Source organism: Phodopus roborovskii, unplaced genomic scaffold (genome assembly GCF_943737965.1).
Source record: "Phodopus roborovskii unplaced genomic scaffold, PHOROB, whole genome shotgun sequence".
NCBI lineage: Eukaryota > Metazoa > Chordata > Mammalia > Rodentia > Cricetidae > Phodopus > Phodopus roborovskii.
This window is the reverse complement of record NW_026126416.1, coordinates 14,899,282-15,043,460: the sequence shown is the minus strand read 5'-3', so window position 1 is coordinate 15,043,460 and position 144,179 is coordinate 14,899,282. Positions and strand designations below refer to the sequence as shown.

General features: G+C 38.6%; 1 protein-coding gene across 1 annotated transcript; it reads left to right on the top strand.

Moving 5' to 3' along the window:
- The first annotated feature begins 35,280 nt into the window (after positions 1-35,280).
- Positions 35,281-136,869, top strand: Sptlc3 (serine palmitoyltransferase long chain base subunit 3). The gene is made up of 12 exons (XM_051183149.1): positions 35,281-35,435; positions 53,743-53,928; positions 64,436-64,590; positions 65,201-65,349; positions 75,498-75,622; positions 79,855-79,948; positions 88,043-88,148; positions 97,229-97,448; positions 104,718-104,844; positions 127,633-127,768; positions 132,814-132,943; positions 136,738-136,869. The coding sequence occupies exons 1-12, from the start codon at positions 35,319-35,321 to the stop codon at positions 136,867-136,869; spliced, it is 1,677 nt and encodes a 558-aa protein (XP_051039106.1). The 5' UTR covers positions 35,281-35,318.
- The last annotated feature ends 7,310 nt before the right edge of the window (positions 136,870-144,179 follow it).

Genomic DNA, 144,179 nt, shown 5'->3' with positions numbered 1-144,179 from the left:
TATTGTAAAAACACATTCCTGGTGTTCATTTTCATATAAATAAAGATGTTGATGATGAGGGATTTGAACCCCTTCATTCACTGGCTGCTTTGAGCAAAAGGGTTATCAATCTAACAGCCATCAAGACTACCTTTATGCCAGCACCAGTCATCTTGAACCACCACCACCACCACCACAGACACTTTTCAACAACCATGCACAAGGCTACAGCTGATTTCCCTGATTCTGGAAGATATAGCTCAAGCCAAGATAATTTGTACCAGACTTTTACTAGTCACAAGCCTCAATGAACCATGTCCATCTTGCTTAGAAGGATTACACTTCTGGTAGAGGGACTAAAAAGACTCATAGCAAGGTCATGATAGGTGGAAACTCACGCCTGGATGGCTGATTTGTGCTAATAAGCAAATCTGTGATTGGCCCAAACAGTGGTTGTGATTGGTCAAAAATAGACTGATGTGATAGGTCTAATCAAATACCTGTTACTGCTCCCAATACTTCAAACTATGAGCAGGCTTCGGCTTCCTCAGTAAAGCCAGCTGGGAGATGCTTTTCTATACTTTCTCTGCTGGGCTGGTGTTCAATCAGATCCAATAAAGTGTTTTCTCCATGAGCTAACTTGCCTGCTTTCAAGTATGCAGATTGATCAGTGACAGAAGCAGCGGAGCAGCAGAGGACAGTGGCAGCAATGAAGAGGATAGTAGACCATGGTGAGCACAGGCCAGCAGCAGAGCACTTTCCACCTGGTCTCAGGAAGACTCCTGGCACTAGCTGCTTAACACTGGGGCCCCTAAATGGCCCAACAACTGTTTCTTAGCTCAGGCTTGGAAGTCTCAAATATATGTGTGTCTCAGCTTTAGAGTCAGTTTCACAGGTAGTGTCCTGTTTCTGACACCAAGTGCAGGGCTTCCTTCCCAACAGCTCCGTTTGTAACTGGCACATGGTCCCTGAGCCCGGGGCAGGCTTCCCAGAGCAAAGCCATGGCAGGAGCTACTTGACTACTGCAAAAGCCTTGAGGCCGAGACCCTGACAACAGTGAGAGAAACCCTGTGCCTCTGGGATCCAGTGCCCAGGTCTGAATTTCCTTTCGTCTAGACAAATGGAGGTACCTTGAGCCAAACATTCTGGAAAGCAGTTCCTCACAACTAAATGATTTAAGAGCAGCCAAGGCAAAAAGGAGTAAGGGAAGCAGACACGGAGACAAGATAGCAGAGAGTTGGTTAAAAACTAAAAACAATCACAAAAGAAACCCTGCAGCTCTGGATCTCCACAGGAGCTTCAGAGAAATGTCAAGTCTTTAGGGTGAGGGTCTCAGACCTAGGCTGAATGTTGTAGTCCTGGCAGCTGCCTAGGAACAATGCCCTTGTACCTGAAGCCTGCATGGGTGCTGTCATCTAAAAGGGTACCAATTGCTGTTGCCACTGGCAACTGTCAAATGCTGAGGGAAATAAAAGCTATTAGAGCAAAGTGTCATTTAAAGAGCTTCTTGTCCACACCATGATTTCTGTCTGAGTAGAGCAAAATAACCCAGATGACTGGAAACTAATTAAGGTATGTTCCTGAATTCCTCTGGTTTCTCAAAAAATACTTTTCTACTTTCAGGGGAGAAGTTGCCTCTAATGATGAAAAGGGGATATATTGTGTTTAATAATATTTTTTTTTAATGTTACCCAGGCTAGTCTTGAACTCATGACCTTCCTGCTCTTGTCTCCCAAGGATCATAAAACTTATGCCATTTTATTAGTCAAAATTAAGTAAGAAGCCCTTTTTATAATTACACATTATCTTTCTTATATATTTAATATGCAATTAAATAATCTCCCCAAGACATGAAATATAACCTAAGTTTACTTATTTGTACGTTGTGTTCTTAGGCCCAAACTCTGCCAGTCTTCATCCAAGTTAAGAATTTTTTGATAAAATGTCTATTTTATGTCAGGCCACAAGATGTCAGCCTAAACTTAGTAATTGCAAAGATTTTTCTGGCCACTGAAACAGGTTTTGTTTTATTTCGTTTTGTGTAGTTTTGTTCCATTCCTTTGTGTTTGTTTTATTTTACTTTACTTGTTTATTGAACCACCATTGCCTCCACACTTTGCCCTCCTGCCTTTTCCACTCTTCTTTGCTTCGATTTGTCTCTGGGCAGATGAGCAAGCTCTGCATTTTAGAGCTGTGTGTCTGGGAATGAACTTCTGACTTTCCTTTCACAGGCATCCCTATCTTCACGAGCAGTTCTCTTAGAGACCTCTGTTGGTTGTCATTGCAGATGAGAAAGCATGGTTGTGACGGCCGCTTGCTCCACCAATATCATATCCATACTCCTATAAATACCCCGTGTCTCTCAGTGCTCCTTTTATAACCTGTGAAGGGGTGAGAGCATAGAGACGGTATGTGTTTCCTCTCAGCAAGGTCGGGCCAGCCACATGGAATTCACAGAACTGTTTAGCAGATGGGAATTTAACTTTGGCCAAACTGTTTAATATCTTTTAAGAATTACATTGTCAGCTAGCAAAGAAAATGTAACTTGTGAGCTATGTGTTATGAAGGAGAGAAGACTACATTGATTCTAATTATGTGACCCTTGCTTTATAAAGGAGAAAACACTAAACTGAGATAGACTCAGGAAGCTTTCTACTACAATAACTTTCTGGTGATTAGTAAGTAAACATAAACAGAGGCATATGTGACTCCAGAGCCCTGTGCTTGGCCTGTCCCAGTTCCCAATATTAAATCATCCCTGTGCAAATTTATATGAACAAAAACAACTAGCAGACTTACTTCACATAGGAAACTACTGCAGGCTGTCATGTCATTCTTCCTCTACCATTTGGAGATTCCATGTATTTGCAGACTGGTGGGTAGAACTGAAGAACCAGAATTAGAAATCTAGACAACTAAGAAAGAGATACAGTGAACATACATGACAAAATTGAGCTGTTCTTCTAAGTATAGAGCCGAACCAGTAGTAAAAGTCCAAGATTAATGATCGTGTCTACCATTTTCTCTTTTGGGCTGACAGTGATATTTTTCAGTGTCAAATTAAAAGCACAGTGGAAACTTTCATGAAAAGAAATGAACCAAAGGAGGACAGAATATTAGGGCTTAAAGGCATAGTAGAAGAAATTTGAGAGAGCATTAGAGTACTGAGAAAATAAAACAAAAAACATTTGAATCATGAGGATGAAAGAATTAAATGCTAAATGAATAGAAAACAATTATAATAAAATCCCAAAAAAAAAATTCCAAATGTAAAAGAGAAAAGTGCCCTAAGTATGAGATATTTAGAGTACCAAGCATGCAAGGTAAGAAAATAAATTCAGAAAAACCTTAATAGAGGGAGCCATTATACCTTTAAAGAGATATTTGGTACTAGGGAAATGTCAGAGATACACAAGGATAACCCCAACTAACAATCTAAGCAATAGTGGAGAGGCTACCTTAAATGCCCTCTCCTATAATGAGATTGATAACTATCTTATATGCCATCCTAGAGCCTTCATCTAGTAGCTTATGAAAGCAGAAGCAGGCACCCACAGCTAAACACTGAGCCAAACACTACAGAATCAACGAAATAATAATAATTATTATACACTTAAATAATTTCTCTAAATATAAATGGTCCTAATTCAAAAATCCAAGGACACTGGCTCTCAGATTGGATTAAGACACAAAAATCTGTATATTTGCTATCTCCAATAAACACATCTCACCATCAATAAAAGATTCTACATAATGGTGGAAGATGGATACTATTAGTTCAAGAAATAGAAGTGGAAAAAAAGCAGATGTTGTTTAAAACTCTGACAAAATACACTTCAAGCCAAAACTAGTTAGGAGAAATGAAATTGTTTTCTACATGCTGATTAAGAACACAACAAATTAAAAGTCATTAGAATTACAAACATACATGCACTGAAATGTATACTTCCAAATTTAAGAAGGCAAGTATTCCTGATGTAAACATTAACCACAGCACAATATAGTAGGCCACTTCAAAATTATACTTTCACCATAAAAATGTCCTCCTGAAGGAAACTAAACAGAGAAACATATGGATTAAGTGACAACAAAGACAGCTACTAAACATTTGTTTTAACCATGACAAAAATACACATTTTTTTCTTAGCAGCCCATGGAATTTTCTCCAAAATAGATCATCTAATGGGACACAAAGTAAGTTTAACAAACATAGAAAAATGTAAAACAAAAATTGCTTGTGTTATATTTGGCCACAGGAGAATAAAGCTAAAACTAACAGCAAGAGAAACTGTTGAACATACGTACACAAGACACTGGACATTAACAAACGTTTCCTAATCCAAGCAGTTCAGAAGAAGACAGTCACCTGGTCACCACAGTTTCAGTACAGGACCAGTATTAATGCTCCTGCTGTATGCTCAATTATTGACTCCCCTTCCTACATATGGATGATTGGACTTTGGGGTTACCTGCTGTCATTTTTACCTTGCTCCCTTCACTTCATTGTCTGATTCTTCCCTTGCTGTCCAAGTTTTGTGTTTATCATAGAAGGGCTATTTAGCAGTGATCTGACATGTACTCTTCTTCACATGGTGCCTGCTCCAAGAAAGAGCAAACCAACACTATGCTCTTACTTTTTTCTTTTTCTTCTACTTTTCCTGAAAAATAATGGGGCAATGTGTAGAAAACTATCATCATGTCCTTTTCTTATTGCAATCACTCCATTACATGAGTAGCCACTATTGTTTGTCTTATCATATATAGGAGAGGCCATACAACTGTAGCCACAGCCTGCTTACAATCCATTTCATATGGGTTATCTTCAGAGGCTGCAACATTTTATCTGTCATCCACATTGGGGGACAGCCATGTAATCACATGGCAGTTCCCACTAATCGAAGTGTCATCCCCTACCATGCTACATAGAGGAATATGGCCACACAAAGACTCTTTGCAAAGGAATCTCCATACGCAGACAACTCAGAATTTATTGCATGTCTTACAACTATTGCAGAAGCATGCATCTGGAAGAAAGTACACCACTTGGGACTTGTTGCCATATGGGATCATCCCCATCAGTATTGAACCTCCAGGCAGACCTGCCACAGTTATATGTTTTAAATCCCACAAGAGGATACATGCAATTGCTCCTTCACTACTCATGTTTGGTTGTGTTGTTCTCTGTTCAGGCAGCAATTGTGTTATGTGATTATTCCTGGGGAGACATGGACAAACATTTCTTAACCCAAGGCAGAAAACAATGACAGGCAAAAGCTGTAATTCCACCCTAGTCTAGCTTTGTGAGGCAGTGAATTTGCTGAAGGGCTACTCAGAGGGCATGTGCACAGTCTGATGCCTTCTTCATAGAATTTATTTTCAGAAATTATGAAATAATTCATACTTAAACTCACTGATACAAAGTTCACTTAAGAAACGTTAATATATTTATACCATTATTCCCCATGTATAATCAGAGAAACTATTTTATTTTTTAAGGGTTCCCTACATGGAATCCTTTCCTTTCCTCCTTTTCCTTCCTTCCTTCTTTCCTTCCTTTCTTTCTTTTCTTTGTCTCTTTCTTTTTCATTTTTCCTTTTTCCCTCCTTTCTTTTTATTTAACATACATTCTTTTCTCATCCAATACACCCTGACCACAATTTCCCCCCTTCACTCCTCCCCACTCCCTGACACTTCCCATCTCCCCCTGCTCCCACTGTTAGGAGTCCCATAAAAACAAAGCTCACAGCCATAATGTAAACACAGGCAACCTGGGTCTGAACCTGGTTCTCAGAGAAACATTTTAAATTGCATTTATTTATTTATTTTTTATTTATTTATTTACTCTGTATGGAGTGTGTGTGTGTGTGTGTGTGTGTGTATACGTGTACACATGCATGCATGTGGGTATACAGGTGTTGCAGCATGCATGTAAAGGTCAGGAAAGAACTTGCTGGAATCAGTTCTGTATTTTTATCATGTGGACTCTTAGGATCAAACTCAGGTTGTCAGACTTAGTGGCCAGAATCTTCACACACTAAGCCTGTAGTAATGTTGTTACACAATGATTCTGCATTATTGACAATTGGTCTGTATTATTTCTCTCCGCCTTCCATTATTTTCACCATTATTCCATATTCCTTCAAATGTAATTTTGACTTAATCTTTATCCTACATATACAATGCCTCGTCCTATAAATATAATGCATGCTCAGGTTTTATCTAGGCATTTTTTGTTTATTTTTGCTTATTCCGTGCTTTCTGTGGTTATTTTTCTGCTACAGACAATGTTGTGGAAACCTGATATACATATCTTAGGGATTTAGTGCTGCTGGTGACACAGGATAAATTCTCAAAAGCAAGATCACTGGGAAAAAGGACACATGTATTTTTATTTTATCATGTGTTACATCACTTCCGTATAGCTAATATGATCCTAAAAAGATTACAGTCTATCATCCACTGCTTGTCAGACTTCTGAAATTCTTAGACAAGCCTCAAGCCCAGGCTCGGTAAGTATGAATTACTACATTGAGGACCTTAGGGGCTTTTCATTTTGGCTGTCAAGATAACATAATATCAATGTAGCCAGAAAACATTCTCATTCTATATTTCTTTTCAAAGTACTTCATCTTCCAGACATGTTTACCTCCTATATATCATGAAAAAAAACATAGTTTTACTTGAAACTTCCGTTTTATTATTGAAAAGCTATGCTTTTTTGTTATAGTCTCAATTTCTGTTTGGGTTTCTTTTTATGCTAATAAATGTTGTTCTTGGACAATTTTATACATGAAAATGTGTTCTAGTCACTCGTCCCCAGAATTTTATTTTCCTGTCAGCCCTGCTAGTCCTCTTACTTCCATAAAAATCTCTGCAGCATTCATTGGTCTTTGTTTTGCCTAGATTCCCACAGCATTTAACTATAACTATCTGTATTATTCTGGATTTGCAACTGCCAAAGCTTTGTGCATACTATGCCTCCCCATTAGTTGTCAATAGATCAGCAGTAAGTGGAAGGCCACGTGAGCCCATTCCTGTCCACAGCTGACTTGTAGTAGGGCCTGATATGTGTGGGACCAGTGCCAGTAGTCACAGGTACTTTTAAGGTATGATCACTGTGACTGTGCTGTGCTTAGAAATTGGCAAATTTGAAGTCCTTCTTGGCTCTTATGTTATTCCCCTTTTCTGAAATGTTTTCAGAGCCTTTAAACTAGTGGGATAAAGGTTTTTTGTTTTTTGTTTTTTGTTTTTGTTTTTTTTTTTTTTAATAGATGAGTCCTTGACAGGCCTTTATTCTCAGCATCCTGTGAAGAGGCATAGGTCTTTGCATCAACTTCCATCCACTACAAAGTCTCTGAATAACACTGAGAGCAGATGTTGTCATTGTCTGGGAGTATAATCACAGATATTTAGAAGATGGGCTGATGCTACATCAATTCAGATAGGTAGAAGCATTAGGTTCACCCCAAGGGCCTCAGAACTTCAGTTATATGTTTTTTCTGTGTTTATAATATTACACATAAATCCTTTCTTATAGAGCAAGCCCCAAATTAAAGCAGGCTGTAGTTGGTTACTCCTTTAATAGAAGTGCCATGGATACATCTTTCCTGGTAGGTTTGTATGTAACTTATAGGATTCTCAGGTATGACCACTGATGCCTTTACCCCAAGACTCCCAAAGCTTTCATAGCACATCCAAGCAGCTATGAGGAATGAGGTTTCTAGCTCATTTCTAGCTAGATTTCTCTAGAATTCAAAGTATATTGTATCTCCAGCAATGGGTCAATAGCTTAGTTAGGACTTCTGTTGCTGTGAAGAGACACCATGACTGCAACAACTCTTATAAAGGAAAATTGTGGTGGCTCAATTACAGTTCAGAGATTCAGTCCATTATCATCATGGTGGGACATGGCACTATGCAGGCAGAAATGGTATTGGAGTAGTAACTGAGATTCCTACATCTTGCAGACAACAGGAAATGATCTGTCTCACTGGGAGTAGCTTGAGCCAAAGAAACCGCAAAGCTCGTCACAGGGACACACTTCCTCCAACAAAGCCATACCCACTCCAACAAAGCCACGCCTCTTCATAATGTCACTCTCTATGAGCTTATGGGGGCCAATTACATTCAAACTACCACAGGTAGGTTCAACTAGATCTAATGGGTAATCAAGAGAAATAAGATCCTGCATTGTTTTAAGGGGCTTCTGGAGTCTCACTGGCCAACAACTTCTATGGAGGTGTTCCACACATGGCATGGGCTTTTTGCTTAATAACCCAGAATGTCTAGGACTGACGTAGTCTAGCCTTGCAGGGTATCTGCCTACAAATTCTCAGTGTGATTTTTAATTAGTTTTCTAGATAGTAGGTTGCTGAGTGGTTTACTCACATGCCTTTCATTTTCATTAATCCTCTTCCCTATTACCTCCTCTCTCCATCTTGAATTTTTCTAATTTAATTCAAATCAGGACTAAGTAAAACATGTGAATTCAAGACTCCAGAAGCATATAGACTGTTTGTTGCTTTTCTATCAGAAATTATTCTGCCTAAAGTGGTGTTGAAAGATATAGAGAAATTGGAACTTTTATACATTGATAATGGAATATAAAACAGTTCTACCAATTTGGGGAGCAATCTGGCACTTCCTAAAAATGGAATGTGCAGCATTGAGTTCCTTCTATACCATCAGGTGGATATTGTAACCAACCATTCCAGTGACAGACTAAGTCCATGACAGTTCTCATCCAACTAATTCAGCCATGATTCCAAAGGTGAAACATTTAACTTCCTGCACTATAGCAGAAGCCATTCCTTAATCCAGCTTCCTGTCCACAAATCCATAATATGAAGAAATCAGCTGTAAAACAACAAAGCAAAAGCATCCCCAAAGCCAAAGAAGACCATTAGTTACTATGTTATAATTGGACCAGGTTGCACTGATAGACCAAGTGATAAAATATAATGTGTTGATCATCAAAATGCAGTATTAACTGCAAGAAGATATTTTGACCTTCATACGCAATGTCTTTGAGCAGCTGCAGTTAATTTTTTTCTCAACTAGCAAAATCTTGATCTCATATGAGTCTATATACCAGAAAATGGTCTTCAGCAGTCGAAGGAAGACTTGACATTAAAATTCTGTGAAATCACCTTGCAAGCTCATTCTGTGTTCCTATCCCAGCAAATAAAAGGTACACACAATGAAATCTAAAGAGAAACTCACCAAGACATCTAGTGTTAACATCACCTTGGCTCCACCCCATGGGGACTTGGCAGAGTTTGTCACTCTTAGGCACACGGTAGGCAGTATCATGCCTCTGTATGCAGGCACAAAAGGTGCGTTAAAGAGGCAAGCTTGTCCTAATTTCTCTGTCTCTTCTTCTGAGGAAGCAGGCTGGTCTCTGACTGTCTCTCTGTCTTTTCTTTTTCTTTCTGTCTTTTCTCTCCCTTCCAGTCTCATGCTCCCTTCCCCCAATAAACTTCCCACACAAGTTCTGCCTACATGGCATATTTGTCTCTCACCTGCCATGGGATCTGCCAAGGTTCCCCTGACACTTCATATCATAACATCTAATTCCTCTTTAGTCCACACTAAACATTGTATTCTCCCCAGAAGTGCTAGGTCTTGACACCAGAATTCCATTCTGAGCAAACTATGTCACTTTCAAAGAATTCTGTTACAAGCTTCTATCCATTAAACTTTACTTCTGTGTAAGTACAGGTCTGCATTTAGGAAGTTCACTGCCCTGTGCTTATATCCCATGAATTTGTAGAAAAGTCACTGGACTTTAGTATCTTTGTACTAAATCATATAGTATACCCTTATTGCATTATGTCTCAAAGATTTCATGGTCCCCCAGTTGTTTCATTTTCAAATTAGGTTCCAAATAAACACTCCAATGTGCCTGAGTTAATTTTTGATTTATATGATAAGATACCATGATCAAGTCAACTTATAGGAGAGATACAGCCATGACTATCATAGTAGGGAGCATGTAAGCAAATAGGCAGGCATAGGCTAGACCAATAGTTGATAGCTTGCATCCTTATCCACAAGTAGAAGTGGAAAGAGAGAGTAAACTGGGAATGGCATAGGCTTTTGAGATCTCTGTAGCATTGCACCTCCAACAAGGCCTCACCTTCTAGTCTTCCAAACAGTTCTGCCAACTGGTGTCCAAGTATTCAAGTATATGTATTTATGAAAACCAGTGCCATCCAAACACCACATTCTACTCCTTGGCCCCAAAAGGATTGTTGTGAGGAAGCTATCTGACTCCATTTTGAAGACTGGAGGAGCCATTATGTTCTATTGTTAAAAATAAGTTTCTGTTTACTATAGGCTGAGTTGCTGTTTTTAAGTTTGTTCCTTGAAATCTGACCTTCCCCAACCCATGACCTTACATGTTTTTTGCTTTTTTGTTTTTGTTTGTTTGGTTTTTTTTTTTTGTTTGTTTTTTTTGTTTTGTTTTGTTTTTTTTTTGAGAATACCCTTACCCATCCTGAATGCTCCCTAATCACATGGTTACCCCATGATTTTTTCTGAGATTTTTTTCTACATTTCCTTATTGTTCCATTGTCTCCCTTCTATGGCCCTGCATTGCAACTACTTGTGATTTGACTCCTTAAAGGGTACCCGAGAAATAGATTCATGACTACTCTCTTTAATTCAACTAAGGAGGAAGTCATAGGTCAGCTCTTGTGTGCACCTCAATAAATATCAAACTTGTGGTAGTGGTTCAAATTGTGGTAGTGGTCTTATTCTCAATGATGGCTAACAGTAGCCATATCATAACACAAAACTAAAGGTTGTACAACATCAAAGTCCTCATAGTCTTTCATAGTCTTGACACAGATTAAAAATCTTAACTCTAGCTCCACCTATGGGAGGAGCCTGCCTTCCAGTGCCCTGCTCAGAGCCTCCTGAGGACTGGGGACTGTGCACAAGCTAACCTATCCCAGTGAACCAGGCCATCCAGAGTCTGCCATCTCCCTAGTCCCACCACTTCTCACTAGAAGAGGAGAGCAATCTGAATTTTGGACCTTCTTGCACCCACCTGAAGAGAACCATGGCCCCGTCCCACCAGGAGAGGGAGAGACCCCCACATTTACCACTGGAAGAGATGAGTAGATGACAGTATAAGAACACAGTCAACAACAGAAAGATCAATATGATACCACCAGAGTCTAGGGACTCCACACATGAAAAACCTGAACTTCCCATCATAGATAAAGCAGAAGAGAATGACCCTAAAACAACTTCATGAAGATGATAAAGACCCTAAAAGAGGAAATGAGAAAAATAATTTAAAGAACTGGAAGAAAAGACAAACCAAAAGTTGCAAGAAACAATTCAAACAGTGCAAAGTTTGAAAGCTTAAATAGAGACAATAAAACAAACAAACAAACAAAAAACCATAGTCTGAGGGAATGCTAGAAATAGAAAAGCTGGGTAAATGTACTAGAACTTCAGATGCAAGCATAACCAACAGAATACAAGAGATGAAAGACAGAATCTCGTGTGTTGAAAATACACTAGGAGAAATTGTAGAAAAGAAAAGAAAAGAAAATTGTAAGTTCAATAAATCCCTAAGGCAAAAACCTAAGAATAATAGGTATAGAATAAGACAAGGCTGGCTCTCTCCATATGTCTTCAATATTGTACTTGAAGTTATAGCTAGAGTAATAAGAAAACAAAAGGAGATCAAGTTGATACAAACTGGAAAGGAAGAAGTCAAACTTCCACTATTAGCATATGATATGATTGTTTACATAAGCGAGCCAAGAAACTCTACCAAGGAACTCCTACAGCTGATAAACACCTTCAGCAAAGTGGCAGGATACTAGATTAACTAAAGAAAAAAATCAATAGCCCTACTTTATACAGACAATAAATGGGCTGAGAAAGAAATCAGAGAAACCCTTACAATAGCCACAAATAACATAAGATATCTTGGAGAAACACTAACCAAACAAGTAAAAGACCTATATAATAAGAACTGAGTCTTTCAAGAAAGAAATTAAAGAAGATACCAGAAAATGGAAAGATCTCCCATGCTCTGAGATAGGTATGATCAACATAGTAAAAATGGCAATCTTGCCAAAAGCAATCTGTAGATTCAATGCAATGCCCATCAAAATCCCAGGACAATTCTTCACTGACCTTGAAATAACAATACTCAACTTTATATGGAAAAACAAAAGACTGAGGATAGCCAAAACAACCCTGTACAATAAAGTAACTTCTGGAGGCATCACCACCCCTGACTTCAAGCTCTATTATAGAGCTATAGTCCTGAAAACAGCTTGGTATAGGCACAAAAACAGACAAGTAAACCAATGAAATTGAACTGAATACCCTGATTCTAACCCACATACCTACAAACACCTGATTTATTTATATATATACATATATGTATATATATGTATATATATATATATATATATATATATATATATATATATATATCCAAGTCCATTTAAATGAAAAGAAACATTTATAGACAATATTTGGGAATTTGGGCGCCGTTCTTTCTAAACTACTTCCTGCTGGTAAGGGGCACTGACATGGGGGATTCTAAGAAGATGCAAAAATCCTGGCTGTAGTCTGTAAGGCTGCTTGGTCCAGCTGTTTTGAATGTAGAATCACCTGGTACTCTGTTTCAGGTGGTCTGGCTTGATCAAACCACATTAGTCTGGAAGGAATCCACAGCTTTTCATTTTCTGAACACCTGATTTTTGACAAACAAGCTAAAATTATACAGTGAAAAAAAAGAAAGCATCTTCAACAAATGGTGCTGGCATAACTGGATGCTGGTATGTAGAAAACTACAGATACATCCATACCTATCACCATGCACAAAAATTAAATCCAAATGAATCAAAGACCTCAACATAAATCCAGCCATACTGATCCTCTTAGAGGAGAAAGTGGGGTTACCCTTGAACAAATTGGTCCAGGAGACCTCTTCCTGAACATAACACCAGTAGCACAGACACTGAGATCGACAATTAATAAATGGCGCCCCCTGAAACTGAAAAACTTCTGTAAGGCAAAGGACACAGTCAACAAGACAAACGGCAGCCCACAGAATGGGAAAAGTTCTTCACCAATCCCATATCTGACAGAGGGCTGATTTCTAAAATATACAAAGGACTCCAGAAGCTAGTTACCAAAACACAAATAATCTAACTAAAAAGTGGGGTAAGGAACTAAATCGAGAATTCTCAATAGAGGAATCTAAAATGACTGAAAGACACTTAAGAAAGTGCTCAGTATCCTTAACCATCAGGGAAATGCAAATCAAAACAACTCTGAGATACCACCTTACTCCTTTCAGAATGGCTAAAAACAAAAACACCAAAGACACTTTATGCTGGGGAGGATATGAAGGGGAATGTTTCTCCATTGCTGGTGGGAGTGCAAACTTGTATACTTTGGAAATCAGTATGGTAGTTCCTCAGGAAAATGGGATCAGTCTACCACAAGATCCAGTAATTCCACTCTTAGGTAGTCTATGGGGCCTCTGGTAGTGGAGTAGTATTTATCCTTAGTATACAAATGGACTTTGGGAGCCCATTATACATAGAAAGATACTCTCTCCATCTAGACATATGTGGGAGGGCCTTGACCCTGTTTCAAATGATATGACACACTTTGAAGATCCCCCATGGAAGGCCTCACCCTCTCTGGGAAGCAGTAAGGGGATGGGATGGCGGTTGGTGGGGGATAGGGGAGGATGGGAGGGTGAGGGAACTGAGATTGACATGTAAAACAAACTTGTTTCAAATTTAAATTTAAAAGATATTATCATGAAAAAGTAAAATAAAGTCCAAAGACTCTTCTGAGTCTTCAAAGCAATGTCTTCATTGTAATCCTCTATAAAATCAAAAGCACATTACATCCTTCCAACATAAAATGGCACAGAATATATATTCCCATTCCAATACAGTGGAATGAGGGAATAGTGAGGAAATAATGTATCAAAGCAAAACCAAAACCCAGCAGGGCAAAGTCCAAATTCTGTAACTTCCTGTTGATGTCAAATGACTTAGCTGTTATTGCTCTTCCAACTTTGATGACTGAAATATACTTCTCTGTCTCTTTTGGACTGGTTCCGTACTGTCTGCTGCTTTCCTTGGCAGATACCCCATGACTGAGTCATTACCATCCACTTGGAGACTTCTGAAACAATCCAGGATTCACATTCACAACTTCACACAATGACTTCTCCAGACTTCCATGAAGGAATTCCACTATCACACTCTCAGCCAAGGAGACTTTTCTTAAGCATAGAAGAAGTTTCTACTGCCCCTGCCCTCTTACATTCTTTATAACTCAAAAGTCAGGACCATATGTCACCATATAGGTCAGCATATATGAACCATATGTCACCACTGCCAATTGTGGCTGCTTGCTTAGGAAAAATAAAAAAATAAAAAGCTGTCCTCTCCTTTAGTTACATTTGTGTAAGTGTTGATTTGTTGAGTCTTTTTATTTTTTATTTTTGAACAAATTGCAGGATGACCTGGATGGTGTCTTTCCTCTGGGCAACACTCCCTTTTTCTATTTCTCCTTACCTCTTTCAGCACAAGCCGTGGCTCTAACATTAAGTGTCCTGGTATTCCTTTTCTCCTCTAACTGTACATTTTCATTTTCTTGTGCTCCTTTTCACTGTATGTCAGCATAGAATTGATTACTAATAACAAAGCAATAGAGTCAATATTAAACTGTCTTAAAATCTTCCGTGCCAAGGAAAATATTCCAAAACTTTTCACCTTAACCTCAGACATCTGAAACCCATTTCTCTTTTAATATGAAGCCTGTTAGCAAGGCAAATCTGTCTACCTTTTCTCAACAGGATATCTAGTAGCTTTAGCAAAAGTAAACCTTGATTTTTACACCCGAAATGAGCTAAGAAGGTGACTGCAGCCTTGGGAAAGTATCTGGTTGCTGGTGCTAAGCTAACAAAGCTGTAGTTAGCCTAGCTATCAATACCATCAGAGATCTGAGAAGGCTACATTACAGCAATAAATACAATCCAAATGGCCTGTGTATCAATTGAGATAACAGAGGTAGTCCATTACCTAGATGGCAATCCCAGGTTCCTGTGGTCTCCATGGCATTAGGGGCAGAAGTACCATGACAGCATTAGTTTTTGGCCACCAGGTTCAGAAGGTGAGAATCTCTCCTGTAGACAAGGACAAAGTAAAGCAATCAACTCTACAGTGTCACAGTTTGGGGCTGGGTTCTATCAGCAGATGAGGCATTGGAAAAGTCTTGCCCAGTGGTCATTGTTACCACAATACAGGTAGAATTATCTTGTTGCTTCATCATCTTCTATGGAGACCTTAGGGGTCACTGGTAGGAACTGGCACTCTCTGTCATAATAAGCTTTTTCTACTAAATTTTTAAATGTCAAATTTATTCAACAGATCTCTGACAAATTTGAGAACCACTAGCCATTAAGTATATCTAAGCTAAACAAATCTAGTGTTAACCGTGAAAATACATATAGGCTAAATAAAGGCTTTTGCCTATAGTTAATCACATTAATACTTAGCATGACTACAAGTACAGTTCTGAACACATTAAAGAATTGCATCATTTACAAGGTGATTTGTATTTAACTATTCTTTACAGTTTACATTAACTTATTAGTTTTCATAATACTAATACTTGCCGGGGTAGGGCTTGTGAGCAGAGACTGAGGGATGCTAAAGGCAAATATTGCCCTTGACAAGTGTAGTAGGCAACACAGCCATGTTAATGGAAGGCCTGCAAGTTTCTTTTTTTCCAGCGATAAGGAGAATAACTCCATTTTTAGCAAGCAGGAACTTTCTTCAAGCCCTTGAGGGAATAGGGGCTTTTCTCTAATGCTTAACATTATAGCTTTATCTCTGCTAAGTGTAAGCCTTAGAAAAATAACAATCTCTCAAGTGAAGCTCATTTTAGTATCAAAATAAAACTTTTAACTCATAAACACAGTCCACAGAGAGACTGGGAATTTTCCTTTTATAGTACACCATTACAGAACATAACAGTTTCTTATGTGACTTGTTTTTTTTAACAAAAATAGCCTAAGATTAACAAAGTTAGCAATGACAAGGAGGCTCAACATACATTCTCAAGCATGAAAAGACTTTAGGTAAGGAAAGATGTAAGGAGTAAGGTTTTTCCTCCCACGGCTGGTCTTCTCCCGCTGCCGCGCCTGCCCCAATTAAGACACAGAGACTCTGTATTTGATATAATGTAATGCTGTTGGCCAGTTACTTGTTTCTTATCGGCTATCTCTGGCTTAAGTATTAACCTATTTCTGTTAATCTAATATTTCCTCGTGCTTTCATCTTACTGGGGAATGGGGCCTGCGTCTGGTCTCCCCAGTCTCTCCATGTTGACTCCTCCTTCCTCTTTCCTCCTTGTCTCCTAGTCCCTCCTGTCTTCCTTTCCTATCAGCCAACAGTGCTTTATTCATTAACCAGTAAGAGAAACACATTTACAGAATGACATCTCCCATCATCTCCTCTTTTCTGTCTAAATAAAAAGAAAGGTTTTAACCTTAATATAGCAAAATATATAACATAACAGTTATCAAATAAGAATCCCAGTTAACAATATTTAGTCCATTAGCATTTAGTAAGATTTGAAGAAAATATTTTATCATCTATCTATCTTTGTGAGTCTAAAGTCTATGTAACTTATTTTTAAACCTAACTAAGGAAAACTATAACCATAACTATCTGTCTTTAACTCCTTCAAAGACCACAGAAGGATTGTATATAAACTCTAGAAATGACAGAGACATCTTGCCTTGTCAGTCATCTGAAGTTCTTCTGTAATCTTTTCTCATCAGAAAGACATTCTCTGGGCCATTGGTTCTCAACATTCCCAATGTTTCAACTCTTCAATACAGTTACCCATATTGTGGTGACCCTCCCACTCCAACCACAAAATCATTCTTTTTCCAACTTCATGCCTTTTTCCAACTTCAACTTTGCCACTGTTACGACTCTCAATGTAAACTCATGACATGCAGGTAGTTCAAGGCTACACCTGTTAAAAGGTCTTTCAATCCCCCCAAAAGGGTCAAGACTCATAGGCTGAGAAGCTACTCTAAACCCTTTGCCAGACTGCTTAAGTCATTGATTTGCTGCATTGTAAAATAGGAACATCCGAGTTTCTGGTGCTTAGCATTTGGTGGGTCTAATTTTTAGGTTTAGTGTCTGTGGCCCTGATTTTTAGCCTTTATTTATTTATTTATTTATTTATTTATTTATTTATTTAATTTTAAAGCCAAATATGAATAATATAAAACATTTTCTAAACTTAGAATGCCCCATAGCCTTATAGATGTAAATACTTTTAAATGTTTTTATTAATTTAAACTTTCTGTAAACCTCCAAATTTTCCTCTCAAAAAAAAAAATTAAAATCTCTCAACTGTGTGCTCCTAGAATATCAAAGATAAAGTAACTTTTTTTATTTCAGGAGGGCAAGTACAGGGTACAATCACAATCTGCATAAGGCAAAACCAAGTTCGAACAGTGCAAACAATTCAAATTTCAATATCTGGGATTCATTCACAATCCTCTGAGTTTTCTTGCAATGCTATGCTCAGATCCCCTCTTTGGCCCCATCTCCAGCAGCACGTGCATAGCCTGCAGCCTAGATTTCAACCTGCTCCAATTCACTGTGGCCGACTCTTCTGTTGACTATGACATGGCACCATCATTTCCTAAACTGCTAGGTCCACCACTGCAACTGGGCTATCTTTAGAAACTTTAGCCCTGCAGCATGTTTGCAAGCCCCAGGTGCCCCTTGATCCCTTAAAACAACACCACCTGAGTGACTTTCATGTTACAAAGTTTGGCCTCTAGCACAAGGTTCGTTCTTATATATGAAAACATTGAGGTGTACCTTTAATACATTATTAATCAAGTATTGTTTTTAAATCTCTTTCATAAACCTTGTTTTCAGGACAAGACAGGAAATATACAAAAATCCCATCCTGATTCAAAATATCTTGGACACCTGTTGTTCCCTCCTGGATAGGCCCACTCCACATAGTCACCTTTAATCAATTCATATGATATCTGCCCTCTTCAGTCCTAGTAAAGATGGCTGCCAGTCACATGGCTGACTAAAGATGGTTGCAAGCCATGGGTTACTTAAATCCCAAAATGGAATCATGCCACAGGGTTCCTTTAAGATTACCTATGCACACATATATTTGTCTAACTATCAACTCCTGTCAACTCCATGTTATGAGTTTTAAATTAACTTTTTCATAGATTTTACGGATTTTTAACCATACCCAACAAACGTAAATCTTGAGATACAGAAGGTTTGCATAAACCAAGTCTATTTTTTTCTTTTTTGGCTGTTCTGCTTTGCTTTCTTTTCCCTGTCACTGGGCCAGGCAGATCAACGGCACAATGGCATAGAGGAAATTTTAAATAAGCATGCCTGAGTCTAGAGAAGGAAGAGCCATAACCCAATTCTACAGCCAGTTTTCCAATAGAATAGAACACCATAAACAACTATAATACCATCTACACTAAAAAGACATCCAAACTCCTGCTAACCCTAACCCACTGACCAGAGATAAATTCTGAGCCCTCACCATAAAAAGCAACCATGGAACCAGTGGTGACTGGTGGCAGGCCGTCACTAAAACAGCAAAAATTTTGGATCCATTTCTGTCTCAGCTCCATGCTGGCAACAAAACTTGCAGACACACCAGAAAACACAAACAAAACCTTTCAACAAAGCAAGCAGACACAACCTTCTCAAGAAATAGACAAACAAAACTTTACAACAAGACAAAACTTTCCATGGTAAACAAACAGAAACTTTCTAACCAGAACCAGACAGGCAGTTGACATCTTGCCATATGTCCTGGACAGGAGAAAAAGTGGGTCCCATCGAATCCCTTCCATGTTCTAGAGAAGGATACTGCAAAACAGAAGCAGACAGTGCTTCACCAGGAGACCTCCATAGATGTTATGGCATTTCTCAGCATGGATGTTCACTCCTGTAGTCCATGAACTTAAGGCAGCCTCAGGGCCTTGGAACATCTCAAGGCATGTGCCTCCTGATGCAGCCCCTTAGCCTTTCAAGTTCCAGAGTGAAGGTTCAGCTTTAAATTTTGGATGGGTGGTCTGAATATCACCAAGTTCTCCAGAAAAATGTTAACCTTACTGATCAAGAATAAGACCATTACCAGAGTTTAAAGCCAAATATGAAGCAAGCTTTAATTAAATACTGGACAGGTAGGTGAACTCTGAACAAGTCCATCTATAGGTTCCCAGAAAATGGTCCTGAATCAACTTTTGAAATGGCTTAAGTAAGTCCAATCAGAGGCAAGCATACATCCTGACATATTTCCCGCTTGTGAACCTCCAGCACATATGTGATCAAGCATATCCAGTGCAGATGGGTCAACCAACTTCTTTCAGGGTGTGAAAACGTGTGGCTTGTTATCTCCCATAAATAATAGTCTCAGGCATTTCAGGAACTATCTGTCCCTGGGCAAGAGGCTTGCAAATAAGATGCATTTTTTTGTTTCATGGATCTCTTAGGCACAGTAATTAGAACTTACAATATAATGCTTTTAACAAATGTATTTGGTTCTCACAAAGTTACAGAGGGCTAGAGTACATAACCATTATGATGGTGAAGCATGGCACCGGGGCAGGCAGCAACTGAGAATTTACATCCTATCCATAAGTATGGAGCACAGAAGAGTGACTGCTATTCCAAATGTCATAAGTTTGAAACCTCAAAACCAGTCCTGAATGAACCACATTCTCCAACAAGACCAAACCTCCTGATCCTTCCCAAACGGTTCACCAACTGGGGGCTGAGTATTCAAACATATGAGCCTATGGGAGCTGTCTTCATTCAAACCACCACAAGATACAAGGCACCCTAAATAAAATTATCCATCTGACTGCTCAAAGTTTTCTGTGTGTTCTATGTCACACTTCTATGAGGGTGTATATCAACTTATTCAGTGCTTGGAAGCAAGGCAGCAAGTGAGTAAAAGTTTTATTCAACAAATAACAACTGAGTGCTAGGGGAGGCAGTTAGTTAGGGTCCATAAAAATGGCTTCACTTTATCTTGACTTAAGGTCAGACAATTCAAAACTATCTTTACTCTTCCAAGGTTAAAGCTATAAGGCCCAGAGGCATGTCAACTGTAGGATGTTTAGTATTAGGAATGAATGTCTTATCTAAATAACAAAAGACTTTTTGGTTGGGGTATATAAGAATGTTGAAGAATAAACTTGGTGTGCTCAGTATTCACTGGATTGCCCTCCTGACTCTATTCTGTGTCTTTGTCTTTTCCTTAGTATATTTACCTGCCTCTCAGTCCATGCTCCCCTTCTCAGGTACTAACCAGCAAGTCAGCTGAATCTGACTAAAGCCCCATGAACACTGGTTACCACAGACTGGTACCATAGCTGCACTATGGGGCTACTATAGTAGTTGGATGAAATCTGATTTGGAGAGGGTCTGCAGGCTATGGGAGACAGGCCTGACCCATGTGGATAAACTGGGAGATTCAGAGTTTATCAACTGGCAAATCCAGTAGAGAACGAAATGTAAGAGAAATACTGTCAAGCCATTTCTTAAGGGACTTTCTCCCTGTGAGATTAGAGAAATACTCACCTGAGTGGGTGTCCTAGGACCTCACTGACTACTGACTAAACTGCTTGGTCAGGCCACCGAGAAAAAAAAAAGTCAAAACATCCCTAGGGGCTCCAGTCAGCAGGAAATCACTGAACCTCTTCATCCCAGCTTCAAGGCAAAAAGGTGGGGAAATTTAGGACAAAGACTTGGATTCTATAAATCAGTTTACAGAATGGAAATCCTAAGTCCTAGGTCTTGCCCTTGGGTTCAAAACATAAAATGGAACTTAGGCTGTTTAGAAAGAGAAACACATTTTGCTTTCTAGCTTTTGGTTTTGTTTTTGTTTTACTAAAGCCTAAAGCAACTTAATAAATAGAACTGTCGATTGCTTTTGCCTTACTGAAGCTTTTCTGAAGCGACTTCAGGGAAAGATGCTTTAACAAAAGATTTGTTTCAAATCCTAATCACTTAAGAAATCACAACTGCTATGGGACTTTAACTCAGATACTAAGTACTCATTGAAGGGCCTGAGCAGGCCGGAGCATAGCAAACACAGGAGGATTATGGCGAACATGTCACCAGAAGATTTTGCCTTTTACCCATCTCTCTCATTCCCTCTACCTTGCTAAACTGTTAGATAAACTTCCTAAAGCTAGCCCCAAGTTCTGTTCCCTTATTGGCTACTTCTTGCCCGCCCACCCCCCCCCCAGGCTAACCACTAAGGTCTACCTATCAAAGTATGAAGTCCATCAATCAAAAGACCACTTTTGGCTACCCTAATTAACTTGTCCAATAAAAACAAAACCAATTCATCCTGATACCACCCTCATTCCCTTTATATAATATTATTTGCCTATGGGTCACTTCTGTCTCCTGTCTACCCAGAGGCAGTTCTTTCTCCCTCTTGAGTAAATGCCCCTTTCCCTTCTCCCTAGTTCCTCTCTCCTTCTCCCTAGTCGTCTATCTCCTATCTTTGTCTCTTATTTCCTGCTCTTTGTCCCTCTGGGGCAAATAGATCTGTTTCGTGCTGAGAACTTGATACGGAAATCTCTGTGCCAACTTCAAAGTCCTTTCACTCATAAAACCTCATTGTGTGTGTGTGTGTGTGTGTGTGTGTGTGTGCGTGTGTGTGTGTGTGTACACATGCACGCGCCAGTTGTGTTTGTGTATTTACCTAAGAAAATAAAAAGAAATTTTTTAGAAGACCATTTCCACATAAAAACTTATTTATATTAAACAAAAGATGAAAGCGATCAATGTCCACAAATTCATAAATGGATAATGATATATCTATATGACATTTTATTTATTGTTCAGCCAGAGAAAGGAACAAAATATTGATGCATGCTAAAATGTAAATGAGCATCAAAATTATTCTAAGTGAGAGAGAGATACCTTTCTCAAGAATACCATTCACTCTGATTCTATTTATATGAAATGTTCAGAATAAGTAAGATTCTACAGGAAAAAAAAATAGATTAGAGGTTAAAGAAAATGAGAATTACTAAATAGATATGATGCTTCCTTGTGGCCGTGAAAAGATGTTCTAAAAATGAGCTCTGACTATCATGATAGTGCTATGTCAAAAGCAAAGATGAACATATCTGTGTCTTTTCACATGCCAAATGTAACTGAATAGCAGTAATTCACAACCTATGCTGTTTCCATGGCAGCAGTTTGCCAAGTAGTTCCAATTCTCTCGATGGCTGCCTGCGGCAAATTCAGGTTCTACTATTTCAATCCTAAATACTAACATTAATTCTCGATCACATATTATACATCATGGAGTTCATCTAGATATAGGTATATAAATGCAGACGATAGGTAGATAGATAGATGATAGATAGATAGATAGATAGATAGATAGATAGATAGATAGCACATTAGGTCATAGAAGGGCTATAAGGGTTAAAGAGACTATGTTCAAAAAGTTCTGGATGGCTTAGCTCAGAGGCAGAAGCAGGAAGTGGATAATAATACACAAAACATCTCTGTTGTGTGAGGAGTGGGGACAGTTCCAGATAACTAAACCTGTTGGAGGAATAACGGAAACACACCTACAGGGTCCAGCCTCAGGCTCAAGTGGAGCTAAAAACATAAAATGTAGGACCAAAGACGGCACAGTAGAGGCGAAGGACTAGAACAGCTCCAGATTTATGAACAGGTAGATTAACAGTCATATCAACACGACAGATCAAGTAGAGCTGAAATCCTAAGAAAGCTAAATTTTCTCTGCTTGTTGGTCCCTTGACACACACACTGGTTGACCAAAGACAAGTCAATATGGGCCATCAGTATCACAATGACAGAAGTCTTGTTTATTGAGCCCTAAGGAGAGTGTTGTATCCTTTCTTCAGTCTGGTGTGTCAGTAAGTCCTTGAACCTGACCTTTTTTTTTTTTTTTTTATGACTTTTAACCTCTCTGTGTTCATGTGGTCCCACTTTACTTTGATAAACATGATATTGTGCTATTCTTTTAATTTTAAGAATATGTTATTTATCAGCCTACTCTTTGTGAATAGGAGTGCACAGTACATTAACTACAAACCCAATAAAGTAAAAATCAACCTACCTCTTGTTTGCTATCAACCTGGAGTCAAAGTCTCCTTTCTAGGAAATTGCAACTCCCTGTTACACTCCTGTAGTGAAGTTGAGTGTGACATATCAGGACCTATGTGAGACAGGGCCACAAAGAATGTGGTTTACATGCCCATTCCTAACACATATTTGAGGGATGGCACCACTAGCAAAAGCTTGGAGCAGAACATCAGACTCTTGATGCCATACTCCCATGGAATGCTGCAAAGACTGCCTTTCTCTGCTGTAACCAAGCAGCCCTCTAGTCACCAGGTAGATGGACTCTGAAACAAGTGACGCATTTGCCAGATCCATGAACCCCATGGTTCACAAACTTTGCTTATTATCTGGACTGGGCCTGTGTATCTCAAATGTCACTAAAAGGGAGTGTTAGGAACATAAAATAAGTAGTTTTCTCTCTTCATCAAAAGAGGTTTAATTTACCCTAACCCCTCTTTTTATTCTTTAAAATGTTCAGCAGCAGTGACACATTTCACAATTAAAACATATAATGAAAAAAGCAAATTTCTCAGTGTTTTCAAATTCCTAGCATGCTACTCATTGAGATGCAGGCACAATAAAGCAATATTCTCCATCTACTGAAAAAGATTCTTCTTGGATGAGGGGTGAGAGCTACACTCATCTATGGATGTCAGAATAAGTATTTAGAATGAAGTTAGGAATTATACTGATCTTAGGGACTAAACTGCCACTAGCCATGAGTAGTAAGCTACATTTATGATACCAGGCATGATTTCCCTCCTGTTGTACTGGCCGTAAGTCCAGCTGGACAGTTCCTGGTTACTAATAAAATGTAAGTGCCATTTCTAAGTCATGGATCTCTTATTGTGTTGCTGGTCATTGTTGTAGTTTATAGGCATCTTATCTGAGTAGAAGTGCTGATTACTTTCCTCCCTAGTCATCTTGCACCAAGCTGGTACTTTGAAAGCTAGTACTCAGAAAGGAGGCTTTCAGGTCAATGTCAGCTCCATTCCTCTTAATCCTGTATCCAAAGTGCATGGTATGTCATAAGCAATGGGGACTTACCTTCAACTTCTGGAAGACAGCCAAGGGCAATAGCAATAACTTGTTTTGTTTTTAAGAATCTCTTGGAGTCCCCTGGCTAACCACTTGAAAGGAGATTCCTCATGGTTGTACTAGGATTTTTGTTAATCAGTGGCTCCTGAGGGGATCATTATCACCACACGTGGCATAAGTTCATTTAACACACACATCATATATGTGCATGTATCTGTATACATTCATAGTTATACATTTTGTATATAATTTAGGTGAATATAAAGTAATATGATTGTCTATGGCTCTTCCAAATATCCTTGGTATTATTTATCCTTTCTCCCTCTTTATTATCCTTCCTCACACTTCCCCAATTAAAGCATCTCCCATTTTTCCCCTTTCCCCATTCACTTGTATCTCTCCCATGGTTCCTTTTTGCTTACTGGTTTCTGCAGTTGTTCTGTGTTGGGACATCTGAAGATTTGGAAATAGAAACAGCAATTTCTGTCTTTCTGTGTTAGGGTCACCTCACCTAATATAATATTCTAGTTCCACAAAGGTTTTGATCTACTTTGAAAGTATTTTTGTACAGTGTGAAAGATACAAATCTAATTTCATTATTCCGGAGTTGTATTCTTTCTTAGAGATCTCAGCTACCTCTATTGTTTCAGAGTCTCTTGTATTGGGATTGATTGGTTGGATATGGATCAAGGCAGGTAGTTGTATGCTATCCTTTGTGTTTCTTTGTCAAGTTAGAGTAGGTTTATCTTTCACTCTTTACTTCCTCTCCCTCTGAGCTTGCTTGGATGTTTTATTTTCTGTGACTTTTCAAGAAGGATATCTTCATAAATTTCAGCTATAAGGATTGGTAAAACTTGGTGACACATGGCAATGGTGTCAGTCAGGTGAACTCCTCTCTGCTTTGTACCAATAGGATGAAGGGTGGAGCTGCACAAGCCCCAAGGAAACCAGGTAGAGTCAAAGCCTCAGTCACCTGCTGTGTGCTGTGTGCTGTGAGCCAGCTGGGAGAAGGACACTAAACATCAGACACATAGATGTCTGTGTACTATCTGAAGGTCCAGAATAACCTCTGAGGTCACAGAAATGCAGACTCCCAGTCTTGCAGTGACCACTGGAGCCTTAGAAGTCAGAACTGCACACCCAAACTGATCTTAGAGGTCACAAGATCAAAGCCTTGGTCTCTCACATGACTCTGGCCACACTGTAACATAAGGTCTGATCCTGTACTTCAAGAGATCACCATCTGCAGCCTCCTTTCCACCCTGCATACATCTTTGGTTCCCACAGATCATCCACTCCATAAACTCCTCATTGCCTTATTCCTGTTTCCAACATCATCAGGTATTCCCAGCTAATCAGGCCAGGAATACACACATCATCACACAGCCATCACACTCTCCAAAAATGAGGAAACATTTTTAGGTTAGGAAACATTACAGATCAGCATCTAGACCTATACTCATCCTAAACCTGATGGAAAACACAGCCAATGACAGCCATGGAAATACATCTCTATTAAAGCTCAGTTATCCAACCACAGCAAACTCTGAAAATTCAACTTAGCTAAAGCACAAACACACAAAGAAGACCATGAAACCAACTATATGAAGATGATAGATGTCCTTAAAGAGGAAATGAATAAATCCCTTAAAGAAATCTAGGGAAACACAAACAAACAATTGGAGGAAATGAAATAAATCCCTTAAAGAAAGCCAAGAAAATGCAAACAGTTGAAAGAAACAAAACAATTCAAGACCTGAAAATAGAAATAGAAGCCAATTTTAAAAAAGCACAAACTGAGGGAATTCTGGAAATGAAAATTTTAGGAATTTGAACAGGAAATTCAGAGTCAAGCTTCACCAATAGAATATCTCAGGCTCTTAAGATACAACAGAACAAATGGATACATTGGTCAAGAAAAGGTTACATCTAAAAAAAAATCTGAAATAAAACATCTAGGAAATATGGACTCTATAAAAAAAATCAAACCTAAGAATAATAGGAATAGAGGAAGGAAATAAATTACAACTCAATAACTATTCAATATAGTACTTGAAGTTTTAGATAGATCAATAAGACAACTGAAGGAGATACAAATTGGAAAGGAAGAAGTCAAAATATTACTATTAGCAGATAATATTACAGTATATATAATGACCTTAAAATTCGACCAGGGAACTCTTACAGCTGATAAATACTTTCAGAAAGGTGGCAGGTTACAAGATTAACTAAAAAAAATTAGTTGCTGCCCTTTATACAAATGAAAAATGGATGGAGAAAGAAATCAAGGAAACAACACCTTTCATAATAGGCTCAAATAATATAATGTATCTTGGGGTAACTTTAACCAAGCAAGTGCAAGAGTTGTGTGATAAAACTTCAAATATTTGAAGAAAATATCAGAAGGTGGAAAAATCTCCCATGCCCATGGGCTGGTAAAATTAACACAGTAACAATTAAATGTGCCATCCTATTAAAAGCAATCTACAAATTCAATACAATCCCCACAAAAAAATTCCAACACAATTCTTATAGATCATGAAAGGATGATTCTCAATGTCATATGGGGGGAAAATCAAGAAAGTGAAAACAATCACTAAAATAAAAGAAATTGTAACATTCTCAGTTTCAAGTTGTACTACAAAGCTTGAATAATAAAAACCATAAGGCATTGGCCTAAAAACAGAAACACTGATTAATTGAATTGAATTGAAGACCCAAATATAAATCCATACACCTATGAACACCTGATTTTTGATAAGTAAACCACAAATACATACTGGAAAAAAGACAGCATCTTCAACAAATAATGCTGGTCAAACTGGATGTCTGCATTGTAGAAGAATACAAATAGATCCATATTTATCACCCTGCACAAAACTTAAATCCAAATGGATCAAAGACCTCGACATAAGAACAGATACACTGAACCTGATAAAGAGAGAGTGGGGAAACATCTATGAATACATTGGCACGGGATACAACTTCCTGAACACAACACCAGTAGTACAGGCAATAAGTTCAACAGTTAATAAATGAGACTTCATGAAACTGAAAAGCTTCTGTAAATCAAAGGACACCATCAAGCAGACAAAGCAGGAACATCCAAAATAGGAAAAGATAGTTTTTACCAACTCTACATCTGATAAAGAACTAATATCCAAAACATATAAAGAACTCAAGAAAGTAGATAACACACACACCGAAAAATCTAGTTAAAAATGCAGTCCAAATCTAAACAGAAATTGCAATAATGACTGAGAAACATAAAGGTGGGTTAAATGAAGTCCACAAACGCCTGAATAAAGAATTAACGGATTTTTTTTTTTTTTTTTGAGGAGCATTCACACAATGATGGTAAACAACTGCTTTGATCTTCTGTCCCTAGAGGCTCAGCCTCTGCCCTTTGGAGTGCTTGGACCACAACTGAAGAGAGCTAGAGCAAGCCCCTCCTCTTCATTATAAGGGGTAACATCCACACACTGAAGTCACACCCTAACACCATTACCTCAAGTCTATTGTAGGAATAAGATGCCACTACATACCTACACACTACACACCCTTAGCCATGAGGGAAACTACATTAAGATTCCATTTTACACCTGTCAGAATAGCTGAGATCAAAAGCATAAGTGACAGTTCATGTTGGCAAGGATGGAGAACATGGAGAACACTATTCCACTGCTGATGAAAGTACAAACTTTTATCGCCACTATGGAAATCAATATGGCAGAAAATAGGGAATTGATCTCCCTCAAGATTCAGCTATGCCACTCTTATGAATATACACAAAGGATGCTCCATTCTGCTACAAGGGCATTTGTTCAACCATGTTCATTGTGGCTTTATTCACAGTAGCCAGAAACTGAAAGCAATCTAAATGTCCCTCAAGGGAATAATGGGTTAAAAAAAAAGTTATACATTTACACAATGGAGTATTATTCAGTTCTTTGGGTGAGGGGTTTTTGTTTTTTTAATGAAATGAAATCTGCAGAGAAATTGATGGAACTAGAAAGAAAATCATCCTGAGTGAGGAAACCCATACCCAGAAGGGCAAATATGATGTATATTCACTTATAAATGGATATTAGCCATTAAGTAGATGATAATCAAGCTACAATACATAGACACTGAGAGGTTCTGTAAACAGGAGAGGTCTAGGGGGGCACATGAATTTTCCTGGGAAGGGGAAATAGAATAGGTTTTATGGCTGGACAAAGGGCTTTGGGTGCTTGGAGCAGAAGGGATCACGTGTGTGGGAGGTGAGATTGAGGGGGAGAGTGAAGGAAGAAACAACTGAGATTGTGGGGCATTTTGGGTGTTGGTATAGAAACTAAGTGCAGTAGAAACTTCCTGGAATCTATGAAGGAGATCCTAATGAGGAGATCTAGTAATGAGGGATTGATACAGAATCTCAACTCACCTGCTCTTATAGTTGGGTGAAGCTTCCAGTAGAGGGACTGAGTTTCATTCATTTGAATTGTTGGTGAAGTGGGTCCCATGGAAACCACCAAAAACCCAGACTTCTGCTAAGACAAAGGTTGCTCTCCATAAACTGACAGTGGAGCCCAATTGCCAAGGACAATACCCATACAACCCATTGCACATAGAGAAGAAAAGCTGGTTCCAAAATGGAGCATTCACCCCTACTTTCTAGTCTCTCTGGTGCAGGAAGGTACTCTGCAGGCTACCAAAAGAGAAATATGTACACCATCTCAGCCACAAAATCTTTGACTTACAATTTGTCCTGCCTGCAAAATAAGCTAGTAGGCTAGTAGAATGGTGACAGAACTTGTGGGAATAGCCAACCAATATCTAATTTGACTTAAGACCCACTACATGAGAAGGCACTTGTATTTGACACTGCTTGATAAACCAAGAACCAGAGACTAGATAGCCCAAAGACCTAGGTGAAGCCAAAACAACTTGTATAAATACACAAATGAAATTATTTCTAATGATATGCTTACTCATAGATCAGTGCTTCATTTAGGCATCATCAGAGAGGCTCCCTCCAGCAGCAGATGGAAACAGGTGAAGAGATGCATAGCCAGACATTATGTACAGAGAGTGTCTAAACTAAAGGTCTCCATCAAATCCCTCCCACTCAGAGCTCAGGGAATCAATCCTGAAGAACAAGAGGCAGAATGATTGTAAAAGTCGCATCTGTGCCTCATTCCAATTGTAGGTTTCTATATGATGATTCAAAGTCAATGATCTTCCTCTTCAACTCAGATTGTCAGCACTTTCTATGTAAATCTAGCTCACAGTTTATCTCATGAGAGATGTAATTAGACTTCCTATTTCCAAAAATTCCTTGAAAGTTTATTAAAAGAATGTATAGAATTTCCAACTCATACAATTCTCATTTTAATTTTATTTATTTTACATCCTGACTGCAGTTTGCCCTTCCTCCGCCTCTCCTCCCATTCCCTCCTCCCACCTCCTCTCTGCCTCACCCCTCCCCCAATCCATTCCTCCTCTGATTCTGTTCAGAAAGGGACAGGACTCCCATGGGTAGCAACAAAGCATGGCATATTAAGTTGCACTAAAAGACTAAGCACCTCCCTTGTATTTAGGCTGGGCAAGTCAAACCAATATGAGGAATAGGTCCCCAAGAGCCAGCCAATGCATTAGGGGTAGTTCCTGCTCCTATAGAGAGCTTAGGTCAGTCCTGTGCAGGATCCCCTATTTGATGCTTCTGACTTTCATACAACTCACTTAGTCTTCAGGACACACTAGTATTGTTCACTCTAAAAACCCAGTAGAACCTTAAATCAATACATCTGATGGACTATCTGGAGTACATTTGTTCTAATTTAGGTTCATGCGCTTAATCTCTGATTTTCTTGGGAGGTGTTCAAAAGAATGGGTAAGTCAAACAAGGAAAGGACGCAAACTGATAACAATTTCACAAATACTGTTACTGCTGAGGGCAACTGGATGCAATCCCACTGGCCATTGCATGAACACTCGTCAGTATAGAGAAAAGGAGAACAAAGATGCTTTACTCATGAATCCTGTGCTTTTTGGCACAGGTCTCATGCAATGAAAATGAAATCTTCACTATGCATGGCCCTAACTACCCAGAAAAGGGTAACTATGGTCACATAGCCTGTCCACAAAGAGAGAGAGAGACAGAGAACAGAAGACATATAATAAACTGTCTCTCAGGGACCTCCAACCAAAGAAAAAGAATTTGAATGAGATGTGGCTGGAACCTGCAGCTGTAGCCAGAATGTACTTCAGGGCAAAGCTGTGAGACAATGAAAGTATTGCACATAATCTTCCTATTCGCTATAGTCCACAAAACCTGGAGATACAAAAACTAAATCTATCTTGATCTTGATTAGAAGCTCTAAACCTAAGCTGATTAGAATCTGTAGTTTCCACCTGATAAATAACAAGTTAATGTGATTACTTTCTATTTTTTCTCAGACAAAATCAGTGACTTCTTGGTCAATCCAGATTTGATATTTGGTCACATATAGTTGGTATTTTTATGCTGAAGCAGCTTTGGGAATGAAATTGTCTGCACTCTGAGAATTTTCCAGATTTAACTTTTCAGGAAAACTGAGTTGTATGTAGAATTATATGTCAGCACTGAGATGTCATTAATTCTTCATAGCTATTTATGGATTGAAAGACTTTACTGTGATGAAAGTATTTATTCATTATTTGATCACAAGTGAAATCTGTTAAGCCCTGACAGTCTTTGTTATATCTTTCCCAGTGGTTAATGCTCCTCAACTCTATATATAGCTTAAGGAGACATATCATGGTATACACACTGTTATCTCTCACCCTCCACCCAGATGTGTGTTGCTTTTTTGTTTTGTTTTGGTTTGGTTTGGTTTTTGTTTTTGTTTTGTATATTATTCCTGTGACTTTGAGAAGTCACTTAACCTATTGAAACTTAAGTTTTCATATCAGCCCTACTCTGTCAAATAGATAAAATTTGTATCTTGGATAAACAACAGAGTTCCATGGACTCAATTCTGTACAATTCTACTCATTCATTTTTTTTCATTCCCTGACAACTCTTAGATATGTAAGAGCTTCTTCGGAATATACTGAGCATCTCTTCATTAGCTCTCTGTACTCTGTTATCTTCCTTGTATCTGCTCTATTAACTGAGTGGCTTAGAAGCAGACTTCTGGGCAAAACAAAAAGTGCCATCAGAGAACATAAAACTATCATTAACTAGCATTGTTTTGGCTGTTTACCACTCAAGGGTAGGTTTACTTTGATCTTCAACAATGATCTGTGTCTTAAATAGTAGATGTGTAGGCACTGCTAACTTTTTGTTCTTAGCAACAAAGAGACTGAAGGTATTTCATTAAAATGTGCAGTAGCTATCCAAGCCATTATCAAGTTTAATGATTAACCTGAAATTCATTTAATCATTCAAAAATACTAATACCTTGATGAATATTTACTGTTTTTACTGTTCAACCTAAAACATCCATTGACTTGAGCAGAACTTCATATTTACTTGGATAGATGACTCAAAGCAATGAGCCAACACTGATTATACTCCTAGAAGTACTCAGTGCAAAAGACTGGTGAGTCAATGTGATTTTGAGCATGCAATAATTCGTATGCATTACAATATGACACTTAAAACATAAATGGTTTAAGAGTGAGGATGGGGGGGCTAGCTCAGTCAACAAAGTGCTTCCTGTGATGATTATTTACATAAAAAGTTAGCACTGGGAGGTAGAGATAGGGGATCCTTGAACCTTAGGTACAATGAGAGACTCTGTCTCAAAAAACTAAGGGACATCAGCAACAGAATACCAATATAGACAGGGAAAGCTTATGAGGCTTTAACTCTTCTTGGTTAAATAAGGAATATACAGAGCAGAAGAATTGGTCTGCTCCAGGAAAGAGCATACCAATAGATTTTTCAATATGAAATGACCAGCCATGAAAGAATACATATAAGTAACATTATTCAATCTGAGATTACATTTAAAAAATATATGTGTATATGCATATACATGCATGCATGCATATAAAGCAATTAGAGAAAAAAAAAGGACAGGGATGTAAAAGAAAACAAGGAGAGTATATGAGACATTGTTGAGGAGGAAAGAGAAGGGAGAAATGACGTAATTATGATCTTTAAAAAAAAAAAAAGGAAAACATCTAAGTTGGAAAGAGATTGAAAACACCTGATAATGACCCCTGAGTTCCACGTGCACCCGCACAGACATGAATGCATATAACCATGGACATTCATGCCTCCACACCCAAACATGCAAGTTCAAGAGTGAGACCTTGTAGCAGATCTCTCTTAAAGGCCTAAGCCTGATTACTAAATTTGATAAATGGTAATAGAAGGAAACTCAATGTGCTTTTGAGATGTTTCCTTTACATATGGCTTTAGTCTCCTTGTAGAAAGGGAATGAAAATATGGAGAGGAAAAGAAGCAAATTACAAAGAAATTTAAATCAGAGAAATATAAAAGAGGAAAGGAAAGAAGGAAGACCTACTCTATAAATTGTTAGTTTTATCTTAAAATCCTTACTCAAAGCATAGTTTTAGAAGTTATGAATACAGTTTCATGATAGTCACAGAATGGGCACAGGCCAGTTCAAAGTTCAAGTCTAGGCCCCTAGCATCAGATCAAACTGTTATTATTAATTCTGTACAGAACAATAGAACATGGTAAAATAACTCAATGTCTCCACATTATCTTTATGGGTAACATGAGGCAGTCAATCAGGGCAACAATAATCTGTACTTTCTCCTACTTCTTTATCTCTCAGTTGTGCAAAATTTCATAGGAAATAAGCCAGCAAAGATTTAGTGCCCAACACCCATTGTACTAGCCTCAGAGGAAAGAGACCAGTCAAAAGTTCTTTCTGCTCTGGTGACAGGGTTTAGGACAAATGCAATAAAGATTCTGAGGTAGAACACACTGGGATGGATATACATTTGGAATTAAGTCAATATTATCATTGTACTCATCCAGGGAGAGGAAAAATGGGGGTTGGTGCATGAAAATTGTGGTCAAATTATCATTACAATCACCTCTTCTGGAAGTCTCTTCATTTTGGAGAAAAATAAACCTTAAACAAGAGAGCTTAAAACCAGGGTACAAGGCTCTAGCAAGAGATGATATTTCCTTATATTTTTGCTTAATTTGTTTGCTTGTTTGTTAATTCATTTGCACTATTGGCCCAATAAGTGCTCTTTATTTTTAGGTACCTGGTGTCAAAAGTCTTGATTCTCTGTAAAAACAGGAAAAGAGCCAATCACCTCCCTGTTCGTGAAGATTTGTGACTGATGCTTCTATATTAAAAGACATTGGCATAGTGAATTAACAAGAAAAGTATACCAAGTGTATTAAATTATAGCTTTATATGACTTGGTTATATTCAGATGGATGAGTCAAAGAGTCAAGGTGGAGTCCAAGATTGGTGTTATCTATTTTATACTCAGTTGAGAAACTCATCAAGACCTAGATATTCAGTTTCTTCTTAGTCTCTCAATGAAGTGTATCTCCTCCAAAGCATGGAGCCGGACACCTGAAAGAGAGTCATGCAGTCCACTACCACAGAGCAAGCCAGAGAACTTTATGGTGAGCTCCAAAACAGCAAATACATGTTTTTAGGTTTTCTAGCTTGCTTTGTGGAAAGAGGCTATATTTCTCAGACTCATCTCGAGAGCAGAAAGCTCAGTTTTACACATTGAAGAGAGGATCAAAATGGGGTGCTAGGATGGGAAACAGAATAGAAAAAAATAGGAGAGGCTCTCAATATGTATTTCAGTCTTGCCTGGAACTCACTACATATTCCAAACTGCCAAACTGGCCTAGATCTAGCAATCATCATGCATCTAACTCTGCAATAGTGGGATCACAGGAGCATACCACCATAGCCTAGAGTGTTACTCCTAAGGCCTTTGGTTTCAGATAGGATTTTCTGATATCAAGAGAGGAAAACCACAAGGGTAACCTAAGAAATGCTCAACCAGCTGTAAACTATTGGTATTGCCCAATAAACCACAGTGCCCTTTGATGATTATTGTTGTAATTGAAAGAATAAGGGGTAATGAGTAGGACCCTATGGTCTCCAAATGCCTCACAACAAAATCAAGTCTAAGTGTCATTTCATACTGCCCCACATATGCTGATTCACCAAATACATTGTCTCATTTTATAAACATTGTCTACTGAGGCATAGAGAAGGTAAATGGCTCCTCTAAGATCATGTGATTAAAAAATGATGCATTACTGATAAGAACTGGAATGCTCTATTTTACTGACTTCTGTCTATCTAGAATTTTTGGTGAGCCAGGACCCTTCATCATTTCATTATTTTGTATATTGTAGGTGCATATGTTTATATGTGGGTTATAAATGTTGCTGTTTTGATTTTAACAAATATCAGGGCAAACAATAGGACATTGACCATTTGAGACACATTACTTATACAGTTCAGTGGCATTACATATATACTCATCCCTGTTCAATGACCCATCACCACAAGTTTCTTTCCCACCCCCATTGAAACTCTGTACCCATTAGACAATAGCTCCCCAGTACTTGCCCTTTCGTCCTCTAGCAGTCATTCATGAATATTATTTTCTGCCACAACAAAATCTTAAGCTTCAATCATAGCTTTCAGTGAAAACAAAATGTAACTATATGTGAAAAGGAGAGGAGACAAAAAGGAGAAAAATGTGTAACCAGCCCTTCAGTACGGTGAACTCTGTGAGGGTGCTATGTGTATCTTTAAACGTCTCTCTACATCTCAGTCTGCCTCCTCAGAATTTGCTCCTGGAATTTTCTGTCTCTAAGTTTCCTCTGCTTCCAAGAGCAGCCAGCAGGGCAGATTCCTTTGTAGTTTCAGAAGCAGGTTTGTTGCCATGGAACCCACAATGCCACTGGAGTAGACTAGTAAAGGTAACCACTAAAGATCTGGTCAATAGATAGGCTGTGGTTCTTCTTCTGGAAAAGCCTGACTGGTAGGATTCCTTTAAGGGCTCAGCCCCAAAGTGCTTTATGTCATCACTCCAGCACCTTGAAAACTGAAGCCTCAGACCTCTGAAAGAGAACCTGCTGGGCTGCAGCGCTCCCCACTGATGGCCAATCCTAGGGGTAGTATTGTTACTAATGGGACTCTCCACAATACCAAGACTCAGCACAGCAAATGGCAAAGCACTGACTGTGTGAAAAATGGAATCCCCAAAGAAGCCCAGGTAAGAAGTGATCTTCTAAATCCTTAATCTGCATGACCCAAATATTTCCATATTTCTTAGCAACACAGTTTAAGGCAATCTTTACTCAAAGTTTCTCTCATGAGATATTTTACTGTGTTGGCTCTGCACTTCAGCTAAAGTTTTGCTACGTGTGGCTGCTAAAAGCTTAGATGTGGCTATGAGGCAATTTCTTCTCTAGACAAGAGAAGATGCATACAGAGTCACATTCTCTAGATTCTCTAAAATATAGACTTTGTAAGCTTTTCATTTACTCTCAAGTGTTTTGGAGGACAAGTTTGTGCAAGATCAAACCCTTGGTTCTATCAAACAACTTGCTACACTCATGGTGCTTCGGGAGAAAAAGAGAAGTTATGGTAAATCTTGCAGAGATCATGTGGTCAATAACACTTGTCCCTGGTGCATATGAAATGCCTTTCTGGTTGAAAAGATCTTTTTGGTGTTTAACAGAGCATTGTCATAGACCACAGTCTGATTAGAGGCTGGAGCCTCTTTGAAATTTGACCCCTCTGGTATTCCTTTCTAAAACCCACTTCAGGGACTGTAGCTTAGGGTGTTCTGCACACGGAAAGCAAAGCAGCCTCTTTAAAACAGACTTTCTGGTTATTTCCATTTCATATTTTCCCCCTCTTTGTAGCCCCTGCTGTTGCAACATATTTGAGGGGATGTCCTAGGGAAGAGAAAATCAAGAAAGTATTCAAAATAGTATCTCAAGTCTGTGAGGTTCTTGAAGAAAGCAATTGTGCATGTCACATACCATGCCAGGACTCTCCAGTCTAAGTCACACAGGGAGCTAACCTGCCTTGAGGACAAACTTCAATAAACAGATAGGCAATCTCACTGTGGGGAAATAATAAAGCTGTGTGTAGAACCCCACATAACCCTCCCCTTGTTCAGTCACCCTAGTGAGCCAGCCTTTGCCTGAGGGAAATGTTAGGCTATGCCAAGCACCTAGAACAAGCTGGCTGGGGTCAGGCCTCCATGGACTGAATCATTTGCATGTCCAGTTGGGAGGTACAAGGGGCACACAGAAGCCTGGATTGTGTGGTAAAGTGGTCCTCTAAATGTATCCATCTTTTACACAAAGACATTAGGAAGCATCTACCAGAAATCTCAGGCTGGAACTGGAAGGAGAGAAAGGGCATAAGAGAACTAACAGCAATGCACCTCATCCATTCAGATCATTGCTAAGATGCCCCTTGTCCCTGAAGTACCTGTTTCACTAGCCACTGTTTGCCTCCTAGGTTATTCTGATTCTTGGGTGTCTTATTTGACCACAGATACCTTCAAAACAAGTTTTCCTTTTCTTTACTTATCTTTATTTCATAACCATATTCTATTGTTTGAAATTGAAAGAGTAAATAGATAGGACAGCCATTTCTATGTAAGGGAAGGACCCCATAGATACCCCATAGATAACTATACAATACCACAATATCCTTGGCCATGGAAGTGTCTTTAGGTGCACAGTGTCACTGCTGTGGCCTTTCCCAGCAGCTCTGTCTGAGAAGCCATCCAGATTTTGTCTGCTAAGATACACTTAGATGTTTCTAAGTTGTAATTGGCTTCCACTAAGAACCTAAGTTATGTATTAATAAATACTTTTCTGAAATAATAAATTATGCTAAGCTTGTAACAGAATAAAGCAAAAGGAGCCTAATTTTCCCCTGTAAAGTATGAATAAAGTTGCCATATAGTGATCCTCAGGCAAAAGTTTTACGTAATGGGCCTCTTAATAAGATAGGTCTTGACCAACAGCCTTGCCTATTGGCAAAAGGAATGGCTGAGGACTTGTAAATGTCTGAAGTCAGTGATCTTTCCAATGCTTTGCTGACACTTAGGTCTTATGGGACAGTGCCTCAAACCCTACCAGCTCCAGTGAAGATCCCTTTAGTTTTTCTTGAGCTTCTTTGTACTTGCACAGAAATACTGTTACCACTTTCACATATTGGCTATTCTGTAATGTTCCACTGCCAAAAGATTTCCTAGCACAGCAAGGAAATGTAAACACTTTTAGGCAGTAACTTGGGAATATCCTTCCCTTTGCTCCAATGTGGATTGATGTGAACTCTGTGGTTCTAGTATGTGGGCTCAGTAGACCAGTCTTACAATTGACCAGAAGCCCGAACATTTCCATTTTGGAAATCATCTAGAGTTTCTTTCTGGGACTTTTCTGATCCTTAATCCTATTGCCTTTCTTTCTCATTTAATCCTCATATGCCCCAGGAATGAACTGAAACAGGGTTTCACCACTGATTAAGTCCATTTTTTGTTAACTTCTAAAATGTGTCCTGCGTTTTTATATCTACTAGAATACTATTGTCCAAGACTATTGAATACCCTCTTCACAAGCAGATACATGTAAAGGTTGGAGGGGTTTTGGTGTTCTTATTTTTTTATGAACTCTAATCCTGAATAATTGCAAAGTTTTCAACTTTTTCCCTTGCCTTCCTTTTGTTACCAAGTCTCATCATAATATGACTGAAAGTGGTCCATATTATCCATGCAGAGCCTGGATAATCTGTTGTTTTAGCTTTGCCTGTTTGTGGAGCCCCAGGCAGTGGGACTAGGATTCATCCCTGGTACATGAGCTGCCTTTTTGAAGCCCATTCTCTATGGTGGGAAGCCTTTCTCAACCTTGATTCAGAGGGGAGGAGCTTGGTCTTGTCTCAACTTAATGTGCCAATCTTTGTTGATTCCCTATGCAAGGCTTTAGCCTTTGTGAGGCATGGATTGGAGGTGGGAGGTGGTGACTGGGAAGTAGGGGGAGGGAAAGGAGGTGGAATTGTGGTTGGTATGTAAAATGAACTAAAGAATGAACTGTTCTTAATTCTTAGTGTCATCCTGTGTAAAACCTCCTGTTATACACATGAGGCAGGCAAGTTCCTGTGAGGAAACTAAACCTGAAAACAGAAATAAGTAGTGTAGAGTCTCAGAGAAGAGAGGCTTTCTGGAAGATTTTGTGTTAGCTGTACTCATGATCTCAGAAGGGATCTGAGGAGCCCATCCTCACTCCAGCCTCCTTTATGATAGCTAGCCTCAGATGGCAACAAGGAACCTGTCAGAAATTAGAGGAAAGCACTCCATCCCAGAAGCAAAGGGAGGATACAAAGACTGTGCTTCCTAGCTGGAAGGACTGTACAGTCACAGTGTAAAACATATTGGAGGGATCCGAGGGACTGCCACCACCATCTCAGGAAGAAGTATACAACCACTGAGCTATGTAGAGCACGTTCGAGATTTAGATAATTATAACCTAATTAAGTAATGTACATGAACCACTGAATTTAGCAAAAAAGGAAACAAATGCATCAAATTCCATAGCATTTCCATGGATTTTCACCTGTGCACTCATACAGAAGGAATAGAAAAGAGCCGTGTCATGATCAGCAATGTTTAGCAACATAAAAAATTTAAAACATTACAAAGCATCATAAATGACACTGAAAACTTAAAATGTGAAATATAAATGAAGGATGAAGTGTAGAGATGACTTGCTGGATGAGAGTACTTGCTTTATTTCATAGGACCAAGATTCAGTCTCAGCACCCACAAGGTGACTCATAATTCCCCATAACTTCATATTCAAGAAATCTAGTACCCTCTTCTGGCCTCAGAAGGCACCATGTGCTGTGCTCTTACATATAAACAAAACACTTAAAATAAAAATAAATAAATCCTTAAAATGTATATGAAGGGAGAAAGCCCTTTAAAATAGCACTAAAATAAAAAAGAATAGATTTAAAATTAAAATAAAAAGTAATTTAGAAATAGTAATAAGATACTATTGAGAGCCACGAAATAAAACTAGGATAAGAAAGAATCCATATACTATTAGTAGAAATATCAAGGTGAAATTTTTCCAATTATGTCTATGATGGTCTATAAATTTCATGTGAATAGAACATTTCTTATTTTTTATTTAACTTTTTTATTCGTTTTACATACCAATCACAGTTCCCTCTCCTTTCCCTCCTCTTCCCCAAACCCCACCCCCTGGGAGTCAGCAAAGCCTGGCACCTTCAGTAGAGGCAGGACTAAATCCCCCTGTTCCCCCCCTACAGCATCAAGACTGAGCAAGGCATTTCACCACATAGATTGGGTTCAAAAAGCCAGCTCATGAACTAGGGATGGATCCTAGACCCACTGCCAAAGGCTCCACAAACAGACAAGGCTACAAACTCACTCACATGCAAAGGGCCTGGTTCAGTTCCACGCAGGTTCCGCAGCTGTCAGGCTAGAATCCGTGAGCTCCCACAAGTTCAGGTCAACTGTCTCTGTGGGTTTTCCCATCATGACCTTGATCCCTACCCCCACTCATATAATCTCTTCTCCCCAATTTTGTCTATGGCAGTCTATAAATTTCATGTGGATAGAACCTCTCTTAAACTAGAGAAATAACTTTAAAATTATGTGGAAAAATCTTAAGGAAAAATAAATAGGAAAATTATTTGAAAGAATAATAATGAGGTATAATTAGAACTATGTTATATATAAAATAACTAGAGACTTTGATATTAAAAAAGAATATGCCTAAAAATGATGGATACATTTTTTAAATAGTATTTACATTGAGAAAGTCTTCATAACTATAGCATAAAATTCAAGATCCAAGCTGGGTGGTAGTGGTGCTCCCCTTAAATCCCAGCACTCAGGGGGCAGAGGCAGGTGGATCACTGTGAGTTCAAGGCCAGCCTGGTCTACAGAGCTAGTGAGAGCCTGTTTCAAAAAAACAAAACAAGACCCCCCCCCGCAAAAAAAATGGAAATGATGACATGAGGTCCCATCTTCTTTCCAGAGAGTTCAAAGATTGCTGTAAGGAATTGTTATTATTCCTTGTGGAAAACTTAAACATCAATATTAAAGTAAAATTTTCAAGTTTTAAGTTATGCATAAGGGAAAGGCAACAATAAGCATTAAAATGTATGTGAGAAAATTAGAATTTCAGAGAGAAAATTGCATATAAGAAATGAGTCCCCAGATTTTGTTTTCTTCTGCCTTACACCAATTGGCTTCTTGATTTAAGGCAGAAACCACGAATTCAATCTTTGCAACATGCTTGAATTTAGAGAAGGAAAGCCAAATCCAACTCCAAAGCCAGCATTGGTTTACATGAATTGGGACTACAGGAATACTGGATGGTAAAGAGAAATATATTTCTGTATAGAAATGTTTACTAGAATTAAATATTTTTACCATAAATCAGATTCCTCTTCATTAAGTGATTGTTTCTGGAGAGCTGTCTTCTCTTCTTTAGGGTACCTACTGCTGCTAATTATGCTTGCTACAATATTTATGACCTTTGTTGGAGAACACGAGAACTAATAAGTATCTTTGTCAACTGGAAGTGGTAGCCCAAACATATAAGCTGGCATGTAGGGAATATAGATCTGGGAGTCAGGATTTTAAGGCAGGCCAGCCAGACTTTCAGAGTGAGAATCTGTCAAAGGAAGGAACAAAGTAGAGGAAGGTGAGAGGGAAGAATGGAGGGAAGGGGGGACACTTTGGAAATTCTGGAATGACTATTACATCAATATTAGGACTACAAAGCTCTCTAGAAATTGCAGAACAAAGAACTTGAGGACTCAAGATGGAAAAAAAGTTCACCAAGATGGTGAAAGCAGGAGTCCAGAGGTAAAGGGATGCACATCTCTCATGAAGCTCTCATTTGTCTCTTGGGATCTTTCTCTCCACCTATTGCTACATGCCTTTATCTTCTTGGCTCATCATTCAAACCCTTTGTCAAATCTTTCCTGATTGATGAAACATTCTCTCCCTCTCCTAAACTATGTTACATCATCTTTTTTCCCAAATTCCCACAGTAACCTCAACATTTCTCTGATATCTGTGACTCTTGCCAACTGGCTTCTGGCAGATCATTAAGTAAAATATCTATTGAGGTTTGGCTGAGTTTAAATTCAAATAAAAATAATAACAAAATATAGTAGAGATAATTGATGCTAGAATTTTTTTACAGAATAAAAATTTAGTTTTATTCTACACTATCTTACATATTAAAATATCTTGGTGGTTTAGACTCCAGGTGGCTGGGTACCTACCCTTCCTCTTCTCCAATCACAATGCTGACATCTACTAAATAAGAGGCTTTGCTCAGACTTTATCAAGTGAAATGTTTCAATATTTCAGAGTCTTCCAAAAGCTTCCAACAGTAGTGACTGATTATACTACATATCTTAAAATTCAGAATTAATGTTACTAGGAAAATGTGTACATGAGGCTTTATCAAACATGACTGTTCACATGAGGAATCCAATGACATAATCTGAACAGAAGCAACTCTCGAATCCTCTTATTTCTTATTTAGTTTTACATATACATATGTATATATGCATGCATTCACATATATACATCTTCTAGGTACTTATTCTGAAATAATTAAGATTTACAGAAGAGATGGAAAGACAAGACAGAAAATTTTTGGAGCTCTTTTTCACTCAGGCTATCCTAGTCTTAAAACATCATGATACCTCTGTAATCATTACAAAATCAATATTTATAAACTATTATTGACTACAGAGTTTATTCCATCCATTTCCCCATAATTTGTGTCCTTGTTATATAATCTAGTATACTATATTGTATTTTGTTTGGTTTTACTTTAAATAGCATTTGTTAATTTTTTTTATTTTCTTCTTATTTATTCCTAGCACACAGAGGGGAAAATATGGGAGCAGCTTGGAAAGGGAACATGGTAATCAGAATATATTATATAAAAAATCTGTATTCAATAAAAAATTAATGTATTCTGTGTACTAGTAATAAGCAGGTAGAAAATAAAATGTTTAACTACTCTGTTAATTTTGAAAGATTAGCTGGAGACACAGGAATGAATAAAGTGTTTTAAATGTTTTTATCTATAAAATACATGATACGATGCTGTTGTATAAATATATTTATTACTTAGTAGCCATGTTGGGTTGTTTCCAGGATCAGTCAAAGATAGCAAACTCAAGTGGTATTCAAGTCTCTTTACTAATACTATGTAAAATTCTATGTGATTTTATATAACCTATACATGTTCTTCAATCACTTAGATTAAATTATTATACCTAATCAACATAAAGGCTGTGTGAATGCTTGTCATGGTGTATTGTTTAGAGAACAGTGCCAAAGAATAATGTCTGTGCCTGTCCAGCTCAGGTACAATTTTAAAAATATTTTGAATCTAAGGTTGTTTGGATATAGGATGGAAATAAGGTAAGGGGAGATGGAGAAAGCTACTTATCTACCAAATTTCCCAGACAACTTAAGAGAATTAAAGTAGTAAGCAATGCCATTTAAGTTGTATTTAAGGCTCTGCCAAGTAAGCTAGAAGTGTATACATTCATCACTCTTAACACCATCCTACTGTTACAATCCTCAGTGTTATTTCACTCATATGCCTTCAACAATATCAACTTCACATTTGTTGGTATTTTTAGAAAAGAAAAATAGCAGTCTTGGAATCAATCAGATATTCAGGGGTTTGAAGTGGAACATTCTTCTGAAGAAAGGACTGTCTTGAACATATCCTCATTGGGCGTGGCTGATGGTTGATATGACAGCAGTGAGTAATTTATTCTTGGCAGTTGGGACAGAGTACTTACTCCTACTCTAAATCACTGAGATTAGCACACCTAGTGATATTTATGATTTATTAAAGCTTGACTATGAATTCAAAAAAGCAAAGTCAACTACAAGCCTTAGAAGCTAGACACGCACCCTTAGTCCCAGCAGCCAGAAGCTAGGAGATGATGGTACATACCCGTAGTACTAGGACTCAGGAGTAAGAGGTAGATGGATCTCTGTGAGTCCAAGACCACCCAGGTCTACACAAGAATGATTCAGTCTAAAAGAGAATTACAGCTCACACCTTTAATCCCAACATTAGAGAAGTATATAAGATAGAAACAAGGTCTCGGAGAACATTCATTCTCTAACCACGCTGAGGAATGGTTATAGTCTGAGGAGACAGAACCAACCCATTCAGCCTGGGGTAGAGATAAGAAGCTAGTGGTCAGCTGCTTTGCTTTCCTGATATTTAGCTTGAAGCTTAAAGTCTAATACCAGTCTCTGGGTCTTTTATTGTTTCATGTTACAAGTACCCCCATGCCTAGCATGACTGTCCATCCTGCCCCTCTCATTAAGGACTATGTAATGATGAATGAAATACTATCAGTTGGAAGTAATGGAAAACTCAAATATGGCTAGATTTTAAATTATTTTTATCATTCTTACATATTGAGAAGTCTCAAGTTAAGTGGTCCTTGGCTTTACAGATTCAGTGACTCAACAATTTCATCAACAACAGGAATTCCCATCCCTCTATTTCCCATCCTCTGTGCATATTCAGCTTCTGATGGCCTCAGTCTATGACATGGCATTTCTAACTATAGCCAAGTAGCCCAAGACAGTTTCAAGAAAAACATGAAAAATGTAACACAAATGATAAATACATTATGATTTGCTACCTGCTATAAATATGCTACCTGCCACATGATTAAAATAATAAAAATTAAAAATAATTTTCACCAAAACATTTGAGATACTAGTCTATAGCTTGATACTAGTCTATATCCTTGATCCAATGATAATATTGACTTGCTTAATGAACTTAGCAGATTCTTTTTTTAATAGTTTAGAATTATTTAAGAAGACTTGGTATAAATCACCTGTTTAATGTTTGGTTGAATTTACCAATGATATCACCTGGGTATGATTATTTTAGAAGTTTTAAATCAGTAATTTAGTGTTTTTATTTGCTATGGGTCTGTTCATATTTTCCTTATAAATCAGATTTTGTATCAAAGTACTCTTATAATGTATTCATTTTGTAAATACCCTGTTGTGTTAACATATAGTTACCTATGATATCACCTCTGAATTGTTCTTACTGTACAGTCGTCAATAATATCTCCTGTTCCTCTGACTTTGGTAATCTGAGTATTTGCATGTTCAGTTGTATTTTCTTTTCCTTTTTTCTTTTTAAAGACAGGTTTTCTTTGTATAGCTGTGGCTGTGTGGGAACTCCCTCTATTGACCAGGGAACTCATAGTGATCCACGTGTCTCTACCCCCTCTACCAAGTGCTAGGGTTAAAGGTTTATGCCATTTGAAGAACCAAATTCTCTGTTGCCTGTCTAGGTTTCATTCTCTCTCTCTCTCTCTCTCTCTCTCTCTCTCTCTCTCTCTCTCTTTCCCTCTCTCTCTCTCTATTTGCTTTAACTGTAGTTTATCCTACTTTTCCTAGTGTCTTAAGGTAAAGTCACAGATTATTGATCTGATGTAGGCACCCGGGCTATAAATCTCACATGAAGCATTGCTTAGTTATATCTATTAATTGTGGTTGTATGCCTTCACATTTATTCATCTCAAAATGTTTTATAACCTCCTTTGATTTCTTCTCTGACCCATTCCAGTTTTGTAATGCATTGTTTCATTTCCACATATTTGTAAATTTTCCATTTTTTCTATTATTTATTTTTAATTTCACTATAGTTGGAGAAAATGTATACTATATGATTCCAATTATTTTAAATTTATTGGGGCTTATTTTTCAGCTAGCTTAAACACACTCTTGAGAAAATGTGTATTTTTCCGTTTGGGGGGAAAAGAATCCTATAGATGTCTGCTGTTTTATCTTTATCAAGAGCAGAATACTGACGTTTCTATTATTGCAGAATGTTCTCTTCCTCCATTTCTGTCAGGTTTTAATTCATGTATTTGTGGATGTTTTCTCATGCATATGTTTGTCATTGTTGCAGTTCCTAATGGACTGCCATTTTACCACTACAGAATCATTCTTTATGATAAAACTGAATGCTTATTTCTAAGCACAATTTAGCCCTGAATGGAGGCTGTTCTCATGACACAGACTTTTCCACTTATCAGCTTATTTGCAATTGTGAATCTGTGTTTCCATAGCAAAGAGCTGAATCTCATTTTGCTTTTATCCAGCTTGACTCTGTCACTTGACTAGACTGCTTCCTCCACTCACTTTCGCTATGTGACAAAAATCATTAGGTTTACCAAGGGCCATGAGGGTGCTCAGGATCAGATCAACCACCTGAGTTCAGGATGCATGTAATTCCGAATCGAGTCGCCTGAGCGACTCGATGTAATGGTAACATCCGGGCCAGAGCTGAAACTGAGGCTCATGTCAGCTTGGGCCTGTGCCAATCTGAGTGGCCTTCACTGGCCTCGGGGCAGTGGTGATATCCAGACACAGCTGTTGCCAAGGACCATGTCTGGGTCCTTGGTTGTTCCAAGGCTGGGGTCTATACTGAAGACCGAGTCCCATATTGCCACCGAAGGTCACATAGAAGCCCAGGGATGGGGCCACAATCTTGGTGGTATCCAGAGCGGCCATGCAGCTGCTAGAAACATCCTGACCTGAATAGCCACTGTTTCTGCCCAGAGCCAGGATGTTTAGGCCCAAGCTGCTACCCAGGACCATTTCTGGGCCTGTGGTCCTGCTGCAGCAGGGGTCTGTGTTGATGTCTGCCGCCCATGTCACCTCAGGAGGCCTCAGGAACTATGTGAGATGAAATCAGAGGGCCAAGCTGAGCCAGCCCCAGGAAAGCTGGCCTTGCCTCTCACTGGTGCACTATGGAGAGATGGCCCAACACCTCACCACAGGCAAGGGTGAACCTATCCTGAGGGCATACACTAGAGGAGCTGACTCCGCCCCCTCACCTGAGATAGGTGGCCCCAGTGGCCTGGACTGACCGGCTCAGTTACCACCCAGGCCCATAGCCAGGCCTTGGGTTGGCTACCCTAGCAACTACTCCATCTAGGACCTGCTGGAGCTCCTGAAGGGACTGGTCCTGTGGAACAATACCCGTCGGACCTCCATGACTCAGGATGACAATAGGATATCCCAGAGGAGTTCCAGTGAGGATCCAATGATGATAGTGTACCAGAAACCAGAGGCCTTAAACCAGAGCAGTGACTCATTGCAATGAAAATTTGTAAAGCTGATAGGACAAAAGGGTAAACTACGTGATACTTTGAGGCCGCCAATGCCACCAGGATGAATGAAGAGGTGTTAGAGAGGGAGAAAAGAAGGAAAAACAAAAACTTTTTTTTTTTTTTTTGTTATTTTTGTTTTTGTTTTGTTTGGGGTTTTTTGTTTGATTTTGTTCTTATTTTGTTTATTTGCTGGCTTACTTACTTTGTTTTGTTTTCTTTTGTGGAAGAGTGCTGCAAGGGGAGGAAAGAATATTGGGGGACTGGGAAGTGAGCAGAATTGGGGTGTATGATATGAAACTCCCAAAGAATCAATAAAAGAAGTTAAATAAAAAAAATCATTAGGTTTATGTCTGTCATCCTGTTTTGTTTTGCTTGCTTGTTTGCTTTGCTTTGCTTTCTGGAGGTTTTGTATCTAGTCTAACTTGAATGCTTCCTTTTCTTTTAACTGAATGCTATATTGGAACATTTTTATTATTTTAATGGTTATATTACTATTCTTGAGTTTTCTTAGCAGTTTCTTTGGTACTTAACATAAATATGCAGGGCTGGCAATGTAGCCCATTGGAAGAGCACCTGCTTACTGTCTACAGGATCCTGGGTTCAAGACCCAGTGCTGCAAAAATAAATATATGTATATATATATATTAATATATACTGTCAAAATGCATATGCAAACCTGATGAGATGCAAAAGTGTTCTTACAATATAATCTTCCTTCTTTCTGTGTTTTTATTGTCCTGATGGTACATCAATATATTTTACAAATTCAAACATCATAATTATTACATTAAATAACTTTATGTCATTTTGAACAGGCTACAGGAAAGGATACAAACTAAATGATGCATAAATATCAGCAATATATGCATGTCTGTATGTAATATACACATGCATGGATGCAGCAAGAGACAGAGTTGTATTAATTTTATCAATACCTATTTACCATGTCTTATTCCACTCATCAGTTCCTGTGGGCTCTTACTACCACTCTGCATCATTCCCTTACTCTAATGTAGATCATTCATATCTAAGTCTTGTATGCTTTATTATAGTGTATATCTGTTATGAGTAAGGTTCTTCCACCAGCCTGATCGCACCATGGCACCAGCCCCAAATAACACACTGAGGTGCTATATTAGATATAATTCTGTTGGCCAGTTACTAGTTTCTTATCAGCTACATCTGTCTTAAATATTAACCCATTTCTATGAATCTAAGTACTTCCATGTGGTCTTACCTTACCTGAGAGAGAGGCTGGCATTCTTCTCTCTCCGTCCTCCATCTTGACTCTACTCCCTACTACTTGCTCTCTCCTCCTTGTCTACTAGTCCCACCTATCTTGCTTTCCTATTGGCAAACAGTGCTTTACTCATTAACCAATACGAGAAACATATTTACAGAATGGCATCTTCCATCATATATCTTTAAAATCATTTAGTAGAAGAGGAGCTTGGTCCTGCCTCAACTTGATATGCCATGCTTTGCTGACTTCCATGAGAAAACTTACACCTTCTGAATGAAGATGAAGGAGTGAATTGGGTGGGAGGTAGAAGGAGGAAGGTGGGGGAGAGAATGGGAAGAGAGGAGAAAAGGGAAGGTGCGGTTGGTATGTAAAATAAAATAACTAATAAAGTCATTCTAAAGTACTAAAATGTACTAGATAAAAAGACCAAAATGTAAATATCACATTTTCTTAATTACACAACGATGCTTCCTTTATTCTTGGGAGTAGAGACGGCTGTATTTGAATTTCTGTTTCAGACTTTTTCAACATTGCTTATTTTTTCCTTTTATTTATCCTTCTCTCATACAATATATTCCAATGACAGCCTCTCCTCCTTCCACTCCTCCCAGTCTTCCTCACATCTCCAAGACTGAAGAACGTTCTTTGGGTTCTTTTCCTAAGAGCTTTCTTCTACTCATAAATTCTCCTAGTTCAACCATTTTCTTCTATTCATAAATTCTCCCAGTTATTTTTTTCTCTTGTAATATCTTCATTTTACAATCACTTTTCAAGCATGGCTTTTCCAATCCACAATTCCCAATCTTTCTACATTTTTAATATGTTGTCTTCTGGATGTCATTATGTCTGCTAAAGGACAGTGTCCACCTCACTGTGGTCACTGGGATATAAGGAATTGCTTTTTTTGCTCTTCATCTCTATCTCCTACATTTACTATCTCATTTATGTTAGTGAATCTATTTGCTTTATATCTCATTTTAGATGAAATAAGGATCTAAATATGAATTTAACATACATCATCAAAATTGGGAGAGTTTTCAGCCAATATTCTTATAATATTTTACTATAAATTTTATCTCCTCTCTTTCCTCTCAAATGAGGTAAATGTGTTTTTGTCTTAAGGAAGTGATATGCCACATTTTTCCAGAGGTTTGGTCATTTCTCTTTTTTTTTTTTTTTTTCCTTCTTCTTCTTTACCTCTGTGGATTTGGATTTGGGAGTTTGATTTGTATAATGGTTTTCTTAATATTTTCCAAATCTTTTGGCTTTCAATTTAAATATACTGATTAATTCTATTGGTGAACCTCCATGCCAATTTCCTATTGCAGTTATTACACATTTTTCTGAGAGACTCTCCCTTTGTAACTACTAGCTTTGAATTCATGGTCCTTCTGCCTCAGTCTTCCAGGTTCTGAATTACATGGCAGTATACCCAACTGCTCTATTATATTCCTATTTCTCTATTGAGTCTTTTATTTGGTGAGACACTGTCATCATGCTTTTTATTTCTTCCAGCGTGTTTTCTTCTGGTACTTTGAGCATAAATGTGATGTATATATATGTTCATAAATTTATAGTGACATTTACTTTTTCTTTCTGATTGTATTTTGGGGGTGTCTGTTATAAATTACTGTGTGAAATCACTTATTTTATCCCAAAGAGCTTTATTTTGTCTTCTAAGGTGCATTGACATCTGGATCATTCCCACGGGCAGTTTCTCTTGCCAGCTGTTTCTTACTGTTTACATAGCATATGTTTTCCTATTTCTTTACTGAGCTCAAGTTCTTTACTAACTGAATTTGAAAATAATATATTGTAATACCTCTGCATTAAAAACATTCCCTAACCCAGAGTTTGTGTATATATGTTTCTTTGCGTGTGTGCATTGTGTTTCTATGTGTGTCTATGTGTCTTTTTGTGTGTCTGTTTTATGTGTGTGTATATGTATGTATGTATGTATGCTTTTGTGTGTGTGTGCCTTGGGCATCTATGTGTTTGCTTACTTTAGTAGCTTCACTGAGCTACTTCTGGAAAACCTCAGAAATTGAAGTTCTAACACTGCTTGTATCTGCTTTCAAATCTGCATAGTAATGACAGTAGTTATAACGTCGTCATCTTTACTAGTCACTCTGGTGAGCTACCAGCTGCAATGGGCATCAATATTAGATCTTAGTCTTCATACTTACTGGAAAGTTATTTTATTGACTGATACACCCACAAGGTATAAGCTGCCCCACCACCTGACTCAGTCAAAAATCATGGCTTTGTCAAGGGTATATTTTTGAAGCCAGCCTTTGAGGTTTGGACTGATCCCAAAAAGACTGTTTTAGCTGTGTACTTCCCTGGTTCTCTCTGGAAAATTGACTCCTGCCTACAATTTAATTCATAATTTTTGGAGTCACTGGTCTCTTCTACACTGCTTTCCTTACCACTGAATCTCATCATCCAGAATTGTCCTGCTCTCTGTTCCAAATAAATTCAAGTATTTAAAGAATGGAAATGTTATGTTTATATGGTCAAACTCTCATCCTCAGAAAAGTCAATAAGCCATCGTTTTGTGTCTCTAGGTCTTAGGTGCCACAGTAACCTTTGGAGGTATTGCTTTTTTCTTCTGTCATGGAAATCATATCTGTCTATGAGGCAGGGTAAGAGCAACTGGGACTGCTGCACTTCCTACCAATCATATGCACTTTCCATCCTAAGAATGAGTAGGCAATAGAGAAAACAACTTCTTACCTCTTAGGCACTTTTGCATAGAATAATGCTGACGGATTGGGATCTCCTCATTCCAGCTTGGAACTGGAGTAGAGAAGGGGAAACTCCATCTTTATAGTCACACTTGCTCAGAGGGAAACTCTCATGCTGAGTGGTAATAAGGACCTCCAAGTTCCAGCCTCAATATCCTGTCAGAGTCTAGGCTAGGGGCACACACACACACAAAAAAAAAAAAAAAAAAAAATGGTAAAGGCTTGGCTAAAATGGTCTGAGGATGAAGGGAGACAAACTGGCTCTCACACACATTCCTCTCATGGTTCTTTATTACTCAAAAAAGGGGGGAGTGGTCCCCCATTCCACAAGGCTTCTAGTTTATATACCCAATACAGATACAATTAGCAATTCCCTGACAATAGCAAAGATACTGGGCATGCATAACTCTCAGACCCAGGAAGGCAGATAAAATCTTCAGAAAAATGGGTGACTCACATCTCTGGGGAATGTGACTTGTGAAGTGCATGGGCAAAACTCAAGAGGTGAAGAGTTAAATGGGATTGCAAGAAGGAATTAAAAGGGTGTTAGTACATAAAACTATATTTTTATGGTTAGTTAAACTAGAAGTCTATAATTGTTAAATATAAAAAACAAGAAAAGAACACTAAAAGTTCGTAATTAACAAATGTAAAAAAAAAAAAAAGAAGAAGAAGAAGAAACTATATACGTTGGGTTTTGCTTTCACCTTTGTGTAGCTTGAAACAGCATCAAGACAGCCATGGTGGCTTGCATAAACTGTGGAAGGAAAATGGGCCCTTAATCCATATTAGCATTTTCTCCAAATGTTAGTGAGTTCTCCCAGCAGTAGACCAAATAGAGAGGCTACTGTAAACCTAGCTGAGGACTAAGCGGGCGGGGTTTTGATACCACTGACACCCTGGTGAGAATGGATTCCTTTCTCTGGAACTATCTAAGCAACCTGATGCTTTTTCCTGGGTTTTAGGAATAAAGACAGTTTCCTAGATTAACATCTTGTATTAGTAGAATTACAGTAGGGGTGAGTATTGATAACTTGTTAAAGTAAAGTAGGGGTCAGTAGGCTACACTCTCAGGGTTGGCTTTGAGAGAAATCAGTACCACCCAGTCCTGCTTTTCAGTTGGGGCAGACATGCTGTTTCTCTTACTCAGTACCTGTCTTTTGAAGCTCTGAATGTAGTCTATTTGCAAGGCACTTCTTCTTTTCAGAAAGTCCTGCCATAAGAGATAACTGTAGGGAGGTACCTTTTTAGCAGCCTTATACACAATGGACTTTTGCAACTTCAGTATCTCATTCCTTTATCTCACCCCCTTGAACCTCTAACATCTTTCTTTTTTCTCATACTTGCCAGCTACTTATGAGACTCTCCTCCTACCTCTTCCCTATAGGTATCAGCCAAGGCAAATTTTGTTTATTCATCTTCCTCAAATATTTCTCTAAATCAGAATCTTCCATTCTTATACTTTCATCTAACATCTCTCTCTGGGAGATAACATGAATGAGAGCTACTGCAACAGCTAATGCTATGACAGGTCATTTGCAGATATTATATAATTTAAGTTCCAAAATAAATATTCCTAGCCTCAGTTTTTTATTTGAGACACCTGAAACTGGGGAAACCAAGAGATTCATACAAGGTCATGCAGATAACAAATAAAAGGATCCAGATACGAACCCAGACAGTCTGACTTATCTTCTATACTATACTATCTTCTATACCATTATTTTCTATTTCCCATCCATGTTAGCCTATAGTTCCCCTTGGAGTCATCTTTGTGACATTTACATTTTTCTATGATTTTTATCTTCCACACCAATATACTATTGTATTATTGCTCTTTAAAAGAAATACTGTATTTGCTGATTTATATCTCCTTTTTTGTTAGCCTAGCACATGCAAAATAGCCATCAATAGTGTTTCCAACATCAATGGAAAACAGATCATCTATCAAGGTGGCTCTCCTACGATGTTGAAATATCCTCTATATTCCAAATTTGCTCAGAGTACAGGTAGAAAACAAACTCTGGCGCATCACCATGTATGAAAGGAGGAACATGACTCAGAATACAGCAATAGTATATTCATGGAAAAAGCTTATTATATAAGACATTATTCCTAGTGTACTTGAATAGAGAAAAGATCTCATATTTGCAAACAATTATTCAGCCCTAGATTTGAAAGTCTTGCCTGAGCTAAAGAGAGAGCTCAGCAGTAAGAGCATTTGATAGTCTTGTAAAAGATCTTGTTTCAGTTCCCAGAACCCACAAGACAGCTCACAAGCATCTGTTACTCCAGCTCCTGAAGGGCCAATGTAGAAACCTCTTCTGGGTTTCTACAGTCACAAGATATGCAAAGGATAAGTATACATTCATGCAAGCACACCACTCATACACTAATATACATAATTAACTAAATAACTAAATACATAAATAACTAAAAAAAATCTTTAAAAATAAAGCCATTTTGAAGGGGAAAAGAAAAGTATGTCCTGAGAGGTTTGATTGACTTCACTTTAATAAAGGCATATTCCATCTGATAAGAAAGTATTTGTATATTCCTAATGAAATAATATAATAATGAAACTATTTGCATCTGAACTATCTCATCCATTAATCCACTGAGCAAATATCAATAAAGCCAGTGTGAGCAAGTCAATGTTACAAGAATTGGAACAGTTTGGTGCTGAAAGTCTCTTCCCTGTAACATTAATTCCTAAAAGAGAAAGGTCTTTGTTTATTTGTTTGTTTGTCTCACAGACACATTTTATCTTTGTCTTACCTATAAACCACACCACGTACAATGATAAAATGGTAACATTTTTCTTTTCTAGCTGGCTCTTTCTTGAATTTGTTTGCTTGTTTATTTTTTACATTTTATAGAAACATACAAATGATTAGCAGTGTTCAGGGTTAGTTTTTGATAAGAGATAGTGAGCATGGATTGCTACCTCACAAGAGCACAAAGTGCTGGTTGTTCATGGCATGTACTCAGATGATTTGGGTAAGGCAGTGAGCCCAAATTCATAATTAAGAAGGAAATCATGGAGCTTCATTTTGGAATTTTTAAATCATCCTGAGTTCCTCATTAACTTTTCACCAACTGGTTTGTCTGTTGAGATTTGTTTTTCTTATATCAATTATTTCATTATAGGTTGTAAAGCAAATTTATGTTTCTGTTTATCCTCAGCGATCTTATTCCATTATTTTCAAGTAGCTTTAATACTCTTAAATATGCTTTTTAAATTTTAAAGATCAAAAGTTTACAAATATAAGTACCATAATATTTTTAATGAAAAATTTCTAACCTTCGATTTTCTTTTGTGTTTTCAGCAAAATAGGAAGCCACGTTTTTTTGACAAGCCCATCTTTGAGTCCTACCCAGAACCACCACTGTATGTCTTGGTTTTGACTTACATGGGATTTGGAATTGGAACCCTATTCGGCTATCTTAGAGACTTTATGAGAAGCTGGGGAATAGAAAAATGTAATGCAGCTACAGAGCGAGAAGAACAAAAAGTACGTATGTTTGCCTCCCTGGATCTGTATTAGTGTTGCCCTTCTCAGAAATGGTGATTCAGGACAGGTCCCATAAAGAATAACATGTCTAAGAACCATTGAGCAGAAATTCTATTCATTTCCCTCACTCACTAAACCTTGTCTCCTGTGTATTTGTGGCCTTGGTTGGTTGGTTTTGGGGTTTTGGGGGGTTTTGTTTTTGTTTTTGCTTTTTTTCATATTTATTAGCATGCTATTAATTGCCAGGAACAGAATTTTAGTTTTCTTGTTCATCATAATACATATACAATGTTTCCATAACATAGATGATTAAAGATCCTTTTAATGTTGAATGATCAATGTGAAAGACAGCAGTGAAAGCAAGGGTGCCTAGAAGGTAGTCTTCCCTGGTCTTCTAGATTCAGTATCATTTGTGCTCTGCTCCAAAACAAGAACATGTATCTAAGTGAAATGTAACATTTCTAATTCATCTAGGTCATGATTTCTCAAAATTTGCATTACTGATATATCTCACTAGTTGCTTCATCTGTTTGGAGAGCAGCCCTGTGCATTGAAGGAACTTGCTGAGCATCCCTGACCTCCACACACTAGATTTTGCCATTAGTACTAACTGACACACATAGCAATGATCATGTGACTCCATTTAGAACTGTTTACCTAGATAATTTTTGAAATATCTGTACTGAGCTAGAGAATAAGCAGAAGGATATCCAGAGGCCTATCATGTAAGCATATAACTAATTATTTGAGAAATTCATGCATATTTTGATCATATTCTCTCCCTCCATTAGCTCCTTCCATTTTTATCCCTTTCCCTACACACCAAACTTCATATCCCCTCAAGTACAAATTTTGATGCTCAAATATTCTTGGATGTATGGCCTTTCACTGGAGCATGGTCAACTTACCAGAGGTTACACTCTTAAAGAAAACTACTTTCCCTCTCCCAGAAGCTATCCATTACCAGTAGTTCCTCAGGTGCCACTAGGACTTCATGACCATATACCCTCTCTGTGATGGAATTTGGTTTGCCTTGACTGTACAAATCTTATGCATGCTGTGATATCATATGTGATATCACAGGTGTAACTGTATGTGGAAGGCGCTGTTTTCTTGTAATCATCCACTCTGGTTGTGTTCTGTTCCACTCTGGTTGTGTTCTGTTTCTTTCTTATTTTCTTTTTATTGCATATTTGTTTTGGTTCCTTCTTCCCCAATCATCCCCAAGCCTTGAGAGGAAAGAATGCTGTGTAGATGATCCATTTAGGGTTGAGCATTGTGCAGCCTCCTTCCCTCTGCTCCTTGACTAGTTGAAGATCTCTGTGTTAACCACCATGTACTGAAAAGAGAAGCTTCTCTGATGAAAGCTGAAAAATGCATTATACTTTGGGTACAACCTAAGAGTAGGAGAATATCAGGACAGACATGGTCCCTACCTTTAAAGAACTAACCGGAAAAAAAATGATGCTGTCAAGAAGCATCCAAAATGAAAGTAGAGAGCGCTAGGACCACTTTGGAAAATGCCCAATCTGTATGTGGTGTTGAGAGAAGGCTCCTGAGATGAACAAAATTAAATTAAGCTACAGATGTGGAAGGGCAAGTGGTAAGACAAGGCTAAGTATTCTTTAAGGGTAAGACAGTAAGTGATACAAAGATGGACCAGGAATAAGAGGAAGCATTGTCATATTCAAGCACTCAAAGAATTTTGATGCTTGAGTCTGAGGACAAGGACTATGTGAAAGACAACTGGGGTCAGATTTAAATTGTTTCATAATCCATGAATGTTTTTTATGAGAACGTACTGACAGATTTCTAGCAGAAGAATGTAGATTTGTAGATTTAGAAAGATTATTCTGTCTACACTATGGAAAATGAATTGCAGAAAGATAACACTGATGCAAAAAACATCTAGGTGAAACAGTGGGGCTGGGACCAAAGTAGTAACAACAGGACAATAATAAGAAATAAAGTCAAAAGATGTTTAAGAAGGTGTACTGCAAATGGTCAATGTGATTTGGAGAAGCAGAGAGAAAAAGATCATACCTAGGGTTTCTGTATGGTTGGCTATGCATATGTTATCATTCATTGAGATGGGAAATAGAGCAGAAAGATAGTCTGAAGTGCACACTGATTGATACTTCTTTGACAAGTCTAGTTTGTCAAGAATTAGCAGCTGAATTTATAAAGAAGGAGCTCAGGAGAAAACTCTCAAGGTGTGTCTTGTGGCATCTCCCATGCCTAGCAATGTATAGCAAGACAAGAAGTCTACAGAATTTCTAGGGCAGTTCCAGAAGAGCAAACAAGGAAAAGAAAGATGAAATGAACTTCAGAGAATTCAATAGACATCAGAGATGAAAGCAAAGTGACACTAAAGTAGGCTGACAATTGCTTAGAAATCACTTCTTTGATTGGAGGAGCTTGATAAAATGAAAATGGAACTGCTTATGAAGAGATGCAGACAGAGATCGAGTCTTGGTGGATGAGTGCATCTAAAAAAAATAATAGAAGGAATACCGAATAACCTCAAATTTCTCACTTGGGCAGAAACACTGGTGGCAATGTTGCAGTCATTACAGTGAAGTAGGACTGTGTTATCAATGATGGTGGTGATTCAGACCCAGAAAAAGCCTAAGTCTGTCTGGGAGCTCTGTGGATGGAAAGGCCCTTTAGAATCCTTCTGACTTGAAATAAGGGCACTGAGCCTTCAGGCTTTTGAATTGATGGTGGCTGCTATCACAGACCTTATTGGAGGAAAATTCCCTTTAGGCCCAGGAAACAGAAAGCAGTAAAGCCCTAATTTGTCCATCAATAAAAAGAATGGACAATTCATTCACTATCAAACAACAGGCTATGGGCAGCACACAATAACCTGTACTGCAACTTTTGTCCCCAGTGTTACAATAATTGCTTGACCACAGGCATAGGTAATAAGTATTTCAGTAATTTGCATTTTTTATAAAAATAAATCATTTCAGTCTGTTTTCTGTGAAGCAGATTGATGCAATATACTCTCCTTAGTAAATATGATTTTAATATCTGTTAATTGTCCCATTTGAGCTCCTTTAGAAATTTAGAACCTTTTGGAGTAATGGGTTATAAATATTAATGACTATATTCTTTGGATGTGACTTAATCTTCCCAATTCTATCTGCAGTGTGACCCTTGATTTTTTAATGCCCCGTACTTCTGTCAATAACCTTGACTTATGTTAGCAAACTATCTAAACCATGTCATGAAGACTCTTCACCAATGCATTGATAGGCTAGTTTTCAATTATCTATGTTTCTTTTAGTGAAATGGGCATTTTTAAAAATTAGACACAGCATCACTGGTGATACATAGCACACAGTCCCCTTAGAAGAAACCAGCTCTGGGCAAAATAGCTTCAGAAAAGAGAACAGATTCACTAATTGGCCAGAGAGGTCATCCAGTGTTTTCCTCAAAATCCATAGATGGATTCTTTTACTTCTCCCTTTCCCTTTACCATAACCAAAATATATGAACTCATTGAGTCAATTTTCCTATTATTTTTCTCATTCTCCATTCAAATGGAAATACTGCCCTAAGTTTAACATGTTTTCTTTTATGTAGTTTTGATTTCTTACACAGATGCCCTCAAATTTATTCCAAAACATGAAGGTTCTTTTATTTGTTTGAATAAGAATATCCCCCATAGGCTCAGATTTGAACACTTGGTCCTGAGTTGGTGGCACACATCCTAATCATCTTTACCCACTTTATCCCTCCAGTGCTGCCTCTAGCGACTGTACACCATCCCATTCATCAAGACCTCAATCACGGATTTTAAGCTTCCTCAGTTCCCTGTGTTTACCTTTGCCTGTGTCAGTTTAAATTCCATGGACTCTGATACAAACTCTAGTTGATACCCACTCTTGCCTTAGAGGACTGATTTTCCTTTAAATTCCAGGTGGTTGAGTGATGTCTGCCAATCACATTAGTGCATTTAGCCACTAACTCTTATAGGTAGCTATTTCTTGCATTCTCTCCCCTCTTCAAGCCTTTAGTACCTCTTGACTCTCTTGATGTTCAACAATAATCCATTGCTTCCTATTTTATTGAGAAAACAAAAGAAAGTAAAGACTTACATTCTTACTCCTTCATCCAGTACTCCCAAATGTACATTTGAGCTTTCCCCTCCAGGCCTCTGTCTTCTAAAGTCTTTCCCAGTTCAGTTAATGAAAGTACAGGGGCTCTGCCCAAAAGCTTAAGTCACCCTTGATGCTGTCCTTTCCTTATACCCCATGACAAATCTGCAAGTAATTATTGATTGCCCTGTGTTCAAACTATGTTTATCATCAGATGGCTGTTGGATTTTTGTTTTGTTTTGTTCTTACTACTCATGCTGCTACAGCTACTGTTTTCTCTTATGAACTTGATGTCCATCTTTTAATCTTATGAGTTCTTCTCAACAGACAACCTATATGATTCTTTTAAAACCCAAGTCAAACCACATCCCATCTTTGTCCAGAATGAACATCTGTTTTACGGAGTAAGATTTTTCCGCCCGCCATCGGTCTTGTCCTGCCGCCGCGCCTGCCTCAATTAACGCACAGAGACTGTGTATTTGATATAATGCTGTTGGCCCGTTACTTGTTTCTTATTGGCTAGCTCTGTCTTAAGTATCAGCCCATTTCTATTAATCTAGTATTTCCACGTGGTCTTCTTACCGGGCAGTGGGGCCAGCATCTGGTTTCCCCAGTCTTTCCATCTTGACTCCTCCTTCCTACTTCCTCTTTCCTCCTTGTCTCCTAGACCTGCCTGTCTTGCTTTCCTATTGGCCAACAAGTGCTTTATTCATTAACCATTATGAGAAACATATTTACAGAATAACATCTCCCATCACTCTGTCAAAGTCACTAACTGAAAAAACAGACCTGGAGGAAGTGCTACAGAATTTGGTCCCCTCTTTTATCCTAATTCACCTTCTCTATCACTCTCCCTTGACTCACTCCACTTCAAATACTAAATCCCCTTGCCTCAACTCCTTCCCACCTATCTCAGGGATTTTAATTTCCATTTCCTTCTTCCTGGAATCATCTTCACTTCAGTATCTGCATAGCTCATCCCTGCCTCACCTGTAATTAAACAGCAAATTGACAGCAAGATGGCTCAGCAGGTAAATGTGCTGGCCACCAAGCCAGCAAGCCTGAAACACACACACATGGGGGAAGGGGGGGGGTTGGTTCCACATATCTTCTGCCTCAAAAGCAAATCCACTCTTCCAAGGTGAAGATTTCCTGCACTTGTATCTATGCAAGTGTGTAGGCTGGGGAAGCAAGTTCAAAAATATTGAAGTTCTCGTATGCTTAGAAAATGAGTTCATAGTAAGGTAAGATTACAACTTTCTACAGAGAAGCCAGCATTTCAGTTCAGCATTATTTTTGTTATTCTGGAGTGTGTATGTGTGTGCATGTGTGTGTGTTTCTAGATGTAATTTAAGATTTTTGATATTTATGAGAAGAATTGGAATATAGATAGGAATTATGTTCTCTATATAAATTGTTTTTAGTAGGATGGCCATTCTTACAATAATAATCATAATTTGTAGGTATGAGAGGTCCTTCCCTCTTCTTATATTTCTTACACTTCTTCAATGAATGTCTTAAAGTTCTTTTTATTCTAGTCTTTTACTTTCTTAATTAGGCTTATTCCAAGATTTCTTCTAGGTTAATATCAATGGGATTTTTTTTCCTGATTGCATTCCCCGCGTGTGTGAAAGTTCCTGATTCTTTGTATTAATTGTAGATCATGTTACTTTTATGAATGTATTTAGCAGTTGTAGACATTAATCTGTAAAGTCTTTAGGGTCTTGTTCTTTCCTATTATACCTACTTTATCTATTTTTCTTTCAGACTAAAAATGCACAGTACATTATCATAAGTATAACCACTACCCTGTCCATTTATTCTCTAGAACTTATACATCCTGCAAATCTCAAACTCTGGTCAAGTTACAACTTCTAATTTATGTAGTAATGTTTTTCCAACTTTCTGTCACTTTTTCTATAGAAACTTTATCTTTGACACTTAGGAAATTTTCATTTTAAATTTATCAGATTAGTTTAAATAAAATAAGAGGACTGACATAACAAGAAAGGGTCAACACTCCTTTATAGCTATGATTTTAGTTGGAATTCACTCTGTCTTACACCATATCCCCAAATGATTGTGTCTTCATTGTCTCTATTACACTGAGCTCTTTATGTCAGGAATAGGAAAAATAAATAAGCCAAGTAACAAATCAAATCTACAGATAAATAGCAAGTCCTATCACAACCATTCTATCTAAATACTGAACCTTCATTAGACTACTATGCAAAACAAGAAACAGTAAAAGAGGAAACAAAGTATGTCTTTTCCTTGTGAGAACATGAAAAGATGTTATGGCTCATCACATATACTCATAGATTTTAATAATAATAATAAAACCTAAATAATAGTAATAATTTAGGTTTAATAATAAACCTAAAATAATATCATGGTTATTAGAGACATAGAGTAATTTGAAGCTGTCAACTGTAACCAGTAGAGTGGCAAATTTGCATGCAATAAGAAGTTCCTTCCATACATGTTTATGAGCATTCTTTCCTACACAAAATCACAATTCCCCCCTGAGAATTCATGTTGTCATCATTGAGCACCAAAGTGTGAAATAGCAGAAAGGGATGTGACTGGGATACAGCTACTTGCCATCAAAAGTGGCATATTCTCTCCATTTTTCTCTGGAGTCACCAAACTCAAGGGTGAGTAGATAAATCAATAGCATGGAAAAATATTCCATAATGGCTTTCCCATGGTCTTTTCTCGGGAAATGAGCTCCATACTATGAAGAAGAACAAAAAAGAGGATGACAATGAGAAAGCTCATTCTCAATTATTCAGCACCTTCCTGCTGACTGTAGGATAAAGTTGAATCATCTCAGACAGGGTAAGTCTCCTTTGTTCTGTGCCTAGGTGGCACAACAGCATTATCCACACTGTAGGAAAAGTTAGAAGGTAGGATAAGAAAGATACTCAAAGGCCACACCAATCTTAACATTGCCTTTGACTTTGAATGAGGTGAATTTTGAACAAAGGACAGCTGGATGCACCAAATGGTTTATTCCCACTCTGTCTCCTCAAATGCTCTCTGTATTTCTAGCAAACAACCCTACTCACATTGTGTAGCCTCCTAACTTATTCTTGCCCATCACAACTTCATATGCCTTGACACTACCTGCAAGGTTCTTTTCCCACAATCTCCCCAATTCATCCAACAAGTTGTGACTTTCCTGCTCCAGTCCTGTGCTTGCCCAAAGTCCTTGGCTCAGACCATAGTTAAGGCTTTTTGTTTTCTCTCTAGCATCAACTATTATATTCTAAATGATAAGATCATAGATGTTCTACTTTATACCTCAGCTCATTGCATAACTTTACATTCATGAGTGACATTTAATACAGAAACATAAGCTGTTGCCTCTCCTACAAGAGAGGCCTGGAGCCTCCACAATCTTGTCAGCTCAGTTCCTGGCCCTCTGTATGTCACAGCTCTTTGCCAGCAGGAGTTTGGCATGTACTTCAAATTGTTTCCTCAACTCACTATCACATTCCTCTTGATTAGTGAAGACTCCTACAGTAGTTTGCATGAGAGTATTTAGATTGAAAATCAATACTAATGTTTCTACAACTTTTTCCAAGTGAACTGTTTGAGTATCAATACATATCTAAAACTAGAATAACCCCTTTTAATGGACAGTAAAGAAACTCTTTGCCAGGACACAGTGGACAAGACCAAACAGCAGCCCACAGACTGGGAAAAGGTTTTCACCAATCCTATATCCGACAAAGGGCTGATCTCCAAAATATACAAAGAACTCAAGAAAATAGTCAACAAAACAAATAACCATATTAAAAAATGGGGTACAGAACTGAACAGAGAATCCTCAATAGAGGAAATCAAAAAGGCTGAAAGACATTTAAGAAAGTGCTCAACATCCTTAGCTATCGGGGAAATGCAAATCAAAACAACTTTGAGATACCATCATACTCCTGCCAGAATGGCTAAAATTAGAAACACCAATGACAACTCATGATGGAAAGATGTGGAGTAAGGGGAACACTCCTCCACTGCTGGTGGGAGTGCTGGTTTGGAGATCAGTATGACAGTTCCTCAGGAAAATGGACCCACAGGACCCAGCAATCCCCCTCTTAGGCATATACCCAAATGATTCATATCCATGCAACAAAGACATCTCTTCAACTATGTTCATAGCAGCACTATTTGTAATAGCAAGAACCTGGAAGCAACCTAGATGCCCCTCAATTGAAGAATGGATAATGAAGATGTGGCATATCTACACAATGGAATACTACTCTGCAGAAAAAAATAATGGTATCTTGAAATTTGCAGGCAAGTGGATGGCACTTGAAGAAACCATGCTGAATGAGGTAACCCAGTCACAAAAAGAGGAACATAGTATGTACTCACTCATATATGAATTTTAGACCTAGAGCAAAGGATCACCAGCCTATAATTCACACAACCAAAGGAACTAGGATACAAGGTGTATTCTAAGAGATTCATATAAAATCCTTCCCAGAAGCAGGAAGGGATAAATTCCTAAGAGCACAGGGGAAGTGGGGAGGGGATGGCAGTGAATGGAGAGAGAAGTAGGAGAAAATGAAGGGGAGGAAAGGAAAACATGTGCGATCAGGAAGATTGAGCCCAGTTAGGAATAGAAGACAGGAAAGAGAGAGAGAGAGAACATAAAAGAGGGAGCCAATATTGGTTTGAAGAGAAAATTGAACCCAAAGAAAGGTCTAGAGAACTAGAAGACTTCCGCCAACTAATAATTTGAGCTTCCGTGGAAAGGCTACCATAAATGCCCTCCCCGGATAGTGAGATCAACAACTAACTTATCCATGGAGCCCTCATCTAATACCTGTTGGAAACAGGAGCAAACACCCATACATAAACACTGAATTGAACTAGAACCCAGATGCAGATGGAGAGGACAAGACCAGGCTGCAGAAACACATGGAGACAGCTGACCTGAACAAGGAGGAGCTAATGGGCCCCCAGACTGATAGCTGCGAAGCCAGCATGGGACTGACTCAGGCCCCCTGAATATGGGTCTCAGCCAGAAGGACTGAGCAGTCTAAGGCACCTCAGACGGTGGAATCAGGATGTATCCCTGGTGTACAAAAGGACCTTGCAAACACATCCCCATAGAGGGATAACTGCCTTAATCTAGAGACAAGAGAGAAGCCCTAGTCCCTACTTCAAATGACCTTTCAGATCTACATGACCCCAACTGGATGGCATTCCCCTACATATGGTATTGGGGTGCGGGGATGGGAAAGGAGGGTGTTTAGGGTGCATGTGAGAGGACAGAGAGGGTAAAAGGGAGGGAGGGAGGCAGGGAGGTAGGGAAAGAGGGAAGAAGGGAGGAATAGAGAGTGGGAGGGATGGAGGGAGGGAGGGAGGGAGGGAGGGAGGGAGAGGGAACTGGGATCGACATGTAAAATAATAAATTAAATAAAAAAATAAAAATAAAAAAAATTTTTTCTGAGAACACTCAGTGAAGTTCTATACCGTGATGTTGAATTAAAAGAGAGAGAGAGAGAAAAGAAACTCTTTGCCATTTTCTCTTGAACTGAGCTAGCATCTTTGTTATCTTTTTTTACTTGGCAAGACCAATGTTTGAATCTAGGATCTTCTATATAAAGCCTACCACAGAGTTATCTCACCAGCCATTTGATTCTACTCTTTGTGTGGCAGAGTCTCATTAAATTCTCAGGAATAATTTTGAACTTAACTGCAACCTAGGCAGGCTTTGAATTTGCAATCTTCCTAACTTGGCCTACTAAAAAGCTGAAATTATAGACATGTGCCAGAGAGCCCACATCTTTTCCATTCATACTTAGGGGCACGTTCTTTAGGCATGAAGGCCCCACAGCTTTGCTAGCTCCATCTGTTCCCCCAGCCACCTGTCCTTGCACAACAAAAGATCTCTTTGTGAATTAATCGGGATCTTTCATGTCTCTTAGATTTCAACTGCAAATAAGATCCTTTTAAAAAGAAAAGAAAGACCAAAGCTAACTTGTGGGGATATCTTGTTTGTGCTCTAACAAATAAAGCTTACCTGGAGAATAGAGTGCAGAGCTAGCCACTAGTTAACCATAGAGGCCAGTCAGTAGCAGTATACAACTTAATTTAATCCCAGCACTTGGGATCTCATGCCTTTGATGCCAGTACTTTGGAGGCACCTGCCATTAATCCCAGCACTAGAGAGGAAGAAACAGAAAATGATATGGTTGTGTCGAGACACTAGCTAGCCCCATTTTGGTCTGAGGATTTCATAAGAGGTAAGAACTTTAATGGATAGCTGTTTTACTTCTCTGATCTTTCAGTATTCAAACCCTCATATCTGACTCCAGGTTTTTATTATTCAGAACTATTAGAACTCATGCTACACTAACCTTCTGCCTCTACTTGTGTCACAACAGGATTTTGTGCCCCTGTATCGGGACTTTGAGAACTTTTTTAAGAGGAACCTTTACATGAGAATCAGAGACAGTTGGAATCAGACCATTTGTAGTGCCCCAGGGCCCTACTTTGACATAAAGGAGAAAGTGTCTGATGACTATAACTGGACATTCAGGTAAAGTAGCCAACTGGGAAGGCAAGATGGGTAAACACTCACAGAAACTTTAGCATGGACACCACTTGCAGATCTGAAAACCTAAAGTGTGGATGAACTTCATCCTCACTTGCTCATCCCTTTGCAAGTTCTGTCAATATGGTGAAAGAGAAGTGATTAGGTAGTAAAGGTGGCTTCATTACATTATAATTAAGGTTAAAACCGAGTCAGCAGACACACAGCACCCAGAGTCAACCCAAGAGAGCCTTCATCAACTTCTTTGTCAATTTGTACATTCTTGCTTCTCAATGGTGGACTCAGGGATGACTGTGAATTTCTTTTTCTTTAGAAGGCTTTGTATCACTTTCAAACAGAACTACTTGGGTGTCGTTATTCAGGGAAAACCAGTGCCTAATAACACACTGGGAACCAGGCCCTTTCACGAATGTTGTGCTTTACTTCACTATCAGGTTATATGTTATATTCCTCTAATAAAAAATAACACTAGGCCAAGAACAGCACAAGTTAAAATGGAAAAGACAATGTGAGGATTGGGGCAATCTGAAGTCTTTGAGACAGTCAAATATCAATTGAGATTGCACTGTGCATTCACTTGTTTATCTCCCTACAGGCATACTGGAAGAGTTATCAAGGATGTAGTCAACATGGGCTCCTACAACTATCTTGGGTTTGCAGTCAAATATGATGAGTCGATGAAGACAGTAAAGGATGCCTTAGAAAAGTATGGTGTAGGTGTGGCCAGTACCAGACATGAAATGGGTAAGTACATTGATTATTTAGAATTGTGTCTTGTTGAGTCTCAGATTCATGGTACTACATATCAAGTCAGAATTATATTGATGCTGTGTGCCTCAAATACATGTGATGAAATTGAAAAGGGGCAGGAGAAAAAGGAGGAGGATGCAAAGGAAGAAAGGAAGGAAGGAAGAAGGAAGGAAGGAAGGAAGGAAGGAAGAAGAGATATATGTCCCTTCTTAAAAATGTCAGTCATCCTCTTTTTGTCACACAGATTTTTTAAGTATATGCTTATTTCTTCTGAACAGGTCAAATGGACCTTTATAGCTAAATTTCTAAAATAACAACTATCATGTTTCCTTCAGGACATCCTTTTTCGTTTCTTTCCCTCATATTTTTCCTAATGCTATTCATCACTGATTAAAATAAACTTGCTGCTGTATGTGTATATTCATGTCTCTACTACTCAAATGTAAATATCCTGAGCAGAGGGATTAATGGTAGATGAATTATTGAATATGCAAAATGGAGCACACTATTTTCTTCTCTTTTGAGAAAGAAAACAACTTGATGTCTCACAGAAAAAGAAAATGTATGGGAAAGTAATGGCACATCATACAAAAACATAGTACATACTTCCTCCTGCAAAATGCTTTACAACTCTTCATCACATTGACACACACACACACACACACACACACACACACACACACACACACACACACACATATATATATATATATATATATATATATATATATATATCACCTCACTTATTTTTTAAGAGTTCCTGTGCTCTGGGCAGCCTGGGTGGTACTATTCCCATATTCTGGAGGAGAAAACTCAGGATTGTGGGACCTAGGTGATGTCCTCTGCAGGATTAATAGCCCCACCCCACATTTCAGTTCAGGTCAGCTTCTTTGCTGTTTATCCAGGTAGCAAATTCAGGGTTCACCAGCTTGGTTCAGGCCTACCTAAGGCAAATCTGGTCAATGAGATTTACAACTAATGAGTAACAAATCACAATTCCCTCTCAGATAGCCATTTGGCAGATGGATTTTAAAAACAATGCAATTATCTAGAGGTGATTACACCCTTAGAGTTATCATACTATGTCCACAGACATCTTTAAGTGTAATTGTTCAGATATGTGAAACAAATAACTCAAATTAAAGCAAATGCCCTTTTTAATATTAAATTTAAATTTATTACATTTTAAACTATTTTGTTAATTATTTTGAAAATTTTATAAAATGTATTTTGATCACATTCACCTCAACTCCTCTCCTTAGGTCCTCCAAGATATATTCCTATACTCCTCTAACTCCCCAAATTCTTCTCTTCTTTTATCTTTACTTAATAACCATTGACAACATTTGCGCTGTACAAATCTCCCTGGGTGTTGAACCATCCATTGGAATGTGGTCAGGGTACCAGGAGTTATATTGTAAAGAAAACTGACTTTTCCTTCCCAGAAGCCACTAATTGTTCTTAGCTCCTCAATTAGGAGTCAAAGTTCATGAACCCCTTCCCACTCCATGCTACAATGTTCACTAGATTGGTCTTATGAGGGTCTTGTGTAGACAATGATAGCTACTGTGATGTTTATGACATTTTTGATTCAGTCCTCCATGACATCTGGCTTTTATCATCTTTCAGACTCCTGTAATGGCCCTTGAGTCTTGGGGAGGGATGTGATATAAATGAACCATTTGTGGCTGAACATGCCAGAAATACTTATTCTCTTCACCTTGAGTACTTACAAGTTTCTACTTCAATCTCCATCCACTTATGGTTTTATGAGACCCAAGACCTACACTAATCTGTAGGTAGAGACATATGAATATGATTGTAGTTTTATACTATTCCATTTAGCAAAATAATAATAACAGATTCACCCCAGGCCTGTAACCTCTTCCACCATGATTCATGGCCATATTTCATTGTGTATGTCCTCCTATGAAAAAGGCCTTAAGTCCAAGCAGAAAGCATTGACTATTAAATCTATGGGCATATCTTGCCATCCCAGTCAGTATTACAGTTCATAGGGTTCACAGCTGGCTAAGACTGCTGATGTCTTTTCCTCCAATGGTCTACATAGGACCTCCCAGTACTGTGACAGCTAGCCACCAGGGAAGAAGCTTCCTACTCATTACCAACTTGATTTCAATATCTCATTTGATCAACATGTATGTTGTCTTCAGCAATATAGTCTTACCATCAAATTCTGATGGGCAACCAAGAGCAATGGCAATGCCTGGTGTTGTTTTAGAGTCTCTAGGACACCTTTACACCTTTGACCAACAACTCATGGGGATTAATTATACATCTGGCACTGGGATTTTTATTTGGCATCCTGTGGTTTCTGAGATGAACATATTTCCCTAAGTAGGATAACTCCAACTAAACATTTTCATAAAAATTTGTATTCACACACACACACACACACACACACACACACACACACTTTTAGTATTATATTGTATACACAAATACAGTAAGTATTTGGTTAATGCTCAAGAGCCAATCATGTTTGCTCATATTTCTTAGCAAGGGCTTCTTGTTAATTTACATTTGGCATTAGAGCTAGAGATGTAAATGAGGTGGCACTGGGTTATGGGGCAGAGGCAGTTCTACTCCATTTGGACATGAGATACCCACAATGTTTTGTTTGAAGATGTACCAAACAGTGGAAGAACACCTCCAGCTATAAAAGGGACAGAGTGACTTCTAGGGATGTTGCTTCAAGAGCTGGCAACACTAGTACTAGGGTTGCATATAGTCAAGTCAGTAGACAGTCTTGAAGAACACCTCAATTCAGTGAGAGAGAACAACTCTTCACCATAGTAGACAGAAGCCAAAGGAAAAAGGCAGCTGGACACTGGCTGCCAGAGAAAGCCACCTACAGACAGATCCCTGGTTGTGCAGATCAGCAAACCCAGGGAAATTAGGTAGGAGTAAGTTTCATTAGTATTCTCTCTTCACACCAATGAATGGGTGAAATAGATGGAAAAAGAATACTATTCTTAGGATTCTATATTCTATAGAAGCTATATTTAGCAATATATTATATTATCATATACAATATAATGTGTATCTCAGTAAACTGTATTCTTATACTATTTCATACCTCCAAATCTCTTCCACATTTATCTGAGTCTAGTTCTAGGACAGAAATTTTAATGGATTTCAAGCAAATAATTAAAGAACTAAAGACACTAATCATAAAAAGGAAGAAATATGAATCTAGGTCTTCAGTGATGGAGTAATAAACTAGATGGATTATTTGAAAACATTCTGCAACATAAAAAGTAATATTGACATGCAATAATTATAAATGTCATTGTTCTGAGAGCAACTCAACTAAAAATTTTCAAGTAACTGGATTGGAAAACATATTTCATAGTCTTAAGAAAATGTTTTATGTTGCAAATTGAGTAACAACAGATTTGCCTCCTAGAAGGAAAAAGACATATTTTGTACTTTAAGTGAGTTCAAACTGATTTTGACACTTCTACCCTAGGGACCACACTCCAAGGAATATCAGAAACTAGATAGCTTGGCTGACTTTCCAAAAGTACAGTGGTCTTTTACTTTGCTTAGGATAAACACATATGCCTGGCAGATAATACCTGTCAATGAAAAATGTGAAGTAGCTAGGAGACACCAAGAAAATCAATGAAGTGAGTCAGTTTTTATTGTTGAACCTATCGTGACTCATGCTGCTCCTCATATGTTGAATGAGGGAAAGGTTAAATTAGGAGAATACCACAGCCTGTGAACCCAGCACTAGGTCCTGTATGCTATAGATTTCTTCCTATTTTTTTTCTTTTTTTGCCAGCACTGAAGATTGAATCTAAAGCCCTCTGCATGCAACACAAGTATTTTACCAACTGATATATATCTGTAACCCCATAACCCCATACTCAGAATTTCTTGTTTAAGAAATGTATTCTAGAGAACCTACACACATGCATGAACACACAGGGGTTTACTGTGAGAGCCAATGAGCATATTGAATTGTTTGATATGCTCACTGTCTATTATGTATATCAAAGTGTCATAATTATAAATAAAATTACAATAAGTACTCTGCTTCAATATAGTGTCTTCTATGTATGACATGCAACTGAACCCATGAAATCTCAACAATATGATTGCCTAAATAAAACCTGAAAATAGGCAACACAAATTGACATGTTAATATACATGGGGAAAATCCCTATAGACCCTATACCTAGATAAAGCTCTTCAGACAATTAGTGGTTACTGAAAAGGGGAGATCAGTCTTGCACAGGTTATCCAATCCCAGAATACATATACATACAAGCAACATCAAATAGATTCAACAAGTTGTATATATAAATGTGTGTGTGTATGTGTATGTGTGTAAAACATGAATAAGAGGCATGAAGTTGAGAAGAAATAAGGAAGAACCTTGAAAGAGTTAGAAGGAAGAGAGAGGAGAAAATTATGTCAACACAGTACTTATATATATGAAGTTCTCCAAAAGTGAGAAAGTAAAAAATAGAAATAAAACAATGGGAATGTGAAGTTAAAGACATACCATTTTGTCAGTTTAATAGTCCTTCTCTCATCAGTATCATTTGCCATGAAAATGTGTTGCAGTTGCACAACCATGCCTCTCTTAGACACTTTACTAGCATCAGATTCTATCTACTATTGCTTTAATTTAACAACATGTGGTGAGTATTTTGTTTAAAATGCGGTCCTAAGGTAGGCATGCAGATGCAAGTGGCTTCTGCTGTTTGTCTCTGAATGCAGGAGCCAGAAAAGGCATCTAGTTTCTTGTCTTTCTCTGAATTCTTAACAAAAAGTAAAGTCAATCAAGCAGCAATATAACCCCATAGCAAGTAAAAGACCTGGGTACTCAAACACTTCTGTGTGATGCCTAAAGCTAGATATGTTTTAGTCACAAAGATTGATACTGGTTTGAATGCAGGAATCCTCAATGCATGCAAAGTGGCACAGATGTGAACTGATAGCACAGCACCATTGAAACAGACAGATGGGGAGAGCTGGCAGGTTTTCATGGTAAATAACACCCTGTGCTGAGGTCAAATCTAGAAAAATTCTGTGAACAGGCTATTATGAAACCAACTAGTCACAGTTATGGAAATAGCTTCATGTGTGAGACAGGGGAATAATTGGTAACCTTGAAATGGACATCTCAATTATACTCATACTCATTGCTATCAATCAGTGTTAGTATGTCAGTATGAAAGCCAGAGATCTCTACATTTTGACTGAGGGTGAGCCGGTCAGTATCACTAAAAATCCAACAGACCAACAGAAGCACATAGTCCATGCCCAGATTGTTGGTAATTTATCCTGAATCTACTTTTTATTCACTTGACTTATGGCAATGAACTCAGTGTTTGGCATCTGCAAATATCACTTGGTGAGCTGGCAAGAGGATAGATGCAGTTCATATTTATTCTTTTATTCACATAGCAAATGTTGGTATCCTGCTGGATTAAAGTATCAAAGTAATAACAGGAGTCAATACATTCATAACACAGTAATCTGTAGAGCCACTAATACTAGACAAATTTAAAAAAAAATAGTGTGCATTTGTTTGTTCATTCAACTAGGGCTATAGTTGCACTTTATTGGGATTTTCAAAAGACACTATTTCTCTGCCAAAGACAAACTATTGAATGTTGTTTCTAAAACTACCCATGTATTTGGACCACCAGCTATAACTTAACATCTTTTCTGCATTGAGGCACAGCCTGGTGTCTATAGAGAGGAAGTGCATCAACTTTCTAGTGACAACTTTGCTCCCTGGAGCCATCCTTCATTTTTAGGACTAATTAGAAACCATCACTTAATTAATCCAAAAAAATCCAAATATTTTTTTTAAATTTAAATAAATTTATTACTTAATTGGTAAAACAACGAGCCATTTAAAAGATGAGTGATTTAGTAACTCCCAGGATCAATCACTACAGTCCTGTGGAATGATTTTATAATAAAAAGTTCTCTGTACCTGTGGCCCTGGGTTTTTAACTCTTCACCCAGTCTCCACCTCCTACTTTAGAATTGCCTTTGCAAAGTTTAGAAAGCACTAGGGGTCAGGCTGTCTATCCTCATGGAGCCCTGAAAAAGCAAGCAGTATGGTGGACTGCATAGACTCTCTGTGAGAAGCAAAATTTACCTGCAACCACATTATGAATCATTAGACTGTAAGGCACTGTTAAGACCAGGATCAGGCATATGGAACAGTAAAGACCATTGACTTAAATGGTCTTACAAAATGATGACTGACAAGTTAGTACCAAAGATTAATCCACTAAGAAAATATTGCTCAATTATATAATCACTGAATACTTCATCTAATTTTAGAACTAAATTGAGCTTCAGGAGTCAGTGGTAGTGGCAATGAGTAAGCCACCAGGCAGATTTAACTTCATGTGTTTCGGTGTTTTGCCTACATGTCTGCCTGTTTGTCCCACTCCACCCAACCCCCACCAATCCACTCCTCCTCAGTTTCTGTTCAGGAAAAGCACAGCCCTCCCATGGATATCAAATATGGCATATCAAATGCAGTAAAACTATGTACCTCCTCTTGTATTATGGCTGAGCAAGGCAACCCAGTATGAGAAATACAAAAGATTCAGAGACATCCCCTGCTCCCACACCACACAACAGTCCCATGTGTAGAGGGCCTAGGTTGATCCCATGCAGACTCCCTAGTTGTTGGTTCAGACTCTGAGCTCCTTTGAGCCAGGTTATCAATTCTGTGGGTTTTCTTGTGATGTCCTTGACCCCTCTGGCTCCTGCAATAATCCTTCTTCCCTTTCTTCAGCAGGATTCCCCAAATTCAGTGGGTCTTGGCATCTATTTCCATCAGTTGCTGGAGGAAGCCTCTAAAGCCAAATTATTTTTTAATCCATAAAGAATCACTTACATTGGGCAACCTCTCTACCCAGTCTTTGGCACATCCCTTAGTTGCTTGACTGTCTATTTGCCTAGCAAAACATCCCACGCTATCCTAATGACATTCAGTGATTCTACTGTGATAGCTAAGCATGTGGGATAGCAGGTTTAGAAAGAACAAAGGTGGAGATTTATCTTAAGTATCTGCTCACATACATCTTGGATGATTTGATTGTGACACAGTTACTCATTCCACACCCTGTACAGGAAAAAATTATGAACAAAGCTACTGAGTTGCTTAATTCAAGTACCTTCTGTTTTTAAAATACTGCTATTTGCTGCCTACTTTCATTGTTGATTTGGCTCTGCATAGATCTTTGATCTTCTGCATTTTGTTTCCTACTCTTAGCCCGTGCTTGTCTTCATTCTCAGTAAAAGGACTCCATACAGCTCTCTAGATACATACTGAATGTCAACATCAGGCAAGGCATTCTGTTTATCATGACAAAACATCTACTACAATATCACAGCTTTTTCTTGACATACATTCTGATATTGTGGGCATCTGTGGAAGTCATGGGTCTCATGACTGTCTGCACCCTGTGGGCTCCTTTTGTAGCATTTCTCCAAATTCCTGAATCAATTTTCAGTAATAATAACCACCATGGGATAAAGATTATGTCATCTCCAGACTAGTTTTTCCCTGGGCAGTCGATAAGGGTGGCAGAGAATGGCACACCTGTTGGGTGGATATGAGAAAGTGAATGGGAGCTGCCACTATGACAGGAGACCATTCTATATGGATAAAAAACACATGGGCAATGTCAGAAACGCCTAAACCATATCTTCTGATCTCTTTACCAACTTTCAGGGACATTAACCAGAGAGCACTTTGCTGTTAATGGAAGATCTGGGACAAGAACCCAGTCTCCTAACTTTTGATTGCCTACTCCTGGGACCATCCTCTTTGGAAGGCAGTATCTTCTAAATAAAAATGGACTCAACAAATGACCATGTGTTCAGATTTTCATCTTCAAAATTTACTTACTCTTTCTGTTGTATAACATATTTATCAATAGAAATTGTATATCAAAATTTCAACCTTTTATTATCAGTGTGTGTGCTGTGTGTGTGTGTGTGTGTTGTGTGTGTGTGTGTGTGTGTGTGTGTGTGTGTGTGTGTGTGTAAGTTCAGGGATAACTCTGTGAAGTTGGTTCTCTTTTTCCACTGAGTGAGTTCTGGGATATGAACTATTAACTCAGATCATGAAGTTTTCATGATAAATGCTTTTATCATTCAAACTAAGTCTCTAGTGTAACAAGTCTTGTGTAGGAATGACTGTATTGTGTGTTGCTTCTGACAACTCTGGAGATAAATGAATTCATGTTTGAGAAGGCCACCTACTAGTTTATTATAATACTGTGATTTCTCTTAAAGGACAAAGGTTGTTCATCATCTATCCTCCTTAATATTGATTATAAAATATTAAATCTTTGAACTGACCATTTAATACTTTCTAAAATTGTACTTTTAGATATTCTGGTAGAATAAGAGAGCTAATTTAATAGTGAGGACAGAATGTTGATATTCCCGCCTTAATAGTAATATAAATTATCTGTTACACTGAAGGAAGTGTGTTTATAATTGTCCTAAAGATGGTTAAAATATCCCCGTCCCTTCAGTCTCAACAACAGCTCTTAAAATCCTGTGGGTACAAGTCACATCTTGCCAGAAGCAACACAGTCATTATTACTCAAGGTTTGCAGGATCAATTAAAATTTTAAATTGTCACACTGGAGAGATGCCTCAAGTAGATAAAGTCACTTACCATGCAAACATAAATCTCTTATCTAGGAAAACTGTCAAGTAAAAATATAATGTCAGAGCTGTCATTTTTAATTTTCTAATAGCTAGACTACAGTTTAAGTAATCAATCAATACAAAATTTCTTGGTATTATTTTTATATTCATAGTACATCTCAATGTGCACACTAAATTTTCCATGACTGAAGTCAAATGAGATCCTATTAAAATACTGACACTGTGTTTAGGAGGAAATATTTTGAAGTACTTTAAGTTTGAAATAAAATTAATAAAATTCAAATATAATTTAAAACTCAGATCTTCAATTTCACTAACAGCATATAGCTAGTAGTTATGACACAGGATATTGCAGATCTAGTAGGTTAAATTATAGAAAACAAAATTCAGTAAATACTAATCTTTGCTACCAGCAAGAAGTAATATGATAATAATATTTAAGAATGGATCAGTAAACAAGTATATAAAATGTTATAGGCTGGGTGTGGTGATGTATGCCTGTAATCCTAGCACTCAGGGAGTTGAAATAGGAAAGTCACTAATTTGAAGGCACCCAAGGCTACATAATAAGACAATGTCAAAGAAAATTAAGAGAAAGAAGAAAGAAAGTGATGGGAAAAGGAGGAAGACGGGAAAGAGGGAGGTGAGGAGAGGGGGAAAGGTCATGAGAAGTAAAACATATATTTAGAGCTAGGTTAAATTATCTTTGTTGAGTTTTATCTGAGACACCTTTAAACATTAGTTTTTCTTACCTGTAAGGTAGTATTACCTGCACTATTGGAAACCTAAGATTAAATGAAGTCATTTAGATAGTAGGCTTGTTAAGAGCATGTAGTGCATTCCAAGATTTGAAAAATTCAACTGTTACCATTAGTAGCTATAGAATCTGTGGGATCTGTGCACATTTAGGTGAATGAAATATCTAAGAGGGATATAACAATTACTTGTAGGATATAGGAATTGCAGTGTTTTATAAATTGTGTTGCATTGTAAAATGCATACTGACAGAGCTGTAAGTATATAGCTCAATGGATTTTTACAAAGTAAACATACCTGTGTATCCAATAACAACAAATGTGGAACATTCAGAGAATCCCAAAATCCTTGTTAATGGTCAAAAATAAAGGGAAAACTATCACTTTCCTGACATCCAAGTGCTATAGTTTTGCAAACTTTGTAAAAATGGACTCACAATCTACAATCAAAAGAGTCCAACTTCTTTCATAAAATTTGCCCACACCAATGTGCATCTTTCATTAGGTTATATTCAACTGTATTTTCAAAACTAATACATTCATTCTATAACAAATGGGCTTTTGAGTCATTTCAAGATTAGGACTATGACAAAGACTGATGCTATGCTACATGTCTTTGCTGAGTGGAATTTGAGTTTTTAAACTTGGCCTTGTTAAAAAGTGAGAGTCACTGCTCATATCACTTCCACTTAGGTACCTTGGATAAGCACAAGGAGCTGGAGGATCTCATGGCTAAGTTCTTGAATGTAGAAGCAGTGATGACCTTTGGAATGGGATTCGCAACCAACTCAATGAATATCCCTATACTTGTTGGAAAGGTAAGAAATTGTCATGTGTCTTCTGCTGCATTATTCCTAAGAAGTAAACCTTCAGGCAAATCCTCAGGAAGTGTTACCAAAAAGCCCTTCTTTTCAATGTCAAAATCTTTGGACAAATATGTCAGCATAGTCTAGCAAATCATTGTGATGATACCGGTTATTGAATTGCTGGACTGTGATACAAAATGTCATCTTCAACAGTAACTTAGAAAAGCTGTATTTTAAGTATTTTCATCTACACTTGTCATAAAGCAAGTACTTACTAAGCACTATTTTGGACCAAAAAAATTTCCTATGTCATTCTTTTATTTGGTTGACTAATTATTAAAATTCTACATATCATGACATGAAACCACATACAGTATATAAAAGGATGAACAAGACCCCTGCCTTATAAATTTAAGTGTCTAAATCATAGTGAAGAAAAAATATAATAAATAAAATTGGATGGACACTATAGGAAAAAGAACTGCCAACTGTTCTTGAGATAGCTTGCAATGTCTGTACTAGAATTATGATAAAACATTGATACACTAGTGCATTATTTCTTTAAACAATAAAGAAGAGACTGCACAAGCAAAGCATAGTGTTGAGGAATTAGAACTCAGAATCACGAACCAAAAAGAGACCAACAATGAAAGCACATGCCAAATCACCAAGAACTTCACATGGTAAACCATGCCAGAATGTTTAAGGATGCCACTGAGAAAGAAATGACAAGTTGGCTACCTCATTTTAAATAAGCAAGTGTGATAGTCAGAATTATGCTTTTAAAAAATGTAATCACAATTGTGTGTGATATGTGATCTTAAATTGAAATCTGTGAACGTTCATTGAAAAAGATAGTTATAACATCATTAAAAGTATTAGAACAAGTGGGGAAATGTTAATTTTAGTGACATATTAATTGTTGCTACATAATATGTGTAACATTTAATATAAAAATATGGAACTTTGTGGCAGTAACAACTGCTTTATTTATGGTAATTGCACAGCTAAAGAACTTAGATATAAGGTATCATGAGGTTTACAATAATTCTGAAATGTTTCAAGGGGAAAATTGCAAATTGACACATATTCTTCAGCATGGAGATAAGGCAATTTTGCTAACTTCAGCCTCAAAAACCTAAAACATGTTGTATATGAAATTACCAAAATACAAGGAGGAAACTCAATTCCATGTGACCACAGAAAACAAAAGAGAGCCATAATTTCTCTTCAGTTTGGGTACCCTTGGACAACTCTAAAATGTATGCATTTTAAATTTTTAAAGAAAAATAAATTTACATATTGGATGAACAGCAGTATTTTCCATCCACTTCACACTGACTTTCCATGTACACTTTTCCTAAATCAAAGTTTTTGACTGTTCTGTCTCCATTGGGCTGTTAATACTGGCAGAATGAGAACAAGGTAAGATTTTGAAATGCCTCCCAGGGTTAGGAGTTGTAGCTAGTAATTCCAGATAAGAGATTTGAGAAGCATTAGCCCCCTGCTGTACCTTAGGGGAAAATAATTGAGAAAGAACAGAATTTCCAGGGAAAATTACAGCTGTTGCATGTGTGACTGGCAAAAACTAAAAACTAGCCAAAGAATCAACAGTATGAGAGAGAGAAAAAGCCTGAAAACTGCAGGAACTCTGCAAATTCCTACACCATTCCATGGACTATTTGCCAAGCGAGAGTCTGTTTCCACAATTGCCTTGCCCCAATGAAGCCCACTGGACAGGTAGTCATATGCTGATCTGAGACTAGGCTACATCGCTCCCAACAACTATGTGGCCCTGGCTGTCCTAAAACTCACTCTGTAATCAGGCTGGCCTCAAACTCAAGAGATCTGCCTGCCTGTGCCTCCCAGGTGCTGGGATTACAAGTGTGAGACACTACACCTGGCCTACATCTTTTCATACTTGGTGAAAACTGAAACTCGCACAATTTTAAACTGTGCATACCACTAACGTAAGGTGGAAACAAACCATCTTTGCTGCAGGCTCCTGCCCTCAGGTATCTGTGATTTGCTTCACGTGTGGCCTTAGCTTAGAGATTAACTGTATTTTAATATACCACCATCAAAAAGCCTCACTTTCTTGGTAGACTCAAAGAGCAGATAATTGCAAGCAGGAGACTTGATGATGAAAGATTTTGTGAAGTTCTTGTCAGTAGGAAATTCAACTGGCACTCTATTTCTAAACATGCTTTCTAAAGATAATGTAAATGTATTCAAATGGAAAATTAGATGAAATGTGGACAACAGCAAACATTTGTAAAAAACAAAAATCCTGCCATCTACAAGTTATAACAGCTTGGTGAGGGTTCCATGAAGATATGTGCTCTCAAGGTATACACATAAAAAATAAAAAAAGGCAAGTATGATGATGGATACTTGTAACCTCAATGCTTGGGAGACTGAGATAGGAATATAGGTTCAAGGGTAGGTGGGGCTACTTACTGAGTTCTAGGCCAGCTGTCTCAAAAATAACACAATTTAAAATGGCATTTTATCACTCACTAACCACTTGAAAATATTGTGGCAATGTTTCAGTATCAGTAACTGTGGTGCTTTAAATAAGAATGACATCCACAGACTCATATATTTGAATGCTTAGTGACCGGGGAGTGGCATTACTCTAGAAGGATTAGGAGGTGTGGCTTTGTGGGAAGGGGTGTGCCACTAGGGGGTGTGCTCTGAGGTTTCAAAAGCCTAAAGCAAGCCCAGTGGCTTTCTCTACTTCCTGCTGCCTGTGGATCCAGATGTAGAAGTGTCAGGGAGGTCTCTAGCACCATGTCTGCCTTTGTGCTGCCATGCTCCCAGCCATAATAGTAGACCACAGTCCTGAAACTGTGGGCAAGCTCCAATTAAATATTTTCTATTATAAGAGCTATCATGGTCATGGTGTCTCTTCACAGCAATAGAACACTGACCAAGAAAGAAGTTGGTATCAGAAGTGGGGTGTGTCAGTTAGGGTTTTTGTTGCTGTAAAGAGACGCCATGACTCCATAGCTCTTATAAGAAAAATGTTTAATTGGTGTGGCTCACTTACCGTTTCAGAGGTTCAATCCATTATCATCATGATGGGAAGCATGGCAGTGTGCAGACCGATGTGGTGCTGGAGAAGGAGCTGAGAGTCCTCTATCTTGTAGTGACACACTTCCTTCTACAAAACCACACTTCCCAATAGTGCCAATCTCTCGGAGCTTATGGAGACCAATTACATTCAAATTACCACATGGAGTATTGCTGTGATAGGCCTGACCTATCTGCTTGTTGGTAGAATGTGGATATTGGAATAGGAAAGCGGCTAAACACTTTACATGGGGTTTAATGGGCCATAATGGTTGGAGCATGTAAGACAGTGAGTGCGAAGGGACCAGACCCTCACTCAGTCCCTTGCTTTAGCAGACATGACAGGCTGCAGAAAAGATGCAGAAAGATGTGCTAAGCTTCTTGATCTTGCCCATTCTCCCAGTTTCTAGGAGGACAGATACCCTCCACACGGCAAGGAACCAATCACAAGTTAACGCAGGCTCTGGGCGTGCTTTACAGTAAAAGTGTATTAACAGTGCCAGGCAGAGCATACCAACCACCCTCGGAGGGCCTACAGACCATAACAACCAGTTGATCAATCAACACAGGACAGGTCGCCCAAGCCCAGAAGCACACCAATCCTGAGACTGTTGCATACACCTAGACACTCCCCTTATACACCCTAGTAAGTTCCCTGCTTTGAAGTTCTCCCCAGATCCTTCTCACTCCTGATAGGAGGGAGGGAAGACCAGAGTTAACTCATTAAATAATAAAAGACTCTTTGCTTTTGCATGGTGGGGGGGGGGAGATTTGGAAATTCCTTAATGTAAACTCCCCTAGGTGCCAGGAGGACTAGTGAGAATCTTCCAAATAATCTAGCACAGACTCAGGTGCCAAACTAATCTACAGCCCTCTGCAAAATATCAGACTTCCAGTCAAAGTTCAATCCTTTAGACTCTGATGCTTAACATGATATTTCTGTTGTAAACTATTTATAAATGTTCCAGTAAAAATGCAATGTCTTACAAACAACTGCTATCTCCATGAGACAGCTAAAAGATTAGATTTTGTTCATGTAAATACCAGCTGAAATTCAACCTTTTCAAATTAAATAGAGTTCAGACTTAACATAGCTTTCAGTGTTTTCTAGCTCCCATATATTGCCTTTCCTTTCATAATCTTGTGGTTTGTGTTTGTTTTCTGCCTAGGGATGCCTCATTTTAAGTGATGAGTTCAACCACACATCTATCATCCTGGGGGCTCGACTATCAGGTGCAACAGTAAGACCCTTCAAACACAACAGTGAGTATATGTGCATTTATCCAAAATTTAATTGCTTGCTCCCAGACAAAGGTCAAGATTATTCATGAGATTTTGTCCTTGCTTTTCAAACTGGCAAATTAGCCTAATGTAAAACAATTATGTTTATATTCCCTGCTGGCTTGTTAACCTCTGGTGACCTGAAACAAATGGCTGCAGTATATTAAATGTGCAGATTGCTAAGTGTTACCAAAACACATTACTGTCACTGCTAGCGGTCTTGTGATGTGGCTTCTGAAGATGTGATTGATATCTGAGGACACCATTTAATTATCAGATGTGTCATAATTCTCCCCTTCTTGTAACCTTGTCTTGGAAAAGTACAAAGATTTTAAATTTTGAGCTATGTATAAGTAAAAAGTTAGCTTTCATCTTGGTATAATGTCTGTTTTCCCTACCCCTACACACAAACGCTCATATCTCTGTCCTCCAGATATTCTTAACTATATTGGAATATATCTCTTCAGAAGCTGTAGAGATGGCTCTGTGGTTTAGAACTCTTGTTTTTCTTGAAGAGAACCCAGGTTCAATTCCCAAGATGCCCATAGTAGCTTACAACCATCAGTAACTCCAGTGATAGGTAATCAGATGTCTTTTCTGACTGCTGTGGGCATGCATGGTACACATACATACATGCAGACAAAATATTCATAAACATAAAACAAAATAAATGATAGATCTCAAAAGGTTTTTTAGTGTCCTTCCAGGCTCTGTGTTATGTGGTTGATGGTGAAGATAATGCAGAGGGCTATTCCCTTGCTCTTTATGGGTCAGATCAGACACCATTGGAAGTCTCAGGAAAACAACCTAAAAGAAACAGGTCATGGATGGTGACACCTATGTCCTTTGGTCCAGATGTGCTCCTGATTTGTGCCACTTTCTATAAATTCCTTCATCTTTTTTGCATTCAATGAGCGCATTGGTAAAGCTAAGGAAGACGTTAACCTATATGACTTTTTGAAGCTCTGCTTCTGGCACATCAGCATCAAAGGGTCTACTCCATTTTGTATTTCAGCTCATGTAACTACACACACACACACACACACACACACACACACACACACACACACACACACAAGCATACTTACTTTTATTTCTTAACACCTTTCTCTCTTTCGTTCCATTCCCCTCAACTTTCCTCCCTTCTATTCCTCAGTACAACCTTTCTTCAAAGAATTCACAAAAGGCAAAGGAAAGGAAGGCTGATAATATGTAGGAAGGATTATCCTGGTTCTCTATGCCTTCCTTGAAGTAATCTCAAGCCAAAGAACAATTGGCTCATGAGGGAAGCGTGAAAATGCACATGAGTATTCTCAAGTGAACCACTGGGTCTAGCTAGTGGAGTGTTCAATGAAAACCTGCTCTCACTGAAGAAGGGCCTGGGGTAGGAGTGTGTATTGTGTTTATCTAAGTCGTTCTATTACCAATACAGAATCAGGAGTCAAATATTGTGGTGAAAATCTGATAGATCAAGAAAGCAATGGAGGAGCAACAGCTAACCTTCTCTTCACACTTCCCAAATCAAAGAGAGCATAAAATCTCGAAGTTCCTCCTTACTCCTTCCTGTTTGTCTCCTTTATTCATATTCCTGGCTTCCCTATGGCTAATTCATCAGATTGTCACTGGCTCCAAATGTTAAATTTATTAACATGGTCTCGAAGTAGCAAACACACCACAACAAATGGGGATTAGCATGCACTGGAGAACTACTTCCAGCATATGTGCACAGATTGCTATGATGGGGTGAGGACCAGGGCCAGGCACTCCAGAAGAATAAGACTGCAAACATGTGGCTCAACTCTGATGTATAGATAAGTATAATTAAAAATGTGTTGCCCTCGTTTCTTTTATTTGCAGCAAATATTCAACTTCTCATTTTACTGTATGATAAGACAAATCCCTTCAGTTATGTTGATTTGCCATCTATTATCACATCTAATTTCAAATTACATTGGTAGTACAATTAATTCATACTTGAAATACACATCTTCTAGGGATTAAAGAAGTATTTATGGACTGGGTATAATGATTCCTTCCAGGAATCCTGGCACTCAGGAGGCTCAGTTAAGAAGATTGTGAGTTCAAAGCCAGACATGTATCCATAATGAAGCTCTGTCAACACATAGATGAAGAAAAAAAAAAAAGAAAGAAAGAAAAGAAAAGAAACAGTAATATTTTTATGAGGTGACCAGGCAAATTCCTTTGGTGTTAGCACAAATGTGATATATGTCTCTGAATCTTTACCATGACAGATGACTGATGGTAGAAGCTCATAACTGGAAATGAATAAACCACGTATATGGATAACACAATAATCTACATTCTAAAACAGACAGAGCTGGGTTATAATTTATTTGGAAAAAATGAGCTGGGTCATTGTCAAGATTGACGTCTTATTTCTTCATTCCATTCTACTAAACAGTAGTTTGTGACCCAACTGTAAAATATAGGCATCTAGAAAACATCTATAGCAGTTTAATAATTTCCCCCTCCAAATTAAATACAAATATTGGATTGAAACTAATGCACTGTATGTCTATAATATACAATGAGAGATAGAAAACCTAAGCCTTATTAAAGATTTTTCTATTTTAGCTTTACAAATGCCATCATTGAATGCAAGAAAGATGAAGAATTTACAGAAAGTGGCACAAATCAAGAGCGCAAATCAATAGGCAACTGGCCTATCTTGCCAAAGCTGTGAATTAGGCCAGGGAGACCCATTGCAGCTTCCAATGTTCAGATTTGTAGAACTTTCAGTTTGTCTTGTTTTAGTCAATAATTTGGGCTATTTTCTTGCATTGTCAGTAAGAAACAAATGCAAGGCTTTACTCCCTTCCACCAGTGTGCATCATGCAGCTTTATGCTATAGTCCCATTATGAAAACAGCACCTTAGGGACCAGAGCTATGTCCTCTAATTTCTTGAGAAGTGAAAGAAGTGAGAAGGTGTCTGGAGGGGAAAGAAATAGATGGGCAACAATATATACGATGGTCATTTCTGATGGTTCCATTTGCAGCTTTGTGATACTCCAGATAATACATATATGTGTCTGCACCCATCACCATGATACTTTACTCCTGAACACTCACCCATAGATTAGAATGATATTGTAAAGGAGTTATTTAAGGTTCTGTAAAAGATGCCAAAATTTCATGTATGACAGAAGGACATGTTCCTTCTTTTTTTTTTTTTTTTTTTGAAACAAGCTTGTCTTACATGTCAGTCCCAGTTACCCCACCTTTCCCTCCTCCCCTGTTCTCCCCACCAACCCCCATCCCATACCCTTTCTGCTCCTCACAGAGGGTGAGGCCTTCCATGAGGAGTCTTTAAAATCTGTCATATCATTTACAGCAGGGCCCCAGCCCTCCCTCATGTGTCTAGGTTGAAGGAGTATCCCTCTATATGGAATGGGCTCCCAAAGTCCATTCCTATACTAGGGAAAAATACTGATCTACTACTAGAGGCCCCATAGACTGCCTAGTCCTCCTAATGAACACTCATGTTCAGGGGGTCTGGGTCAGTCCTATGCTGGTTTTCCAGCTATCAGACTGGAGTCCATGAACTCCCCCTTGTTCAGGTCAGCAGTTTATGTGGGTCTCCAGCCTGGTCTTGACCCAAACTTTGCTCATCACTCCTCCCTGTCTGCAACTGGATTCCAAGAGTTTGGTTCAGTGTCTGCTTCTACTTCCATAAGCTACTAGACGAAGGCTCTAGGATGGCATATAAGGTAGTCACCAATTTCATTATTGGGGAAGGGCACTTAAGGTCTTTCCACTATTGCTTAGGTTGTTATTTGGGGGTCATCCTTGTAGATCTCTGGACACTTCTGTAGTGCCAGATTTCTCTTAAAGCCTAATGCATGTGGAAGAAGTATAAAGAAAAATTGGGATAGAAAAGAGTCAATGCAAGAAAACAAATTGTGGGTTTCATGAAATCTCATAATCCCAGTGTTTGGAATGTCCTGATATGGGCATCATCCTTAAGAACCTGTCCTTCCAAAGAAGCTAAAATTATACAATGGAAAAGAGAGAATCTTCAACAAATGGTGCTGGCATAACTGGATGTTGACTTGTATAAAACTGCAAATAGATCCATATCTATCTCCATGCACAAAGTTTAAGTTCAAATGGATCAAAGACCTCAACATAAATCCAATCACACTGAACCTCTTAGAAGAGAAAGTGGGAGGTATCCTTGAACAAATTGGTACAGGAGACCACTTCCTGAACATAACACCATTAGCACAGACACTGAGATCGACAATTTATAAATGGGACCTCCTGAATTTGAAAAACTTCTGTAAAGCAAAGGACAAGGTCAACAAGACAAAATGGCAGCCTATAGACTGGGAAAATATCTTCACCAACACCACATCTGACAGAGGGCTGATTCCAAAATATACAAAGAACTCAAGAAGCTAGTCACCAAAACACTAAATAATCCAATTTAAAAAATGGGATAAGGAACTAAACAGAGAATTTTCAATAGAGGAATCTAAAATGGTTGAATGACAATCCTTAGCCATCAGGGAAATGCAAATACAAATAACTCTGAGATACTATCTTACTCCTGTCAGAATGGCTAAAATCAAAAACACCAATAACAGTTTATGCTGGAGAGGATGTGGAGAAAGGGGAAAACTCTTCCACTGCTGGTGGGAGTGAAAACTTGAACAGCCATTTTGGAAATCAGTATGGTGGTTCCTCAGGAAAACAGGAATCAGTCTAACTCAAGATTCAGTAATTCCACTCTTAGGCATATACCCAAAAGATGCACATTTATACAACAATGACATCTGTTCAGCTATGTTCATAACAGCATTATTTCTAATAGCCAGAATCTGGAAGCAACCCAAATGCCCCTCAACTGAAGAATGGATGGAGAAAATACAATAAGCCACTAGGAGTTATTTTAATACTATTTCCACTTAGAAGAGTAATAGTAGTTTTTTTTTTTCTCCCTAGTACCTAGGGCCTGCCTAGCCACAGGTTTTTGGCTTCAAAATTAATGCAAGAAATAGGTTTTATTTTATAGAACAGGCCTTAAATAGTTGGTTACTCCCATGACATTCATGCCACTACTGCACAATGGGCATATCAGGCTGACAGTTACTGGAGCTTTTGGAGTTCACAGCTGGATAAGACTAATGGTTACTTTTCTCCTCCAGCAACATATATAATACCTTTTCAATGACAACAGAGATGCAGCTTCCAGGCTAGAACCACCTTGCTCTCTCCAGGTTCTAAGACTCAAATATGTAGTATCTTCAGCAATTGATTCTCACCATCAAGTTCTGGAAAACAATCAAAAAGAAAAAAATGACAATAGCCTGTAGTATTTGGCAATAGCCTGTAGTATTTGGCAATAGCCTGTAGTATTTGGGGTTCTCACTTGCCAACAACTCCAATAGAGATCATCCATTCATGACACTGGGGTTTCTATTTGTTAGTCTGTGGCATCTAGCAAAGGCATTGATACCTCATCACAATTCCACTTAAATTCTTTCTACATAAGTTTGTAGTTTGGGAAGCTTTGACATAGCATATTCTCACGAGTTTTTCAAAATGTCATTAGTGTTAACTATCCCTCCGTGTATTCCCTCTTCTACCCTGCTATATCACTCCTATTTAATACTTCCTGTTTCATTATTCCCCTTTATAGAGAGACAACTTTTAAAACAAGTATTATTTTATATAACTGAATTAAAGTATCTTCTAATTTCAATTTGACTAACTTTTATTGGGGCAGCATTAAAGCCACCCACATCATGTCTCATTTGAGTACAAAAAAAAAAAATTTGGAAAAGGTAGTGTTCTTTAAACATTAACTTCTTATTCATTGCCTCTTTGTCCATTCATAGGCTAACAGCATGCAGTAGATAAACAAAGAGGCTGTCTCTTCCACTCCCAGGGGTTCTCTCAATGGTCAGCCTAGGTAAAGCAAAAATAAGCTAGCAATACAGGTGAGGATTTATGAGCCCTGAGAATTTCAGAGGAAAGTTGTTGTTTTTTTTTTTTTTTTTTTTTTTTTTTTTTTTTTTTGTCTCCTTGGCTGCCATCTAGTGGTGAATGATGTGGCATATACTGGAAACATTCAGAAGAGAGGAGACTCTAAAATCATGACAAAAAATCTTAGCTCCAGACAAAATGCCACTGTCCTCTCTGGTAGCTCTCATCTAGATCCTTTCCACCTCATAGTCCATGTTCATCCAAATCGGTCATCCAAAACTGTTGTGATACTAATACTGTATGTGTAGACCAATAATACCAGGCATAGTCCCTGCCTTCTGCAGAGTAGAGATGTGAGAGCTAACAAGTTAGGTGATAAATGCTTCAAAGAATAATAGACTATTTATGGCAGGAGAGAGAGAGAGAGAGGGAGAGAGAGAGAGAGAGAGAGAGAGAGAGAGAGAGAGAGAGAGAGAGAGAGAGAGAGACTCTTGCTCAGGTATGCAACATTGACCAGTTTAACATGAGGCATGGGTGATGAGTGGATGCCTTCCAGACAGACAAGAAGCAAAAACTATGTAAGAGAGCTGGAGGGTATCTGTTGGGGACCACAGAGAAACTGTCTCCAGGAAATTTCAGAGAGTTTATTATTATAACAAAAAAGTTTAAAAATCTCAGCAGCGTACACTGACCAGCACTTATTTGCCATTCAGCTTCATGGTTGAATTCAGATAACTTCTCTATCTGTCTCTCATCTTTCCCTGGAGATAGCCAAAGATTGGTGGGTTTTCTTGATATATATATATATATATATATATATATATATATATATATATATGCACATCTACTTAAATGTGCACAGTGGCCTCTATAATTTTTCACTCACTTGGGCTTTAAAATTTAAATAACACATAAAAATACCAAATAGCTGAGTTGATTCCTAAGTCCTTCCAAATGGACTCTTAGCCCAAGCCCTGCCATCTTCCATTTTCATTATTTGTTTTTGCATTGAAAGAAAACAAGGATGTTCTATCTGACATTAACTTTTCATCCTACCCTGCATCATTATGGAGTTTGAGAAAGTGGCACAAGGGCTCTCACATAAGGCAGTAAAAGTTTGTGGTTACAAATTTGAAACTTAGTACAGGTTCAAAACCCAACTCAACCATTTACAACCATAAGCCTTAGACCAGTGGTTCTCAACCCTATGGAGTCAAATAACCCTTTCACATGGGTCACATACCAGCTCTCCTAAATATTAAATATTTACATTATGACTCATAACTAGCAAAATTACAGTTATGAAGTAGCAACAAAATGATTTTATGGTGAGGGGGCTGTCACCACAACGTGAGAAACTGTATTAAAGGGTCGAAGCATTAGGAAAGTTGAGAACCATTGCCTTAGTTTACCAAATCCTCTGTGCCACAGTTGCCTGACTCACCATATGAAGAACCTGTAGTAGTTCTCCACAGCAGCCTTGTGAGAATTAAATGACCTCTGACTAAAAGTAGCATCAGAAGGATATTACACACAAAAAGAGGGCTCAGTAACAGTCAACTATCAGTAATGTGTCCACCAGAGATCACAAATATTTCACACAGGACTCTGCCAGTTATTTCACAACCTGAACAGTACCAAAACATCTGACAGTTCAAAATTCAAGCCCCCGAGGATGAGACCTCTAGCACCATGCTGCTATTCTGTTCGAACTGTAGCAGACTCAGGTCTAAACAACTGCTCAGTGGCTGTTAATTTCATCCAGTAGAGTTCAGTCTTTGCCTAGTGACAAAGCTTCAGTGTCACTAGACACTTGTCTATAGCACAGACTGCCAAGTTCTCCCAGACAGGCAAAGAAAAGCTTGAAAAAGCCTTAAACTGACTCAGCCAGCTTGTACAGACAAAGCTAGTCATCCTACCAGAGCTAAGCTTTAGTAGAAAACAAACTCCCAAATCCCCCAGGTGTTCTAAGTCTTCAGCATTGCTTTCTCAAAGTCCAGATCTGAGTATAAATCTAAAAAGAAAAAACAAACAAACAAACCTCTGACACCCTGTCAAGAAACAAAAAGAGGAAGACAAACAGAAGACCTCTCATAACTCAATTTTTCTTTTCACATTTTTTAAAGATATACAGAGCCTAGAGAAGCTCCTGAGGGAATCTATCATCAATGGCCAGCCTCGCACAGGCCGAGCTTGGAAAAAGATTCTCATCCTTGTGGAGGGCATCTACAGGTATGTGAATAACTGTAGGGGTTTGACACTCAGAGGCTTACAGCAAGCCACCCAATGGAAAAAAGATGACCTTTCTGGCTAAAGAATAAAGGATGTTCTTATAGATGCTATAGAGAAACACAAGAAAGGGCTACTGATAGAAGTGGTCAGATCTAGGGTATCATATTTTTTCTACAGCTCTATCCATCTGCTGGAATACATAGGGACTGACATGCTGGAGAAGTCTTCCTTAGAAATGTCCTCATTGCTGATCTGTCTTGCTTCATTCCAATGCTTTAGCATTTCAAAGATCTTTTGTGCCTGAGCTATTCAATATCATGATGTCCCAAGACATGTCTGTCACAGATGTTTCAGTGGGTGGCCCCAACCCCCCCCACACACACACACACGTGGGCAATGAACCCAAACATCTACTTCAGTCCTTAATCAAGTAGCTTAGTTACTGGAATCAGAATACAGGGTGTAACCTCAAGGGCAATCCTTGCTCCAGATTGGGGACAGTGCATGCTGATTTCGCATTTGGTGATATTTTTTTAAAGCAATATTATATAATGCCAGAGGCTAGCTTGTAAAACCACCAAAATTGCATAACCTCAAATTCTGACTTTTTTATTTTCATATCAATCCCAGTTCCATTTTCCTCCCTCCCTCTCTCCCATTTCCCCAACCACCCTCCTTCCCATCCCATTCACCCCTCACCCTCCCTCCCATCCCATTCCCACCCCCACTCCACAGGGAGGGTGATGCCTTCCAGAAGCGATCAACAAAATCTGGCAAGTCATTTGGAGTAGGGACTAGGCCCTCCCTCCTGGATGACTAACTTATCTACCATCAAAGAGCCCTCATCTAGTAGCTGACTGGTGATATTCTTGGGATTGTTTTCCTGCCTTCTTTAAGCTGAGCAGGAAGGCCATTTCACTAAGTCATTCAGAACAAAACTTTTATATCCATGGCTGTGACTGAATTTGCTTCATTCTCTTCCTAAATCCATTACTGTGGCTCAAATAGAAATTTCATCCCAGCATTTGCTCTTTTTACACCCGACTTTGCAAGTCAAGGAAACATTTTCTCAGAGTGCCCCTTCTTAAATCAATTCCCAAACAACTCTTTACAGCAGAGGAACCTGGGCCCTAACCCCCTGTGAGCTTCTGATAGACATGTGAAATATAAAGGGAGGAAGTAGGGACTGAGGAAACCCCAAGCAAGAGTGTGATTGCAAAGGAGACATGAGGACAATGGCATGATGAGTCACTCCTCCTCCTGCAGCTCATCCTCATCTGTAGGAAGAGCAAACATTGCTGCATAGACAGCTTATTGTTTCCTAATTCGAAATTTCTTCAACTGAAAACAAAGGACATTATGAAGATCATAAGTAAACAGCATCTGTCATGAGTCAATACTGAATAACAAAGAAAATGTGCCCTGTCCCTTCAGAGGGGGCAGGGGGGAAGGATGAATTATTCTTCCAAGTGGAAGATAATTAAAAAAAAAAAAGAGTCTTTTTTTATTATTATTTTAAATGATTAGAGTTCCGTAGTTGCAAAGATGGCAATTCATACTACATTGCTTTCTACTCTACACATACATCATTATTTCCTAAGGTCAATTCCAGGAGTGTGCAGTGCTTACAAAGTCTCTAAGACAATAATTTTTTGCCTGTCTCCCATCTCCTGTCTCCAACCAGAGAGCATTTGGCACATGTTAGTGGCCACACAAGTAGTAGCATACTATTGACATCTAGTGGGGAGAGGCTGGGAATGCTCTTGAATGTCCTGCAAAGTACAAGGCATTCAGAAGAATTCTGTAGTTCAAAATAGCAATAGTGCCAAGGCTGAGAAAGCCCTATTCTAGGATAGGTAACTACTCACTAGCCCTAAACTTGAACTTTTAGGAAGTAATTTCCTACTGAACCTGTGCTGCCATAACCTTAAATGCCAAGCTTTCTCCTTGTGTGGTTTGCAGCAGCTGCCAGCCTGGGAGCGACACAAGCAACCCTTATTTAAACATCTGTCATTCAGGCTTGGACTTATAATAGGATGAATTGGCTGAAGAAAGGTAGACTGGGCATCCCCTTTAAACGGCATCAAAAGAACACAATTTCAAACAAACAGAACTTATCTCCACTAAAGGAAAGTTTCTTTTTTTAAGTGCTTGGATTTTGACTAAAATTAGAGATCCATCAATGTTTTGCTGACAAATATTCACATCAGAAACCACTACAACAGATGGACTTACTAGGGGCTAGCCTAGGTTTTGTCCTGACCTATGGCAGGGAGGGGAGGGATGCAGGTGTAGATTTCTGTCCCTAAGTCACTAAAGCAGTAAACTACAATTTAGCAATGGTGACTCTCGGTTTATTGCTATGTAAGGAACCACCCCAAAGAATAAAGATTAACCATGATTACTTCTTGGTTTCCTTGGTCCTGTGAGTCACGTCTACTGTCACACACAGTATTCATTGAGCTTATTCACAAGAGTGTAGTCAGTCAAGAATTCAAACAGCAATGGAATATCCAAAATTACCTCATTCACACATTTAGCACTGGCTTTTGGGAGGTGACTGGGGTGTCTTTTTCTCATACACATGAATCTTATTTTATTGTATGGACACCAACACCAAGATTTGTGTCATCTGGTGTTGACACAACAACATCTGCTCATCTACTCAGAGCTTCCTTACAACATGGCCCCTGGCTTCCAAGACAGAAAATCCAGAAATTGCCATTGTTTTAAGAGAATGGTCCCAAACTGATGTTGTGCTGTGGATTCCAGAGAAAGAGATTATACTTTAACTCTTGTTGGGAAGATTAAATTGTGTGCAAGCAATGGGAAACCTGTAGGCATCTATCTTTACATCAGTCTATTGCAGATCAATCAACCTAATAGGGACACTGAGCAAAGTTTCCATGTCATAAACTTGCTTCCATTAAAGCTTCCTCATGATAATTATGTCACCCCAACAGCCTCCATCCCATTGGCAGCCTCAGATATTCCTTTATAAACCAAGACTAGCCTAATATGAAGTTTTGAGCAAGATTCCAGTTGGAAAGCCTTCACTTGAGCATGCCAACATAGAACTATCACCAGAAGATGAAATTGCTTTCCATAGGATTTTCCAAAGTGTCAGGGTTGGGAATGTGAGATCAATAGTTCCTAAGTCCACTTCTGTACTTGAGAAGTGTGTGATGGATATATAACTGCTTGGAAGCTGCTCAAAGTCTCTTTTACATTTTAAATCCTAGGGTGGTTGTTGTTGCTATTGTTGTTTTTGTTTTGTTTTGTCTCTCACTTGTCTGCCCCACCACATATTGCTCACCCACAACAATTTTTTCATAACTCTTAAAGAGAAAAGTTAAGTTTTCAAGTCAGAATGTTTCAGGTAGGCTTCAAAACATAAACGTCTAGATGACTAGACTAAGAAGCCAAAGTACTTCACAAAATTAGTAACAATCAATAATAATTATTGTTGCCAAGCTGGGGGCTCACATCTTTAATCCCAGTACTGGGGAGGCAGAGATAGGAGGATCTCTGTGAGTTTGAAACCTACCTGGTCTACAAGAGCTAGTTCCAGGACAGACTCCAAAGCCACAGAGAAACCCTGTCACGAAACCCCCCCAAATAATAATAATAATTATTATTATCATCATCATTATTATTATTATTGCCATATCCATGTATGTTTTTATTTTTGTAGAGAATATAGAGAAGTTGAGAGTTGGATCTGGATCTGGGGCCTGGATTCAAATCCTGATATTGTATACCCTCCACAGAATGTATATGCAAGTATTAAGAGAGATCATATAAACCAGTGTCTGGCAAAGGCAAAGGTCATAGAAGGCCTACAACAAAGAATAACTACCTTCATAATCTCACTTTTTTTAATTGAAGATGTTTCAAGTTGGAAAACAATAAACTGTCTATGAGGCAAAATTGTTTGCTCTTCACACAGAAAAGGAAGGGTTGTAGATTAAGGATTCATGTTCCCAATGTATACTCCTTGCTCAACATTCTAAGTGTGCAATATTGCACTAGCCTGATTAGATTATTATAAAGATGTAGAAACAGGCTCTGAGGCCTAGATAAATTGCCCTGCAGCAAATTAATAAAATAAAGCAGAGCTGGCTTTAAAAATTAGGTTGCCCTGGTAGAGCAAAGACTCAATGTAGATAGAAGAGGCAGCCTATATGTTGGCATCCAATTTGTAAACACTGTAAGTACAAAGTAACTTTGACTTAAAGTAATTCTACCTGGGCTTCAATTTCTCCATCCATAAGTTAAAGGGATTGAAAATTCAAGCCCATGAATCTATAATTTAGGGTCTAAAATCAAATAGATTATTTTAAGGTTCTAATTTGATTTCCTAATATTGTGTTAAACACATACTACTGTGGGTTGGAGAATATCCCTCCAATCATAACTGTAAAATCTATATCAGAACAGAGATATCATAAGCAAATAATGAAGGTTTACTTCAGACAGTGAGAAAGCAAATGGGAAGTGCACTCTCTTGGCTCAAAGCAGAGCTGAACCAAAAGATGCTATATCCAGCATCTGGACTCATAAGTCTTAGTCTATCACCCGTGGGGCAGTCTTGAATTGTCTCCTTCATGGAATAGTGGAGTTTTTCTCAGAAGACATCCTTACCCATAATTCAGTCTATTAAAATCACACACACACACACATTAGACACCAGAATGTGTTTTTAAAAACCTAATTACACATAAAGTTGAGGTTACTAGGAAAACACAGGAAATTCATGTTATTGGATCTGACTAACCAGAGCCCACCAAGACTAGCCTTGCTGTTTTTGTTTTTGTTTTTCCTCTGAGACCTGTCTTTCTTCTTCTCTGCCCAAGATAGCTATCTCATACCCAGCTAAATGTCCTCTTACTTTAAAAGTCAACATTGCTGTTTTAGCCATAAAAATCATTAAACCCTAATATTTGTTTTAACTACAGCATTATTTTTGTAGTACCTGAGGAGAATGGATTTCTTATCAATTCATAATGGTTAAGAAATCTCAAAATGACTCAAAAACATGCTGCTGGAAAAGATGTCACAAGTAACTTGGGAAACAAACTAGCACAGTTGCAGCCCAAACTTTCAGAATCAAAAGAATCCGATAGTATGAGCCAACCCTTCCGAAATCATATACATAAGCATATGATGAATTGGCAGAATGTCTTGAGTCTAAGACTAGACTTAAGAGCTCTTCTCACTCAAACTGCAAAAATTTTAGAATAACTTCAGAGGTAAACTTTCTCCAGTCCTCTACAATTTCAACATGTAACACAAAGAATAAGATGAATGGTGTCTTAACCCCTTTCCCCTCATTCTCCTTTTTGCCTTTTATCTCAGTCTCTGTTTCGTCTCCTCCCCTTTGGTCTTCTGTACACTCCTCCCCTTTCCTCCCTTTTCCTTGAACATTTTGTCTCTACCCCCTCCCTTTCCTGTCTTCTCTTGGGTTAAACCTTGGGCCTGCCAAGTAGAGTTTTCCACCATATAAGTTTCCTGAGTTGTGTTTTGGTTTCCATGTGGAGAGGAGGATGATGAGAGGGAGATTTCAAAAAGAAGCCTTGTCATTCAACTAATCCATTATACAATAAAAAATAAAAATTTACTGACTTGTGGGTTAAATAATAATTCAAGTTCCTAGACAGAGCCTCAGATTAACTGATAACATTATTTCTACTTATAGCTGTATTTTATTTCTTTTTCTTCTGTTAAAAAGAAAAGCAAAACCTTTCATCCAGGAAAAAACAACAACATGTTATATGTTTTTCTTTATTGCTTTTGGTCTTGATTGTTTGGACAGAAACTAGTAATGATAACATAAATAACCATCTTATGCTACAGGCCAGACTCATTATCCACTATAGCCAAAGGTTCTATGCAAATTCAGGAATACTGAAAAAAATGAAAACAGTATGGTTGAATATAACTATATAAAAGCTGAGTTCTCTTTGGGGCTTTATGTGTGCCTGGCATTAACTCAAAAAATCAGTAGTATTGTAGAGTCATTCATCTTGGAGGAAGAAATACAAAACAGGTGGTCAGGTGCTTACATCAGCTAGAGCAGCCCATGGATAGATCGTTAATTAGCTGTGGAGACTGTCTACAAACACTGTTCAATGTTAACTTTGCCTCCTACAAAATTCAGTAACAGAGAAAGGGAATGACTATTTGTGTCATGTCAGGTTTCTCACATATTTGTGTTACCGGTGTACAGCATTTTAAAGACAAGAAAAATCTAAGAATTCTGAGAGTTTAGAGCCATTTGTCATATTTGACCCTTGCAATGGCACTTACATGCCTTCGTTTTAGAAGATTAACACTGAACTTTGTTAAAGATTCACATTTTTCTCGAGTCAAACTTTAGTGAAACTTTCTCCTTCCAAGCTCACTGAGTGCTTGGGATGGTCTGACAGTTGATAAGCATGAAAGCTAGCTTTTCATTATGAAGATCCTGAAAGGACGATATGAGAATGAAGCATAGGATAATTGATAACATCATATAGTCTTCCCAAGCCCCAATTTAGAACGTGCTGTGGCTATAATCTAAGCCCAAGGTAGGCGGACACTCCTTTTCCTCAGTGGAGATACCTTTAATAAACAAGAAATTCAAAGTAGTTCTGGAATTAACTCACAAACATGCGTAAGAGAGGACCCTTTGGTCTTCCATAAAAATCAGAACTTGGCTATCCAAATGACCTTGTGAAATACCCATATGCTGTATCATTGATGGATAAATTCAGCTCCTTTGGTCTGGGTAGCTGACACTCAACGGACTGTTTTGACTGAATCAATCTAACACTTAAGCTTATTTTTTTAATGTATTATATACAATCTAATACCTAACAGGGGAGGATGGTGAAGTTCACCACTCTTCAAATGATTGATCTTTAACTAAATCGAAGGGTTGCTCGAATTGTTTGACAAGCTGCATTGTGCTGTGAACACAAGAGTCTGTTTTCTTAGAGCCAAACTATCTACAGTCCAAGCTGCACAGTGCAAAAAGCTTCCAGTGTTCTGAGAGCCAAACAGAGCCAAAGATTTTTGAAACCCATTGACATCTAGAGGTGCAATGTAAATATAAAATTTAATTTTACTTTGGTTTTATATTTAAGCCTCCTCTAAGGACTTGAAATGTTTTACAATTTGCAATACCATGGAAAATAAAATCCTGAGACATTCTCTTGATCACTACACACACTAAAACTGGGGCAACAGAGATTAACATGACTCTGGGCAAGCATGACATGCCTATCTATGAAGTCATCCATATTCTTTTGGAAAACACATAAAATATGTAACACAAAGGGTAAACCTTAAACTAGGAGTTTTAGTTAATGTATCAAAATTGACTCATTGCAATACAAGGCTCACACTAGTAGGTGATGCTAATGTCAGAAGAAACTTGGTAAGACTGGGGGGACAAGAATCCTCAGTACTGTTTGCTCAGTTGTTCTGCAAACCTAAAGCTTTTATTACACGCTCTGTCTGTTTAAAACCTTTTTAAAAAGAAACTAAAATGTAAAACTTGGAAAACTAAATAAACAATAGAATAGGTCTAAAGCAAAAGGGTTGGTTAGTAGTGGTAAATCCCAAAGTGTTGTCCTTAGCTACTGGTGTGAACTTATCCTGGAAGTTTGTATGTACCAACAATCCCCTCCCCAACCTGGCAACTCTGGAAACACTGTAGGAAGAACCAAAAAAATCTGTCCCACCACTTATATAAATAACACTCTGAGGCTTAATATTAATTATAATTGTTTGGCAAAAGGCTCCAGCATGTTACTGTCTCTTACATTGAAATTAACCTATTTCTATTCATTTCTGTATCATCACTAGGCCATGGCTTGCCAGTATTGCTAGAACATCTTTCTCCTTTGGCAACTACATGGCATCTCCCTGACTCCACCTTCTTTCTCTCTATATATCTGTTTGGATTTCCTGCCTAGCTCTATTCTGCCTAGTCAGCTTCTTTATTAACAAATGATAATAAACCATGTTCACAGCATACAGAGGGACATTCCTCTGTATATGTAATATTACTATGTAAAAGTTAAAACCTTTTTTAATTAGACAGAAAAGGAGAGATGATGAGGGATGCCCTTCTGTATACTGCAAATATTTGTTACTTTCATTGGTTGATGAATAAATCTGTTTTGACCTATGGCAGGGCAGAATATAGATAGGTGATAAACCCAAACAGATATGTAGAGGAAGAAGGCAGAGTCAGAGAGATGCCATGCAGCCACCAAAGAAGAAAGATTAAGAACATTATCAATAAGCCACTCCCATGGGGTGATACACAGATTAGTGAAAATGGGTTAATTTAATTGTCAGAGTTATTCAGTAATATGCCTGAGCCATTGGCCAAACAATTACAATTAATATTAATCCTCTGAGTGTTTATTTGGGAACTGGTGGGCATCAGAGAAACCTCCATTTACAGTGCCTTAAACCTATCAGGAGTTTTAAGGCTTGATCAACTTCTATTCCATCACTGTGAATAAATAGAAAGACAGGGTGCCTCACATAAGATTGATTTGTGATGATTACTGAGCAGGGGTACTAAGGGATATTCTATTGTGTGATAATTAATACCATAATGTCCAAAGTTCTACATATTTTTAATTCCCCAGGTTAATCTTTAGCAGTTCAAATATTAAATTTAGATCTGGCCAGCATGGTCAAAGAAACAACAGATAGACCAAAGTGGCTCAGAGAGGCATACTTTTATTAAGACCAGCAGAATATCTATCCCCAAAGGACTGATCTAACTGCAATAACCAACAAATTATATCAACAATATGGTAAGCTCATTTTTGAGTTGAGAACTAAAGATAACAACCCAATCGACTCAATCCATCAAATATAAAAGAATTTTATTTAAGTAGCATGGACCTGGCAGAGAAGGCTTACAAGATTAGAAGGCTGTCATTAGAAGAGTGGCAGATCCTTGTTAGCAGCCTGACAGCGACAAAGAAGGCTTTCTAGGAAGCACTAGAAAGAAACTAACAGAGCTTTCCAGAAGGCTATTCACTACTCACCAAGAATTTTTCCTTCTGTGCTAGCATGGAAGGTTCCATTGTGAATCTGCCCCAGATAGTGGCTTTAAAGAAGAAATACAAGGCTTACCTCTACATGGATGAAGCTCACAGTATTGGTGTTACGGGCTCCAAAGGTCAAGGTGTCAGAGACTTCTTTGGACTAGCCCCTGAAGATGTGGACGTATACATGGGAACATTCACCAAAACCTTTGCAGCCTCGGGAGGTTATATAGCTGGGAAAAAGGTAAGAAAAGAACTCCTAGTGTTTGTATAGACCATGAACACCCTAAGGAAGCAGGAAGTGGGCTTCTCTGATTTCCTTGTAAATTTCAATTCAGCTCACCTGTAACATGGAGTAAAGACCAGTGTGGAAAGAATAGTTACATCACAACAAAACAACAACAAGGGCACAATGTGTAGAGCACATGGGAGAGAGGTAACTCTGATGGACTATGTCTGGGATATTTTATGGAATGATCATCAATTAATCTTGTAGACATATAGTGAGATATTTAATTTTGCAAACAGATACTAGCATATGCCAACCTACAGAAGTGATAAGGGATTCTATAAAACATCCTAGAGCCTTCATTCAGTAGCTGATAGAAGTAGAAGTAGACACCTACAGTTAAACACTGAGCTGAACTCTTGGAATCCAGTTGCAGGCTGGGAGGAGTGATGAGCAAAGGGGTCAAGACCAGGCTGCAGAAACCCACAGAAACAGCTGACCTGAACAAGGGGGAGCTCATGGACCTCAGTCTGATAGCTGAAAACCCAGTATAGGACTGACCCAGACCCCCTGAATGTGGGTTTTAGTTAGGACTGGGCATTCTATGGTGCCTCTAATAATGGATCAGTATTTATCCCTAGCATAGGAATGGACTTTGGGAGCCTATCCCACATAGAGGGATACTCCCTCAGCCTAGACACATGGGGGGGGAGCAAGCCTAGGCCCTGCTCCAAATGATAAGTCAGAATTTGAAGATCCCCCATAGAAGGCCTCACCCTCCCTGGGGAACAGAAAGGGGATTGGATGGGGATTGGGATAGGGACAGGGGAGGAGCAGAGGGTGAGGGAACTGGGATTGACATGTAAATCAAGCTTGTTTCAAATTTAAATTTAAAAATATTTTAATAAGAAAAAAAAACTACCAGGAAGTTGGGTAGAGAGATGGCCCAGTAGTTAAGACCACTGGTTGCTTTCAGGGTTTAATTCCTAGCACCCCATGGTGGCTCACCACCATTGGTAACTCCAGTCCTAGAGATCTGAAGCCTCAGCAGGCACTGCACAAATATGGTACACAGACATATATGCAGGCAATATATGCATATACTTTTTTAATTCAAAATTTAAACAATTAGGATTGTGTGTGTATATTTAAAATAAAGTAAATAATAGCAATAATAGGAAACATTTATGTATTAAAGAAGCTGACCTCGTAGATTTTACAAATTGTCACCTAAACAACAGCAGAATAAAAAATGGACCTCTAAGATTACTTTCCCTGAGAAATAACTCTTTCTCTATTAATGTTAGATAACACATCCTATATATTCTAGAAATGTTTGAAAAATTGGATCAGCTGACATTAAACTATTTAATGAGCACTAGCCCCGTTGTCTTATGCTTATGTTATCAATGATTTGTTAATGAAAAATAAAATAATAAGCATTTGGAAGAAATTTTAAAGAAGAAAGAAGAGGAAGAGAAAAAGAAAATCACATATTCAGATCTAGATCTAAGGGGTCAAGGAAGCTGTGTCTTGGCAGTTGTCGCATACAAGCCTGCATTTCTTGCAAAGAGACTGTGGTATAGATCCAACTGGTAGGACATTGTAGGCCCCAAATTAGTGAATGGAGGTGCTATCAAAATGTTATCTAGGCCAGGTAGTGGTGGCATAAGCCTTTAATCCCAGCACTCACTCAGAAGGCAGAAGCAGGCAGATCTCCATGAGTTGGAGGCCAGCCTGGTCTACAGAGTGAGTTCTAGAACAGCCAAGGCTACAGAGAAACCCCATCTTGAAAATCCAGGGGAAGGATGGGGGGGGGGTTAATCTAGAGTTTCCAGTTCCTTATCCACTCTGACCAGAAAGAACAAAAGTTCAGCCTACTGGTCAACCAGTTAGGCTGAACTGGTTGGGGTATGTAGCAGACAGCTACTATCACTAAAAGCCAGTGATTTAAAACAACAAATTGCATCCTGGCCACTTACCATGAGACATACAGGTCCCTAAAATCCTGTTTTAGGTGGTCTTTGCCTCCTTTAACTGCTGATTTCTTCCATACTCAAAGCATTGTATTTCATCCTTCCTCTAGTCCCCTATCGGAATGAAGTAGGTAATGCTAGAAACAGAGGGAATGCCAGGCCCTCAAAGACTTCAGCAAAGTCTAGTTAAAGGTTAATATTTCCTTCCTAACTGTCACATCAGCGGATCAGAGGACCTCAGGGTTAGGAGCTGTCTGATCCGGGTTACCTTGCTTTGTGAGGCCTTGATTGCTTTAGCAGCAGTTCTGAGCCACAAAACTTTTAACCAAGCGTAACTCTGTTTCCTGAACCAAAGGCACCTGAATAAACTGAAGCAAGCAGATCCTTGAAATGTTGTCAAATTTGTTGGATGTCACATTTTTCTTCTTGGAGTGCCTTCACTTGATACCTACTTTAAACAAAAGCCTGGGACTAGCGGCAGGAGGGACAGTTCCCTGGGATCCTGTCACATGTTTTCCGTTCTGAAGGCAGGTGCAGGCTTTCAAAAGTGGAATACTATTGTCCACATGATTTCTAATCCTTTACGGTAGAGACTGAGCAATTGTGAAAACTATTATTATTACATTAATCCACATCTACTTTTTTTTTTTTGCCTTCGCCTAACCCATGTTAGACTGCAGTATCTCAAATGACCACCAGGTGGCATCATACATTAGAACGTGTCTGGCAGGGGCTCATTAACCAAACTGAGATAAACTGCCCTAAAGCACGAAGATGCAAAGCCTTGAAAACACAGAATTTCATACATGGTGCTTGATTAAGAGAACGGAAGCCACGAATATCGAAAATAATCAAGTGGGTTCAAAACTCTAGACAAATGTAAAAATACCTGGCTCTGAAATCTCTTGTTAATCCTAGTATACAGACAATATCCTTTATTAAAATTATGTTTTTCCAGCCAGATCACAGTTTCCCCTCCCTTCCTTCTCTCCTCCAAGTCCCTCCACCACCTCCCCTTTCCTCTCCTCCCACTCCACTGCTCTTCGTTCTCTTCAGTAAAACGCAGGCCTTCCGTGTATATATATCATCCAGCCATGGCATACCAAGTTGCAGTGAGACTACACACCTCCTCTCCTATTAAGTCTGAAAGAAGTAGCCGAATAGCAGGAAAGGGTCCCAAAAGAAGGTAACAGAGTCAGAGGCAGCCCCTGCTCCCACTGTTAGGAGTCCCATACAACGACCAAGGCTGTAACATACTTGCAGAGGCCCTAAGTCAGTCCCATACAAGCTCTCTGGTTGGCAGTTCAGAGACAATAGTCCTAATAACTGCCATAAAGATGTTCTAGGAATCTTTGTGGAGTGAATGGAGAGCAGAATTTTGCACATTAGCAACCAGAAGAATCATGCAAGTGAAAAATACTTGGAAACAAGTGGAGGGAGGAAGAAAAAAAAAATGCAAGGCGCTAAGGTCTCACAGATAGCAGAGGGTCCTACAAATTCAGTTTGGTAAATCAGGGGTAATTCCAAGCTGAGGCAGTTTCTCAAAAGCCTATGGGGTCTTTCTCTTTTGCTCTTTGACTTTGGAGCTCTGTTGACAGAACACCCTTCCATGATATTCCTGGTGAAAATCCAGATAATCACTTCACTTTTCAATTTTTAAGTTTTATTTCTCTAACTGCTTAGAGAATGTGCTCAACACTGCCCATCCTCTGTTCTCCTGAGCATGATCCTGCATCTTCTTGCATGCCTGCTGTTGCCCACTAGCTTCCCCCAGCCTCCATAGGATGATGACTGGCAAATAAGTGAAGCAAAGATTGTCCGTGTGACTGAAAGACTGCAGGGTTGTAATTCTAGAGAAAGGAAGCAGGAAACAGAGAGTGGGTTTGGGCTGATAGTTAGCTGAAAATGGCCTGGAAAGCAAGCAAATGCAGGCCACTTACAGAAGCAGTTCTGTGTGAGTATTCTAAGCACTGCTTGCATGTAACAGCCCTTTGAAGTAAATAGGGGTCATGGAATGAGTACCAAGATGTTTATTCTAAAAGCCTCCTGTCTGATTTCCTCCCCAAAACCCACCCTTGCCCTTGAACTCTGGGCCTATGGGTAAAGAAAATAATCAGGGTTTTGAACTTGAAAAGAAAAAAAGCTTGGAAGCCTGTGTCTGTGAAGACCTCTAACCTACTCCCAAAGAAAGACACAATGCAGACTCGCCTAGCAAAGGGCCAAAGTCAACTCTTAATTCATGGCTTGTGGTACCCAGTCAGGGGACTAAGGGAGGGAATCAATGAGCTTTCCTTGACACTCTCCAGAAGTTACTACAAAACTCCACACCCTCAACCACACAAGCAAAATATCCTTTACCCAGACTAGGACAAAATGGACTCAGTCCAAAGGAATTATATTATAGGACAGGCAGTCTTCATTTTCAAGGGGGTGATTTCTCTCTGATGTGCTATTATTCAAACTATGGGTCCTTGAGACAGACTGCATGAAATTCTTCAGTTTATGAAAGGAAATTGGGGTTGGGGGACACTTTGATCAAAGGAGGCTTTTGCTTTGTTTCCTTGTCTGATCTTTGTGGTGCATCCTTCGCAGCTGAGATGTTGCTAATGTTGCTGCACTTGTTCTTAGGAATACAGCTTACTCATCCTTAATGCATTAAGGGACTGGCCATCCTTCCTGTCACTGAGGCTCCTTGGCTTTACATTCAATTGTCAGTATGTGCAGGCTTGCTGCTAAGTCCCTAAGACAGTGGGCTTTAAGAAAAGTGTACCCTTCATTGCTTTCTCTTGGAGGACTCACTCCCTTTCAACAAATAAAAATAATATACACAAAACCATTTAAACCCCCAAATAGCAAAGGCTGTAGATCAGAGAAAGTACCACAGTGTAAGTGAGAGAACTGGTCTCTGTGCCCTACAAGAATCACTTCATCTCACACTGAGACTATTCTTCACTGGTGTTGAAGAGATTATGAGCATAGCATTAAAAAAGATGGAGACTCCCGAACCAGAATCATTGGGTCAAAATCTTTACCTTCCCATTCTTTGTGAAGTATTTTCAGGATACCTGTGGCTCAATTAATCTCTATATAAAATTGGGATTAAAAAGCACTGCCTACCTCAGAGTTGTAAGTGAATTAACACACACAACGTTCTTAAAATGGGCTTGAAAGTATCTGGTGGATGTTAGCTATGGTATCAGTTTCTGGCCTTGTTTTCTCCTCTAAGTCATTCAATAACTCATCAAATTCATGTTCTCCTTTTTTCCAAAGTCTATCTGTTTTGTTGTTGTAGTTGGTAGTGGTTAGGTTATGTTTGGTTTGGTTTGGTTTGGTTTGGTTTGGTTTGGTTTGGTTTGGTTTGCCCCTACCACCACTATCCCTTGTGAGAGAGAGGAAGAAACAAGCTGATATCATCAGTTTGGTCACTTGCAGCTACCCATTCAAGCATTAGATACCATAATGTCATAATGTACATTTTTCTAATATATACATATAAATACATACATATGTATATATGTATATATTAGACATATATATACATTTGTATATATATATATATATATATATATATATATATATATATATATATTCTCATAATGACTCTCAGGTAGATAAGGTAGGTATCACTGTTAACTCACTTTGCAAAGAAGAAAACTGACATAGCAAACTTAGTTATTTGTACATGTTTACATAGCAGTCAATAACAAAGCCTAACAAAGGTTAGGACTGAGCAATTAAGTTCCTGAATTTGTGCTTCAATTCTGGGACATAATGCCCCTCTAGGAAACAACTCCTTGTCCCCAAACCACTCACATCTCTCTCTACTCCCAATTCACTCCTCCATTCTTTACTCATGCACTCCACCCTTAATCCTCATTTAATAAGCTGATATATGCAATTTTTTAACCTCTTCTGCATTCCTCCAAATCCATCCATCTACTGTGCCCAGATCACCCCTTGAAACACTCTTCCACAGACACAGGAACCTAGAAGCCCCCATTGTCCAATGCGTATGACTTACTGACTGTCCCCTTCTTGCCTCCCCTAGCAGCTGTGGAAAAGTATTTAATATCAACAAAGGATGAACATCCCTAATGCTATTTACCATATGGCAAAACACAAACTCTGAAGGATCCTTTACCTGTAGTTCTTGGGAAATCCCCAAAGATCCCTCTTTGATGAGCTCCAGATCCCCCAGCGCAAAAGTCCTTAAATACCATGTAGCTGATGCTTCAAGGCTTGCCATGTTCTCGCCACTCTTCCAGAGAAGGGAGCACAATCCTAACTACTTCTATATGATTCAGAAAAAAAGAAAGAAAGAAAAAGAAAGGTCTAAGATGTCAAACTAGGATATGACCTCAGTTCTCCTGCCCGCTAGATTCACACATGAATCTAGGCTATAACCCTTTTGCTGGAAGGAAAAGTGGAAGGGGAGAGGGGAAGAGAGAAGAAAAAGAAAAAGGAGGAATAGAAGGGAAGAGGTAAATATTTATAAATAAAGAGAAATATAATTAAAATGAATAATTTAAAGCTTTTAAAGGAGGGCACTAGAATGAAATGAAGGGAGAATAAAGAATCTAGAAAGAAGAAAGGAAAAAAAAACCATTTGCAATGCTGAACCCAAGTGCCCAAGTCCTTTTGAGGTGGGCTCAGAACCAGTGTCTCTTCAAAAGAAGTATCTCTTCTGAAAGCAAGGCACAAGGCCGGCTCAGGCTCATTGACTGCTTGAAGAAAAGACCAGAAAGGAGTACAATGTTGGTGGGGAGCAGGAGTGAATGGATGACATTCCTTTTCTGGGACATCTCGTATTTTCTCTCTTCTCTAATTTTCATTTCTTCATCTGTCTTCAGGCATCAAAGCTTCATAGACCCTGTCTCCTCACGGGTGCATCCCCTGACTTCTCCTCTTAGCAGCATTCTCTCTTTCCTCTGCATCTTTCTCATGTCCTATTAGTTTTTATGGCATGATTGCTAATATGCTCAAGGAGCAAAAGAACCAAATTTTGTATTACTGGCCATTTCTGAGCATTTGTTCTTGTGCAAGGCAGATATTTCAGAAATCATCTTTCCTTCACATGACCAGTTTTTGCCATAAAGGCCAGCTCTAAACTTCTAGCTCCCTCACACTTTTGTACAGTTTCTGGGTTTTGATGGAAAGGACTAAGAAAAAAGGAAATCAAACTAAGTAGTTAAGTGTTACACGGTGGTTAAGTGTTAGACAGACCACTTTTGAGGACCTGAGCAAATGCTTTGCTGTGATGTACAGAGCACAAGTTCTGAGAGTTATTTAGACTCTGCTTTTATTTTAGGAACTTGTGGATTATGTTCGGATTCATTCACACAGTGCTACTTACGGAACATCCATGAGTCCCGTAGTAGCAGCACAAATCATCAGATCATTGAAGCTTATTATGAAAGACGATGAGAACTTTGGAGGTAAGGGGTCTACAGAGAACTCAGCTTCTGCCTGTCAATCTCCCACTTTCTCAAGTATGCACTCTTATCTCATGAAGCCCAGATTTTTAGTCAAGTGATGAGCATACTAGAACTACTATCATATCGCACACACACACACCACAAACCCTTTTTTAAAACACATACATACACCCTTCAGCAACATGTTAATATGATCATCCAATTTGGACAATTTTTTTTATCAGTGGTTAAAATGAAGTAAGCAATGTCTCTGTGTATATATATGTTTGTATATTCGTGTGTGTGTGTGTGTGTGTGCGTGCGTGTGTGCTTTTGTGTGTAGGTGTGTGTGTGTGTGTCTATGTGTGTTTGCCTGTGCTTGTATAGTGTCTCTTGTGGCTTCTCTGAGATGAATATCATTAGTATAATATTTTATATGTTTTATTGCCAGGAATTGGTCAAGGGAAAATCATCACTGGCCATTTGAGGATATATAAACTCACAATATCAGCCCAATCATTCATTTGTCTCTGTCATTTCAGCTAAAATGTGCTACTTTGCTTAACCCAAATGCACTCAGCCTTCTGTTTCATTGAAGCCCCAGAGAATTCTTGTTCCACCTTTCAGATCTAGTCTCCAAAGGTTCTACTACATGTTATGATAATAAAACAGTTCTTGCTGCCAGGGAGCTAGTGAATACAAGTGAGAAATGACAACAAAATCCTACTGCAAGCTGAGCATTCACCCCAGTCTGAAACTGGAATACTCTACAACCTGAAACTTTTTGAGCACTGACATGAGGCTCTAAGTAGAGCATTCCACACTTGCCCTCATATTACGGAACAATCAAAATGCAGGTACACTAAAATTATTTTGTACAATTATCTGTGGGTGCAAGGCATTGCTGTAAGTGCCTGTGACCTCAGGTGGCAGGAGGATTATGGGTTTGAGGCTAACCTGGGCTGCAGAATGATTTCAGGAAAAAAAATTGATTTAGAAATTCCTGATGACAATACATATGTGAAATACCAATACATTTTGTCATTAGACTTGGTACCCATCCTCAAGATATTTTACAAGATGTATGCAAATATTCTCAAAAGATATAAAACTCTAAAGCCTTTTTGGCCCTAAGCATTTCTGATCAGTAACAACCTATAGCCTTTATGTAAATCGGTTATGAATGAAACTGATAAGCTGAAGTAGGCCTTCCACTCACCTCCAAATTGACAGCCACTGAGGCCCTCCCAGTGATCCTTCCTGCTTGCCAGAATATTGAGGGGGGAAAAAAAAGTAACATGGAGTTTGTTTTATCACTAAAGCTGGAAAATAACCCACAAGATACTTTCTTTTCTACCATATAAAGTAAGGCCGCTGGTGGATTGCTGAGGTCTTTTTAGGATTGCCTTTTGTATTTCCTGACTGAATTGTGTTGAAAGCCTGAGAACCCAATCTGGGGAATCCCAGGGATGCAAACAGGAGGTAGCTGATGGGATTTGATTCCTTTGCTGCTACTTATCATCATGTGACATTCTGCAAGTGAATGAGGCATCCAACCCTGAGCAGGTGATTTAGCTTTTCTTTGCTTCAGTTCCTCCAGCTGTGAAATGAGTGTAATAACATCTAAGCATCGATGTTTTATGACAGGTAGGTAAGTTAATCCATATAAAGTACTCAGGAATGTCTGGAAACAATCATGAATTTTATATAATTGCATGCTGTTGTTTGCTATTGTTCCTGAAGTGTTCAAGAAGTATGTGAAAACTTGCTGATTCTGTAGAAACCTCTTAGGGAAGAAATGAAGTAGGACTGAATGTCCTCCCAAGTCTTGGACTAGTCAGGATGAGCAAGGTTAGGTTACCATAACAAACCCTAAAAAATCTTGTTACCTTAACAAAACCAAGGTTTATTTCTTTCATTGTTGGTAGTGATATTGTTAAGTATTCTTTGACAACCAATAAGGGCTATCAACCATTGAGAGGCTAATTTCCTGCACCTAATAGTCATTAGTTGCCCATAGTTCTTTTTCTAGGGATGGGACATTATGAACCCCCCCTCACTTCTACGTTAACAGATGCTGTATTCTTAACATCAGAATTTAAATACTTTACCTGATGTCTCTCGCCATCAAAATAGAAGGGGAAATATAAGACAGGGTTTTTGTTTTGTTTTGTTTTCAGTTTTGGTTGTTTGTTTGTTTTGCTTTGTTTTGTGGTTTTTTTTTCTTTTGTTTTCTTTTTTCAAATAAATGAACAAAGGAAAGTAGCTCCTTTACAGAATCATCAACCAAGTTTCAGGTAACTCTGCCTGGTACATCTCTTGAAGGACTCAAAGGCACTCTGGAAACGATCACTTTGACCTCCTTTATAACAATGCCAGCCCAAATGAATAGGCTAAGTGAGAATACTGCTTTAGCTTGGCCTTCTCTACAAAGATATACTGAGCTTAATGTGGTCCAAAGCTCCCAGAGATGCCCCATGCTAGTTCTGCCACACAGGATCTGAGAAAGAGGAGCCTGGCTCCAAGCCTTCTTCAACCTACTGCAACTGTGACTGGAGCCTTTCAAGGCTTTGTTATGGGCAAGTTTGGGGAGCGGTTGGCCAGATCTGTTCCTTGATGAATGTCTTCACTTTAATCTGCAATGCAAAGCCATACGCTTCAAAGAGAGGCAAGCTACAGCAATAAGGTCAGTGTTCCTTTGATGCCAAGGTTCAAAGATGAAATAGCAGTCCCAGTGAAATGACAATGTTTATGCACAAACAGCCACCTTCACTCTGCAACCAGGCTGCTGGTAGAGTTAATGCACACAGGCTGAGGGTCTGCAGGCCGGGTGTGCATTCCATATGCACCAAGGCCCGTTTAATCTCCTAGCCTGTCACTCTGTGCAGTACACTGAGCCCAATGTGGAGATTTGATTTCTCCATCCTAATGGTTGTTGGGTGGTCTCCCAGCTAAACCAATGTTGTAAGCCCCTTAAGGGCAAGAAATGTGTCTTGAATTAATTTTGTGTTCCTCTGAGTGTCAAACTCGGTGCTCGGCTTAATAAATACGTCATGACTCAACTTCCATCTTGCCAGCCTTCTGGATTTCAGGTCAGTGTTTATGCTAAATAAGATTGTGGGGATGTTTATCTCAGAGAACTATGAGCCAGAATGTGGTTCACACCAGTGTGGCACCTGAAGAGACCTTTCAGTGAGGTGGACCACTTTTGGAGAACTCTAGAAAGATTACAGTTCTGTCACTGGCTTAACATAGCTGTCAAGCAAGCAGCCACAAAGGATTGAGCCCTAAACCACACCAGCAGCATCCCTACAAAAAACAATGTCATCTATTGCCTTGTTCTATTTAGATCTTTAATAAACTTATTTTCTTTTCAGTTATTCAGTGCATCTTTTTCGACTCCCGATCTGAACTATTCATCCCTAAACACTCTTTTCCCAACTATGGGCAATCTTACGTCTCACAGAAAGAAAATGGAGATTGAATTGTGCAATGATTAAGAGGCACCCTCTGCAGACAGATCACATGTGGCCCAGTGCCTGACTTGTTCCCTCTCTTAATTCAGTTCCTCCACTGAAAACTGGTATAATAGTGGGAGAACTAATTTTATGGCAGAAACAGTGGATATTGCAAGGTGGAGATACACAATAAGAACTTAACAAAGGTACTATGACTTTTAACTTATCTGCTTTCTTCCCTTCCTTCTCATATATTTTTGGTAGTTTTTATCCACCTTGGAATTCTCTCCTGTTCAATGACTTTATGACTACTCTTCCACAGAGTAGTTATCCTGCATCCTACAGCACTTGCTTAAAAATATTTCTATAACCTGGTCTTCTCAAACTCCACCCCTCAGGACAGCTGGAATAGCTTCCTGAATATTCTGCCCACTTCTGTCTTGGCTTTTTATGATTTTTTTTCTCTGTACGGAAGGCCAAATCATCCTTTTTAGCATTTATTTTACCTGCAGAAATTTAAAGGATACAGTATAATGATTTAACATAGGCACACGGTGTGAGAGATGGTCAAAGCAAGGCTATTAGTATTTTCATTTTTCTGTACATCTTAAAAGCTTTGAATGGCATATAATAATTGTGTATTTATGGGGTACAGAGTAACATTTCAGTATATGTATACATTGTGCTGAGACTATTGGGGTAGTTAACATTTCTACCTCTTTAACATTTGTTTTGTTTTGTTTTACATTTAGAGTCTTTGGACTCCTGTTTTCTACTTACTCATAAAATAAATAATAGGGCATTATGGACTGTAACCCCACTGTTCTTTATAATACTAGAATGTATTCTATCTGTGACTGAGTAACTGCTATCCATCCTCTTGCATCCCTTCTTACTCAACCCTTCCCAGCCTCTAATTATCCTATTTTATGCTCTTGCCATCATTGTTAAACACTATCTATATGAGAGAAACACTAACTAGTTAAGAAGAGAAAACATAACTCACAGCATGCCATTCTCCCACTCCATCATCTTCCCACTCACTTGATATGAGATCCAATGGCCCATAGCCTTTCAAGACTTCTCCCTCACGTTTCTCAGACTCTTCCATTGCTCAGCACAGCCCTGGGATTCATGAACACTCAAAGCAACTTCCACAGAATGCCCTTTGCACTTTCTGGTCCCTCTAGAATGTCTCTTCTTTGTCTCCACTCTTTGCTCCCTCCTCCCCACCCATCTCTGCTCAGAATTGATCTTCTGAAGGAGCTGCCTCATCTTATGTGGCCCAGCCTCCATATCTCCCATCCCCTTCGTTTCTAATTGTCACAGCTTTCATGACTATTCTTTCTTTTCTGTCACTGGAGTGCAAATTCCAGTAGAAGAGACCCTTCCTCTCATTAAGCACGCTGAAAACAGCATGCTGAAAGCATGGTCCTCTGTTTCTCAACAAAGATTTATTGAACGGCAACAATGTTCTCCCTTGCCCTTTTATTCTAGTAAATGAATGTCTCTGATCTCCTTGCATTGCTGTGCTCCATTCCACTCTTTGAAGAGCACCGGTCCCTTTCCACAGCATGGTTTTGCTGGTACCCGTCCAAAAGAACCTTCCCTTCCCTCTCCTTCCTTTACAACTGCTGTTTACTCTGCAGCCCTCTGGGAAGTGCCCTTCCCAGCCTGCTTGCCCTTCTTAGGTCCTCAGCCCCATCAGTCTCGCCTCAGCTCCTCCCCTCCATTCTAGGGACTTTCTGTCTTACTGCTCTCCTGTCCTTCCACCTGCCCATTGCTCTTCGCCTCTTGAAAATGCTTCTCCCTTTGGTAACAGCCAAAGGGTGTTGTCCCTGTTCTATCTTGTGTTTTTATTCTTTCCCCACCCCCTTTTCTACAAGGACCCTTCCTCTGCCTACCTTTGCCATAACCCTGGCCTCTGCTTCCTGTACAGTTTTCCCAGCACAAGGGTCCTCCCGTGATCCCTTTCCTTCCTTCGTGTAACAAAGTGAGTCCACATTACAATCACCTGAAAGGATAGTTAAAACAGTTTGATGATGCCCGCTACGCAAAAAATGTCTGCTTCAATGCTTGCTATGCTTGTTGTATTTATTAAAAAAAAAAAAAAAAAAAAAAAAAAAAAAAAAAAGCCTGAGTGGTACTGATACTATTGATCAAGGGGGCACCCTTGGGAACCACCACTGTTTAATGACTCATCACAGTCATTCTGTCCTTCTCATCAAGCATGAATGAGTTATAGATTTCTTACAGACAGAAACCATCATGTTCACACCATTGGCTATCAGCATATGCCTGGTAGATAATAGACTATCTATCCAAATTGAATTGCAAGGGAATATGTCTAGTTCCAATTGTGCCACGATGCAGATGCTTACACAATATCTACTGGGATATTTGAGGACCATCTCTTCATCAAAAGAGATGAGTAGGAACTCTGAATGTTTCATATTAGCCATTTAAGCAAATAGACTTGCATACCAAGGTCAGCCTTTGCCCTTGTAATTCTTGCCTATACCCATGTCTACTTTTGCTCATAACATTTATATATTTATTGTAATGTCTTCAATGTAGGGAGTTGTTGCCCATCTGTCTTCCATCACCACTTCATGTTTCATGAAGATGGGAGAGCAGGATGAGAGGAGGAAGTTGACTACATAGTATGCTATGGTAGTTCTCAAAGGGTGGTCCCAGGACAAGCATGTCAACATCACCTGGGGCTTGTTAGAACTGTAATACACATTTTCATTCGGAGTCAGAAACTTTAGGGGTGGGATTAGCAAACAGTCTTACCATCCCTCCAGGGGATTTAGGAAGCAGCCTCATTTGAAAACCACATTTCCATATAAAAGAAAGGAACCAGGTAAGAGTATGTTTGCAGTGGGAAAGAAAACAGAAGACAGCTTTCTGGCAAACATAGACAGCTAGACAACCTTGCAGAAAGGAGGCCTGAGGACTGGAAAATGTGAGAGAACCAGAAAAAGGAAAGTATGAAATACATTTTGATCCACTTCCTTGAGCCACCATTTAAATCCAAGCATCAGCTCTGTTCACTCAGTTACCACAAGTGCTTGTCCATCATCCCTGGTACCAGTGACCACTCTGACAACAGGAATATCAAAATGTTTTTGCCGACAGAACTGTCTGTTCTTTGTAACAGGTCCTCCTGTAAACCTGTGCTTTCATAAAACTCCCTGTGATCTATAAAGTCATAAGAGCTAATGGTTACAAGACTGGTTATGGTATTCCCTTTGATCATTGCTGTCCAACAGAGACATTATTTCTTTAGTAACTACTGTTTCTTGGGAGACAAAGAATGGTATCCCTAAAAAAAAACTCTGTAATTCTTGTCTGTGTAGGGTCAGGGAGTTAGCTTAGTTGGTAAAGACAGGATATCAGTTTGAGCCCCAAAGCTGCATTCTAAAAGACAGCTGTGGTAGTGCAAGCTTATAATTCCACTGCTGAGGAAGCAGACATAATTGGGTTCCTGGGATGTACTGGTCCCAAGCCAGTGAGAGTCCCTATGTGAAGGGGGTGGGGAGTGAATAACACCTGAAGAACAACACCCAAGGCTATCCACTGACCTCCACATAAACGTGTGTGTGTGTGTGTGCGCACACACACACACACACACACACACCACCACCACCACCAACAACAACAACAACAACTCTTTGTTATTCATGCATGATAGTGCATATATCTAATCCCAGTGTTCAGAAAACTGAGGCAGGAGGGTCTTCATAGTGAGGTCAGCCTGAGCTATGTAGTAAATTTGATGACAACCTGGGAAATTTAGTAAGACCCTATCTCAAAAAGCTAAAATAAGTGCTAGAGAAATGGTGTGATAATTAAGGGCAACTGCTACTCTTGCAGACATCCGGATTAGGTCCCCAACACTCACATCAGGCAGCTCACAACTGCATATTTTAGAATTTTGTATAATATCAGTTCTTTCCCTTAAAAAGGTTAACTGGAGACAGGAGTATGAATGATTCTAGCAATAATTCACAGGTCTAAATTTGGATGGCTCCATTGACTAGCTAGTTCCTTATGTAATGAAAATGGCTATAGAAAGACCACAAGCATGATTTTACCAGAGATATCTAAACTGTTACTTCAGTATCGAGCTGCTGCAACTATCACCAAATTTCTGAAACACAATATTATCATTTGCCACTAGATGCCTATAAACACTTTGTTTACAGTTGAGTCACCAGTAATGTCTACTGACAGAAATAGAATAGTGGAAATTTACCATATATATATATATATATATATATATATATATGTGTGTGTGTGTGTGTGTGTGTGTGTGTGTGTGTGTGTGTATATGTATGTATATATATACACACACATATATATACGCATCCATACATATATATGTATGTATGGATGCGTATATATATGTGTGTGTATATATATATACATATATATATATATATCACAAATTCCTGTTTTAGATTTATTTGATTTTTATTTATGTGAATGTGTGTGTGTGCACATAGGTGCACATGGAAAACAGGGGAATAGGATCTTCTCTTTTTTTTATTGTTTTTGTTATATTTCCTTTTGAAGATTTTTTTTGTTTAGAAAAAAATCTTATTTTACATATCAATTCCAGTTCCCTCTACCTCCCATTCTCCCATGTCCCCCCACTGACTCCCCTATGCCACTTTCCATCCATTCTCCTGAGAGAGGGTGAGGCCTTCCATGGGGGATCATCAAAGTCTGTCATATCATTTGAGGGAGGACTTAGACTGAAAGAGCCCTCCATGGGGAATGGGCTCCTAAAGTTCATTTATGTTCTAGGGATAGATACTAGTTCCACTGTCAGAGGTCCCAGAGACTGCCCAGGCCTCCTAACTGACACCCACATTCAGAAGGCTTGATTCGGTCCAATACTGGTTCCCAGTTTTACAACTGGGATCTGCGTGCTCCTACTTACTCAAGTCAACTGTTTCTGTTGATTTCTCCAGTATGGTCTTGACCCCTTGACCCCTTGACCACTCCTGCCTCTCTATGACTGGATTCCAGGAGTTTGGCTCAGTGTTTAGCTGTGGGTCTCTGTTTCTGCTTCCATCAGCTACTGGATGAAGGCTCTAGGGTGGCATTTAGGGTAGTCATCAATCTCATTATAGGGGAAGGGCATTTAAGGTAGCCTCTTCCCCTATTGCTTAGATTCTTAGTTCGGTCATCCTTGTGAATCTCTGGACATTTTCCTAGTGCCAGATTTCTCTTTAAACCTATAATGATTTCCTCTATTAAGGTATCTCTTTTCTGTTCTCCTATATTCTTCCCGCTACTCAGTCTTCCTGATCCCTCATGTCCTCCTCTCCTTCTCTTTATCCTACCTCCCCCTCCCATGCTCCCAGTTTGCTCAGGAGCCACTTTCCCCTTCTAAGGTGGACCATTTATGTCTCTCTCAAGGCCCTCCCTGTTTCCTAGCTTCTCTGGAGGTGTGGCTTATAGGCTGCTAATTATTTGGTCAATGTCTAATATCCATAATGAGTGAGTACATACCATGCATGTCTTTCTGTGACAGGGTTATCTTACTCAGTATGGTTTCTTCTAGTTCCACCCATTTGCCTGTGAACTTCAAGATTTCATTGTGTAAATGTGCCACATTTTCTTTATCATTCTTTAGTTGAGGATCTATGTTGTTTCCAGGTTTTGACTATTACAAATAACACTACTATGAACACAGTTGAACAGATGTCCTTGTTGTATGATAATGCATGCTTTGGGTATATGCCTAATAGTGGAATTGCTGGATCTTGAGGTAGACTGATTTCTGTTTTTCTGAGAAACTGCCATACTGATCTCCAAAGTGGCTGTACAAGTTTGCACTCCCACCAGCAGTGGAGGAGTGTTCCCTTTCTCCACATCCTCTCCATCATAAACTGTCATTGAAAATTCTAGTTCCTAATGTACAATATTTTATTTCATAAGATTACATTAGCATCATTCCCAATGAAACCCTCTGTCTTTAAAAGACAAACTTATGAAAGGTAGAATTCTCTGTTATGTTCAAAGTCATGTGTTAGCTGAATGATGTCATTCAGATTGAGCTTTGGCCAGTCTCATTGGCTATTCTCAGGCATTTTTATCTCCCAAAACATGTTCAATGTTTTAGCCCCACCTAGAAAGCTTTCATTCCTCCCCATAACCTACTGAACCCTTCTCTACCTCCTAAACTCCTGACCATCTTTCTAAGCCCTAGTTCATGTACCTAGTAAAAAAAATAATCCCCACTTCATCCAGTTTCCAGCAGGTTTTTGTTTAGTTTTTTATTTGTTTGTTTTTTGCTATCATTTAATTTAGCTCTTCAAACAGGTAGTGGTTGGGTATTAACTCATGTCTTGAGGCATAACACTTGTGAATGAGTGAACACTAAATGCTGGCTTTGGGACTAACCAGATTGTCAACAAGTTTGTCAGCCTGAGCACCATCTAGGAGCACTGTAGCACCCTTTCTTTAAGTGTTGTCTATGGAGCTGTTTTTGGTGCAAATACTAGGATTAGAATCACTCACTGAGTGGGTCCAAATCTAGATTCACTTTTCTATTCTCCTGACAAATGAATGGGTTTACATTGTGTACACTGGGATTTGTCTAGACATAGAAGTGAAGTAGGTAGACTGAGTAATTCCAGCAAGCACTACCCAAATAGCAGAACCAAGAGCAGAACTGTGCCTTTAATTATCCAAGCAGTTTAACTGAATCCCTTACTTAGAGCTTCCTATGGAGACACAGTCTAAAATTCAAAGGTGCATTTGACTTTTTAATACATAGCAATCAACAGGAATTGTGCCCCATCTAACCCTGTCTGTCTGAGAGAGTACATTTCTGAAGTAGAGGTGAATAGGCTGACTCTTGTGTCTGATGTGATCTTCTCTACCCTGCTTCCTTCTCTTCCTCCGTCATAATGATCATTTGCACTTCACTTTTTCCTGTGGGGTTATGTTGTGAATGGTAATGAGAAGTTGAGAAACTAAAATTCCCACAGAAAATGTAGGTTTTCTTTCATACTACACAGCTAATAAAAGGAAAATGGGGCATTAGGATTTTGAATTCTCCACAGCTTTTTATAGTAATCACTCATTATAGATATTGGGATCAGTGAAGATATATTGGTTGAGAGAACAGACAACTCCCAACATTTCCCAGCATATCATTGGTTTAGCACAATAGGAATTTACTTCTTAACTTGAGTTGAAAGGTTAAGACACAAGATTGCAAGTTCAGTGTCAGCCTGGACAACATAGCATCTGGATGTAGACATGAATACTTGCCTAGTATACTTGCCTAGGCTCAATCGCTAGTACAGTACTGGTTTCAAAACTGGCTCCCAAAGTTGGAGACAGGGTAAGGAACTTGGAATACGCATGATGTTATCATTGACCATGACTGGAGAGGTACATCACCTTTCTCTCCACAATCTGTTTGCCATAACTCAATCACGTGATTTTGCCTAACCACAGAGATGCCTGGAAGGTAATGTAAACCATCTACCAAGGAAAAGAAAACTCACCTTTGGTTAAAAAAAAAAAAAAAAAAAAAGTAACCAGTCTTCCCCATCCTCAGATTTCCTGATGGATGTTAAGATCTTGTTCATTTTAGGCAGTTACCCAATCTTCCTTCAGTGGCTTGGCAGATAAACTGCAATATAATAAGAGCAGCTAAGAACAAAAGGAAAACAGTGCCCAATGACTAGAACAGGTCTCTTTACATAGGCTCTCAAGGCTACTAGCCTGCTTGGCTACAACCACTTCCCTTCTTTCTTTTCTTTTTTTTTCTTTTTTCTTTTTTTTTTTTTTTTTATAGAACTGCGTTCCCTCACAGTGCATAGAGATACCACTGCCAAATGTGCCAAACTCCCCACCACCATATTCTTTATGGTAGCAGAAAATGGCCCCTGAAGAACATGCTTCACCAAAAACAAAAATTAAAACTGACATGAAATTAGACAAGCTCTAGAATTTTTTAAGCAGAAACAGAGCAAAGGGGGTGGTTTCTTTCTTTTTTTTTTTTTTGAAAAAAAAAATTTAAGGGTTATAATCAAGCAGAAAAAATGGTACTGTTATCAGAAAATAAGTTGTAATTTAAGAATATGACCACTTGGGCTAATTATCTGAACTTAGATGGATTTATTTAGTTAGTTATTTAGTTATTTATTTATTTATTTTTAGTCAGCCCCCCACTCCCACTTAGCTGTCCTTGAATTCTTTTGAGACCAGACACTGAAAGGAAGCTAATATCTGAATATGGTTGGAGTCTCCTGTGTTCATATTGTGTTCTTAGCCGAGCCTTGGCTAACTGAGTGACCAAACACAGGCGATGTCTGAATCCTGAGGCCAGGAAAAGGGAACTGGAGAGTCCAGTCCAAGATTGAGTTCATATGCAAACACCCTAATCCTTGTCACCCTAATCAGTTCACGTATGAAAAGCTCTAAGAACCATTTGTTACTACTGTTACTGTTAAGTGGACAAGTTCCTGCCAAATAGTTCATTCTGAGACTTTTGTAAAGTTTCTAAAGCTTAAATTTCTGGGCTTTGTTGAATTACTGAGAGAAATTTTAAGTAAAATGCCAAAGTAACTTCATTATTTTTGTAACTTTTTTTCAAATGTACCTTTTACAGAGGAAAGAAAGAAAAGAGAAAAAAATGGGTGAATGATACTTAGAATGTATTTGCCCTAACTCATTTCGGAGTCCTTTTGTCTGGCTTATTTCATTCGTTTTGATCATTTGTGAAAGTTTATCATGAGACTGGCAGGTGAGGCACTGACCCTGCTCCTAACCCAGTGTGGACTTGGAGAAAGTGGCACCAGCCCCTTCCAGCTGTGACCTACAACCTTTGCTCTGGTCTCTGGAACAGGACACACATATTTTTACACTTGAGTTTGATAGGTTTAAAAACAAGAGTGTCTAAGTGCAACGATTTAGGGCGTTGAGACAGAGAAAGAAAGGAGTACACTGGGTGACAGCCATTCGCTCTCAAGAGGAATATAGTCCCTTACTATTGGTTTTTGTCATGAGATACAGTACAAGCTTCTTTCATCAGATGTCAGTTTTCTTCAGTGCTAGCTTCCTGCTGCCTGCGAAGCAGGAGTATTCTTGTTGTCACCAAACTTACCTAGTGTGTGTTATTCTAGAAATGTATTCTTCACTCAGAACTCTGCCCTTCTGTTAGGAAGCGACAGTGAGAAGCAAAAGCAAAAGAGGACTGTGATCCAAGCGATAACCTGCCCATCGTTAAATACAGTTTAAAAAGGTCCTCTCCATTTCTCATTGTCTTGTGCAGCAAAGAATTAAGTAAATAGGAAACTGGCCTCTTACCAGATTTTTTTTTTTCCAGTCAAATTCAGCAACATGTTTGTTCTGTCCTTCTGAAATCCCTTGATGAATATAAGAGCATTGATAGAATCCGTTGAAAATGCACTGTATGAGGGTCCTGGCATTGGAGGCCCTTGGCATTGTTGAAGGAGGAATTAGCTGCTGTTTCCTAAATATATTTGCCACTTGGTTACCAGCTGGGGACAGAGAAAGAAGCCTAGAAGGAAACAGAGGGCACGGAGAGCTGCGTTTTCTAAATGGTTTCAGGCCACTGGCATTTCAGCAATAGCTAATACAAACCAGATGTCAGGTGCTACGCTCCACTGGCTTTTAACTGAGGGCCTGCCTCCGTCCATGATTAATCACCTGTGCTGGTGGGTAGAGAAGTTCTACCTGGTCTTTTTGTGTGAGCAGACCTAAGGTCAGGGTCAGCAATCAAGGTGGCAGGCTTTTGCCTCCCTGCCTTATAGCTGCTCATATACACACAAGGCAACTTGAGTCTGTCCAATGAACACAAAATTAGCCAGCACACTGAACTCTTGGATAGGAAGGGGATGTTTGCCTGATTACACAGAAACGCCTAGCAAACTTTTCCAGGGCCTTGTGCCTCTTCGTTTGTTTCATTTTAGGAGTTAGCTAATGATAGAATTTTATGTCAGTCTAATGAAATCAGCGCTTATGTGTGACTCCTTACAAGGTTTCCCTAGCAAGAGCATAAAGGGAACTGTTTGTTTTTTAAATGATACAGAGGACAGCATTGTGTGGCCTTTCAGCCATCCAGCAACCCTGCTGAAGTGTCCTCTGCCTCTTAGGCTCTCAATGTAAAGACTCAGAGACAGGGGAACTGTGATTTAACTAACACACATGGTACTCCACACTGGTTCGGTACAACAAGAGAAGGAAAGAATATAATTCTGTCTCATCTTCTAGAGTGAAAAGGAGCTGCTATCCCACACCAGCCTTTGTTCCTTTCATCATGGGCTCGTTTTCAACTGTGCAGTAAAACTCACTCAGCCTCACTCTGGTTTGGAGAATTTTGTTGAGAAAACCAGCTACCTCACCAGCCACAGCTGGGGAGGATTAAGCAGGTGGATTCATGCCTAACGAAGCCCAGCATGTGTGTGTTTGAGCTACAAGAATGTATTAGCTTTCTGTTTCTGCATAACAAATTGCCTTAAGTGGCACTTTAAAACAATGCCCGTTTATTATCAGTTTCCTTGGGGAGAATCTGGGCAGAGGATGTTCTCTCTGGTTCCCCAGGAAGCTGAAGTAAGATGCCACCATCTACCCTTCCATCAACTCCTGTGCTAGGGTGCATATGACAGAATTTAGTTTGGGGCTGTTGAACTGAGGTCCTCACACTCTTGCTGGCTGCCTGCCAAAGTCATTCTCAACAAGTAGAGGTCATTCATTCCTAACCTAACAGTCCCCTCATCCTCAAAGACAGTAGAGGAGTACCCTTTCTAGCCAAGCTGTCTCTGTCCTTAAATCTGTTTCTTCTAGAAAATCTTAGTTCAATGGTTCACTGAATTGGGATGTCACTGCTTGTTCATATCTCCAGAGCTTTCAGATATACATACATACATGCATATATTTGTTATATATGTACACACACACATACACACACACATACACACACACACATACACACACACACACACACACACACACAAGAAGACTTCAAGTGTCAAGCAGCCCGGTTATAGCTCAAACAAATGGTTTTTACTATTTTTGAACCAGGGGATTTTTTTCCCCTAAAAGAAATAAAAACTAGAGCCTGTTGCATAAAACATATATTTTTGTTTAATTTTACAATACTGAATTTCTGTGTGCCTGTCACTCCACTAAGTGATAAATATTTCTCATACTAGAAAGAAATGTACATCATTGTCGTTATTATTCCCACTTTTATAGGTGAAGAACCTATGTTTCCGAGTAAGGAAATACAAACCTGTGGTGATGGATTTGATTTGAACCTCAGAAATTGAGTTCGGTGCCCTCTAGTACTTGATCCTGGTTCTGGTGTCATATGGGGGAAGCATCAGGATTGAGCTCCATCAGTGCCCACTTTTGAGCAATAACTGAAAACCATAGATTTTAAACTTAGATAGCAGCTGGCTATCCCCATAGGGCTTCCTGGTGTTGTTAGGTGCTCTTTCATGGGATCCTAGTAACTCAATTACTCAGCATGAGTTTAATTTGTCTATGTGTCTGTCTGTGTGTGTGTGTGTGTGTGTGTGCGCGTGTGTGTGTATACATACAGAGAGAGAAAGGACTGAAATTGATTCTGCCTTAAAAGGAAATTTGCCTTACTTTCCTTTCTATTACCCTCAATTTTTAAAAATTCCAGAAACCTTTGGTGTGCCCCTTTGTTTAAAAATCACTCATTCATAAGGACTCAGGGAAGTCCATCCTTCCTATAACATATAAAATTCTAAGAGTGACTTGCTAAGATACTACTCTCCATTTAAATGCATATAAATCTATTCAATTAATAATATTTATGAGATAGAGCCATAGTGATGTGGACACATGTCTAATGGCATGTATTACCCTCTGAATATTATTTTCTATCTGCCCCTTTTATTGGATCGTTTATTTTCAAAGAGCTCCAGAATTACATCTCCACAGCTGACCCAGCTTCTGTATGTAGGAAGAGTCTTCTGTGTGTAAAGTGTATATATCCTCGAATAGTACAACTCACTCATCACCAATGAGCTAACTCTTCAAACGGCAGGCTTTGGTAACCTTACAAGCAGAGCCAGTTTCCTGTGTTATGCTGGCAATGCTTCCATAATCCTCAAGCCTCAGTTTCCACATCTGTAAAGGATTCCAAAACATCACTCTCTGGCTCCTCGTTAATGGGTAGGAGATGACCTTTCTCATCCTGCTTGGTGAGCTAAATCCTTAAGAGTATTTGGGTAGCTTTGTAGTAGCAGCTCCTCAGAGCCCTTGTGATCAGGCCCTGCAGATAGCTGCCTAGCCTGATGTCCAGCCTGCCCCTCTGTGTACATTCCCCAGGGCCATGACTGAGCTGACTAAAGAGCCCCTGGCACATGTGTATGTAGCTATAAAACATGCCGTAACCTTGGAATCCTGACATCAAAAGGGAGAGCTCCACTGCCTTATAAAAAGATGTGTGCTTCTCTAAGCAAACCACTCCAAACGCTGCTGTCTCCACCCCACTGGGAAGCCTGTCACTGCTAATGCGGTTCTTAAGATTCTCACCACTCATAGCCTCTTGATCTTCACTGAGATCTCTCTGCCCCTGAGTGTGTTGGAAACAAAATGTCCTGTCTGGTGTCCAGTACTTAAAAATAACAGACACTGGGTTCCTGCGCCACATGGAAACTTCACTGCCAGGTCTGCTCAACACCCCCTAGTCTGGGTCATGCCAAGGAAGCAGGCAGGGGAATGCCAGGGACTCAGAAAGGGAAGAAGCTTACACTACTGTAGGCATTCTCTAATGTCAATTTGATTTTCCATGGGCTAATTTTTCTGAAATACCAACGGCTTAAATGGTGAGAAATGTTTTACAGAAAGATACTTTCCATCTATGGAGACAAGGACCTCATTTTTCAAGTAACACTACCCAAGCTGGAATGTAAGATTGCCCAATCTGTATTATGATAGTAGTGGTGTGCTACATAATTTAATCGGGGATAAGCAGTGTGCATTCCTGCATGCCCATTTTTAAGCATGAGAAGTGATAAAATAAATCACTCGTTGGCATCTGGATATATGTATGTTACCCTGTTAGAAGCTCAGAGTGGCACTATGTTGGCCCAGGAAACCATCAAACTGTCTCTTTTTTTTCTCCATTTCAGAAAGGGAAATGCCTGCCCACCCAGCCCTGTGCATACCAGTGGTTTGGTGGGGAAGAACTTTTCCTCCTTGAGACAGGTCACTTTGGCAGTTTGCACGATCCGTAACTCCTTCTGGTCCTCTGGGGGACTGAGTTGTCCTAAACATATTTCTGGAAACACCACAGACTGTTGTTTTTATTAGGGGACTGCAAAGCTTTGTAGTAAGTGGCTTTGTGTTTTATTTGTTTTTCTTCCTCTGCCCCAGCTGTTTTTGTTTTAACAGCATTGGAGGGAAGGTTAAAGTATCCGTGGCCTCTGTTAACCTAGCTCATCTCTCAAGCAGGCACGGCTGGAAATCTGAAAGAAGGGTATGGCAGCACATAGCTAGTTTGCAGGCATGGGCTCATCCCTAACCCTGTCTACACTCCGGGTGACAGAACTGATCTCAACTTGAGTGAGCACCTCAGAGCAAGGAAACTGCCAGGAAAGCAGGTTATCACCATAAAAGGAATTGGGCATTCAGTAACTACCTGGATATAATATCAGAAAAGAAGCAGTTGTCTAGCCTCCATTTTATTTTCAAATCCAACTAGAGAATATAGCTCAGTCAGGAACAGTCAGGCACCTACCACAAGCCTGCATAGCTTCATGGGTGAGTAACTGTGATAATGCCAGTTTCTGAGCTATCCAAGCCTCCTTACAAAAAATCAAAATTCATGCCCAGTCCCATCCACAGAGTCTGTGATTCAGTGGGTCTTGAATGCAGCCTGGGCATGTGATTCTTCAGCCAAGGTGACATTGAAGCTATTGAAAACTGTGGAAGACAGGGATTAACTCTCAAGTATGTCCTGGATGCCAGTAGCAGTATTGATGGAGTCTCCTGCTTTACGGTGTCATTTCTCCCCATCTTCCTGAGATCAGCATATCTTTATCTTGCAGAAAACAGTGAGGGTCTTCTTAAGGACTAAAATTGTCCAGGTCTAGCTTGATGGTATTCCACTTAACTCCAAGGCCTGTTCCTTTCCCTCTGCAACACTCAGCCCAGAAGTCTGTGTTAGAATCATCTCACTCATTTCTTTACCTGGCTGGGACCTTCTCTGTCTTCTGTGGACTATGTGGCAGAAGGGTATGAACCTCTTTAATTAGCGACTTTATGCCATTCCAACAGAATCTGGCTGCAGTACATAGAATGCCTGGGTGCTGTCTCAACAGCAACCATTCCTGTGCTCAAGGACCCTGCCAAATATTTCTTCTGCTTTTACCAAGCTCTCTTCAAGCATAGATCTCAGAACATGCCATAATTAGTACAATCACCCACATCCTGTCTAGATGAGCAGCGTTTTATATGTACAAATTCCCCTTTGCCCCCAGGCCCTTCAGGAGAATGCAAATGTTTCCAACTTTAAAGAATGAAGAATAGAGTAATTGAAAGGAGCTGTGTCTTGGCCAACACCAAAGACCTCAAAGGCATTTATAGTTGACCTATATGAGAAAACATGGTGACTACAAAGTGTGCCATGATGGCTTCTCAGCCACATTGTGCTAATAACTGCTTAAAAGGTAGTTAAAACAGGCCAAGAATGAAGCATGCAGTGCAGTTCTTGCAAATCACGTGATCTCAGAACCAAAATTCTGATCTGTTTTCTTACGTTTTCAAATGTTCTAGAAGTAGGGAAGTGGTGGCACTAGCTTATGATCTAGTTACTTGAGTTAATCAAGGAAGAGAAGACAGACGGGGCCAATTAAGTAGCCGGGCTGCCCAATGATAGATGAGTCATTATAGGTAAGTGCAAAGATAATGCCACTGGGAAAAGCAATTTAAGTCATTTGTGCACTTCCAGACCAGGAAATCCTCCTAGTCTTTGAGGGGAATATTTAGGAATCATCAGGCCCAGCCTGATGAAGTCATCTGTTCATCGTGCAGCTAACAATCAACAAAAGAGCTGAGCACACAAGGGGACAGGACATATGGAATACATTTGGGTGGCTGGGATGTGTATCCATGATTTCTTTTCAATCACCTTCATAACACATATTACCAATGCCCTCTTCTAGTCCCTTGACCCTTCTCCCCACTCTATGCTCTTATCTCCCTAAACATGAAGTTTCAACATATAGGTAAATTTTTCAGGTGAATATCATCCTTCATAATTTCTACAACTCTACTTCAAATAGGCTATTCCATGTATAGATACAAGTTTCCAAGAGATATTATTATAAAACAACTCTTTTTTTTAAATGACCTAAGAGGCTGTGTCTACACAGTACAATTTATACAGATAACCCTGAATATTTTCATTGATAAATCTAGAATTGAAGAGTAGAGAAATTGTTTTACTATTGTTGTTCATTTCAGTTTTTGAAGGATGAGTGAGTGTGGGATGAAAGATGTATACATGAAAGTAAATCTTTCTTGTAACTCCCTATTTTCTTCAATGCAATGGCCTTTCAAGAATCTCAGAGTAAAGGTTGTTATTAATGGCATGTTGAAAAATCCCAGAAATATAATAATTTTGCATCTCTTGCATGTGTTCTCTGTTTCTGTCTCTGTTCTGATGCTGTCTCTATGTCTCCCCACCCCCCCCCCACACACACACACTCCTTTTAGGTTACCCTCATCACAATTTAGGTGTTGGATTCTTCAATCTCTGTACATTCATCCCTCCTACTTAGGGCAATCTCCCCTTGCTCTGGCTGACACTCAATCAAAACTCACTTAGTCCACTACCACCCTGCTATGCTCCCCATCATTACACCATTGCATTGTTTTCTCTAAGTGGCTGCTCTTCTCTGATGGTTTTCTATCTAATAACTTACTCACACTTTAGATCCCAGCCTGATTATCGTCGGAGCCAGGCTATCATATACTTGCTCTAGCCTCCTTAGTATGAACTGTCATAACACCATATAACATTTCCTTTATGGTATTCATTAGAGTTATGGGTGTTTCTATATTTGTAATATATCTATCTATATTATATAATATTATATTATATATTATATATTATGTATTATATATGTATATATGTATATATATATATATAGTTGCTTAATTTCACACCTGCCTTCCCACTGACCATAACCCTTTTCTGTTTTTGCATCTTCTACTCTCATTGCTACTAATGAACTTTCTCTAGTCTTCATAGCTTGCCCTCACTTCTCTTAACCAGTGGTTTACTCTATCTCATACACTCTGCTAACATTTTTCTCCCCTTTCTTCTACTTTCTTTTCTATCAACTGTTAGTTTTAAGTTTTTCATATATGAACTCTACTAGCCAGAAGATCTTGTCGGCTTAAATAGCAGTTATCATCTCTTTGTAAAAGTTCCTGTAACAGACTACATCATGACTCCCTTGCCAATATCCAATCTAAATGAACTTCCGTAGGTCAAGGCCACTATCTTTGTCCAGGATTAGGGAACTAAAATGCCAAGAGATGTTTCCTCTATCATAATCTACTTACCAGGAACTACAAAATTTGAGAAAGTATCTTACTTGAGAACTGGGGTTAGATAAGGAGCAATCACAGAAAAGAAGCATGAAGCCAGGCTGTGGTGGTGCACATCTTTAGTTCCAGCTCTAGGGAGGCAGAGGCAGGCAGATCTCTGTGAGTTCAAGGCCAGCCTGGTCCTTAGAGTAAGTTTCAGGACAGACGGGGCTGTTGCACAAAGAAATGCTGTCTCAAAAAAGGAAGAAAAAACCCAGCATGGACAAAGGATACATTTAATATATATCTCACTTATTGGTTCTACTCAAATCTTCATCCCTCTGCATGTACAGTGGACACGATTAGGCAATGAATGCTAAGTTCCTTATTAGAACTAATAAGCAAAGACAATTTGTGAAAGAAGATTTGACATATTTGGAAAATGACTGATCCTACCACTCAACATACCAGAAGACTAGATAAACAAATGACTTCAGGAGGACAGGCTGCTGGTTCATTTTACTCTTGGGTACATATCTTCAGGCCTCACAGCCAAAGTGAAGGGGCTCCACATGTTCTTCCTTTTACCAGGGTTTGGACTCTCATCCTCAATATCTATCCAACCCCTTACAGCATGAGGTCTTCAACCTTTCCACTTACTGCACCATAAAAAATGGCCATAATTATGATCAATTGTAATTGTAGAGATTAGAATTCTATTAAAGATTAGAAAATATAGCTACCTTCTATCCATTATCTAGAAGAACACTATAGAATAGAAATTAACAGACCAAATTCTAAACCCTAATTTTCCTGAGTTAAATTCTAGCTTGCATAGCTACAAACTATATAAATTTCAGTAAGTACTTGCTTTCCCTCATGTATTACATAAGATTATAGTTCCTACCTTGATACAGCCATCATAAAGTAGTAAGAAATAAGTTACTAAATGGGTTGTGCTTATAATGTGATGGCATTACATATATACGAACTATGATCATTGCTGCTGCTGCTGTCCTTTTAATATTTATTTATTTAATTCTCTCACTGTGTCTCCCTGTGTGTATCTCTCATGATCTCTCTGTTTCTCTCTCTCTGAGTGTGTGTGTGTGTGTGTATGTGTGTGTGTGTGTGTGTGTGTGTTTGAGCATTTATAGATAAGAGGAAAATGCTCAGGACTTATTTCTTTCCTGCCTCCTTTGAGCTGAGGTCTTCAGACTTACACCTATAATCACTGAGCAATGTCACCCACACTCTATTCGTATTATTTATTAAGACTGTTATATCCTTTCATTCACTTGAACAAAGTAGTGGTCATCTGTCACTCAGGAAATATTTGCTCATAGCTGGCAGAAGAGATCATTTATTGGTTCACACAACAAAAGGTTTAAATGATGTTCCAGCTTAGCCATGGCTAGATGCAAGGGTTCCACTTAAGACACTATCTTGTGCCTTGAATTTTATCCAAGTCAATAACATTCTTGGCATGTTTCTATAATGTGTTGACAAAGATCTAGCTTCTTATTCTTTCACTTCTTCAGTGTATCTGAGACTAAGATAGATGTTGCCAAATTCTATTCCATCACTGAACCAACAATCAGAAGGATAGACTATTTCAGTTGGCCCAGTCACTGCAGTAAAAGTGAAATGTACCAAGTTCACTCAAACATCATTATCCACAAAGGAAAAATGCTGAACAAAGCACAACTATTTTTCAAGGACCAAGATGACCAACTAACATGTTTCCTGACGTTTTCACTTTTGTCCTCTGGAGAGTTACAAACACCTACAAGTAATATTCAAAATGTTAGTTAACTTCTAGTGCACAGCCTAGGTCAAATTTAAATGAGCACCTGACCAATCAGAATGGTAGTCAGCTAGAGTCAGCCACAACTACAGTGGCTGAATGGCAACCCTCTGCCAAATGCTAACATTAAGGTAACATTTAGGACATGTAGAATTTTGAATCCTATTCATTCTCATTGAGCAAACGCCTGATAATTCTGGCTTGCTTGTTCACCTATACCCACTAAAAGTAAGGACTGGTATAAGCAGATTTCTTCAGAACCTTTTCTTCTCTTTAGTTCCCTTTGTCATCTTATGAATGTCATCAGAGGACTGAGGCACATGCTTTGGACAGAGGATAGTCTTTGAACAGAACTAAAGCATCAGTATCTTTGACATGGACACACATGCTTTGCCTGGCCTGTTTTAAACAAATGTTGTCTTTCCTTTCTGCCTGAGAAAAGCAGAAGTTTCTTTTCCTTCCTCCCTCTACTGCTACCAAATGAAACTACCCTGTCCTCAGCTGGCCCCATCCTTGTTCCATGGCATGCTACTTCTTTAAATTGAGGTTATGTCAATTGCCCTTTGATTAGAGACTTAGTCTAGGAATTTAATGGGATGGTTCAATTTGGGCAAAGTATGTTTCCAACGACTGTGTGTGTGTGTGTGTGTGTGTGTGTGTGTGTGTGTGTGTGTGTGTACCTTTCTTCTTACAATCAATTCTCCTGAGTTAGTGACTTAAACACTTGGCATACAATATAGACACAAGAGGTACCTGCTCTCACTGGTTCCGCAGCTTGCTTGCATCACTAAGCATGCCCTTTTCCCATTTTGTCTCCCAAACATGACACAGTACTTGTGTCTGGCCATCCTGTTTCCAATCCTTCCTGGCTGCTATGCAAGCCTACCGAAAGAAATGTTTGCCAGATCCACCTGACTTTTACTTCCCTCTTCCTTTTGGGGACTGAAGGATGTCATGCCTGTCTCCTTTCAGGTCGACAGAGAATACAGCAACTTACAAAAAATATAAAATACTTCCGAAAGCGACTGGTAGAAATGGGATTCATCATCTATGGTGATGACTATTCTCCCATTATCCCTGTGCTCCTGTACATGCCTGCTAAACTATCGTGAGTATCCACCAACCCTCAGAATCATGCCAATGGTCAGTGTGTTATGACTGAGATGGTACACTTGACACCATGAAGTTTTTCTGTGCATGAATGAGATTATGAGCTTGGAGGAGTGCTTGAATCCTGACCTCAGACACACAGCTTCTCAGAAGCCACCTGCCAGCATCTTTAGGATTTTTTTCCATATAACTTTCAGAAAAAGAATGAGACACTGAGGTCTAATTATCTATATTATTTTAAATCTCTGGAAATTGAGGCAAAATACTTATCTCAACTGTAAGAAAGATGGTCTTGAGCCTTCTTCTGACCCAAGACTATCCCTCGAACATATAACCCAGCATTGGATCTTTTGGTTTGACCCACCACCCATCTGGACATATAGATAATTTGTAATACAAAACATAGCATTAAAGGGAGTTGAGAGCATGTCCAGAGTAGAAGGGAGTTAGAAATTCTCAAAAGGCAGATAGGCAGATTCTTCTACACATCTTTGTGTCATTTGCCATAGCAAAATATCAATCAATTGAAACATACATATGAGTGAGTTATTTAGTAGGTATCAATATCAGTCGGCCCTTTTGTTCACAAATGTAGATCAAAGAAACAATGTACTGAGTGTCCAAGGAAAAAGAATGGAACACCATCTTGCTCAGTGTAATGGCAGGGGGAGAATGACAATGGAGATCTACAAAGCCACTAATCTAAACCTTTTAATTTGTGAGGACATAAAAGAAAAAATGCACTTAATCAAAAATGACTAGGTAAATAGAATGTTCTCTAAGATTTCAGACTTAATCTACCTTTATCATTAGCTCAAAAGAAGGTACTCAATATAAGCTTGTTGAGATTCACAATACACAACACTAGAGTGAGAGCAGTAGAGTGTGCAGAAAGATGGAGACCAGAATTAGAATCTCAACAAGTTAGAATAATGACTAATCCAGTGAGGAGTTCATTCATAGTAAAAATAGCATGTTTTTGATTACATTTGTTATTATACTGATCCATAAGATACAAAAATTATACAAGTTAATAGGTATCATATAGTGTTTTTATATACACACACATGTATATATTTATTATACATATACATAGTATTTAAATCAAGGGAAATGTCTACTTCCACCAACACTTATAATTTCTTCACAGTTAAAATATTCAAAAACTTTCTTTGAGCTTATATATACTCAGTATACTAATATGCCTGAATTTTAAATGCATTTTAAATTTACTAATACAATATAGTTCATGTAACCGTTATTCTTAATGTTGTAGTAAAAGGTTCAGAATCACAGTTTTGGGTCATTTTCTTTCTTGGGTAATTTTGCACAAATAAGCCAACTTTCTGAAGACTAGTTTCATCCTATATGAAATAATATAAAATAGGGCCCACTTCCTGAGATTAAATAAATAAAGGGCTAGGGCTCTAATTCTGTGACGAAATGCTTGCCTGACAGACACAAAATCCTGGGCCCAATCTCCAGTCACTGCTTTTTAAAAAAGGAAAGAAAATGTATCTGCACCATCTGGAATGATGCTTTTCATATAAGGGTTAGTCAGCATTTGACAGTTTAATGACTTCATTTGCATGTATAGTGCTCAATATAGCTCTGGATATAGTGTGAGCATTCTGTCATTGCTAGTTATAACCACTCTCTTATGATATACTAGCTAGTAGTAGTTTCAACTGAACACAAAATTAAGTTGCCATGGTTACATGGCTCCCCAAAATAATCATCATAGTTAATGAAAACAGAACTTCTAGGAAAGCACTAAATAACCTGCTACTCTGCAGTAATCATACAATATTGGGCCCTAGATCCTGGTCCCTGCATCTTAATACTGTTCTTCAGAAGAACTAACATTGCAGAAGTTGGTTATATTCTAAATAAGGTGTTTTGACCTTTTTGAACACTCACCATAGATGAGGTGCTTGCCCCCAGTTTATAAATGGGTTTATGACACTAACAAAGGTCAGATTACCTTCTTAGATTTGCCCAGACTGTACTCAGTAAGCTAAAATTTCAAGGCCATTTTCTGCTGTCCATGGACCAAAGCTCTGAAACTTGCAGCCCAATCTTCCAAGCTTTAGTCTACATCTCATTAAAGTTACATGGAGTATGGGTTTTGAATTGTCTTTGACAATTTAAAAAAAAAAAATTCAGCCACTATAACAGAAAAATGCCTATTTAGGTTGTCTAAGGAAACCCAGAGCTGGTGACATAAGAAAGGTAATAGCATCTATTTGTGATGACAGTCATCTAAAGGATTTGCCTGCTTATTTGGCTTTGTTTCCTTCTATGATATTTCTTTCATTGAAAGGCCATGTATGTAGATGCGTTTGAAATAGGCAGTGAATTATATCAGCCAGTGTAAAAGCATTTGTTTTCATTTTCACATTTTAAACTTTAGATGTTAGGGACTGAGAGGACACAGCACAGTGGGCAAAATGCCTCCCAGCACCCATCCTAAAGCAGGAGGTGTACATCTGTAATCAGAACTCTGGGGATACAGACAAGCAGATCCTTGGGGCTGCCTGGCCAGTCAGCATAGCCAAATTGATGAGCTCCAGATCCAGTGAGAGACTCCTTCAAACTAATAATTACAAACAAGAAGTAATGAAGTTGAAAGGGAGTGGACAGGATTTGGGAAAAGTTGGAGGAGAGAGTGCAGAGTGGAAATAATGTACATACAGTACTTACTATGAAATTGTCAATAATAATAATAATAAAATAAAGACAGCCAAAACCCACCTCTGCCTCCACATGCATGGTGTGTGTGTGTGTGTGTGTGTGTGTGTGTGTGTGTGTGTGCGTGTGTATGTATGTATTTTAAAAAATTTAGATCTTTGATATCCTTAAAAAATTGAGAGTTATGCCTATCTCTACCTATACTAGATTTAAAAATCTCAAGCTAGGTATAGGCTTGAAAATAATACAATAGTACATTCGTCTGTGGCATTCAGCACAATCTAATTTCATCCATAAAAATGTGCAAATAAGGCTGACAAGATAGCTTGGCAGGTAAAGGTACTTGCAGCCAAGCCTGACAATCTGAGTTTGATCCCTGGAATCCACATGTTGTAAGAAAAAAAAATTGACTCCAAAAATATGGCCTCTGACCTCCACACATGTGTCATGGCACACATGCCGGTTCATATACACACAAAAAATAAATACACAGGTCTAAAAATTAAAGTGCATCTATAAAGAATATGTTGCATTATCCAGTGGTACAAGGTATATACTTCCCCTACACTGTCCTTGTCATGCACTTAGGGGATTTTGGTACATAAGATGCCATAATGCTGCATCCAGTGGAGTGTTAATGCTTATCATCATTATTATCATTGCTTCTTATACTTAATTCTAGCCTGGGGAAGCTCTAATATGCTTTGGGGGTTACATACCCAGAGGCTCATTATATAAAATATAATCATTTATACTCACTGCAGTAGTCTAAGTTTTAAATTTTGAAATATTCCAGGGAGGCCCCAGATTATCCTAATGAACCAACAGTCATATATTTTGTTCAACATTCTTTGGCAAAACTCACTTCCTTTGGTACAAAGGGTAACATACCAACAGTGAAATGGTCTTCTGGGAACCCTGAAAACTGGCCTGAGATCATGTGTCAGGTGGTTTGTAGTCTAGCAATAAAAGCTAGACTTTTTTCTCAGACAATTCTGCGCTCTCATCCTGTGCCGTGCCGTGGGCAGCCTTCCATAGGGTGATCAAGAAGGCAGAAAGGACAGCCTCTGTTTTCAAACTTTCTCAGCTAGAAAGTTTTGCCTTCTTGTAACCTTCTCAGTAGAAATCAAAGGGGGAATCTTGCCTTGTCCTAGCCAGGGGGCCAGAAGGGTTGCATGTTCAGTAGATTTTGCAGTCTCCCCTGCTTTATTTGATCGCATGCATCCTGCATGAGGCAACCGAAAGGCAGACAGCTGAATAGTAAGATGGGTGAATGGGTGAACAGTCTGGTTCAGGCATTTTTTTCCCTGAATTATGACTAGAAGGTTTCTATGCTGCTGTCATCTTCCAGATATCCCAGCAATTTCTTAATGCTAAGAACAGACCCAATGCCTTGACTTCCCTGCGGGCAGATTCACTCAGCAATTAGTATTTCCTGAAGAGAGCAACAGAGCCCAAAGAGAAAAAGAACTCATTTGCCTTTCTAATCTGACTTTGGCTCTTAGAAAAGGTGATTGATAGGCTTTAAGTTTAACATTCTGGGATCATTACTGAGCTTAACTTTGGAATAAACAAAAAGCTGAAGGATAAGGGGAAGGAAAAACTTAAAAAGGTTTCCCTGCCTCAAAGAGCTTTGTTGTCAGTCCTATGACTGGCATCATATAGGTTGCAGATGCCCATGAGGGTACCTTACCTGTTGCTTGCCTCTTATGTGGATCCCCTCAAGGCCAGACAAGAGGTTGTTCCTCTTGTGTACACCTGTGGGTGTTCACTCATAAATGATGTAAAAAAAAAAAAAGTGAGGAGACCCTTGCCATTACATATGTCTCATTTTATGTATCATGTAATCTTCACTCCTGGAGATTGAATTCTACAAGACGGCAAATCCTGCTCTTCAAATTATAGTTGCTAAGTATCCCTTGTTGAAATGTCTACAGTTAATGCTGCCATTCATTGTTTTAAACATATATGTTTATATTTAATAAATATTATTTCTCATGTCATTGTATCTTACCAGCTGTTTGGTTTATAGTCCAGAGACTATGCATATGGAGGAGTTCCTATCAGTGCAGACTTGTTTGATCAGCATCACAGACATCAGCATTTTTTGCTAGATATCAAAGGCTCCATACTGACAACTATCTAACCAGCCAGCGTGTCAGGTTCCATTAGAGCACACACTAAGCTATGAGGGACGCATGTAATTTTCCATTTCTTGGTCTGTTGTGTGGGAGAAATTTCATCATCCTTTCCTTAACATCATTTTTAAAGGAACAAGCCAACTAACCATACTCTTCTTTTCAACAGGATGATGGTAATTGCTCTCTGTTAACTTTTTTTTCTTTCCCTAAGTGCTTTTGCAAGGTATTTGCTTAAGAAAAAAATCGGGGTGGTGGTTGTTGGATTTCCAGCAACTTCACTGGCAGAAGGTCGGGCACGGTTCTGTCTTTCATCAGCACATACTCGGGAGATGTTAGATGAAGTGAGTATCCATCTACCAGCAGAATCACTGCTTCTTGTACCCTGAATTCTCAGCAAGTACTTTTATCCAAACCATCTTGGGATTCTCTAGGGTGGCTTAGGAAAAGAGAACTAATTCAAATGAAACTCACTGCTACATTTTTAAAACAATAAATCACTATGTTATGTTAACAATATTCAACACCATGCCCAAATTAATAAATAGAAAAGAAAATACATTTCCTGAATATTTGATTAAAGTCAGTCTTTTGATTTCATAGAAAAGATTGAAGAGCCAAATGTTCTATTTGTCAGCTCTGAAAAGTAAAAGCTGACCTTATACACACCTTACGCATTACTGTCTGATATTTTTAGCAAGTACAAAAACCTTTTTAATAAAATATGAGATAAATGAAACAATATTTATAGTAAAAATAATGAAGACTCTTTCTGTACAGTAACAATTATACTTGAGTCAGGAAGAATTAATTTCAAAGATATATTTTGTTGTGATTTTAAATATTATGTGAGTAATATCTGAAAACTAAGTTATCTCAGTCAGTCTGAAGTCAACTATCCCATTATATCAATGAATTTTTATAAATACTGTTGTGTATTTATTATATACAAAACCTGGAACAAAATGTTAGATAATATTAACAAACCAAATGAATAAAAAAAACTAATGATAATTCCAGACAGAATAAATTAATTATGAGAAGAAGATAAGGAACACTGTGGGAGCATAAAAGTGAGGGTGCATTATTATAGTGATGAATAGTCACAAAGAAAATGACTTTTCAGATGGCTCTTCTTAAATAGCAATTATGGAGTATCATTTAGTCATCCTGACCAATGAAGCAATGTGATCAGTCACTGCAAAATAAGTGTGACAAGTAGGCTAGAGAAGAAAAACCTGGAGAAAAGGGAGATGAAACAAAGTCATCTGAAGCAAAATAAAATTGACAAGCATTCCAATGACAGTGGAGACAACAACAAAAATGAGTCTATGAACACACACTATGTATGCATGAATTGTCAGGATTTGACAAATGACTAGATAGAGGGGATGCCTGAAAAGACCAAAGGTAATTCTCTAGATCTCTAGCCTTATTGAACAGAAGGATGAAGGTGAAGCATAAATTAGAGAAGGCAGAAAGCAAGGATCTGATCATCTTTAATGAAAGTGGAGGAATAAGGTGAATGCAATAATATACATTAAGAGTCTGTGCCCATGGGCCATAGATGAAACTGAAAATTGATTCTAGAGCTCAGAAAATATTGCAGGCCCAGTAGTTTATGGAACAGGGCGATGATAAAGTCAAGGATAGGGAATTAATTCAAGTGGAGCACATCCTAAGACATGGAATTACAGGTGGGAATTGAGGTAGAGCTAAAAGTCCCAAGAAAGATGTGGAATGCTATCCTGCTAAGTACACTAAACACCAATTTCCAGAAAAAAAAAGGACAGAAAAGTTATCCAAATACAAAAGCGTTCAAATAGGGTAAGAGATGAGAAGAAACTACTAAATTAGCAATTACTGGGAGCTCAGTGTTCCTCTGAGTGAGCAATTTTATGGAAGAGAGAGAGAGAAAAGAGAGACAGAAAGAGAGAGAAACGGAGTTGGTAGGAGAGGAGACAAGGGAGGAGGGGAGAGAGGAAGAGACAAGAGAAGCAAGGAGAGAGAGACAGGGGGCAGAGGAGAGAAGACAAGACACAGACAGAGGCAGAGGCAGACACAGAGAGAGACAGAGAGAAACAGAGACAGAGAGAGAGAGAGGATGGAGTGCAAAGAAGGAAAGACAGATATAAATACAGAAAGGGGGAGGAAAGGGGAGGGAGAGAAACAGAGGGGAAACACAGAAGAGATGATAGAGAGAGGGACCAGAAAAAGGAAAAAGGGTGGAGAAAGGGGTTATGCCTGTTTACATAAGAAAGTGAGAAGACATTAATGAGGAAAGCTTACAGAAACTGAAAATAAGATATGAACAGTGATGGATAGCAAAGATGATTTGTTTGTTTGTTTGTCATGGTCCAAACACCATTAAGACCACAAGTATAGTCAACTCCATAGTAATCAGACCCTGGGCTCCCTTTTACAAAGTCTTCATTGCTATGAAATATCTGACATGCTAGGATATATCAACTTGACAGTTGTCTCTCAGATCACACACCCATTTCTATATAAATGTGTGAGCAGTTATTTAATATAACATAAAGTGAAACTTGAACCTGAACTAGTCAGGGAACTAGGTAGCAACTGGACATGGACACTCATAGAATATAAACAATATTAGGCTAAAGCAGTTAGAGGGTTGAGGAGATGGTGACATTGGTAAATTGTTTGCCATCTACAAGCATGAGGACCTGAGTGTGAATTCAAGGCGCCAGTGTAAAAAGCTGGGAGTGGTACATGCATGCCTACAATCCTAGCACTGGGGAAGCAGAGATTGGCACAGCCCTAGGGCTTGTTGAATCAGTGAATTTCAGATTCAGAGACACTGCCTCAAAAATTAGAGTGGAGAATAAAACAGAAAGCATTGGCCTAGCCTATATCTGATCTCCATGCACATGTGTGTATGCCTTGAATGTGTGTGCATACACATGAACACACACACACACACACACATATGTAAACCACCTAAAAAAGGGATATGGGGAGGGGTCAGTATTCAGAGAGCAGGTTCGGAACAGAAGAGACTCAGGCTAGTGTAGCATCTTCCTTTTTTGGCTCCTTTGTGACAACTCTAGCTTCCCTTAGTCATTTTACTCCCTAGATAAATATGATAAACACACAGTCAGCCACTGGCTTCTTGCTACTACCCAAGGCAGAATTTGTGTCTGCTTCCTTAAAATCACAATGTAAACCCAATGCAGAAAGAACCCCCCCCCTTTTTAACCCCTGTCCCAGAGTGCCCATGGGTCTGCAATACTTTTCCATACTTCAGAAAGGACTTTAATATAAAACTAAAATATGTATGATCTTGATCATTTGTAAGTCTGAGTTGTGTTATTCCATGGACTATAGAAAAGGGTATTTTAAAAAATGAGTATTAGGAGTAAGTTTTGAGAGTGTTGAAAAATGCAGCTATTAGCTCCCCAAATGTTCTATTTTGTTGGTTTACTCTGTTACGAAGGTATAATCTCCAATGTATTTTACAACCCTATTATTTTCTTCTATAAGGTTACATGCAAGTCTTAAAATAAATAAGGTTTAGATGGGTCAAATGTCTAAGTTTCTTTCCTCACAACCCTAAAATAGAGCATTCACAATGTTGAGTTAAAGCATTAAATAAAAAGAATTACTATCCAAAATTTTTCTAGGATACTTAGGGAGATTAGGTCCATTGGTAAAGTACTCACACACAAGTATGGGGGACTGAGTTCAGTTCCCAGAACCCACTTTTAAAATAAAAAAGCTTACAGTAGTAACATGTGCTTGTAATACCAACCCTGGGGGGGGGGGCTGGAGAATAAAAGAATTTCTGAGACTCATTTGTCAGCAATCTCCAGGCTAACAATAGGCTCTGTCTCAATAAACAAAAGGAATGACTCCTGAGGAATGATAGCTAATGCTTCCTCTGACCATCACATACATGTATACACACCGACATATACACCTGTACACATACAGATACCACAGAGACAAACTGATTAAAGTTCTTCTAGGACTTATAAAAGCAAACCTAATGACACGGACCTTTGCTGGCAAAACGTTACTATGGAACTTTGGGAAGCTTGTTGTTAGCCTAGGCTCTGCACAGCAGGCCACTTAGGAGTTGAAAGATAACTTACGGAAGGGCATCTCATTGCAGGTTTTGGAAGTCGTTGATAAACTTGGAGATTTACTGAATGTGAAATATTTCCCATGCAAGAAGTCAGGACGCCCTGCACTCTGCCATGAGAAGAGTTTTGACAATGAAGCAAGCTTTGAACCTGAAGCATAAATTTCCCAGCTCTGAATGGAACATAAAGGCTGCCAGACTTCCTTCCCCCTTTGTATCACAACTGTATGTTACCTCTTCCTAGGGACAGTTTTGCTTTCCAAACCAGCCTAATTGAGTGAGGGAAGCAGTCATTTGCTTAATGTCTACAACCTACTGCTAAAAAATTGAAAATCTATAATTCTAGATTTACATTTTCCCTCTCCTTTGCTGGAACTACACAAATGAATACTTTGCTTAGAATATTTTTTAATGGCAAGGAGCCTGTGTTCTAGCTGCTACTCTCCAGCTTTAGAGTCAGACCTTTTCAAGGGCTCCAACTAATGAAAGGGTTTTGATGTTTAACTGGGTACTTACTGTGTGTTCAAGTATGCCATCTACACACATGAGAGAGACTGGCAGAGAGGAGCTAAGGCTCTTATTCAACCAATAACCGCACTAGGAACAGTTCGTATGTATTGTGGGAAGGTTCAGGAAATACAGAAAGCAGTGTTGCTTCTACTGTTTGCCACATCTCGACTTTATTCAAGGACAGGTATTAAAAGACACAGTTAATGCTTGGGCGATAATACAAAACTGGCCAGTAGTGACCAGACCCATCTTTGAAGTGAACCTTCTTTTTCCTCTTGGTGCTCTCCTGCAATTTTGCTGTTAAGTTTTGAGGACTGGGAAGTTCATGGGTCTTGTTTTCTAAAGAGGAAGAAAGAAAGCAAGCACAAGTTGGGTTTGAACCTAGACCTAAACTGTAAAATTGAAACAACCCAAATGATGCTGGTGCCATGCACAGTGTGTCTAGCATGTTCAGCCTTAATAACTCCCCATTTTTCTAGTGAATTCTGAGAACATAGTGAAACTCAATTTCCTTTAAAAATTCACTATCAGCACATATTCCCAAATTACACTTAAAGAATGGACTGGTTCAACAAAGTATTTAAAAGTGAGTTTTTTTTTTCTCTGTCTCTTTCAAGGCTATGTGTCTGTAGATACAGGTCCAGTAAATAATAGCCTCCATGGCATGTCCACTCAGATTGGTGAGAAGCAGTATTGCACACTTTTGTGCAACTATGATTCATCCCCCTCATACACACAAAACAACACAGGAATCTCTGAGAAATTAGTCCTCTGCTAATTGGTTCTAGTTGGTATGGAAAAAGCCAGTGGAAAACCTTATCTTTAACAAGTTCCCAGATGGTGCCCAGACTTGGAAACTCCAAAGAGCAATGGTGACCTTTTAGCCAAGCTTCTGTAACAGTTCGAATGAGTTACAGAACATTCCACTCCATCAAATGACACTGTAAACAAATCACTTCAAAAGAACTTTGGCTCTGTGTGACACAGATGGGCCCAAGCTTTCATGCTGTGCACAGAGACAGAAATTCAACCTGCACTACCAGTACTGGATGGGGTAGCACGATGCTCAAAGATCATTTAGGGGGAAAAAGTGATACCCATGCAAAGCTTTTTTTTTTTTTTATAAAAAGTATAGCCCCCTGGTGGTTTATATGTCTTTCTAGTAGATCTCTTGGTGCTGGAGAGATGACTCTGAAGCTGAGAGCACCTACTGCTCTTCCAGAGAGAACCTGAGTTCAGTTCCCAGCACCCAGGTTGGGTTGTTCACAACCACCTGCAATTCCAGCTCTGGGGCATCTGACACCTTTGGCTTCTGTGGGTACCAACACTTACATGGGCATATCCACACACAGACCCACACACATACACATGGTTAAAATATAATAAAAATAAATCATTCTTAAAATTGGTTCCCAGTTATAAAACACCTCATAAGTGGCGAAAAAACTAAAGGAATGCTATGGTAAAGGTGGACAAGAAATGGCTAGTATATGCACAGCTGCCCAGTCAAACACTGACCTGATAACTAAATTCCAACCATTCCCAGTGAACTGGTGCAGTATTCTTTCTACAGAGAAAATACATATTATATAGATGCATCAAGCAAGGTAAATATGGAGATCTTTTCTTTTTTAATATGTGCATTCAATGAAGATATTCTTAATAAATCATCTAAACAAAATGTAGAATATTTTGGAGTTCAAAAAGGAAAAAAGGCAGTAAAGAAGGCAGAGAGAGATCTATGCTTGCATCCTAATAGTAAGCATGTCCTTCTTTTCTAGTTCTGTCTGTTATCATCACCTACAGTGTCACACCTGCCCTAAGATTTTAAACCACCAGAGAGATGTGTATCTTCCTGAGTTAGAATGCTCATGCTTATTACTGGCATGGAGAAGAAGTTTCTTTGCTGTCCAGCATGCAGAGCAAGGAAGAGGTTCTTCCATTTTTATTAAGATCTGAGGGTCCTGGAGCAACTTGTTACCTTCCCATACACATATGAAAAAACTTACTTTTGTCGGGGTCTACAATGAATATACACTTAGGAAAAGAACTGTAATTCCAGTGGAATGCTTCCTGAGTAAGGAGAGACCCTGGCTCCATTGAGTATCAATATGAGTATATATCATATAGAAAGTTGTGACTTATAAGAAATATTGGTTTTTATAAGGAAAAAAGTTCTCTGGGTTAGTTAAGACTCTTTTCAATTCAGTAGTAACTACTGCATTTTATTAATCAGAGTTTGGGTCTGTTGGGATCAATGACTCTCTGAATTACAGTGTTTTACATCCCAACCACCTTCTGTTCATGTAGCCATATACACACTTATATATGCATAGACAATTTTACTGGCTTTAAAAAGGAAAAAGAGAATTAGCAGACAGATGAGTGTCTGATTGAATGACTGAGAGATGGATGTCCTAGGAACCAGCTCCTGTACAAACAGAAGCTGAAGGTTCCAGACTGATATTATAAGGAAGACAATTTTGTATAATGGAGGAACAACAAACTTATCATGGCATAACAGTGTCATGAATAGTTAACTTTACTGCCTTTCAACATTATTTGGTGACAAAGACCACAGGCTTCAGAATTTACTAGGAAGCTTAGTAACATGACAAACCATGTGGTTCACACTAGACCACCACTGAATCTGATCACAGTGATTCCCAGGACACTACATTTCAAAAAGCCTCCCCAAGTAACGCCAATGTATGCCAGAATTTGTAAATCATTGTTAGAGCTTCTGGTAGACCAGTTGGCTCCTATAACATAAAAGGGAATTTTTCTGATTCTTTCTTGATGTCTAAGGGTGTTTATATTAGTAAATATGCTTCTCCTTTTCTAAGGAATGTCTCTCTATGAGAAAAGGGCCTAACATTGAAAAGATACCCTTTTTTTTCTTTATATTCAATTTCTTCTTTTAATATTCCCCTCCTCAATCTTTGACTATTACAACTCTGCAGTAGAATGTTATTCTTGCCATTTCCTCATACAAACAATGCTTCTCTACATCTTCTTTTTTGTTTGTTTGTTTTGAGACAGGGTTTCTCTGTGGCTTTGGATCCTGTTCTGGAACTAGCTCTGTAGGCCAGGCTGGACTCGAACACACGGAAATCTGCCTTCATCTGCCTCCCGAGTGTTGGGATTAAAGGCGTGCACCACATCTTCTCTTCTCTACATCTTCTTACACAAGTAACAGATATATCAAATTCTAGCTCTTATTTTAAAATCTAAGTTCTGAATAATACTTGAATGTTACTAAATATATACTTTGATATATAACACTCATAATTTTGAAGACAGTAATGCTGTATTTGTATTCTATTCTCTTCTAACATCATATTCAACTAGGTAGTGTTTTGTAAATCAGGAAGAGAGTATTTCCCTGTTTTGTGGGGAAAGCTCATCAGTAATATGTTTCCCAAGCAAGCATGAAGATCTAGCTAAGCTTGACCCCCAACACTTATGTAAAAGATCCAAGCAGGGTAACATAAGCTTGTAATCCTAGCCCTGAGAAGGCAGAAATAGGTAGACTCCTGGGATTTGCTAACCAACCTATCTGGCCTTATTGAGGAGCTCTGGGTCATAATGAGAGACCCTCTCTTTAAAAATAAAGTGAATGGCTCCTGAGGAACAGCACTCAAGGTTGACCTTACACACACACACACACACACACATGAACCAGGAGACTAATTTCTATAGTATATTATTTTGTGGCATTGTGAAATACAGTATACAGGGTGTGAATCTGTTTATGTTTTGCTGAAATGTTTGAGATGATCAGTTTCGCTTCATCCTGTCTGTAAAATGTTACTTTAATAAACAAATCACTAAAATCAACACTACAAAAAAAATCATAAATGGTTTTGTGTTGATGTCATTTAAGTCAGTCTTGGGGGAAAAGATGGATAAAAAATTGCATCTAGGAATTTCACTAGAGGCAATTGGTGGAGGTAGCTATAGCTAGAGAGGCATATACTTTCATGAGAACCAACTGTGATCTTTCAGTGACATCACAATGGGAACTTGAAATTGGCCACAGTGGGAAACCTGACACCACAGAAATGAGCAAACACTACAAATCATAGGTGGGGAGGTCCGGCTTTTCAAACTTTAGCAGCAGATCACTAAAACCAGACACTATGGCACAATTAGTGGATGATTGTGTAATCATCATATATTCTTGGGGAATTGTGTAGTTAGATTGTCCTTTAGCACTAAAACTGAAGGAAGAAAGCTAGTCTCCAATCACCCAAACAAAGCTTCCAGGAAAAAGATGTAGGGCAGGGCATTAGCATGGTCAAGACAATTCTGTTTAGTTGAAGATGATTCCTGTAACCTATCATTTAAGATTCATTCTAAGATAGCCACTTAAAATTTATAATGGAAAAGAATAAACATAGAGTATAATAGGATAGCACGATGAATCCAATACACCTACGATCATGCTCTAAGCATTGTCACTTCGTGACCAGGCTTTTCATCCTCCCCTTCACTCTCCATCTCATTAGATTACTTTAAAGTGAACCCTGGAAATCATTTCATTTCATGACTAAGTATTTCCTGGAGTCTTTTGAAAAGGCAGTGATGTCTTAATTTGTTCCTCCTTTCAACCTCATTAAAATACAAGTCTTTGGAATAACATCAGCATTAAAATGATTCAAACATGAACCCTTCCTGCCTATATCTCCTTAGCTAGTTGTGAATTCTGTGGTTCAAAACTATGAATACATTCTGAAATAGTTACATGATGTCCTGAGAGCTAATAAGCCAATTATCTTTAGACACTGTGATAAGCATTCCTATATACACAGTCTCTTGGGAATTGTATAAGTTTATAGAGATTTCTTGGAAGGCAACAGTATTCAGTATTCATTCACAGAGCAGAGAGAGGAGTTCTGAGATTCTGGCATTGCTTTCTTAGGCACGTGTCCTCATACTTATTAAAGCAACTTTCTTTAGGGGTTATTCCAGTTAATCTTTGCATATTAACAAAGGTAACTCAATCAAAAATAAAGAACAAGTCAAACCAGTCTACTTGTTGGAAAATGCTGATGCCTTGGGATTGAGGTAGGACTTGGGATTCTTGCAGCCTTTGGTCCAAATGAGGAGCTGAAAGCCAAAATTTGCAAGTCAACTGCTCCAAAACCTTATCATAGAAATAAATCAGTAAAATACCTAACAGAAGGTCAGAATAGATGGAAAAGAGGATTTTTTTTTTCCTGCAGCATGAAACAGTACTGCCTTTTATTCAGGCCAGATGCTAATTTTTATATCAAAAATATTGATTGAAGGGACTAGTGATTTTGGCTTTCACCCAAGTTTATTCAGGATCTTTCTTAATTAGGTTTGGGTCGGCTGCAATGCCCATGGCCAAGGGTAAGTCTGGCTCCAATCACCACGTTGTGCTCTCTACTTCATCACGGGCCAAGGACTAAGGCAAGGAAATTGCAGCTTCTTTGTTTCTCCAGTCCAAAAGTTTGTTTTTTTCCAGATTTGAAGCATGCATGGAGAAAATTTGTAAGGAAGACCAAAAGGCGCAGAATGGCACTGGCTTAGCAGTGGTGAGATCAGGCTACCCTGCCCATTGCCTGTGATCCCAAGTGGGAGGGAATAAAGGTCTCTGGATGAAAACTAATGGGTAGCAATGTGAGGTCACTGGAAAGATCTTGGCATCCTATAAATGAAAACTTTTCATTAAGCTTAAGTAGTCAGTCACTGAGGTTTTATTTTTAAGGATAAAATAATTGCTTGTATAGCAATACATGATATCCTTATAACATGTCTATTTTGTAAATAATTGCAGTTGTCATGTTACAGTTTTTATAGTGTCAATACCAATTTCACATAAGTTATACATCTGTTTAAAATGTCACGCACATAAAATGAGTAAATCACGGTCACAAATTATAGACACCTCTAACAAAGTGAATTTACTCCTATATGTAAACTAGTATGTTGGTATTTTTAAATATATATGAATATATATGTGTAAATATATATGTATATATATACATATACATATACATATACATATATGTATATATGTATATACACTCAATTCCCCTAAAAAAATTCTGACAAAGTAGCTATGAAGAATTTTTAACTAGAAATAAAGTTAAGTAAATCTTCAAAATAAAAACTTGTAAAGGATTTTATTAACAAGATAATTTTAAGTAGGACCAGTTAAATATTAAATGTTTCCTATATAAATGATTCCATAACTCTAACATATATCAGTCATCCATACTTCACACAGAAAAAAATTAAAATATTTTATTGAAGTGGGTCTATATATAGTAAGATGAAAACTTTTTGAATATTAAATTGAATTTTTATTACAATGTTTGCTTTATAAGTGCCATGTGGAAAGGCAACATGAATGATTAACTTGGACTAATCAATACAGTCCTTCATTATAAAGATAGCTCAGGGATTTTCAAATATTGGAGGAAAATTAGCAATAGCCAAATATGTAGCCAGTCTGAAAGGGAAAAGCGTTCACTGGCAGAAACAGTTTTCAGAGAGGAAAACTTTTGAGATGTTTGGGGTGTGAATCATGAAGGCTAATCTCAAGATATATCCATAAGAATGGGCTGGCTAAAAAAGGAAACAGTCTGCAAAAGCTAAAAATGACCTAGCATTTAAATGTTTGGTGAATATAAATCAATAGAAAACAAAGAAGAGATATATTTAAATGCCCCTTAAACTATAAAGCAAAGGACATATAAAAGGATGAAAGAAGTTATAAAAGATACAGGCTATCAATAAGGAAGGCCAACATCCATCAGATAAATTAAAATGGATGAGTAGGAAGCATGAAACACAGAAAAAAAAAATCAAATAAATAATAAAAGAGCCATTTCCCTGGTGCTGAAACAAAACAAAAAGACACAGACTAGTAAGTGCTAAGATGAAGACTAAAAGACTTTCACATAAATATGTCTTCAGAAATTGTACAC

What these genes read in the sequence shown, in the direction of transcription:
- Sptlc3 (XM_051183149.1), top strand. Translation starts at nt 35,319, where the DNA reads ATGGCCAATCCTAGGGGTAGTATTGTTACTAATGGGACTCTCCACAAT. An exon ending in CTTGTGGAGGGCATCTACAG is followed by an intron (nt 88,149 to 97,228) that starts GTATGTGAATAA and finishes CTTCTGTGCTAG; the next exon opens with CATGGAAGGTTCCATTGTGA. An exon ending in TACATGCCTGCTAAACTATC is followed by an intron (nt 127,769 to 132,813) that starts GTGAGTATCCAC and finishes TCTTTCCCTAAG; the next exon opens with TGCTTTTGCAAGGTATTTGC.